We start from the raw sequence: 119508 nt of genomic DNA, 5'->3' as shown, positions 1-119508 counted from the left end.
ACTAGTATAAGCCAACTGTCTTGCTGTGCATGCCATAATCCTGTTTTGATCACTTGCAATAGAATTTCTTGTGGGGAAAAAAGACATTCTTTTAAAATATATATGAAGGAACCAAGTTTTACTCAGAGTTATCCTGAAGCGCCAGCAAAGTACTCTGAGCCTTACTGCAAGCTGTCTGCAAACCCTGCCATGAGAAAGACGCTCTACAGATCAGGCATGGGATGTTGCGTTCTGACCCAGCAGCATTTCCCCCTACTTGCTGCTTGTGTTGCTTTGATAATGGCTTTGGTACTCGAGACGGCTCAGTTTGATCAAAAACACGAGTGCAGATATTAAGGGCTGCCAATGAATGCACTGATCACTTAACACCATCTTAGGTATTAGCTCATGGTATATTTTTTTTCTTCTCTTGTTTTTAAAGGACCTGATGTTATAGCTCATCAAACATCATGCGTTAAAGTTGATGTCCTGCAACTTTTCGACCTTAAGTACTGTCGTCCCAATATCAAGTCCTGAAAACCCTACCTTTCTGGAACCAAGTATGGATGCTCGATAGCTGCTGCACAAAGCCAACCCCGATGTTCTTCCCTGGCATCTCCTCTTTCGAGAGTTTTGTTCTTGATGATTCAGATGCTGACACAGATCAATTGGTGACCATATCTTTCAATTAAAGACCTTTAGCATAGATTAACTCTGGCTAGTTTCTCATTACTATACCCTTCATCATCTCTGAACACATCCCAAAAAATGCTTTGATTGCATCTCTTCTACCCCTTTGGAGCCCTTCAAATGCTCTTTTACAAGCCTGCTCTTAACGTAGGGCACACCCTTAGAGGTGGGCAAGTGTCAGAGGACACAAATAAGGCTTACAGAGTCCAGAGCTTCCTTCCCCTTTTAAGGGAAAGATGCCTCACATTAAAAATCTTGATTCATGTGGCATGAAAGGTAGAAAGAAAGAAGGACAACACAATGAATTTGCCTTTTTTAGGGGAAGAGGAGTCTTAATTTGTAGGATTTAGAGTTGTTCTCTTCCTAAAAGAGAGTCCTCCATTGTTTCCAGTACATAGTGAGGACTGGCGAGAGGCTTCACACTGAACACTCAGGTGGATGAAGCTTTGCTTCAAAGATGCATACACAATACAAACACAATTATTAATCCACCTAAGACAGTGCAAGATTCCCAGCTGTCTCCTCCCAGATGCCTCTAACTCAGACTTGAAGATGCAAGAAAAGCAGGTTTAGTTTTCCTTCCTTAACGCTGCAATGGCACTATAAAGGGAGATGTAAGATTTACTCATAATTTATAAATGCCCGGGACATGTCAAGAGTCTTTGTTTGCACTTTCCTGATAGCTAGTCCTGGATTCTCTGTACATCCAATCTTCCAGAAGTGCAAGTTTGACATGAACCAAGCTAGGGATACAGTCATGTTTCTGCTGAATTCACCAGGGCGTGTGACAAAGTGTTTGTGTCAGATTTGTCAGCTCTAGGCTAAAGATAAACAATCCCCTATCTGTTTTGACCCAGCATGAAGCTTGCTGTTACAAAGTTAAGCTTTTCTTTTTTTTTTTTTTTTTTTGAACAAGCGGGACTGGAAGGATACATTTATCTTGGACTGTTGTCACCTAACAATTTCCCCCTCCCATCCTGCAGTGGACACCCAACCCCAAATGTCTTACATGGTCAAGCCACTGTCAGGGAGAAGAATCTAGACAGTAAGAAGCATTTGAAAGTAGAGACTTTCAGAGGGGAATTAAAGTACAATTTTTAAAAAAGAGTAGGGCCGTTAAACACTAAAGCTTTAGCAAGGCGAGGTCTCTATTGCTCAGAACTTTAAAGTCAAGCTTGAGTATTTCCTCTGTTCTAATAAAAATGGCAGGATGCCCTGGGTCATTCAAGTCTGTCTAAAAAGAATACCAGCCATGCGACATCTCTCAGCTTCTATTACGCTCTTACTGATTCCCAGAGACTTTATTCTGTGGCAGTTTGAAGGGATATGGAGTTCGCTTAGGCACATCTCAGGCAAAAGCATCTGAATTATCTGGATTAGCACACATCAGTCCTAGCAGAGGAGAGAGAGACAGTAGCTTGTTGCTGTTAATTTTCTCCTTTTTGGTATTACACAAGTTTAATTCCTTTACGCATCATCAGTTCTCATCTTGCTCAAGCTGAGGCTAAATATGACAGAAAGAGGCAAGAATTGAAGTTCAGGAAGGATTTAAACTTATTTTTAGTCATTATATGGTATCCTAACAAAATCTTTCAGCTCTTGTCATGCCCTACTTTGCCTTCTTATTGGTGTGTCTCTATTTAACTCCCTTTCCAGTAGGGACTGGCAAGAAACTTTTTAGTAGTAGTACGTGCATTTTAAAGCCAAATGTACATGAGTGAAAGAGAAGGAAACCAGCCACCTAACAAACCAAAGAAACTTCTCAGAAGAAACACAAATACCCCTGTGATGCTTACTGCAAAACTGGAGTACAAGTGATCCGAAGAAATAGAGTTAAGACAAGGCCTCACATAAACCCAATGTTTCAACAGAAACTTTAGTGCTTGTTATCAAGTGGAGCTGTTCTGTGTCTCACTACCCCAGCACAGAGGCTGTGCCTGCCAGCACACCCCCACAGCATATGTACACATTCACACTGCTGGGATGAGAGTTGTGAGGGATGAATACAGCAAGAACAGCCTCACTACCAATCCTCCAGCCCATCCCTTCCTCCAGCACTGCTGGAGTTTACTGTAGTCCCGCAGGTGACATTTAAAGCAGAGAGCAGTTCATGGCAAATGTCCACAAAGCCATCTCCCAGGCTCTGCTACACCATAATTTGGGATTTTAAAAAGCCACAGTTGCACCCTGCATACACTCTTCTGCATTTTGTCTCATAAAATCTAAAGCATGTGCTAATAAGTGCACTACTAAAGACAGTAGACAATACTCACTCAAAGGAGACCTGTAAGCATGATTGCGAGAAGGATAATTTGACAACACAGCACAGGCTGAAAAGGGAAAAAAGTTCCAGTCCAAACTGCAGTTTGGAGCACATGTCCATATAATTAACCTCTTCTAAAGAAAGTTTTCAAGGAGGAAAAGGGTCAGTTAAGATACAATGCCTTGCCTCATAGATAAACAGTCCCATTCTCCATGTTTACAGCACTTGGTAAAGCGTGAGTCAGACACTGCAAATCCAACAATGAGGAAGGATTTATTTTTAAACCTGTAGGATTGTGTGAAATGTAGTCAGTAAATCTGAATCTTTCATTCTGTGCAGCTCTGCTCCCTCCTGCTGGGCATGTGTGCTTATCCTTTTGCCTTAAAATGAGCAAACAAAAGCAACATACGTGGAACACTTGAGTAGAGGAGGGAAGGCCGTTAGGAAGAGCGGGGCCTCATTACACAACCCTGTTTCCTACAGCACTAACCAGAGGGGACACAGCTCGTCTGACTGCACCCCCTGCTCCTAGGCAGGTTTAGGCAGAAATGAAGAAAGACTTGGAAAGCAACTGAATGGCCTTCTTAGATTACAGCAGAATTATTCCCTATACTATATTTTCTCCTATTTTGTTTAACATATTACAAGCAATATATTTTCATCTGTACACTTGGCATAATATTCCTCTTCAGGAAGAAATTACATACATATGCAGAGTTAGCAGCTGTTGTTAAAAAAGCTAGTGGAAGGAACTCTAATCACCAGAAAAATAATGCAATACAGCCCTAAATGTTGCAGCAGAGGCACAATAAAAATCAAAGCAGGGCAAAGTCATAAAAGCGAGAGACAAGGGAGTTACTGATCCCTTGAAAAATTAGAGCAATCCAGGGAAGAAAAAAGCCGCCTTGGCCACGGGGTGTCAGCCTGGAGTCCGATGTTGTACAACTGAAACACCAAGGCACACAACTCTACCCGGGGACGCCGGTTGCCCTGCGCCCCAGAAGCCAGTGGAGCCGTGCCGGCACTAGCAGAGCTGTCCCGAATTCACCATTTGAAGGTCCGGCCAGTGAATTTAAGGACATGTCTACACCGACGACAGGGAAGTAATTCCTGTACAGTAATAATGTATTTGTGGTGATAACACTGGTCAGCATAGGCACTTCGTTACGTCTCGATTATCCAGGCAGACTGCTGCAACAGCTTCCTGAAGTGCCACGGAAACCAGGGAAGGTGATTTTGAGATCATGGCAGAAGCCATTACCCACCACACAGGTCAGACATTTTGGAGCCACTGGGAACCACCCCCACAGACCCCCAGGTGAGCGCTCACAAAACCCGCAGGATGCCGTCACTTGCTACCTCTCCCTGATCAGCAACGCCACAGTTACCACAAACTGACAGAACCTGATTCTTCCAAGCTGCCAGCTTCAGAAAAGGTCCCACAGATCCGCATAAGGGAGTAGATGGCAAAACAAGAAAGCCTGCTGATACCACTTCCCCCACATTTACATATGCAAATTCTAGTCACAAACCAAGGGCATCAGTTGGAGCTTAATTAACCATTGAACTGCTGTATGCAATTAAAACACCTTCTTGTCTCTTTCACACAAAGAGCACAACACAGTCAGTCTCTCCAAGAACTGTTAGGTCTTTCACACAAAAGCTATAATCTTCACAGTATTTTTGTTTCTAACATTTTTAGTGAGGGAGGGACAGACAGAAATTCCAACGCCCCCTCCTGTGTCTCACATGAGCTTCCTATTATGGAGTTGCTCTTCTCGGACTGTTGATGCTGCTGTTACCAGACCATAAACAAAAAGACACGTTCTTAAGATAGGCATATGCAGAGGACTAGCCCTGAAGAAAGTCAGAGTTACAGCACAAAGTGTTTCACTTTGTCAGCAGCTCCCTCCATCTCTGAGTGCTCTAAGCTTCATCTGATGCCTCATTCCTTGGCTTCTCCCCAAGCTTTCCTGGGCCTTCTGTCAGCCTGAATCCACAACTAGAGAGTGAATCTGATCTTCTCCTCCATTCCCCCTCCTTTCCCTCTGCTAGCTTCAGACCAAAGTTATTTTCCTGATGTACAGCTTTTTTTTGTTTGTTTTTTGTTAAACTCTACACATTTGTTCATCTTGGGGCCAGTCAGAAACAAGTGACAGAGATTATCAGTCTGCTTTTAATCTTTGGACAGAAACAGACCATAAGATAGTGACAACAAGATAGTTTATCTGGCTGCAGCAGGAGCCCTAGCTGTACCTCAGATCAGAAACTGGCCCCGAGTACTCTTCCAAGATGTCTTAAAAATGGCACATCAGTCCCCAGAGAGGACGCTTTTCTTCTACCCTTCCTATTTTTACATCCTCCATTCAGCTCATTTTCTTTTAAAATACAAAAAAAGAATCCATGGACTAGTCTCGTTCCTTTCCTTAAGGCAGTACAATGTTCAAATACATACACAAACCCCATGATTTGTGCAATTCAAGCTTCCTAGCTATAAAAAGGTTTGCTCCAGCGCACACAGAGGAAATTTTAAAATCACCAAACCCTACCTGCTTATCTCATACATCTTTCTGACATCGTGCTTTATTTCTGTTTGCTGTAGAAAGCCTGATACCCTGACACAGATCTTTTGCCTGTGCAGTAACGAGCTGTGCTACTACTCTCTCTTCAGATTAAGAGATAAATTACAAGACTGACACCCACATTCCCAGCTCCCCTTGAGTTTAGGTATGGAAGTCCAAAATATCCTCTACAAAACACCTGGTTCTGCTCCTCTCTAGCCCTAGAGGAGCTTTGACCTTCAAGGGATCTCCACTCACTTCAGGTCTGATCAGGATTTAGCAGCAGGACGGAAGAGGAACCATTTGCCCACGTCTCTGTTATCACCCTTAGAGGTGATGGAGCTGGTGTATTTGCTGAGCACATCCAGGTGGGGGAGGGAGAACACTCCCAAAGTTTTAATCATCAATGCAGCAAGGTGCCTGACTAATTTGTAATCCAGATGTTTCCACTTCTGTCAAAACTCTGTTACCATGCTGTTTGTCATTTTCCCTTGAAACCTATCCTGCTGCTTTTCCTGATTTTTCCTCAGATTGTTTGCTTGTGATAAGGATTTTTTAACGGCAAATCTAACTCCTTAAGCAATGAGGAACAGCTTGAAAGCCCGACCCAAGTGCACTTGCCTCCCCTGTCAGAAACCTGACCTGCTACCAGCAGTACTGGGACAACAGGTGAATTGCTACAGACGGCCTGAGAGGATTTAAGGTGAAGGTTGGGAGCCCCTCCCGGGTTTTCTGCTTTCGTTCTTGCTGGTGTAGGTGTTGCTCTGTGTGGGGAATAATGCTCTTGCTTTTGAGCTGTCCTGCTCAGGTTTTGGAGTTTGTAGCTGAAGTTACAAACCTCTTGGAAGAGGGTGAGTTTAGGCTCTAGTGGTTGAAATGAGTTTGCTAAGGGTGGTAAGAGGGGGAAGCCTGTTTCATAGGCACACACATTGGTATTTCTCCAGTCTGAGAAAATACAAAGGATGAAACCTGGTGTGGTTTGCCACTTCAACTTTTGTGAAGCTGCTCCAAGTTTTGAAAGGTCTTTAAACTCAGATGTGGCCTACGTGAGAAAACAAAGATGTCTCTGGCACAGTGCTGTGTGAGTGCTGTAAGCAAAGTGCTTCTATGTTCATCCCTAAAGCTGCTGTGGTACGTGTTTAGTGTGCTCGGTGCACGGATGATGTGCTTAAAACGAGACTCCAGGCAGCTTGAGTTTTCGCCACAAGGTGGCATTCTTTGAGCTTTTTTTGCTAAGGGAAAAATAAAACTTAACCATCCTTAATAATAACAATAATAATTAAGGGGAGAAAAAACCTCAAACCCTCCCTGTATTTTCTGAAGTCTGTGACAAAGCAAGATTTGTTAGGAGACTGCTGCTTCTCTTGCAGAACAATGGTGCTGCTTTCAGAGAGCTGCAAGTGAGACAGGGTCAAGTCCCTTTAAAAAAAAAAAAGTGAAATACAGTATTGTGCATCTTGAAATCTGAAACCAAGAAACAGAAGTGCAAGGGAAACAAGGGGAAAGTCTTGCTATTCCTGAGGACAACTGTTGCAAGTCGAGTTTTAAGGAATAAAATATACATATATACGTTTAAAGGTCATTGAATGGCTTTTGTGGAGAAACCTGTGAAATAAAGGACCCTTGGAAGAAGAGATTTCTTTTTCTCCTCCTCTCTGGATATAATGGCCATTGCAAAGCGAAGCATCTTGAGATTTGGCTTCAAATATCTCTTCCTAGCAACTTTTATGCTAGCCTGTGATGGACAAGGTGGAAAGAGAGAGAATGGTGGTCCTGCCTGTTACGGAGGATTTGATTTGTATTTCATTCTAGACAAGTAAGTCAGTTCTACTCTGTTCTTTTTCAGAGAAATCTTTCTCTAGGCACTAACTGGAATGGCACATACTGATACCGTGGAGGTTTTCTTTGGGATTTGGTTTTGTAGAAATCAATGTGTCCCGGAGGTACCTGTGAAACTCCTTACTACTCCGGTTTTGTTTTTGTTGTGGTAACTTTTTTGGTAGGGCTAGTATATAATCCCATTGTGTTCTGTAAATTAAATTGGCACAAATTTTGTTGTGGCTGATATAGAAGCTTTATTGTGTACTTGACCCTGTAGTTTCTTAAAAGAGTGGTTGGGAGAAGGGCAGCACCCTGGTCACCTCTGGTTTCTCTATGAACCGTGAAGGCTGAGGCACTCACAAAAGCAGGGCTTGGAGAGTTATTATTTCAGGCATTAATTCTGCAGCTGAAAACGTGGAGGAAATGCTCGCCTGCCTGGAGGTCTGCTTCTGCACCGCTTGCTCCTTAGCTCTGAATGTTCTAGAGCAGCAACTTGCAGGTGAAGACTGGGCTCTGTGAGGTGGCTGCTCTGTGTGAAAGGGTCTGATTTGGGCTGCTGTGATGGAAAACAGCTAGAAAGCCTTATTTAAAGAGACCTTTATTGTCTCTATGCTGAGTCACATTTTCTTTGTTTTCTGTTAATCAAATGCATATTTTGACTGCTTAACTGTTTATACTGAAGATAACTTCCTACCTCACCTTTTTCATCACCCATTGTGATAGTGTCATCTTCTTGGCACTGGTAAATTTTCCTCTTTACAATCTTCAGATTGTAGATGGAGCAATGTGAAATAGATATGTGCTGAGCTTTGGAAAGCTTTGCATTGAAGCAATACAACAATTTGCAAAAATGTATAAAAAAGTACTAGCTGAAATGATTCTCCTAATTTTCTTGATTAAGAACAGTTATTTTGAACCAAAGGTTTGGAAATACTGGAGAATATGCATGCCAGAGCCATGGTACTGACATTATTAACCATAAATTTCAGAGACAGGAAAGTATTTGCAAGTTGCCAGAAGTGCTCGCAGATGAGGCTTTCTGACTGATCCTCTTGAGTGTTTTGCAGTAGCTCCCACATTCCATTAGTATAAATGAGTTGGAATTACATAACACTTTATTACAAAATACTGGGTAAAATGTAAGACAGGGACACTGGATATGTTAGTATGCCAGTTGTCCTAATGCTCTAGGGGAAAGATTTATTTATTTTTTTTTACTTTATTCAGTGGAAAGATCTATCTGTCTAATGCATTTTGTTGCTTTGGCTGTTCAGTTACTAGTTGGAACACTTTTATTGCTACAAATGAAAAAAAACCAACAGAGCGTGATTTGTACTGCAGACAGCTTTTGCAAACTGCATTTCCCTGAGAGGTGAAGCAGAATTGAAGGGTTTCTCAAGTCTAATGGATGTGCTGTGTTATACCTCAGAGCTAACGTAATTTTAACAGCTACTTATTTCAAGGTCTGTGCTGTCCTGTTACTGAAAGACATGACTTTCTAGGCTTGCTCAAGGGATGATGAATTTGGGTGGAAATATAAAGCTTGGCACAAACCCTTAAGTAGGCAGGCTTACCTCAGTGTATGTATCAAGGTATCCAACAAATCCGGCTTTGACAGTTGCAGGATTCCTATTTCTGGGATTTTTCTGGTGCAGAAATGAACAGGGTCTGATGTAACAATGTCCTTGGTCTCTGGTGGAATTTGGAGGAGAGTTATGATGTTTAAGCAACTAAAGTGTAGAATATGCCATGGACCTGATTGTTTAGCCTTTGAGGAGTCTGATGAGAGACCTACTGTATGTTATCCCATATCCTTTATCTTTAAAACTTTCTTTTATTCCTCAGATGCTAAGCTGAAGTTCTAAAAAACTTGAGTCTCATTTAGCCTGGGTTTTCTGCCTTCTAATTGTTTAGAGAATGTTTTCAGAAATGCTGCTGAAGTCCTGAATGCAGAGAAAGCTGATGCCTATAGAGGCCTTCAGGTAAACTATGAAGCTATAATAATAGATTCAGGGCTCACTGCTTTTCCTTGAAATAGCTCTAAAAATGATTAAAAATTATTAAAAATTATGAAGGACACTGAAGCAGAAGAGATTTACATTCTGAAACATGTTAATTTCAGTTGTGGAAGAAAGCCAATAAAATATTAAGCAACCTACTTTCTGGGATCAAAGAAGTAATATAAAAATAACAAACACAGCCCTGGAAGTCACCAGCACTGGAGCCCTCTGCTGACCCTGTCGCCTCGGTGCCTGGTTGCGTTCAGTGACTGAGGTCCCTGCAGCACCCTGGCTGTGTGCTGCTCACAGGACACGGCCCAGCTGCTGCACTGTTCACGGTCCTCGTCACAGCGCTGGCTCTTCACGCGTACTTCTGGGCACAAGAAGCCCTTCGAAGTGAACACGTAACCCACCAGGGAAGGGGCTCGTAGTATAGGCTGTTCTCATGAAGTGATGCTCTAGCTCCCCGCAACGTTCTCCTTAGGAGACTCCTGCAAACTTGCTGTGTGAACTGGTGAAGGGAAACCAGGTTTCGTCCGGCTGTCTGCTGACAGCTGGAGACATGACTCCCTGCAGATGGCATGCTCAGAGGACCTGAAGCAAATCTCCCATTTCTCATGGTCATGCAGCAGAGGAAAATCCCGTATCCAATCATTCAGAAATAATCCTGTCATGCTACGCAGCCTTGATGTGCATGGGACAAACAGAACAAAAGCTCGAATGATATCAGGTACGCTTGCTAGGTTACAACAGCATCCTTAGCCTCTGTGTGGGCACTTGCATGGCTTTTATCACTTTCAAGAGTTGGCACACAGCTTAGGTAGCAGTAGAGAAGGCCTCTCATGCTGTGACCGTTGGACCTCAGGCTAGCAGAGTTATGTTCCAAAAGTGATGCAAAGACAACCCAGAGGACTGCAGTTTGAGTTGGGCAAACTCCTTGCCAAGTAAAGCTGAAGTTGTCACGCTGTTGTTGGTGCAGTACTCCAACTTTGGAGGAAACTATGGTTTGCCAGCTCTATTGAGAATCGTTGCTTGACATGCAGCAAACTGAAAAGGACAAAAACAGCATTACAAACACCTAACTAGAAATTCTGAGCTGCCTGCCAGCAGATTCATTGAAGGAATTGTTTTCACATGAATTAAGACTGGATTAATCCATTTCTCTTGTCCTGTGATTGCACAAAAAAAAAAAAGGTGGAGAGGGCTACAACTCAAGCTGTATGTTATTTGCTATTTAAGTTATATGCAGGATCTAGTCATCCAGAGTGCTGAGCATCTCAAAGTGAAGGTCATACCAAGCCGAGCCCAGTGTTGTGGAAGGTAAGGCCAGCTTATCTTGGGAGAATTGTTGAGAGAGCTGCTCCTAGATGGCACATCCTTTTGTGTTACTGTGGTGCTGAGGGGTTTCATGGATTGAGGCTCCCATAGGGTGAAGAGTAGTAAAACATATGGCAGGAGATGGTGCCAAAGGATTTACAGCCTGAATGTGAGATAAGAAATAGGGCTTTCATTAAGAAGGAAGAAGAAGAAAGCAGTGAGATGTTGATAAAAAAGCAAATATTTTTTTTCTGATGTCCAGTTATTCTAAAAATATCATCCATGCGACTACTTAATAAAGACTATGAGCCACCCCCTAACTGACATGGTATCTAGTGCTGTAGTAGGGAAACACCCACCATGAGCACAGTTGGAATATTTAGAAGCAGCTCCCAGATTAATTTGTTTGCAGGTAGGGAGGAAGGAATAACAATGAGTAAGTCATCTCAGTAATCTTTTGCTGTATCCTCTGTATGTCAAAGGTGTTATTTCCTATGCTCCTGCCTGTTGTGTGCAAATAGTAGGCATTTTATACCCATGTGCGGAAGACACGCAAGGAACTGTACATGTGTGAAAGAAAACTTGGCTCTAAAAGATCGTTGGCAAAATGAAGCAAGTAATCCAAGATGTTTCCTGTGATCCCTTCGTTATTCAGCCAGACGGCTGATCTATTTTTAACCAGTTGTATTGAAGTGAAACTCCTGCTCTAGAAAGGCTAATAGTTGTTTCTTTGAATCGAGCTTTAGTAGCTGTAGTTACCATGACTTAAGTGGGACTAAATCCAGATTTACACTCAGAGTGTAGAACAACAGAGGGGCCAGAGTGGGATGGACAGCAGACAGACAGACACTCTGCATCACCAGGCAGGGAGACTGACCTGCATGAACCTCTTCTGATAGTCGTGACCCTTTGCCTGGGAAACGTGAGCCCCCCAACAGAGCTAACCACAGGACCCTTACAGAGCTGAATAATGTTCTAGCCACCCTCATCTGAAGAAATACAAGCCTTTAGCAGGCAATGGTAAAATTGAGTGTCTGCAGAAATAGATTCAAAATCAGCTCTGCTCTTTGTTGACCTAGTCAGTGATGCCTTGATTGTTTTTGTGGAATCACAGGCCTGAATCCAGAGCAATATATGTATTTTGTTTGGATGGCAGGCGGCTGCAAGTGTATGAGGGCATAGTTTTTCTTTGTTTTTAGCACGAGGGTTGAGGGATGCTAGCAGGGTAGGGTGGAGAAATTTGCACTATCTTGTGTCTTTTTGCTTGTTGTCTGAAGGAACGTAACTAACTGAAGTCTGCTGTAGGCTTGCAATTGCAATGAGCTAAGTTAATATGTGAAATCCTTGCCCATCAACACCTGTGTACATGTTTTTTAGACAGTGGTGAAGCTAAGGTTAACTATTCCTTCATAAAAGGGATGGGTTAAATACCCTACATCCAGGATTAAGTGTGTGCTTGCACCACTCTGCACTTTAGCTACTGTTTGATGGAAATCCAGCCCATGGTTACTTGTTGATTAGTTGTTTGTTATGTATCCCTGCCAATCAGGAGAGAAGGATGTTCTTGGGCTGCGATTGGGCTTAGAGTCTTATTCTGCTCTGAACTGGACCTTTATAGACCCTGTCACCTCAAATGTTTGACCATATCTCTGGTGAGCTGCCCTGTGTGAAGTGTCGCACAGCACAGTAGTGTTTCCTCAAAGAACTGCATCACCTCCCTAACACCTTTGTGTTAAGTAGTGTTTTCAGAAGAGCTCCTGAAGTATTTGGAAAGACAAAGGACACTTTTTGGCTCATTTGTGTTATTTTTAAAGAGCTCAATAAAAAGATGCTGCAAAACTTCTTGGGTCAATGCCACCTCTGACAGCTATGAGACTTCTTGAAGTTAGTCCAAAACTGTGGAAGTTTATGGAGAATTTGGATCAACATCAGTCTCTGAATCAGGTGTCTTTATGTACTTCTGTCAGCTGCAGTGCATGTAACTGGTGTGAAATCTCTGTAAGAGTTTGTGGGCTTGATCCTGTTTTCTTCTAGTTTGTCAATTAAATGAAACCATGGGTATTCTGAGAAGGTGCAATGACAGAAATGGAAATAAGGAGTCTAAAAAGTGCAAGAAAGACAAACTGTAAGGAGGTTTGAGTTGCTGTGGCTTTGCGTTACAGTGCATCTTGTCACAGTGAGGGGGAGAAAAGCACCTGCTGGAGGGCAGAGTTTAGCCAGAGCTCTCTGTGTCTGGAACTGTGGGGCCACGGGGAGTGTTCCTCTCACCCTTGCATTTAGATTAGATATACAAAATGCCAGCACAGTTGACCACAGAATGTATCATTCCCTTGTTAAAGGCACAATGGTTTACTTAGTCTTGATTTCCATTTATTGGGCTTTTCTCCAGCAAGAGAATTTGGCATCCTCATGATGAGCCTCTTCTTAAATTGCAAGTTTATAGCATCAACCATTCAGCTGCAAAGTGTTGGCTCGCTGATCGTCTTGTTTCTCTTTGGCAATATGAGGAGATAACGATTTTAATTTTGGCTTTTATTGTCTTAGATTTAGGCTACAGAAATATTTGTCCTATTCAGAGTCCTTGGCCTGCCTTATGAGAGGCTTCACAAGTGACAAGTGCCTTTTACTGCGGGGCTTCCAAATAACCCAGCTGAAAGGCTTAAGCTAGTACTGTAAGCTAATGGTGGTTTTGTAAACTTTCTATTGACTGCAAAAGCTTTAGTTTTGTTGGGTTTATCCATTCTATGTCAAGTGAAGACTGTGAGAAGTCTGAAGTGTGTTTCAGAAGATGTATTTTATGTAGTAGAGGAGTACCTTTTCCTAAATGCAGACCTGGGTGTTTATAGCTTGGCTTTACTAGGTAGAGAAACTAACTGCAAGTAAACTGCAAGCTGTCCAGCTACAGATGGAAATCCTCCTGTGCTAGAAGGAATGATGCATAGTCAGCAGAAGTGTGAGCCTTCATTGTGAGACCCTTTTATACCTTGCTCTGGTAGAGCTGGAGAACAAATGGACTGTAGACTATTCCAATTGCCCCACTTCAATGGAACTGAAAGCAGAAACCATTCTCCTTCTGTGGGATAGAGTGGGTTTGTTTTTGTGATTGTAGCAATGGTAAGATGTTCCCTTAAAATAGATGTTTAACATTCTGCTGCTCCTGAAATTCAGGTTGTTCCTTTTGTGTGTTGATAGATGTGTGGGAAGGTTTCACGGAAAAAGGGCTGTAACTTCAGATGCTTGGAGTTTTGTTCCAGAGGGCGTAAAGGTGGGGCTGTTGGTGGGAGAACAAAGTGACGATGATGAAGTGGGGGAGATGCAGCAGGAGCTGAAGCCATACTTGTGTGAAGAATTAAAAAAGCACTGCTTACCTGAAAAAACTGCCCAAACAATTTAAGGCCAGTGGAACAACAGTTGCAAAGACAAACACTGAAACAGGATGTGCTATTGACTTATTGACTGGCACGTCATTGAATTGAGCTATTGGGTTTTAAGCTTTATTCTGGCAAATACTGTTTTCAAAAAATGCATGACTCCTCAGAGCCATGGAAAATGACAGGGATTTTAAATGATGACCTACATACCTTAGGTGCTCTGTGGCTGGATCTCATTCCCAGCTGCCTTACTGCAATAGTAATTTTAAGTGATGATGAACTTTTGTTCAGAGAGGAAGGAATAACCATACTTTTTAAGACTAACGTAGCTTTTAGGGCAGTGTCCTGTTGCAAGTGGGGGCTGGCTAGAGCTTCTGTGTTGGCACAGGCTAAGCGCTAAGTTTTCCCTCAACATGAAGTGTAATATAACCATGTCTTATCTGATGGCTGGGAGAAGGTTGGTTAGGATGTACTTGTGAGAGGGTCCTAATGTCACATGTCTGCTACTAGATGGTTCAGAAGACATGTGAAACTTTAATGAGGTGTACTTTTTTTGAGAGGAGGATATATGGTCTAAAGCAGCATAAATTTCACTGAAGGAGGTAGTAATTGCTTTATGGTTAACAAAGCCTTGGCTTCATGTGTCTTCTGGAGACTGATGTAACCACTGCTATGAAGTCAAGGGTTTCTTTTATGCCTTACCTTGTAAAGGCAATACTTATTTTCCAGGCCAGTTCTCAGAAGTGATTTGGGCTATTTGACATTGATGGGACTGGAGTGCCAGTCATATTCAAGGTCTCAGAGTTATTCCAGTTGCACCTGGGTTTGAGCTTTGTGTGTCTCTGTTCTATCAGTTTGCAGTCTGGATGTAGCAGGGGTTAAGTTTCTTGTTTGAGAGCAAGTCCTGATGAACCTCACCCTTCATCTGTTATAAGACACCGATTTTGCCACTGTCTGTGTGGTTTAATTAGTTTATCAAGACCCTTGCTATTGGTGTTTTAGTCCTCTCTGATACACATTTGCATGGAGAACAAGTAATGATTTCAAGTCCTGGTCTGATGAAAGGAAAGAGAGTCAAGAAGTAATCTAGCACTATTAGCATTTGCTTATAATCAAGTCTCCTCTGCAGTCTGTCCCTTACAATCATGGACAAAACAGGGGTGCCTGTAAGGTTATCTGATTGCCCGCAAGGTTATCTCATTGCCAGGAAGGGTCCTCGCTGCGTGTCATCTAAGGCTGCCTTTGGACATACTGGGCTCATATAGAGAAAGAACGGCTTAAGGTATCGTGGAGCCAGTGGGTAAGGCCAAGGTTTCTACTGAATGGCTGTAAATGAAAACCAGGTGTGGGGAGAACAGGGAAGGAAATCTGTGTGACCTGCCCGATGTGGTTTGTGTGCTTGCTGTGCTGCTAGGAAGTGAAGTAATGCTCTTTGCAGCCCTGCTGGGGCTGGCTGCACCAGGTGTGCGAGGCTTGGGTGAATCTATTCATGGCTGTTCTTTGCAGTCCCAGATCTAAGGTAGAACAGAGGCAGGTCACATGTCTTTTCTTTCTGTGAAGTGAAAAAACATCTTCTCAAACGTTCATCTTTCCTTCCTCAGGCTGCAGATCAGTGAAGCTTCTATTAAGGCTGGAATGGTTATTTCCCCTATAATTATTTTTAATTGTAAATAATTAATTAAATAAGTGATGACACATTTATTTTCTAACACTAGGAAAGAATTTTTTTCCAATATTAATATTGAAGTGTTTATGCCAGAGGGGGCATTTAGTGCTGAAAGTTTCTGATTAACCTAATTTTTTCCTGGTTCTTACAACATAAAGCAGAAATATCCAATCCCATTATAGTCCATGGTTTATTTTTCCGAGGAGTGAAATTAGTTTGTTTTGCCTTTAACTGAGGTGTGAAAGAATTAGCCAGAACAGTCAAGATGTGGACCAAAGGTGTTTTACTTTTCATAGTCTCTAGCACAGTGGAAACGCTAGAGTAGTTTAATAATCTGTTCCTCTAACTGCATTTTATTCTCAAAATACACTTGAGCTAAAAGCTCTACATAATGGTATGGCAAGTGAGTTGGTGGAATTAATCTAAAATACTGTGCAGAGACAGGTCTTAGCTCAGGGTTTATTTGTTTAAGGCTGTGCTAAAGGTCTAGTTTAACTGCCATATGTTATTGCCAAGCATAGCCTCAAACACTTGCATGGAGTGTAAATTATTCTTGCTTTTCAAAGTTAAGTAGGAAATGTCGTTTATAGTTTAATATATCTTCAAAGGAAGAATATGGACAGTGAGTGTTAAAATAAAAAAAAAAGGCTAGCTGAGCAATGTGTAACAAAACTTCAGGCTGGGAAAACTACAAAAGCAGCAATTAAACTAATATCTCCTGTAATAATTGTTTCCCTAGATCAGGAAGTGTCCTGCACCATTGGAATGAAATATATCATTTTGTGGAACATTTGGCCCGCAAGTTCATAAGGTAAGAAGTGCTGCTTTGCAGGTAGCCGAGCGAGGAGGGGCTGTGTGCCAGCGGCTAGGAGACCTGCTCTCCATTGTGGTCAAGTAGCACATGCTGGTGCCGGTCCCCTGGTGGAGAGTGAGTTTTTCATGCTTGTCTCAGATCATCCCATTGACTGCTTTTCCCCAGATTTCTGTCATGCAGCAAATAGGAGTAGATAAGCTAATTGTTCCCTTTTTTTCTGCCTGACTTCCATGGGTCAAATTGTATTTTTGTGGGGAAGGAGTCTTCTTGTTTGATGTGCCTCAGGTACAGAAGTATGGATCTGCAGGGAAAGGCCTGAGGCTGTAGCTTTCAGGTGCTGAATGCCTTGAGACTGGATGAAAAATCCCCCAGGCCAGTGGGGGATGTGTTATGATAAACATAATTAACTTTCCTTCATCTCCATGGTGACACCAGGACGTATTTAAGCCTTTCTTGTTTTAGCAATGGTAAGGTCACGATGCAGGTGCTATTTACATCTTTTAGCAGGATTCCTTGGGGTTTACCTTGACTAGGGAGGCCCAGGGCAAACCACCTTTTGCTGCTCAGTCCTGTCTTTCATCCCGTTCAGTTATCATCTAGATAACAATCAGAGCACCCTCTGTGTTTGGTGTTATGCATACAGGAAGCTCTGGTCTGGACCACCAAATTAATTTACTTTTTTCCTCCCCTTCTCCAGCCCTCAGCTGAGGATGTCCTTCATCGTTTTTTCAACTAGAGGGTCAATTCTAATGAGGTTAACAGAAGACAGGTAAGAAGTGGTTTAAAGGTGCACAGCAGCTTTTGTGTCCTTGTAGCTTCCTTCACCTTCCTTGCTCAATGATTTCCAGTCCCCTATGAGCAGTGTTGTGACATCTTTGTGCCTCTCAATTTAATTGTTTGAATCATCTGCCCATTTTCACTCATTCTGCTAGAATGCATTAAGGCCTCTTAAGGCAGAGGTTGCCTTCTTAATTTTTAACTTCTAAATGTCTTTCTGTCAGCAATTAGGGTTTTAACTCAAACTGCTTTCATGGAGGGAGTCTGCCTCCCACAGATTTTCAGGCTTTTGTCAGAGAACAAGAGCTGTGTTGCCTTTGAAACATCCTTAGGGAGTTTCTTCTGCAAACAAATAGATGAAACTCCCTTCCCATAAAAAGAAACTTAAAAGCTGTCAGTGATACCCATGCTCTTGAGGTGAACATGATTTCTTAGGAGATCTGAAGGTATGTTACAGGCAAACGGTGTTTAGGACAGGTTGCAAAAGTGTATATTTTTTGGCAATGACAGTTTGATTACCACGTTTCTGAAGCATGTTCCTGTCCTTCCCTTGTAGATACCCAAGTTACTCCCAGTAAAACCTATGGGATGGATTTTGGTTTTTACTCTGTTTTCAAGGAGAGCTGGATGAGATCCTTTAATCGCTCTTGCTTCCTCTGTTAACTTCATTGCCACGTGGAGCAAAAATATATGTAACACATGTGAAGGCTGTGTAAGTCAGCATGTGTTTTACATATTGGCTGTCTATGAAATTGCATACCAGAGCAGCTACTATAGAGGAATGAATAGGAAACTGGCCACTTTCCTAAAGACCAGTCCACATACATACCAATCTTGAAAAATGTCATTAAACCCAGCCAGTCTAAGCATCTCTTGCCACTTACTGCAACAATAAGTATAAAGAGAATTAACCATATCTAACTTGGTGCCAGAGGAAAACCTGTTCCCTGCCTCTTTCTGTCTCCCACCCTGTGAGCACACCCCATTGCAAAGATCTCTAGTCTGCTAAAGCTCTAAGCTGGGAGACTTAAGTGTTTCCCATGTGGAAATGTATTTCGTGTTTATCCAGCTGTCCTAGAAATGTTGACTGGGAACAGGATATTGATATGGTATTAGTCTAAAAGCCAGCTGACTGGAGAGCTGCTGGTTTTTATTGGAGGACTGATGAACAAGGTGTGGGCTTCATACTGGTCCTTTCTTAATGGAGTAGTAGCAAAACCTTTTCTACCTTGCCCATGCCTCCATGTGGTGTTTCAGCACCTGGATGTGAAGATTAAGGGTGCTTAGCATCCCTTCTGGAAAAACTGTGCATCTGATGGGCTCAGACTGACGTATTCTAAAGACCTTTGCTGCCTATTTTAAAATTTCAGTGTTCGTGTTTGAAAAATAGAAATGCTCTTGATTTTATATTGAGCTTTGGCTTGGTATGTGCATGTGTAGCTGACTGGAGGAAATACCTGCCCTAGCCCACCTGTGACATACAGCTCCATGCCTAACTAGTTTGGGATATCGCAGGTACAGAATGAGTTCTTGAATGTTTGATAATTCAGCCTATTGCAAAAGCAGATACTCTTTTCTCCCTGTGGGAGTTGCTGCTCTGTAGACTGGATAATGCTGATGCACTGCTGCAATCAGCTCATGAATGTGAGACAGAGTATGTGATGATCACACAAACTGGGTTTTCTCAAGTAGTTAAATGCAGGGACAAAACTGACTTCTGGCATTCAGTCTTGCAATGTCAGTGGGGTCCTGCATGCAGTGACTTAATCTTTTTCCCATGAAGATTGTATAGTTTGCTCAGAGATACACCCCACACATTGCAGGGTTTTATCTTGGTATTAAAGACTTCTGGCCTGTATGTGACTTCCAGAATTTGGTGTCTGTAACTCAGTAGAACGACAAATGGGTGCCCGCCCCATTTAGCCTGCAGTTGATCTGTCACTGCCTGGGATTTCTGAAAAAAATAAAACAGGTACCCTGAATCATAATGAGCTATTGGGAAAGGCTTTAATCTTCAAGTCAGTTTGAACAGGAACTGAAGGTGTAATGTCCAAATAACCTGGAATTGCCAGGGTGGTTTGAGATTCTGTCATTTTTGGTGACCGTTTAATTACATTTGTATAGTCAAGTCAGCAAGTGTAAGTGAGGGAAGTGAGCTGGGTGCAAGTCAGCTGCTCTGCTTCTGCATCAGAGCTTTGACCAGGGTTACACAGGGAATATTTATTTAGGAAGACATGTATGAGTATTGTCCTAGGAGATGCTGCTGTTGTGATGCTTCCCCCAGGCTGTGGGAATACTGGGAGCACATCTGCTCTGTTTTCCACTTCCTTAGGAAGGCACCTACCCAGACTTTCCCTTAGCCTATAACATAGCCTTAGCCTGTGTAAACACTGGGTTAACTCTTCACCCCCCACACCCCCTCTCTCTATCCGGTTCTGCCATGCATGTCTTCACCTGGATATCAGCTCCTGATAAATTTGATCTTGGATCTAACAATGCATCTACATTCATTTCAGGGAGCAGATACGCCAGGGGCTAGAGGAGCTGCAGAAAGTCCTTCCGGGTGGCGACACATACATGCATGAAGGATTTGAAAGGGTAACTAGATTCATGCTATAGTGCCTCTAAACTGTGACTGGGTGCTCCTCGGGAAATGTTAAACAAAGGCATCTGATTAATAATTCTCTGGTAGGTAAGTGGGGCTATTTCCCTTTTATGCGATAGGTTACCTGAAGCCTATGCCTTCAGTGCTGGAGCTGGTACAAGGGAGCTGCAAACCTTACTACTTATCTTTGGTTTTGCCTTCAGCTTTAATGGGGGGAGCTGCCTTTTCAGATTAGGAACAAGGCAGAAGGCTGTAGCGTTGCAATCCCATATGGAACCGTGTTGAAGAAGGGTGGAAAGCTGTCTGGAGTCCTGTACGGGTGCTTGTTAGGGTTGGGTGGGGGCTGAGGCCATGACCCTCGCCTGTTCTCACTGGTGGACAAGTAATGCTGTGCAGAAGTTATGGCCTGCTCTGATCTTCTCCTTCTGTATATTTTACAAGCTCAGGAGTTTCTCTAAACCTGAACTCCTAAACCGCCTCTCACTTCTGTGCTACATGTGCATTTGGGAGGATTGTCAAACTGTCTGCTTATTGAAAATGCATGGGAACACACGGCAAAAATTCAATTGACCTGACAGAGGTGCTGGCTCTTAACTAGGATTCCAGAACCAAATCCCAGAGTTTGGTGACTTAAACTTTGCAGGAGAAGTCCAAAAAACCAAAGTTAAATTCAGAACAGAAATGAAATTCATAAGCCAAATATGTCAGGGTTGCCCACTTTTAAATTTTGAATTGATGCACACTGAAGCGTTTGCCCTTCTACCTTGCAGAATATGCATGTGCATAGATCAAGTGGGAGGCAGAAGTGTAAGAATATCTCTGCAATTAGTTTATTTGCAATTAGAGTAGTTGATGTAGAGGTGCTGGGAAATATTTATCAATGGACCTAGGCTGTTTCTCAAGGAGGAAGGTGAATGTTATTTTCAGATAGCAGAATAGTGGGAGACTACAATATTGCCTTAGGGTTGGTTTGACTGAGTTATGCTTTAGATAAGACCTTGAAGTAAAGCAGTCAAAACCATAGGCAAGAAACTGGTTCTATGAAGCAGGTGTGTCTGAAAGCAGAGGTTAAGTGCAGACTGCAAATATAACATCCTCACTGCCATCTTCTCTTTCTTTCTGGTGCATGTGTAGATGCCCACGAAGTATTATTATTCATTTATTGCTAATAATCTTCTGATTTAATTTCAGGCAAGTGAACAGATTTACTATGAAAATGTTCACGGTGAGAGACTTTCTTGATCCATTGAATATTTTTTTCCTCTTTGTTTTTGACTGATTACTAATAGATTTGAAATGCAGCTTCACTGGGGGAAAGGTGGGGGGTGGCTCCTGTTCTTATAGGAACACAATGTTACTCAGGGTAGTTTTTCCTGGAAAAGAAAAAGAACAGGTGGAGCTTTAAGGATCCAGAGCTGGAATGAATGTTTCAGGCCAAAAGTGAGAAGCCAGGCTGACTGAAGGTGCCTACCCTTACCAAAACTGTCTGGTACCTTATCTTGTTCTTTTTGTTTGAGGACTCAGGTAACCATTTCTTCTTCCTTCTGAAACATGAGTGTGTAAGCAGAGGTGCTGTTAGGTTAAAGTGGGGGGTTTTTTTCAATAAGCAATTATTAAATCCAGTAGTAAGTTCAGACAATTGCAAAAATGTTTGTCCTTTCCTTGTAATTAATGTAAAAACTTTCTGCACTGCAAAGCCTGAAGTAGAACTACAAAACATTGCTTCTTGGAAACCAAAAGATAGGCGACCGGGCGTTTGAGTACAAAGCCGGTCCTAATGGTTTTGCAGGGCCACTCATGAATAAAATGAAGTAGTGACTAAGTCTGCACAGCTTTGGGACTCACCTGTAAAATATGGCTGCAGCAGAATGGAATAGATAACTAGAACAATTTGATTTGGGACTGATAATGCTTTTCCATGCTGGCATACATACTGCAGTAAACAGGTTGCCACCATATGCAAGAAGCAGTGGGCAACTGGGTCCTCAAGTCTGAATGTTGGCCTGTGTATTTTGTCTTTATTAGTCCTGTGTGTTTGTCCTTGCTCCACTGAAAGGAGTGTTTATACCACCTGCAGTAGGTCCAAAGGCTCCTGCAGTACTCAGTGGAGAGAAAGGCATCTCTAGAGGTCATTTGGGCTCCTAAAGTTGTACAAGAAGTGCTCGCTTTTCTCCATTTCCTACAGAAAGAGCCTAGGCACTTGAGTCAGGCATCTGCAACATGAATGACCCTGCATGTTGCTTATTGTTCGTCAAGCACTCGACTTTCTTGTTGCATCATTACCATGTTATTTAAAATCGGGATTTCTAAGTGGCACCAAGAAAATTAGTCATTGGATCTCTGTTCTGCAGTAATTGACATTGCTTATTTGGATTTTTGTCTCTTCAGCAACAGCTTGTTAAAGGCACAGCTACTCGTAATGGCAGGAAACTGCCCTAGATAGCTGAAGAAATTTAAAGGTTGATAATTTACACACCTTGACATAATTAGCCTTTATCTTGCCATACCATTGGTTGTGCAAGATGTACCTACAGAGCTCCTGCAGATCTGTAGCAAGTCTATTGTCAGAAATATGAGTTAATCCTACTTGGCCACTCCTGAAAATGAATACAAACTTGTAAAACCCAAGCTGTAATCAGTACAAGGGGAAGACTGCAAGGTTAAACTATGCGGCTGAAATATGTTACATAGGAAGGTTGAACATTTTAGGCCGTTTTTCTACCATATCTGCTTAAATCCCAATTGAGCTTTTTATTACAAGCTGAAAAAAATCTCTGGATTTCTTGAATTGACAGCATTAATAAAATCAGGAAAAAACTAGGAATGCTTTGCATTGGTTTTTTGATGGCTGCAGTCTAATCTACTGGTCTGAAATATTGTAATAGTTATGAGGGGCTGTCAATTAAAAATCATTGGCACATCAAAGGAGTGTGGTATAAAACTGGTATTGAAGGCAGGTGCCCGAGTGGAAAAAATGTGCAGAAATTCATGTCTGCTGAAAACTGGTTGACTGAAGGGAGGTAAGGACATGGGCTTACTCCATTGTTTCTGGTCCTTTTAAGTGTGCTAACAGGTCACTAGCAGGGTGTTTTCTAGACTAGTTTAACAAATACAACTCAAAAACAAGCGACTAAAGAAGTTTGTGTATTTAGGTTACAGAACTGCAAGTGTCATCATTGCATTGACAGATGGAGAACTCCATGAAGACCTATTTTTCTACTCTGAGAGGGAGGTAAGTGTCTTACACCTTTTTAGCCAGAGAGACAGTGAAATGTCTGGGCTTGCTGCTTTGAAGGCAAAAGATAGGGAAAACCTTTTTTCCCTAGTAACAAAACTTCCCTTTGCTCTTTAGACATGAATCTTAAGGATAAACATTAACAGCAGCAATGCTTCTGACTCATCAAAACTGAGAGAGTTCATAGGAGAGGAGGGAGGTTTAAATTTGCAGTTTAAAAAAAAAAAAAAAATAACCCAGAGGATGGAATGGTTCCCAGCTGAAAAGTTTCAGTATTTACTGGATTGTTCTGGGAAATACCTGATTCTTTTCAGTTTGCTTTTTGTGGAAGAAGAAAATTCAAAGACCGCAGAAAGAGGATGACTGTTGTTGCTGTAATTTTCTGTCACATCAGAAAGCCTTTTGGATGATCAAATCCAAAATTTCCACAAATGTTTCCAAGATTCAACCATGTATTCTCAACACCCTCATTAAATTACCGTATTGTACAAAATGGTAGATAAACAGTAGGTTGAGCACTTGAAAGCTTTTGTTGTAGAGTGTTCCTTTTGATAGTCATCTCTGAAGAGATGAACCAATTTTCACTTGTCAGTCAAATTAAGATGACCTAAACTTGGAAGATGCTATTGTTACATGAATTTGCTATGGGCAGAATTTTTCCTCTCAATCTGTCCAAAGTGCAGCTTTAAATCCAATAACAACAAAAAGAATGGTTTTGTAGAATAAACCCAATATTGCTACAGCACAAACAAATGTCAGGACTCTAGAATTTCCCTCCTTACTGTTCATCTCCTTTTCTTCCCTTCTGAAATCAAAAATCCACAAAAAAACCAAGTTTATTTTTAGAGGTGAATGAACAAGTTGAGAGGTCAGAAGTGTTATATTTGTTTTGGTTTGGGGAGGAACAGTTAGTGAGCTAATAGAATGGAGATCCTGAACTCAGCTCTTACACTGTGAGTTGCTTCATTTGTTTGGGTTTGTTTCTCGGTGTAAAACTGGAATGATGTTTTTCTTGTAAAGCACTTTGCTATCTAACAACTGGAACTACTGCAGTCTTCTGATGTAATCTGACTTGATACCATCTTTTCTGGGAATGGGTCTTTGGTCAGGTGTTCCTGTTCTAATGAAATATGATTAAATGACTTAATTCATACTTAGGCAGGCAAGAGCATTTAGAACAGTTGCTTTTTGAATAGTAAATGCAGCTTCATCTGCATGTCAATGAAACAGCCTGGCAAAATGGAACTGGGGATGTTATCCATTTATTAGTTTGAGATGCTGTGTAAACAGTGGGAGTGATACAGTTTTGTACCAGATGGAATGAAATGTCTCTTCACCTACAGATGTCACGAGTCCTGGCACACGTCTGAAATAGAAAATATCAAAACATTTTAGGTTACTATTATACTGGGATGTGTCCTAAATGCTGAAAAGAAAATGGATTTAGTTGGTCTTACACCTGTTGGACAGACTAATGTTAGGAAGTTGGAGTAGCTAGGAAGGTGAGCTAATTAGGTTTTAAAAAACCATCAGATACCTCAGGTTTTGTTTTACTAAGCAGATAGCTACTCTAGTAGCACATAAAATGTGTTTTTGCAGAATCAGAGAGGAAAGCTTTTAAAGCTGTTTTTGACAAGCTAGACTAAAGCTTTAGAGAAAGACTAAATTTATGATTAAGACCTTTCAGAAACCTGTATACCACCATATCTGCGTCCATCTCACCCTACCTTTCCTTGTTCCAGGCTAATCGGTCACGTGACCTGGGAGCAACAGTATATTGTGTTGGTGTGAAAGACTTCAATGAGACCCAGGTAAATGAGGCGCTCTGTTCAACATGTACCTTTGCCAAGTACCTCGGTAAACAAGAGGCACATGCTCCTGAATCACTTTGTCAGGACTTCTCAAGTGATCTTCCTCTCCTTCTGCTGACTGTTTGACAGTCTAAAGTGACTGCCTGAAGTGTCTTGGTCTGGGTGTTGGGTTTAAGCCCCTTTTTCTGTCTAAATCACTGTATGCAGGGAATGGTCCCTCTGCATGCCATGATGACTCTTGCTAATGGTGGAGAAAAGCAGAGAAAGGGACACATGAAGAACAGCAAATCAGTCTGGCTTAAGTTGTAGGCAGAAGAAGGTTCTGGGGACTTCTTTTTCCCATAAAATTGAGGTATTGCCATATAACACTTCGGTTTCAGTCCAGCTATTATTTCACGGGAAAACTATGCTGTAAAAAGCAAACAGCTTCATTAGTGACACTAATGTTTTACAGTGTTTTCCCATTTGATAGTCTGACTTCTAAATTTATCGTGTTACTATGTCCATGAATTACATTTCACACCAAGTGCAACGGTTGACATATTTTTGTAACATGAGCGAACCACTTGTACAGCCCCTATGTGGAGCGCTGAAATACTTAGCGAATAGAGCTTTTCCAGGTTTTCAGCTTTCTAACAAAGCTTCAAACTGATTCAAAAGGAGTAAAAAAATACTTGGTTTAGAACAATCTCCTTTGAATCAAAATCAGAGATTAGTGTAACCTATAGAGTAAGTCAGAAAAAGCAAGGAAGGAATAAAAATGGCAAAGAGACTAGATCTAAAGTAGTAGACCTCAGACAGCTGCTACTTGAAGTAGTTTAGATGCTGAAGAAATTAACTGGAATTAGATGACTCTGAAGTCCCAGAATGCACTGGGAGGAGGACTGTGGGGAATGATCTGAGGAAGCTGTAAACATCCTGGTTGACAGAAGCTGCTGTATCCTGGCCAACAAGCAGTAAGCTGCTTTACTGCCCTTCTCGGAGCAGGCAGAGGAAAGTTGCCTGGAGTATTTCTCTGGATGCAAACCAGGAGGTTGGCAGTTTGGTGTTTTGCTGGAGAAGAGGGAGTTCTGAGTGACATGAGCTGGAAAGGTGGAGCCAGTGGGGTTTAGGGAGGAATGTGTGGCTAGTCTGCTGCCTCCAATTTGCAGTGCTACAGGAAACGCCAGAGAGGCCTGCTGGGTTGATGTTACCTCTGCCATGGGAGAGAATTACTATAACAAACGTTGGCCTTGCAGCAGTAAAACTTGATTCTGCTCCAGCAGATGCATGGAGAGCTCATTACTTCTGAATTGGGCTTATATTTTTGCCTTAACCCTTAGCATGCTATTGACAAGTGAACCTGCATGTAGCTCTTTACCAGTGATGTCCTGGTTCCCCTTACCTTAGCACCGCCTCATGAATGGCCCTCTTCCTTGCCATGTAGGCTTCTAAATGCCCTTCTGCTCTCTTTTTTCCCCCCTCTTGGAAAATATGTCCTGTTACAGCTCCCTGCTTTTTTCTTCTTGGCTCTCTAATGGTTGAGCCTAGGAGAAATAGCCAAATCTCTGTCCTTGACAGCAAAGGTGAATCAGGCCTATATCTCCAGATGGGGCGTGATTTGCATTAGTCTTCTCTATATGTGAAAATACTGATTAATTTTGATTACTTCCCTGGTTTAAATGATGTGCTGAAGTGTTTTGCTGCATTAGTGGCCTGTCATGTTGATGCTGTGGCCTATTTTGGTTGGGGACTTACTGTGCTGGGTGATTTACCAGCTGATTTACCCAGCACAGTAGATGTGGGAGGCAGTTTTTGCAATAAAGATCATTAGGCTCTGGGCATCGGTGAAAGCCACGTTCTGTCTTGTCTTCAAAGTTAAGGGAAGCCATTTCTGATTCCCGGTATAGAGCTTTCTAAAATCAATCAGGCTAAACAGATAAACTTTTCAATGCTTGACAGACTAGAATGCACTAGCAATCCGTACAGAGTACTTGAAGTGTTTGGGTTTTTTCACTTGCAAGTGGATGAGTCTGGAGAAGTCTTAATTTGCTGCCTGCTGGCTAATTTATGTCATTCTTTGCATTTCTGTTTTATTTACTTTTACCGCTCTGTCAGCTGGCTAGAATTGCCGACAGCAAAGATCATGTCTTTCCAGTGAATGATGGTTTTGAAGCCCTTCAGGGGATCATAGACTCTGTAAGTATTTTTAATCATGTGTTCGCATGTGTGTGTGTTTGTTTGTGATAGCTTGCACAGTTGAAGGTTTAGTTTTCCTGTATTCACAAGGACTTGCTGACTGCTAATAAATCACTGAAACATTTGATCCAAAGAAACTGATCTCTGTACTAATATTGCTACTTCAAGGTAGAGTTTATCAACAGGTCACAATACAGGAAGCTTTGAGCCCAAATATTATCTTTGTATGTCTCCCTCCTTGATGGGAAGTAACTGACTGAATGGTCTAGGCACATGGTGACAGTTTATAAAATGGCTGCCACAGGCTGGGACAGCAGAGATGTGTTAGAGATGTTCTGTATGAAGGATTAGGGCACTCTTTGACCTCCGCCTTTCTGCTTGATTACCATCCTTTCTGTCCTGATGGATGTGCTGCACTGCTCACCTGTTTGGAATGGGGGAAGGGATCCTGCTCTGTATGCCAAAATCCCCAAAACTCAGCTTTCTACATTCAGCCTCCTGACAAATGGTCTATACTTTTTTCCCCTCCAGACCTAGGTTTCCCGATTCAGATTGATGAGTTCCTGGCATTTCCTCTAAGGGCTGGGTGCAGCATATAAGAGCCGGCCTGTTCTTGAGTGGCTGGGATAAGAGCTAGCAGTTCAGCTGACAGAGGGAGGGGCATAGATTGGTTCCTTTCCCATGTCTTGCCTACAAATCGTGCAAATGGCTCCATGGTCTTTACTGGCAAATAAGGACGTCTCATGAGGATCCCTATTTCTAGCTCTAAAACTGTGAGCGGCTTAATATTGTCTCACCTAGGACCAATGCTTCCCTTGACTGAGCAGGAAAGGCAATATATGAGAGGATGTGTGTGCCATTTTCCTTGTAAGTGCGAAATGTGCCAAGCGTTCACTAGGAAGCACTATGTTTTCAGATAGCTTTCAGTATTCTTCTGTTCCCTTTGCTCAGTCATATCCCATAACTGTTCTAATTAGATTGATTCCCATGGCTACAAAGAAGAATGGGAAAGCCTTTTAGGGACATGTGTTTTGTTCATTTTTGTATAGGCTTTTTAGCTGATAAAACACAGATGAAATACACAACTTGAAGCTAGGGAGCGTAGGTTCACCAGGGGTGTCTCAGATTTCTGTGTTTCCAGTGGTTACACACTATTCTGACCATGTAGTACCAAGCAAAACTGTTCCCTCAGCGCAGGCTCAATTTTCCCTGGTGCTCTCGTGTGTAGATTGAATACAGCCCCTTGCTTATTGGTTTTCCTGGCACTGTCCAAGTGTGGGACTACTGCCTCAATTCTCTTGGACAGTCAGGTGTTGCAGGTCATTTAAGAAAGCAACAAAACAACAAAACTCCCTAGTTTGCTTCTCAGCCCTGCATTCCCTTTGCAGCTGTTTTTAATTAATTCCAGCAGCAGTTTTGACTCCCTTTCCAGTTACACTGAACAGAATGGGAAGACTTCAGCCTCCAGGAACCTAGTCAAGAACTGCTTCAGCTGACTGGTGCAAGATTTACCAGCCCTGGGAAGGAGGGTCACAAGGAGGTGTAATTGTACAGTAATGAATCTGTGACCTGATCACTTGCATTTGAGTGGAGTGATTGCAGTGGGTTGAGTAGAAACAAGATGTGTGAAAGAAATGGCAAGAAAGACATTAATTGCTCTGTAGAATAAGAAGAATCTGTAGATGCCTGTTCTAGATGGAAAATAAGCTCCTCCAATACTTCTTTTCTTGTCCTTGCAAAGTACCTCCATCTTTGATCAAACAAACAAAGCATTTGAGTTCACAGGAAAGCATTTTAATGTTGAAAGGGCCATGAGATTTGGAACCTTCTTTCAATTCTCCTGTAAGAGTTGGTGTAACAAAGATGCTCAGCCATGGGTAGAGGGCATTAGTTAGGTTACTAGCTGCTGGTTGATATAACAGGGGAAGGAAAGATAAAATTATGAGCCTAGGGAAGATTAGTGCTTGAAATCAATCTAGAGATGTGAAGACTTGGGTTTGTTCTGGTCTGCAGTGATTTGGTGTGAACTGCCCTGGATTCCTGCTGAGGCAGCCTGACTCTTCCCTCCTTCCCTTGTCTTGTGTTGGGTTCTCTGAGGGAGCTTCAGGAAGCCTCATGGAACAGTTGTGACGTATAAGAAAAGAAGTAGTATGAACTACTTTGTGGGACTGTCTCCCATCTGTATAAATTGTGCAAATGATTCATCCTTTTAAGTTTAATTTCCTGTGTGCTCCTTTTAGATCATTTTGCAATGGTGTCCACCTACCCTCAGTATTTTTCAGGTCTTGCCTCAGCTCCTGGAATTTATATGGCAGTTCAATGTACTCCTTCACCCCAAGAAATTTTAGCTTGGAAATATACTGTCTCTGAATACTTCTGTTACACGAATGTTTTCTGGGACAAACTTCAATGCTGAATCTGTGTAGCAAGGTAACTTGTGAGAACTTGATGTGAGTTTCTAATACCTACAGAGGGTGTAAACAAGGGTGGGGAGCCTGGGAGGAATACAGAGAAATTGTCTGAGCAGCCAGGGATCAGGTTAGGAAGGCCAAATCCCTGAGAGAATTAAATCAGGCTGAGGGCATCAAGGGCAAGAAGAAAAGGTTCTATAGGTACATCTGTGATAAAAGGAAGACTACGGAAAATGTAGGCCCTCTCTGGAAGGAAACAGGAGGTGTGGTTACCTGGGATATGGAGAAGGCTGAGGTACTCAATGACTTTTTGCCTCAGTCTTTACCAGCAAGGGCTCCAGCTGCTCGCACCGTCCAAGTCACAGAAGGCAAAGGTGGGTTCTGGGAGAATGAAGAACCACCCACTGTAGGAGAAGATCAGGTTCAAGACCATCTAAAGAACCTGGATGTGCACAAGTCCATGGGACCTGATGAGGTGCATCTGCAAATCCTGAGGGAACTGGTGGATGAAGTGGCTCAGCCACTATCCATCATGTTTGAGAAGTCGTAGCAGTCCGGTGAAGTTCTTATTGACTGGAAAAGGGGAAACATAACCCCCATTTTTAAAAAGGGGGAAAAAGGAAGACCTGGAAAACTACAGATCAGTCAGTCTCACCTCTGTGCCGAGCAAGATCATGGAACGGATCCTCCTGGAAACTCTGTTGGGGCACATGGAAGTGCTTGGTGACAGCCAACATGGCTTCACTAAGGGCAAATTGTGCCTGACGATTTTGATGGCTTTCTATGACAGGATTACATCATCTACCTGGACTTGTGCAAAGCATTTGACACTGTCCCATAGGACATCCCTGTCTCTAAATTGGAGAGACATGGGATTTGATGGATGGACCACTTGGTGGTCGCACTCAAAGAATTGCAGTCAGCGGCTCGATGCCCAAGTGTTGAGCAGTGACGAGTGGTGTCCTCAGGGGCTGGGGTTGGGACCGGGGCTGTTTAACATCTTTGTCGGGGACATGGACAGTGGGATCGAGGCACCCTCAGCAACTTCACTGACAACACCAAGCTGTGTGGTGCGGCCAACACGCTGGAGGGAAGGATCCATCCAGAGGGACCTGGACAGGCTGGAGAGGTGGGACGTGCAAACCTTGTGAAGTTCAGCAAGGCCAAGTGCAATGTCCTGCCCATGCGTCGGGACAATCCCAAGCACAAACACAGGCTGGGTGATGAGTGGATTGAGAGAAGCCCCAAGGAGAAGGACTTGGGGGTGTTAGTGGATGCAAAACTGACTGTGAGTCAACAACGTGCGCTCACAGCCCAGAAAGCCAACAGTGCCCTGGGCAAGTGTGGCCAGCAGGTTGAGGGAGGAGATTCTCCCCCTCTGTTCTGCTCTCATCAGACCCCCCTGAAGTGCTGGGTCCAGCTCTGGGGGCACCAACATCAGAAGGACACGGACCCGCTCAAGCAGGGCCAGAGGAGGCCACGGAGATGCTCGGGGGGCTGGAGCACCCCCCTGTGAGGACAGGCTGAGAGAGTTGGGGGGGTTCAGCTGGAGAAGAGAAGGCTCCGGGGAGACCTTAGAGTGGCCTCCCAGGACTTAAAGGGGCTACAGAAAAGGGGGGAGGGACTCTTGATCAGGGGGGTAGGGATAGGATGAGGGGTAACGGGTTTAAACTGGAAGAGGGGAGATTTAGATGAGATCTAAGGAAGAAATTCTTCCCTGTGAGGGTGGGGAGGCCCTGGCACAGGTTGCCCAGAGAAGCTGTGACTGCCCCCTCCCTTGAAGGGTTCAAGGCCAGGTTGGACGGGGCTTTGGGCAACCTGGGCTAGTGGAAGGTGTCCCTGCCTGTGGCAGAGGGGTGGGACTGGATGGGCTTTAAGGTCCCTTCCAACCCAAACCACTCTGTGATTCTGCGAAACGTGGTGATGCTTTTACGTACTCATCCAGAGCTCACTGTTCAAATTTCACTTGCAAATAGATAAACTGTATATTCCCTAGTGCAGGGAGAGACACTGAGACCCCATGAATGGGGGAGGGATGAGAGGATGAAGGTTACTTCCTTTGCTAGACACATCCTGAATGTGGAAAACCTGTAATGTACACGAAATTTCTAAGTCAGCTGTCTGCCATACTGCGAACATGTAGCCTGAGTTTACGTGTATGCTGCCCAGGGGCAACAGGCTGGGCTCTTTAAGGAATGGAGCTCCAGAGGGCAGTTCAGAGCAGGAGCTTCACATAGATATTCTGAATCTGCCTTCTGTCAGAGCCTGGCTTTCTGCAGAGGCCAAAGAGAAAGTCAACAGCTCAAGCCTCCTGGCTTGGGTAGCAGGCTTACCCATCTAAAGCAGACGATATGAACCCCCAGTCTCAACCGTTAGAGTGTTTCTTTTTACTTTTAGTGGTGTATGCTCATGCTTTCTACTTCTTTCTTCCCCCAAATGCATCTTTTAAAAGGACTTAAATATATTTCTTTTACTTAGCTCATGCAGATATTATTGAACAGGAAACACTTCATGAATAAATTACTGTTTTACAATTGGCAACAGACTTTGTTATTTAGTAATTCAACAGGGCTTGATAATGAGTACCTAGCCTCAGACTGTAGGTCATTCACACTAACACTGATTAGGCAGTAACCTTCTATTAAACTTCAGCATTCTATTTGCTAATTAGAATTCCCTAATTTGGTGAAAAAAAATTATAAGAAATTTGCAGCTGCTGTGGTGAAGTAATCTGTCTGAATGCTTGTGGACCAGAATACCAAATGGAAGCTTCCAGCAGCTGCAGAATTTCACTCCCCTTCTTCTCTTTATTTCTAAAAGGGCCCAGGTGACCTGCAGGGCCTCGCCTGGCTCTTGGCCTTTAGTGCCAAGCAAAAAAGCTGGCAATTTAGCCTGGCAAAAAGCTAAATTAGTCCCAGGTAGTGCTAAATTCAGTTCTGTCCTGTTAGAGATAAGGATGTGTTGCATTTTTTCATTTGGCATGTCAACATATATATTAGCAAGAGATCTTCCCAGGAGCTTGTGTGAAGCTCGAGCATAATTGGAGCCCCATAGAGTACAACAGGAGACTGATCTGGGAATCTGAGCTTGGTCATTAAGTGTGTGCTGTTAAAGACAATGGGATGCTTCCTCACCAAGCATGAGCACGTGCTTCAAATACTTTTCTGCATGGATGCCAAGGCAAGCTGGCTTGAGGCAGGCAGTTAGTTACCAAGTAAACCAGAACTGTTGTGGTTCTCCCTGTGAAAATAAGGCTGTGGAGTCAGTTCTGCCATGTACGCTCTTGGAGAGGTTTACAGGCACTCAGCTGGGAGATTGCATCACCACTCTTGCATGTTATTTTGCTTTCCTGGGGAGCCAGTCTGCAGTGAATGAAGTGCACCTACAGCCCACACAAGTCTGTGCATTCCTCGGGGAAATAAAAGAACAGATTTGATGAAATCTTCTACAATGAATATGTTGAAGTCCTTTTTGAATGTATTTTTATAATGAGGAAGGGACATAAAGGAATTATTTTGCAGTAGTTACTGCTGCCTGATTTTCACTTTGTTAGGGTGGGTACTTGGAGCATTGGAGACATTATTATTCTAAATCAAAATAAATATTGCAGTTGGCACTGTAAAAAGCCATTAAGGCCAGCTTTTTATAGTCATGTAAATGGATTGGACTGGAAGGGAGCTCTGCATCATCTAATTGAGACACCTGCTATTCCACACCCCCCCTGTCTGACTTGGCTTACAGCATGAATGTTTGCAAATGACTGAACAGAAGTCATGAATTTCAATCTTAATCATGTAATGTTTTACTTGATTTTTAAAAAAATGCAAGCACTGATTGTGTTTTTCATGCATTTGTTCTCCAACCCTACTTGTTCTCCAGCCTACTTCTATTTCACTTCATTGTTGAAAGGAAATGAGGAGAAGAATATTTAAATGTGTTTAAAATAGAAGAATATTTAATATTTAAATGTTTGGAGATACTGAGAGAGAGGGGAACAGAATCTAAGGGGGAATTGGGAAAAATGCAAAAAGATTCTCTTCTTAAAGGAGACATTTTTCAGTGGAAAGAAAAAATACTTGGAAAGACGTCAACTCTTAGTTTTGCTCATTAGCCTGGGCAGTCACTTTGGGAGAAAAATGTTGTATCTTCAGAGAAGCAGAACCTGGAATGAGTAAAGGGCAGGTAGCAGAGGACTGCTGGGGGATGGATGGATGGATGGATGGATGGATACAGATAGATACTTTGGAAGAGTGTTCTTTTACAGTACTCTCTATTTTTTGTGTATTTTCCTTATTCTGTCTTTCTAATTCTCCTAGTGCTTCTCAGTTCTGTTCTCAACTGTTGCCTTTCTTTTTTTTTTTCCACTTGACAGTTCCTGTATAACCTTGTTCCTGCAAATCTTCTTTCTCCTCACTTGTCAGGCTGCCAGCAGCTCAGACGGTCCTGGTTCCTTCAGTCCCTTGGTACTCTTTCAGTCTCTACCAGCCCTACTTCTGAGTAACTCAAACTTTTGTTTAAAGGTTTTAAAAAAAAATCATGGCTCTGTACCTTTTGCAATTAGGTATTTGAGGCAGAGAGCCATGATTTTGGAGAAAAAAAAGATTATCTTTTTCTTACAGAATTTATTGTATTGGTTGCTGTTCTTTCCTTACAGATGTTTCAATTTAAAGTTGGGAAAATAATTTTCATGTTGGATTTGAGTCATGATGCTTGGCTGACATTTACTTGCCTCTTGGAGCTGACCTAAATTTTGATCAGTTACCTCGTCTAGGGGCTGCTCAGCCCAGTGCTGAACACCCACAGCTCTCGGTCACTGCTGCTGGTCTCACAGGGGCTCACGGGCACTGTCACAAGTTTGCTGACTGTGTGTAGTGAAGAATTTGAATTGGTCTTCAGAGACGGGGAAAGGCTGCTTCATGCAAATAACTACTTGAGCAGTTTTAGCACTATATGGGAATAAACAGTATCCAACTCTAGCATGGTCCTCGTGCCTTGCACGCAGTCTGCCAAGCCTGACGCTGAAGCGTTTGTGTAAATCACTGTCTACACGTAAAGTGGTTAAAGGCAGTGCCAACCCTTACAAAAGCATACTGCTGAATTTAAATTTGGTTTAAGAACAATACATCTTGATTTGAAATCACAGTGCAACTTTGAGGATGCTCTTGTAGATCAGATTAAAAACTTAAGAACTTGGAACCCCTATGCTGGGACTTGAGAAGTGCCTATATAGATATTCTTAGGATGCATGCAGAGATAAACAGCTTAGCTTAAACTTGCTACGTTTTATTTGGAGTTTTGGGCTCCAGAATAATTTTGGAGAGAGAGGTGTTCCTGCCTCGCTTAACCCTTCAGAGCACACCTGAGTTGTTACAGATCAGAGTCTGCACGACAACTTGTACCAGGGGCAAAGGCAGGTTTGTGCTGAGATATTGGAGAGCGCCGGCACTCGTTGCAATCGCTGGCTGTGGCAGAGCAGTGACACCTGCCTGGTTGGCTTGGAGTGAAAAGCCAAGATAGCATAATTGTGACATGAATGCAAAGTGCAATGTTGAGTTAAGCATTTACATGAGAACAAGTGCACTCTCTCATGCTTTCAGATTTGTGTTTCTATAGAAACCAGTCTGAGATACTTCATGATATTTTTCTTCTGTCTTTTAGATTTTGAAGAAATCCTGTATAGAAATTCTGGCAGCAGAGCCTTCCAGTATATGTGCAGGGGGTAAGTATAAATTGAGGCCCTAGTTGTTCATGTTGCCTAAAATACATCTTCCTGTCCATCGCTAACTGCTGGAGAGTACAAAAGGAACTAATTAACTGGACCTATTTTTTTTTGGTTTTTTGGTGAGTTTCTTTTCATCTTACAGTAGCTTGCTTATTTCCCATTTCTGCCAAATGATGTCAAATGGGATTTTCTTACAGAAAAGGCTTGAATTTGACAATTTTGCCTGTTTTTCAGTCAAACCAGTCTATCTTACTAAGACTGTGCCAAACTTAAAGTACCAAATCAGAAAATAAGACTTTGTGATTAGATTTAGAGTTTTGCAAATTCATCATCTTGGAGGACTGTTGAGGGAAGTGCTGCTTAAGAAACTAGCAAGAAAGATGCACTTTGATCTAAAGGCTTCTAATATTCTTTGAACATTTCTGAGGCATTTAGGGTTGATATAGTGACTAAGCACTAGAATTTAAGCATCATTCAGCTGACTTGTGTGACTCGTACTGTCCCCTCTTTGTGTGCTTGTTCTAATATGATTGTGGTGTGTACACTGTGGCTTTAAAGTCCTGGCAAGCACTTCTCTGTTCAGCAGAACCCAGCCTTTTTCAAAGAAAGCTTGAGAACCATTTTAGCCTCTTCCATCCACTTCCTGTGAATTCTTCAGCAACTCATTAAGTAGAGAGGTTGGGAACAGAGCTGAAGTTTGTAGAGAAGGATGAGTCCCTCATAAGTTCTGCATCTTCGTTTTTCTTAAATCAGTAGTCCACATAACAAAGCCAATTATCATTTCTTGTTTGTTTTCACTTCCAAAGCAGCTGCTTTAATCATCCTTCCGGTGTCTCCTGTTACTGGAGCAACTGCCTGTATACATAAACATGTACAGGTAGTCATAGTTTCCTAGCAGGTGCAGGACACCAGGCTAAATGCCCAATAAGTACCAGGCAGCAGTTTTGCATTCTGTGCCTGCCATTACAGTAGTTTTGTTTTTTTGAAGCCAGGATGGCATAATTGACATGAATTAGAGTACTTAGCCAAAATGAGAAATATATGACTGGCATTTAAATAGTTTCTCTGTTAAAAAACCAGGGCTCTGTCTACCTTAACATGGTAGATGATAGTTGTCTTGACAGTGTCTGATATAGTGCAGGGATGTTCCATAAATGGAAAGGAAATGAAGTTGTGTGAATATTCAGACCCACTTTACACACTTACAGATTTTAAAATATATATATATTTACATACTTATACAAGTGCTAAACAGTGATGCTTATGTAACGTCATAAGCCAGAAAATTACTTATAACCACCATTTATAACCATCTTTAACACCTTCTAATGTACTTGCCAGTTGCTTATACACCTCATCACTCCCATTCATTGTGTCTTAATGAGGACGTAGGGGTAATGCACAGCTGTACCCCTCAGAACAAGCTGAGAGGCAATGTAGAGGGGTTTTATACAAACTGTTCACGTTGGAATTTGGCCAGTACCTCACAAGAGGAGCAATGCTAACCTTGAAAAATGACAACAGTTATTTAGACTCTCAAATCAAGGCCTCATCTCCAACTTTGGGCAAATACTCCATTGCACTCAAACTGCAGCTGATTCCATCACTTAGGACTTTGAGACTACTGAAAATGCCATTGAATATGAGCTTATGTGCATTAGTGTCTTTTTGAAATAAATTTTTGCAGTTATAGCTCTGATACTACGTGTTGTCTTGTTTCTCTGCATGTCCTTGAAGAGTGTAGCAGTTTTTGCTTTTTTTTTTTTTTTTTTTTTTTTTGGAAGGAGAGAACATGAGGGCTCTGTGTGACCTGAGACCACTCTTGCACTGCAGGCTGGTCCCAGACACTTGAGTAATGAATTTCAGCAGCAACGCATCAGTCTAAAATGCCAGTTTCTTGATGATTTGGTCTTGCACCAGTACAGACATGCATACTGTATCTGTTCATTTCAGCCTCAAGCAGAGGCAGGATCCTGACATCATTGATATGCTGTTCTTTGACTGTACTTGAACTCTCATTCCCCAGCAGTTGAGACTTCTGTGATTTCTCTTAAGTATTCATCAGCCCCCGCACTCCAGAACAGAGCTCTTCTCCCCCGTTCTTCCCAAATGCTCTCGGACAACACATAATGGGCTTGCAAGGCAGCTTCCCTGGCTAGATGTGGTGGGATGATTTGCAACTTGGCTGTAAATGAGTGGGACCTGGAAGAGAGCCCAGATTCCAGAGCAAATCTGCTTTTTTTGACAAGTACAGTGTGTGAGTCCTTAAGGGAGATGAAAGAAGATGGGGACTGTAAAGTGCAAGGCGAAAACTTTGAATCTGTGAAAACTAGGTTCCTTGTTGCTCCTGGGAATTTAAAAACCAGGGTGGTGTTTCTGATGCACTGTGATTACTCCTGCATTGTCTTGGATGGTGAAACCTTTTCTGTTCAAACCACATTCACCAGTGGAACATCAGTGGGGATTATCCGAGTGCCTCTCCTAGACAGTAACAGGAATTGTGGGGGCTGTTTCCTTCGCCATGGGGACCTGCAGAGTTTGAGTTCCTATGTCTGCTGCCAGGGCTTTTCTGTGACTATGGCCCTGTTTCAAAATCTGAGTCTGAAAACGGTGCTTTCCTTGCAAGGCAATCTTAATGCTGGTGGCTGCAGGAAGTTCGCAAACCTTTCCCAGTACTAGGTTCAACTAAGACTTGTGAGGATGTGATCTCATTGCTCAGTCCTGCTTGTTCCAAAAAGGACTGCTCAGTTTAGTGCCCAGGTGTTGGTGACTGTCCTCGATGCTTTCTGCTTGCGCTGCAGCTTGTGGTGACTTTGTACAGTTGATCTGGAAGAATAGCAAAGAGTAAGACTTAGAGAAATGCCTCCAGACTCTGAGATCAGAGCCTTTGTCCAGAGACTAGAAAGCTGGTAGGTTGATGAAATCTGCTGTCATTGTATGGAAATGAGTCCAGCCAGGGGCTTGTGGTCATTGTAGGGGCTGGTAGGGCAGGACGTGACAAAACTCATGGCGCTGGTACAATTTTGCAGTTACCTAGGAAAGTAGCACTATAACTTCTCCAAGTTATCTGTCACTGGAAGGTTTTTTCTTTCCATGGAAAGTTACTCCTGCCTTTCTTCACCCAAAACTTTCTGCCATTTAAAATGGCAACCTGGGGAGGGGAAAGCTCAGTGCCTCTGAAAGCTTAATGTTTTCACTGCAGGTCAGTTAAAATGTCTCTTATGTATTGTTTTCTGTTTCTAAAAACTCAAGTTGAAATTGGGTGGGAAGAGAGTGGAAGTTCAATTTTTAACAATTTTTAAGCTTAAAAATTTAAATTGAACTTTAAAAAAATGTGAAACTGCAAATTTTCGCTCAAGAGGTCAAGTGAAAACTTTCAACACAGGTGCCTTGTCCAAATGACCGTGCCTTGTCTCGCTACATTTCAATAACCTACCGTTTCTTTTGCTACAGAGTCGTTTCAGGTTGTCGTGAGAGGAAATGGATTTCGACACGCCCGTAATGTTGACAGAGTGCTCTGCAGTTTCAGGATCAATGACACAGTTACTCTCAGTAAGCTGTTTTGATCACTTTTTTTCTTTCTCCTGACTCTGCACTGGCAAGCATTTGCTTGCAAAACATTTTGGATCTTCAAGTATGTTGAGTATGCAGGTAATAATTATGGGATGAGGAGCTATTACATTTGCAGAATATTTTTTTTTTTTTTTAAGAGGAAAATTGCTGGTCGTTATTGTATGCTGCAACTTTGTCAGCAAGTATGCAAAGAGATAAGCTTGAGCAATGGTGGGGACAAGATATAGAAGACAAACTTGCCTGTAAAAAAGTATCTGTACGTGTCTTGCTGGGTTATGTATGTAGTGAGATCAGGTCTGTTTCTTTCTTCACCTATATTTTGTGGTACTTAGCAGGCCTGGTCATGCAGCTTAAACACTGGGGTTGGAAGCTGTATTGGAGCAGTGCCTAAGGCATTGCGGCGCTTCTGTGGACGCAGCTGGGAAAGATGTTTCCTCTACGGAGTTCACCAAGGAGAAGAACCGAAGTACGAGAAGCAAATTAGACCCCGAGTGTCTGGTCTTTTTGTGAAGTGCACTGAGAGCCCTTGAGCTGGAAGAACTAATGATCCCATTGTTCTCATCTGGCATGCCTGCAAACCCACATAGGAAACCAGATAGTATAACTCATAGCTAATACCACCAGTGACAGTAGAATTCATCTTTTCTAACATGGATTCTATTCCAAAGCTGCCTGATCATTTTGGAGGGGGTTCTGACCCTTTTAAGTATAAAATAAATGCATGAATTAGTTTCTTACACGTGGAAGTCTAATGGCTCGATGTTGGACTTGCTTGGGCTGGGAGCATCTGTGTAATTTGCTCTTTGGAGCAGGGGAACAGTTTGCGAGGGCTGTTTGCCTTGTGAGAAATGCCACTGAGCATTCAGGGCAGGTACAGGACAGTGAGTGGAACTTGTCCTGAACGGCTTTTGTACTGGTATGCTGGCCTCCTTTGTAGCAGGCAGGTTCTGGAATTGCCAACTCTTGTGTCAGTTAACAGAAAGCTTGGCTGGCTGTGGTTCATGTTTGCTTAATTCAGGTATGGTGAATGTTGGGGATGTGAAGAGCAGAAGCTGGAGAGCTAAGGAGCAGGTGGCATTGGAGGGAGGAGTAGGGAAGGAGAGGGATCTGAATAAAAGCACTGGAGTGGGAGCGATATGGTCAATCAACTGTTTTGGAGGCACCTTCATGCAGCCCAGAGATAAGTGCTGCAGATGTGCGAACAAGTGAGAGGTGGCTTTCAGAAAAAGAACAGCAGAGGCAGCCACAGATTCATGCTTTTCCTTTCAAGCCCCATAAAATTGGACCCAAACCTGACATGTGGCCAGAACTCCTTAAATCTGGATCATGGCTGCATTTAGGTGTTGAACCATGTTTGGTTTCTCCCCAGAGTTCAGATCCAAAGTTTTGTTTGGATCATATGTGTTATAGTGTCTCCTGTAGTTCTCTAGAGCTGGGCAGGAAACCTTCCTTCTCTCTCCACTGAGAAGGTTCCAGTGGAAATGAAATCGCTGTTGAAATATTTAGAAGTTTTCCTTTCATCAGAAGTCTGAAGCCATGTGGTGCAAACCCAAAAGTCTTTGTGTTTGCTGGAAGCTGACAGTTTGTAGCATTCTTAGTTTGCGTGTCTGCTGCTTTTTTCAGTTAAAATGTGAATATCCCATATTAAACATCTAATTTGGGTGAAAACTTCCACTTTGCAGAGAGGCTACTTTCAGTTCAAGAGAAATGTTAGTGGAGGATTTTTCAAGCAGTCATATTTTATGCTCAGAAGTGCATGGACATGTATAATAGAAGTTATAGGGGTTACAAGACCACCACTCAGCATGACAGAAGGCCCTAAAGTTGCAAGATTTAGGAGTGCCCACGTCCCTCTGCTGTAGCTCGGCCTGGCCTTGTTTTAAGTCCTGAAGATACCTCAGATCACATATCCCTTCGTGCAACTTGTGCCACTGAAGATCTCTAAAGCAAGACTGACTGAGTCAACGTGTGCAGCATTTCAGTTTGAGGGCCGCCAGGGATATGTGTGGGCGGGGATAAGAGGTAGGTTTGGTCCTTCCTTAGAGGAAGGACATCAATACTCGATTTCCCCAAATTGCTTTCCATTTCTTCTATACATTGCTTTCAAGAGCTGCAGCACAAAAGTCTTTGAGAGTGAGTTCTGAAGGCCTGAAAAACTTATCTGGGACTTAATTTGAATTTTTTATTAGAAACCTTAAAATAGATCTGTATCTTGAAGAGAAAAAGCATTGGAAGCAGCATATAAAATGAGTAAACTCTGCTAACCCTGGTTTACAGACAGGGGAACGGAAGTTGCCGTACTGAAGGTAGCTGCTCCAAGTGAGCTAATCACAGACAAGCATGCAAATGTGCTGACACCCAGCCTAGTACTCTTCCTACTGGTTTAGGAGGCCTCTTCAGAAGCTAAAGATTTGGTGGAGATCTCCTTTCTCAATCTTCATTCATTTCTTCCTCCATATCCATCCAACAATTGTCCTTATGACCCCGTTTGCATTGTGAATCTGGGACAGGACTCTGGGCCTGAGTGGAAGGTTAAAAGTAGCTACTGTTCCTGCCAGGTTTGTGAGGTGGAGAAGTGACATTAATAGTAGCCTTCTTTTCCCTCCCTTCCTTGATTTGCTGTCCTGCTTTTTCCTCTGGAGAAGACAACTTGCTCCCCTATCATTACCTTGAAAGTTACCTCTGTTATCTGAGGCTATGCTAACTGTGACCTGCCCCTGCATCCCAATTGCTTCTCAGCTCAGCTTCCTCGGAGCTGGCTGGCTCTGGAGCAAGGCATTCATTCCTGGAAAGATCCTAAAGTCTTCCCAGGGCTAAGAATGTTATCCATCGGCTTTCCACTATCCAGTGTGTCCTGTCTACAGAGACACAAAAACATCCAATGTTGCCAATGGGAGGAACTGTTTGCGAGGGTTACCTCACTCCCAAACACTGTGACCTGGTGTTGGTGGGGGTGAGGAGGAAGACTCCTTCCTCTCTTTTTGTATGCTGACTGCTTGTCTAGCTGAGTAATTTATTGTGGTGTCTGTCATAATAATTTCATAGTGGCTTTCAGGAAAGATCAGCTTATCTTAGTGCAACCTTGGTTTCAAGCTGTCATCCTGTGTCCACAAAATGACTGCGGAAAATAAGGATAAGAGCCAAAAATGTTTCCTGCCCTCTGACCTGATGTATTCCTTGTGTCCTGAATCAGGGCATAGGTGAAAGTGAGCTCATTCTCCTTGGTGCTGCACCAAGCCTTCTCAGTTCGTTTTGCACAGCCCTAGATTGTTTGATGCGGTGACCTGGAAGCAAGAGGCCACAAACTCCATTTCTGAGTTCAGACTGTCCCCTGATTGAGGGAACTCAACAGTTGCTCCCCAACATTCTCAAACTCAAGTCTTTCCTGGTGGGAACTGGCACAGCCCAGTTAAGTTGCTCTGTGTGAGAATGTATCTCAGCGTTCTGGTTCAGTGGATCCTGCAGCTCCGGCCTCTATTCTCAGTGGGCCTTTGTGGCACTTTGTTGCAAACAGCTTAACCTAAGAGTTAACCAACTGAGATTCTTATGGAAACCTTCTGGAGATTGGATAGCTCAGCTGGTTTTGTTTGCTTGAAACCTCTCAGCCTCTGATTGTATCAGGGAGGGAGGTATTTTTAAAGATAATACTAAGCCAACGGTTCCTGAAACCTTAAATTATCCCAGATGAGATGTAGACCAGCACAGCTAGGACTTGCTGAGGTTAAGGGCATGAGCTAATAGATTTTTATTTGGATTATTGGCAGAGAAAAGTGGCAGGTGAAGAGAGCATTGGCTCATAATGTTCATAGCTATGGGGTAAAAAAAAAGGAACATCTGTAGAAACCATGAAGAATATTTGGCTGAGCAGAACTGTAATCAGATGCATGTTCAACAGCAGGGTGTTTTCTGCCAGAAGCAGGACCTAGGAGAATTGATTTCAGACTGCACAGAGTTAAAAGTAATTATCCACTGCAGTGACTTATGACTGCTTTGTGGTGCTAAAATGTCTTTGTCTGCCCAGACTGTGCAGGATCCAGCAAAGATAGCTCTGGGCATAGAGGCAGCTCTGTCCTAGGCAATTTAAATCCGAAAGGAGAGATGAAAGATTGGTGAGGAAACCATGTGGCATGCACCACAGCAGAGCTGGGGCCAGATCTTTGGCATTCTAATAAATGCTCTGGATGCTTGGCCAAAACTGATCCTTTGCACAAACTAGCCTGATATTTTTGCTTCAGCACTGAGTACCAGAAGCAAGGGAGAATGAGGCAAAGACAGTGGGAGCAGGACTTTGCCAGGTATCTACCAGTGGAGAATGAGCTGTATTCCAAAACTGCCCAACAAATGCCTTTAAAAATTGTCTTCTGTTTTCAAAGCCTAGCAGGTTGCTCCATTTTCTCCATCCTTCCTTCCTCCTGGCAGCACAGCACTTTTCTTGTGATACCTTCCTTAGTTTCTCAGCCTGGTCACTCTTAGCACAGAATGTTTTGCTTTGCAGTTCCACTCTAATCCCCAATTTCCCCACTTGATCATGTCACTTTAACCCTCCACTGAATCTTTTATTTTCTTGTAGTAGCTTTTCCCTCTTTCCACTATGGTACTAGAGAATGTCCATCACTGTGCACAAACTCCATCAGGTGTTTTGGGGAGTCTGACCTTTATGAAGGACACAACATATGCCTTTAATTTCTCCTAGGCGAAAACATACACCAAGGTGAATTTGGCATCTGGTTTTGAAGGGTGGCTGAAGTCATTGCTCGACAAAGAATATGGGAACAGGAGAAATGATCAGAAATGATCATGCTTCCCTCAGGTGCTCTCCTAGACTCCAACAAATTGCAGTGTAGGAACTTTTAAAACAGGATTCCTGTGCGTTTACCTCCAGCAGACTTCTCTGCAGCTGCCCAGGCTGAGTGTGGGGCAGACAGGAAACTTGGGCTGAGGGAGGAGGAGAATCTCTGTGCAATGTGGAGTGCTTTACCCAGCTCGCTTATTTATACTGAATGCTGCTGGGGGACCAGGATGGTGTCTCACTGTGACATTAGTATATATGTGTAAACAAGCATGATGGAGCTGATGGTAACAGCTCGGAGCCTGGAGTGAAGCTGTTGCAGTGCTGGACCAAGCCTCCTGCATGGGAGCGACCCTGTTGTGGTGCAGCATGGGCTGCTCCCCTGAGCTGCCAGTTGTGAGCATGAGCAAATGAACAGCCTGGTGCTTTGCCAAGTTCTCTTAGTAGTCTTGGAGCTATATGTGCTTGTTGAGCAGAGTTGTATGCACAGCAGATGAACCCATCAGCGATTCCTTCCAGATCCCTTCTCTCCATCTAGAGATTGTTACGAATGTGATATCATTGTTCTGTGCTTATCTGTCTCTTTCCCCCATCCCCTAACTCTGCTCTGAATGGCTTTGGCTTTCAAAGCTCATGTGTCCCTACACAAAGCAGAGCAATTATAGCATGATCTCAATGTGGTTTTCATTACAGCATTAACAAAACATTTCTTATTTATGGGTCTTTCTCGTAGGCAGTTTCTCTAGCTCAGAGAGTGTTCCAGTGTCTGTCTACATTCCTATCTCCCCACAAAATGGGTTTGAAATAAAAACTTTGCTTGTAGAGTTGTCACAAGAAGTGGCATAAGAGGAGTCAGCCAGGAGGAACAGAGATTGTGCCTTGGTAGGCAAGGTGCAGAGAATTAGGGAGGTATTTTGTCTCATCTGAGGTGACAAAGGGGCAATGGAAGGGCTCAGGGCTACTCATCTTGAGTGGGCTGAGGTACAGCGAACGGCCTTCTTCACACAGATGTTCCTGAGGGAGTCTGACGTGAAAGCAGCCACGCTCGCACCCCCAATTTGCCTGTACCGGTCTAACAGACCAGAGTCTTCGCTCCTGCAGAAACAGAAGACTAGGTCAAAGTATTTTCTGAGCTGTACTTTAGTTGAACACAGTCATAAATCATAAATACAGAAGGAAATTGTTAGTCTGTGATATATGGGAAGTTTGGCAAACAGCTTTTGCAGCCTTTCTGGACTAAAATATGGCTGATATTGCGAGTCCAACAATCAGCACTTGCGATATTGTGGTGGCAATTCAAAAATGTGCTTTCTTAAACCCTTCTGTAAGGGATCTTTGCAGCCAGTTTTCAGTACAGCAGTTGGTGCTTGGGTGAACCACTAACCAACGCAGAGGCTGTTAATTTCAGCTTGGTTACATGGCTAAAAGAAAGTACTACTATCTGTCTGGGTCACCTTCTTTGGATTCTTGTACCTCTCTTTTATTGAGGTTTGCTCTCCTGTGTTAAAACATCATGCATATATTGGGGCTTTTATTATTAAGGTTGGGAAGTACTCCAAGTCTTGACTTGCCAAAAGGTTACACCCTGCTAATGGCAAAAGAAACTATTCACTAATGCTGGGAATAATAGATTTTACAGGCTACAGATAGTTGTTAAAAGGTGCAGGAATGCTGGGTAGCAAATTACAGGAATTTGAGCAGTAGAAAGTACCTTGTTGAAAGGGCATCCACAGATCACAGATGTATTTGTGAGATGTTTGACCCTCCTTCATTTCTGCACACTGCTCTGAATGGCTTTTGCCTCAGGACTGCCTAGGTTTAGTTGCCTGTGTGTGCTGTGTCCCGTGGGTTGTTTTTTTTTTTTATACAGTGAGAACCTTATTTTGCTTGATGGAGTGATTAACGGTGTGCAGGTAAGGAGCAAATTGTGCCCATTACTGTGAGGCATTGCAGTATTTCCTGAAGATGTCCAAGCTCTGCCCGTGGTTGGTGTCTGAGGTGCGATCAAGGCCTGGGCACGCTTTCTATAAAATTGGCAAAGGAGGCAAAGTGATTTCTTCAGGGTTACGCAGCCAGCTAGCGGCCGAGCAGAGAACAGAAATCACTTCCTGGGCAGCAAAGTCAGCGACATCGAGTCGAGCGCTCCGCCCGCCGCCTTCCACCGCTCTTCCACTAGTACTGTCAGCTGAGAGGGGTCCAAACCACAAAATTCAGATTTTGGCATGAGATCTAGAGTTTGGGAGCAATCAGGCCCATCTCTTACTGCACAGGAATACAGCGAGTTTTTTCTGCAGCAGACGAGAAAAGCGGCGTTCTTTCAAATGCATCCTGCAGATACAGATGCAATAGCAGATGAGAAGTGTTGTTTTGTTTGGTTTCCCTATGTAAGTTTTCCAGGAAGGAGTCAGATGGCTGGAGTTATGCAAACCAAATGGATCTTCTTTTGTTTAGAGCAAAGGAAAATAGTCGCTCATTTTTGTGGTGAAACACAAACATTCTCCAAACAAAATAATCTCTCCCTGTAGCCAGCCTGGCCAGCCATGAGTTCCCTCCTGGGACTCTGAGTCTGATAAACTTTCTAGAGAGGCATAGACTTTAATGCAAGTTGGAGGTGGGAAGGGAGAAAAAGGGAAATAAAAAGCTAATGAGATCTAACTAAAGGCCTTGCAAAATTAAGCCAGCTTTTGTTCTAGTGAACGCTGGCATGGACAATTCTTCGGCCTTTGCTCCCAGTGTTAGCAAAAGAGAAAACAAGACATCGGTCTTCATTCTCTTGGCATGTGTGTGCTGAGTCAATGTCATAAATTTATGGGAGTTAATGACATCTTCATAAATCAGGGTGAGAACAGAACTGTAGGGCCAGATTTACCACCAGCGTGCATCTGCCTTGCTTGTGCAAAGCGGGAAATGCTGCTGGTTTGATTTGGTAACTCCATTGCAAAAGCGAGTGGCTGTGTATGGTGCAAGCTCATGGATCCAGCGCCTGTGCTGGGGGTGGCAGGAAGTCAGGGACGTGCATTGTATCACTATGCTGTGGGCTTTAAACACCTATTGTCTGTCTGCCTCTTTCGGGAGGAAGTAATCTTCTAGATAGTATGGGGCTAGCAAAGGGATACCCTGTGCTAAAAACACCTGCTCCTGATGTTTAGCATAGTGGAAATGTTCATAGCTGTTCTTGCACTGAGGCTGTGGGAAAGCAGCAATAATATGGTACTTTCCAGGCCAACAGCAGGAGCAGGCATCTAGAGGGATCACGAAAGCTTGAAGACTGCTCTCAGTAGGTGAGCCATGATGCAGAAGCAAAGCCTGTTTGTGAAAACCATATCACTGGCTAAAATCTTTCACCTTCAGCTGTTTGTGTCAAACAGTCCTTAACTAAATAACTGCTGTGGGTCACTCAAAATTTGTGTGTATATGTAGGCATGGAATCTGCTGGAAGCTGGAAATATAAGGAAAACTTCAGGGAAGGTTACAACATTTCATTACCATTTCATTTTTTTTAATGGAGTGTAAAAAATAAACATTTCCTAACCTGCCTGAGGAAACAATCTTTTATATTGCTGCCAAAGCAAAGAAATACACCAGTATGAAATAGGGATTATAATGTGTGATAGGAATTACTAGAGCAATATTACTGCTTTCTAAAATTTTGTATTTGGTGGAAACCTCTCTTTTAGGAATGTCTGGGAAAGAATGCTTGACTTAGCGAATCCTGCTTCTGCATGAGGGATCAAACTCTTGCAGTCTGTATCTCTTATTTTTACGCATCATCTACTGCAGTAAAATGTGCTGTGTGACCCCGCATCTGAGTGAACCCTGCCGAGCCAAGAACGGGGCCAGGACCAGTAGTGCTCTACTGCTGTTGCCCTAATCGTGGTTCGACACCATCCACGTGAACAAATTTATCTCAGCAGCCAACTAAAGAATGAACAAGGCTCACAGCTGATGCAGAAATTAGAGACGGTTGCCACATTCTTTGGCTTGTGTCTCTTCATGGCTTTTCCTCTTTCCACTGGCACCTTAAACGGAATTGTAACTTGCACAACTTTCCTCAAAAACAAAAGACCAGACAGTCAGAATAGCTCAGCTCTTCATTAGATTGCTGAACAATTTGGTTAAACTTTTATCCTTGCTCCTTTCCGTTGCCTGTTGCTGTCGGTGAGGCACCGAACAGTGTAACCTGCTTCCCCAGTGCCAAGCCGAGTGCGTTGGCAGGTGTGGAGAGACTTCAGACGGTCAGAGACCAGGGTTGCTGGCTGTATCTCGATAGCAAAGCAAGGTGGTGGCCAGTCGTACTCCTGTTTGAACATGGCCCCATGGAATGAAGGTGTCTTCCACCCTGCAGTATCTAGAGATAAGAATCATGATTTGGATTGAAGATGAGGTGTGAAACCTACAGGTTTGAGAGGCGAAGGGGAAGGAACCTGTCAGGAAAGGAGAGGTTTTCAAAAATGAAAATTTTAACTGGAAATTTTTAGGAAGCTGCTAATATTTTGTAGCATCTCTCATCTCAGGTCTATAAACAGCTCTAGAGACCCTAGAGATGGTTATAAGTACAGCTGGTAGAAAGCTTTCTGATGCAGTGACGTGCTTCTGGAAAATGATGATTCAGCAGAATCAGCCACTTCTGTGGGAATGTGTGGTTTCCAGTCCAAAAAAACAAAAACCACCCAGCCTGCCTGCCTGTTTTTCTGCCGATCTGCCCAATCTCTAGTCAACTGGCAAATGGGCTGGGAAGTTCCTCGGGATCCCCATCTGTCTGGTCACCAGAGAGATATTATAAAGTTCTGATTTACGTCTACAAAAAAAGGAGTATTAGTTAATGTTCCTGTTTCCCAGGCAATTGCCTATTGGTAGTTTTTCTCACTCCACTTTTAAAACCATGGTATAATTCAGGTTGGGAGATTTAATTTAGGTTCAGACGAGTCTACCTTGAAGTGCAAAATTTTCCACACTTTTATTTTCTTAACTCAGCTATTTCCAATTCTATGTAATCTGTTGCAACTCCATCTAGACTCCTGTATAGAGTGGCTGTGATAATTCACTCTGACCATTCAAAAAGTTTTGTATCTTCAGTTCTGTTGTGGCTCAGACCTGTGGCCTGATAGATTTCAACAGCACAGAGCAGCTGTAGGAATGGCGAAGGTGCTTGCTGCAAGATGTGGGTGACAGGCCGTGCAGGGCTTCCGATTGCCCTGGGGCTTTCAGCTTTGCAGGGGCAGGTAGTCCTCAGCCCTTTTGTAGGAGCAGGGGCACAAAGGGCTCTGCGGAATCATGTTTCACTGTGAGAATGACAGAGCGCTGTGGCAGCCTGAAAACAAAGACAGTTTTCACGAGGGCTCTGCACAGAAATGAGGAAGAAAGGTCAGCTGCCACATTTCCCCATCTTTCTTGAGGGGTAAATGCGAGATGTTGAATTCTTTTTTTCTCCTGTGGTGCAGGGTATCTGCTGTTACCTTGTATTTGCTCTAATTCCACAGGCTAAAAGCATGCCTACGGTTACCTCGGAACAACTGCTGTGCAATAGCTTTTTATCCCTCACATAGTGTTTGATATTGTTTATGGATCAACAGTGAATAAAAGCATTATTTAAGCTTGGTCTTAAATGCCTGCATTACTGACCAGGTAATAAATCCCAGTATTTCTTTTTTCCAGACGAGAAGCCTTTTGTAGTGGAAGATACCTACTTACTCTGCCCAGCACCTGTGCTACGAGAAGTTGGCATGTATGTTTTTTCTACATACTCAAATATTTACTTTGCCTGTGGGAAAATGAGTCTGTGTCATCTCACTATATTCTGTTGTTCTCAAATGCATCTATTTCTGACATTGTCTCTTGTGCTTGTTGGGTTAAGCGGCAGGTGTGTACTGGAGATCTCACAGGGGAGAGAGCACCAGCAGTGTGAATTAACCTGTACAAAAGGCTTTTCTGTGCATCGGGAGCCCAGGTCCCAGAGGATATTATCTAGTAGGGGACTGTGGACTAGCTGGCCTGACTTGTTTCTTGTTTTTTTTTCCAGGGAAGCAGCTCTTCAAGTCAGTATGAATGATGGTCTGAGCTTCATCTCTAGCTCTGTCATCATCTCCAGCACACACTGTGTAAGTTCTGATTCATGCGCCTAAAATGATTCAGTAGGATGGTGGTACTTAGCAACAGATGTTTGTTACACAGATATTAGGGCTTCCAAGCTGAGTAAGCCTGGTGTGCAAAGGACCTGTTTCCCTCTTTTAAAGATGAGCTCGTGAGTGTGGTAATATGACATTTTGTGTATCGTGCCATAATGTGGCAAAGCTCTTGAGCCTTCAGTGAACACCTCAAACTCCTTATCTGCTGTAGGATGCAGACCAGAACAGGACTAGGGGCCAGTGGTCTCTATCTGCTTGTCTGCTGCACAGTGAACAAGAAGCAGGTCTGCTGGCTTCGTTAGCTAGTCTGTCTCCTCTACAGCAGTGATGCTGCTAATTGTGAAAGACGTATGGCAGTTGTGATCACGCCCTTTGTCTGGAAACCAGTATGGTTGCTAAAAAACCACAGGAGATTCCCCACTGAAGTAGCTGGCTTATGGCTGGCATCCTTTGTCACCAGTAGTGAATTGCTGCACTCAGTCTCTGGTGGAATCAGGCAAAGGACAATGAAACCATTTATATTCATGGTATTGCTCAAGATGCTGCTTCTGCTAAGTCATGGCTGTTGGGTATAGAGCAAGAAATGACTTACACTAAAGGAGGTGGTGGAGGAATTCACCTTCAGTTCAGAACAGTCATGCTTCAGTGTATTCAGCTTAATCTGTGGGAAGACCTGTCTTCTGTACAGGGAATGGTTGAGGCGCTGCTTTACTTCTGTGTACTGACTTAAACTGTCTTTTGGGAATCCAGAGTAGTGTTGCCAGAAAGACTTGAAAATCTGTCCACAACCTGCTTTTCTCCCTGTCCAGTAAAGGCACATTGTGTTTCCATACAGACTGAGTTAAAAGGCTAAATTGTATAACATTGGATTGCCAGCAGTCTTCTGTGGGCCACAAAGGCTGATGCACAAGATGAGAAGAAGTCTTTTGTGTCACTTGATCTTGATACTTGTTCAACAAGGACAAGACTCTATGGAGAGGCAGTCTTCAAAGCTTACATGAGGGGTTATATTCCAAAATTTATAAAGGCTTCCTTCTGCCTTAAAAGAAGGGAATTTATTTTATGAGTTACTTTTTTGGTTCAAGTTCTCTTTGTTCACTGGCAAAAATGTAATTGTATGTTGTCAGCAAATTACAGGAATATTTTCCTATGTTTTGTGCATATGAGGCAAGACCTAGGAAAGAATTTTCTTAGAGAAAAATTATTCCTTCTTGATATGCTTTCTTCCAGGGATAGAATTATTATTTCTAGGTTATAGGAGATGAAATATCTGTTCCTTTTCTATTGTTTTAATAGCTGTGAGGAAACTTTTGAAAATGCCTATGCTTCATGACAGCGCCTACTTCTCTGATGCCTCCAAGCTGCAAAACTGGATTTGCAGTGCAGCTAAACCACCAGAATTCAAATCCAGATCCTACATCCAAACCTAGATGCAGCGACGTTCAGTGGCTGCTTTGAAAATTATATCACAGGCTTCACTAATCAAGGATGTTTCTTCTGGGTAAACAGGCATTTTGTCTTTGTAGTAGTGTTTATTTTTTTCAAGTTCTTTTTAAAGATGAAACTGTTTACTGAGTCGAAAATCCCCTCTTTAATTAAGGTTACAAGGGTTTCAGTCCTGGAAATACCGATATACAAAATGTGCACCGAATGACTTAATTAATTGACTTCAGACCTGAAAGTCTGTTTGAAGCTCTGCAGCCAAAGTGGAACAGTCAGAAAGCTGTGGAATGAGGTGATGGTAACAAGCAAGGGAAAAAAAATAAGGTTTTCTTCCCTGTGTGCAAACCAGCAATCAGTGCTTTGGGTTTCCATTCTGTGCTTTATTTCAGAAATGATCAGGTTTGAAAAGAGGCCTGGAGTGTCATCCTCAAAAAGTTTCCCAGATGGCAATTGGCAGTGACTTAACATGGCAGCCCCACACTCCCTTTGATGTGAGTGCCTTGAACCCCAACCTCCTTGCTCTCCAGAAATGGCTATTTAACGGGAAGGAGCAAAGGAGGGGCTTGATGGCATGATAAAAGTTACCATTTCTTTCTTTTTTTTTGGTAGCTCCACAACAAAACCTCCCTATGCAGCGTGTAAATAAACTGCAAATATCCCATTTTCCCTATGAACAATACCTATCCTGTTCTATGAACTACCCATTTTTGAGGACTATCTGGAGGTAATCCAGGGAAGAAAATTCAATTAAGAGCATAGCTGAAGCAGACAGCCACATTCCCAGCAAGTAAAGACCAAAATGAACAGCCAGACTTTGACTCCTAAGTTATAAATGTAGGTATTTGAAGATGAGGACATATAGAGCCTAGATACTGAACTATCTAATAAGCTTTTTCATCACCCTAGCTGGCAAAAAATTTAGTGTAGGTTTTCATGCTAAGGAAACTGGGCCAGTTTCTCTTAGGTCAATAGAGCAAAGCTATTTTATACTAGTGTAGGTCCCGACCTTTATTTAATATGTGAAGACTCCTAGGAATGAGGCAGCTAAATAAATGTCAGTTTTATTGAGCAGTGAAAACTCTAGAAGAAAGAAAACACTTTTTGTCTTAGGTCACTTTTTGGAAACAAAAAAGGGATCAAAGCCTTTGCCTTTTCTAGAAGCACATCGCGGCTTCAGCGCTGTAGCTCAGCAAGACCCAACTCCTGCAATTGCCAGAAGCGAGGAGGGAAGAGCACTTGGTACTCCTGTGATCACATTGTGTTTTCTAACACCAAGTGCCAGCTGCTGAAAATGGGATACTGGGATTTTTTGCCTTGCCCAGTGCTGTCATTTTTGTGAGGTTGCCAGTTAAAAGTGCTTTTTGCAGACTATGCTGCCTTCGTATTCAAATACTGAATGCGTGGCAGAAAGTGTTCTGTGCACTGGTCCCCTTTAGGAAATGTTACTGGTTTGTGTCTCTGAGTGCAATAATGCGCATGCTTCTCTGGTATAAACTGAGTCCCTCTGGGAACAGACAGAGCTTTTGCTTGAGCCTGCATTGCCTAACTGAAGTAATTATTTGCACTTTTTCCCCTTGAGGTGTAAAATCTGCTACAGCATTTCAAGGGAGAGAAAATGAGGGAAGGTTAGGAATGAAGACACACGTAATGGCTGATTTAATCTCCTCAGACTGAGGCACACTTAAATACATCTCACTTTCCAGCATTAAGTGATACTACTTGTCAAATCTGTCAGCACCAAATTAGACCCCACTTTTTGAACACTGGTTGGGGTTTTGGGTTTTTTGTTTTGTTTAAAGGAGTCATACCTACATCTAAAACAGCCTCAGAGCTTCTACCTATGTTTTCAAATCTGGGCACTTTGGAATCCACTTCCTGAACTGCAGGTGGTCTGTTGTGCTTCGAGGGAGTTCTTGTTTTCCCGAGCTTTCTGCTTCCTGAAATGTGGCAGGCTTCAAGGATTGCAGTCCAAAAAAAAGTGCAAGGGGTGTCAAATTAAACTGCAGGGGTTCTGTTGTATTCTGCCTTTTGCTTAATTGCTTGTGCTTTCCAATATCAGAGTACAGGCATGACTGTATATGCTTTTATACCTCATTTTCCATGGGACTCAAGGAATCACTGCTTTAGGTTCCCAAAATAAAACTGCCAGAGGTGCTTAAATTTTGTTTTTTAAAGTGAGCCTTCAGGTTTTCTTGGTACTTCACTGCAGTTCTCTACGTTGAAAGGTAATTGATTTTTCTTTAACAAAAGAAAACAGAAGAAGGTGTGGAAGAGACTTGTAAAGATGCTTTTGTTTCAGAGGATCTTTCAGCATTTCCATTTTAAACCACATTTTGGGAAGACTTGCAGTCACATAAAAGTGGTTGCAGCTGGATCAGGTGGAGCAAAATCTCCATTTAAAAAAGAATCAAAATTCTTCTCAGTTGGCCCAGTTGTTTTCAAGCGTGAGGTATGAATCATAGGAGGTCTTTGGGGATTTTATTTTTTTTCTTCCTTGGGATTTTCAATATGAGTTTTTAGAGACAAGAGAGTTGATTACACACGGGAGGCCCTTTTAAATCCCTTGTGATAAGTATCAGTCTGGAATTTGCCAGGGCACATTTGCCTACAAATGAAACTCCAAATACAAGGTCTGTCTGATGCCTAAAGAAGTTATCGGTCAGAACAAAGCTTGACGCCTCGATTTCATGCAGGAGTTTAGTTAAAGGTGGAGTTGTCATTTTCTGTGGAATTGCATGGGACTACTCAGTTTTTGGAGGGCAGTCTTTACCTCAAAGAACAGAGAAAGAAAGAAAGAAAGAAAGAAAGAAAGAAGATAGGACCAGGTTAGTAGAGGAGAACTTTTTTGTTTTGATGAATGTGACTCCCTCTCCCACCCTCTTGTTAGTTCCTTGGGAATAGTGCTTTTGTTGTGGTTTGTTACCATCTTGGCTTTTCTGCTGGTTTTGGTGGCTTAAAGTCTAATGGGAAACCTGGCTGAAGAGTGCTTGATGCCCTCGAGGTGCTAAAGCATCAGAGCATGTATCTGTCTGTCAGGAATGGAAAATAAAGGCACACTGGAGAGAGACCAGGGTATTGCACCCACTGCTTTGAGATTATAAAGCCAGCCTACCCCAGGTAATCACAGCCCCACAGGTGGCTGGGGCTGCAGCAGACATTCTCACAGATCCCCAAGTGGTGTAGGGCAAGAGGAGGCAGGTACTTCAGGGGGGAAGAAGTTGGGAGGGCTGTGTCCTGCTCAACCTCACCGGGTGCCTGCAGCAACCCGGGACAGCCAGGCTCAGTAGGCAGGGGCTGTGTGTCAGTAAGGAGCTCTGTGGACAAAAAAGGGGTTTTGCTTGTTGGAAGAATGCAGTGATTTCCATTTATCTGTCAAAAATGGGCCAGACGCAGGAGCTGTTGTGGTTGGGCGAAGCATTTGTTTTATTAAGTTATGGAATGCAGATGAAACCCTCTAGCTTAGGGCAGAATGATACTGCATGTAAATATCAAGCTTGCTTGTGCCCTCTATTTTTTTTTGCTGACTGCACACCCTGGACTGAGGATTACTGACTGGCTTCTGGTAAAGCTGCTAACAGTGCCTGGGTTTACTTCAGAAGCAAGAGGATAACACTGTGTAAATCAGGGGCTGCAGACAGAAGTTTAATCCTGCTCCCCACTAACTTACATATTACCCAGTTAAACTAAGACAGGGCTGTCCTGAGTGTAATTTAGGGTGTTATTTGGCTCAGGCTGTGGGACCACTGGCAGCTACCCCAACAGAACAGGAGAATGGTTGGAATGAGTGTTCTTAAGGTTTGGAGACAGCGTGCTGTTTATATGCTTAGCTGGGGGATATAAGATGCCAGCATCTCCAGTATGACAAGGCTCAGCTGGCTGGAAGTATTTGGTGAATTTGTCTCTTGGCTTGCTTGTCTTGGAGAGTTACTAATTTATTCCTCTCAATATCTGTACCTTTTAAACAATGTTTTTCTTTAATTTGAAAGTTCCCTGTGGGGGAAGGAATCCCCCCTTCCGTACAGAGACTGCATTACCTAAGCAAAAGAGAGCAAAACTGTGCAGGGACATCCAGGTGACCTCTGTTGCTGGCAGAAGGTGCTAAATGGCAGCCCTGAGTATGGAAGCCCCCAAAGGCCAGGCACGGGTTAGGGACAAGCGTTGCTTCTGAAGAAATGTCCTTACGGCCGTGGCATTACACAGGCCCAGAGAGAAGCTGGGCTTGTTCCCCTGCGTTATTTTGGACAAGGTAATCTCTTCTCTCTAGAATCCAGTGTGGATTTAAAACCCTCTCTCCAGTCCTTGGAATCAGTTGTGACTGCTTGGACTGAGATTCCAGGAGGAGGCTACCCTTGAAAGCATTCTTCAGGAGGCTTGTAGATGTATCCTGGGTATCTGTTTAGCAACTGGGTCCTCCGGTCAAGTTCAAGCGTCAAGGAGGTATTTTGGTTATAAATAATGTTTAGTTATCAGTACTTGCCGCTATTTGTCTCTGTTGCTTGACTCAAATTAGACAAAGGCACCTTCTGGGCACAAGACACACACTCCCACACCACTTTCTGCTGATATTCTTTCTTACTTGGCCTTTGTACTCCAGTCACAATTACAGATCTGACTTGCTCCAGGTGCTGTGTAACCACAGAAGACAAAAGACAGCTCCTGCCCCCAAATTGCTCCCGTCCAGCTCCTTGCAGCAAGGCTATTTACTTCAAATGTTACAATGCTCTTGCTGTCAGCCAAGTGCTCTCAGCTTTCCAGTGCCTCGGAACGGTGTCATCTGCCAGCGTGGGCCGGGAAATGAGGTGCCTTTGTTCTCCGTTGCAGAGGTCTCTGTGCAGTATTTTGACAGAGGCCATGCGTGCCTGGTAACTGAATAAAGCTGTCAGTGATTACAACAAGGGCTTCAGAAATAATTGGACACATTTAGGTGTGACTTTACAGTGCTTGAACGGTATATTTTCACATACCATGAAAGACTGAATTCTTGTTGTCATGATCAGTTTTCTCTCTCTTAGGTTTTAATATTAGAACTTTTTTTCAATGTGCCTGCATTTACAAAAGAGACATTAAGGCAGAAAATAGATTAATGTAGCCTCCAGTCCCAGTCTGGAAGTTGACAACTTACATTGCTACACGTGTTGTCATGTAGTTGCTCGCTTTCTACCCTTTATCTGACAGACCACAATACCTTCATTGGGTGGCAGATAATTAATGATGAGAGTTTAAAAAGTAGTTTCATTCTACTGCAGATGTCAGTGGACCTTTGAAGGCCTCAAGAACTATAGTTTACTCTCTGCTAAACATAAAAAAACTCATCTTGTAACAGTAATAATATAAAGCATAGGACCACAAATGCAATGGGAATGGCGCATCCTCAGCTTCCACTAGCGTAAGACTAAAAAAAAAAATGAAATTATTTCTTCTTCCTCAGCTATTAGTCTCTGCATACCACCAACTTCCTATGGAAAGTTGCCCTGCATCAGGCTTTAGTGGTATGAACAGTGTATGAACAGTGGTTTTCCCACTGCTTGAAAAAGAATTAACAAGGAATGGCTGGTGGAGTTGGGAAGCTCTTAAAAAGGGATTTACTCCTGTTCCCATGGTAGGAGTATGAAGAACTGAAAGAAGGAGAAAGTATTAAATGCTGCTTTATGAATGTGTATGCATGCAGATGTGCGCAGAGCAGGTTGCTCACCAAACATTGTCAGGAAAGGGAATGTGCAATAGAGGAAATAATTTACAAGGCAGCATTTAGAGGCAGGAAGTCAGTCCTACTCTGCTGACTGGAGGGCTGCTGCCAAGTTCTTCAGTGCAAAAAGGGAGCATCTCGGAGAGAAGCCAGGATGGGAATTAAAATAAGTCTTTGTTCATTTTCTAAAATGCTCCCAGAAGAGGAAAAACCGCTAATGACCTCTTGCAATAGTAACTCTCAGACTCAAAATGGGAAGGGAAGGGAAAACTGCAGGGCTGCAGTGACAGCGTAAACCAGGTCCTCCTGGGCAGCTCTCGACTGGAAGAGCAAGGAGCATCACTAGGTGATGCTCTCATACTCCCGGTAGCACCTAGTGAGCAACACATGATGTTTCTTTGCAAGAAGGTGAGACAATGGAGGTACCCACAGTGGGCTGGGAGAGCATTTCTGTGGCAGGATATTACACCTGCCTTAGACTAGCATTGATTGAACCTCATTTTTATTTGCCATGTATATCCCGTTCATATGGATGTCTGCGCTGTTCCTTCAGGAGAAGGGCCAGGGGAATTACGCTTATAAAAAGGAGCACGTTTCAGCTGAAAAGGGGCATGTTGGGTCAGGGCAGTCTGGGGAAGCGATTGCATTTGGGAGGCATGTGCAGTGCCTTAAACTGGGCTTGCCTTTGCACGCTGGGGTCCTATCCAGTGCCAGCAGATACCAGCCCCTCCTCAGCTGAGATGCTGGTGCTCCAAAACCCCTCTTGGATGGGAAGATCTCAAGGTGGTTAAGCACACTGCCGGGCAGTGAGCCCTTCCGCAGTGCTGGATAGGATTTCAGATTTTGGAAACCAGAGGAGAGCTGCTGGTAGCAGTTGGGCCAAGCCAGTCCCTGGCTGTGGAAAAGGGGCTTCTTGAAACGTTGTGTGTGGAAGTGAATGGATGCAGTGGCTTATTGCACATGACAGCAAGTTGAGGCAAGAGAAGGTCTTGCATAGGCAGATCAGAGAGCTGGTTATCTTATAATGAAGCAGTTATCTCGGTGGCAATCATTAATAAATGGCTTGGGGTGATCAGTGAGGTGACAGGTGGGGAACAGGCCTACCATTCTCGAAAGAAATAGTCCCTCTGGTCTCATATTTCCAGTTGCAAGGGTGCAGGAGCCACTGGAGTCAGCTAAAAAGGAGAACTTTTAACCTCGACACACTTTGTATTTGACAAAAGGAGGTGGGTACTGGCGCAGCTTTACTACATCTAGGTATCCTGGTTTTCTTCCTGTGGCTGTTTGAAACACTGAAGGAATTTGCACCTTTGAGTTAAACAATAGTGGATGGATTTGATCTTTAAATATGAAGAAAGAAAAAGTTTGAAAATCAAGAAAGTACTGCAGGCTTGTAGTAAAAACTAATGATGCCCTTCACTGAAGGGTTTTTTCTTATTCCGAAGGAATGTAATTCAGTGCTAAAGTATGGTTTTTTTCAATTGTGACTTTGTTCTGGGCTGCACAATCAAGGCTCTGCTAGTTATCAGTGTTGCTAAGTCTGCAGGCAATTAAAGTGCATTCACTATTGTATCAATAGAGGCTTTATGAAACTGCAGAGTAAATTTAATGAGCACTTTCCTAGGCCCTTGACCTGTATATTATTAGTTGAGATATTGCTCTGTGGGAACTCCAGGGCATATGATTTCAGGTTTGTTTCTAAAAGAAATTGCTCTTAAATGCTTTATGCTGCAGGTATAGTTGGCAGTGAATGTTTTCCCTAACACAGGTCACCCGAAGAGTTAAATGTGCAGAGATTATTTCATCCTAATATTGCTACATGGGCTGTTTTATAATACCCTTAAGTGTGGTAGGCATATTACAAACAGCATGTTCCTATGGTTTGGAAAGTAGAGATATGCAGGAGAGACCAATAAATTGGACGTGGGGGTGGAAGTCTTGAAAAAGTTTTAATTTGGAAACATCAAAATAGATCGTGGATATGCAGACTTTTTTTCCTGTGGCAGTGCTAAAATTCACTAGAAAGTCAGTGCTATAATCTCTGCACGTATGTGCACCTCTAGTAGTGAAATCCCATTTAACATTTAAGTTGAAACAGAGCACTTTGAAACTGTTTGAAACAACATTTTATTTTATTGAAGTGTTTTTCTGTTGAAAATGTGATTTCAATTTAAAGTGAGTTTCAGAAGGAAACTTATCCCAAACACGTCGTCTTGTGTGGGTTCAGGTCACGCTGGCACGCTCTTCACCTTGTCAGACTCATGGCAAGCCACCTGTAACAGCCTGTGAGGAACTTCTCCTGTTCAGCTGGGGGCAGAGGTACATGAGTGTTAGCTCAAGGAAGGTGCTCCTGAGATTTATTTTTTTTTAAGTGCTGCTTTAAATGCTACAAATCTCATAGACATGCACAGAGGCAAGACATTCCAGAGCTGTAGCATGCTGTTTTCCTTCCTTTCCTTCCTTGCGAAGAAGTAAACTGAATTCAAGCCATAAATGGTTGCTGTTATGACAAAGTCTAATTCCACAGAATTTTGTCTGCTATTATTCCAGTTTCTATTTACCTCCTGAAATGGATTTAACATACTTCTTAAGGACTGCCTTCAGGCACAAATGGAAACCAAAATAACTGCTTAGGTTTCACCCCAAAGGTTTTGTTGTTTAGCTACAAGTGTTGGGGGACAAGAGATGACTGTTTCAGAATAGGAGCTCCTCAGTACTTCCTCAGTCAAAACAGAAACATCTATAACCAAACATGCACTGTCAGGAGGGGTGCTCAAGCTGCCGGCATTTTTTCAGTGCAAGTATTTGTGCAGACTGAACCTAAAAAGAGCCCTCAAGAGGCCTCTGCCTTTGTGCTAGCTGATTTCAGGCCTGTGATGTCCCAGCCACAAAGCCAAGGCTCGCACACTCACCTCCAGGACAAAATCTGAGGCCTGACAAGTTGCTGTGACCTCTGCCTGCAGCTGTAGGGTGTGATTATTACGATGCTCATCCAGAGTGCTGAAGGCTTGCAGCTCGCTCTGATCCGTGCTGCTTCCTGCAGTCAGGCTGTTAAAACTGTCACACCTGAAGTTTGACAATTAACAGGTAATGGCGTGACCAGTAGAGACCTGAGCAGATGGTCAGTGGCATGAAGTCTTACCCTTGTTTTTAGCCTTTGGCTCAGAATAGGTCTCGTGGTGGTAAAATTCAGGTGTCAGGAGCTTTGCATCGGAAACAGTAACAGAATTTGGAGCATTTTACCAAACCAGATGGGATGTTCAAGGGAGCTAGAAAACCAAAGAGGAGGGCAAAGGCCTTTGGACCTCAGCACCTCTGAGTGTGGGGAAGTGCCTGTCATCTGAAGACTACTGAATCCTGGTACTGCTGGAAGTATGTACAACTGAGGAGGGGAAGCTCACCAGTCTGCAGGGTGTTCTCATGTTGTGTTTTTTCATACACTATCCCACCAGACCCTATTGTATTTAATGCAGGATCCCAGATACAATGCCTTATGGGTGAGGCACTAGCCTGGGACTGGACAAACTTGAATTCTACCATCAGTTCTGCCATCTCTGCCTTTCAGAACTCTTGTGAACACTTCTGTTTAGCTGGAAACTTTTAAGTATTTCTTCTGAAGGAAAAGTTCGGCTTGGTTTTGTAAGTGTAAACACAGCAATCAAGGATTAGAGAATTGTTTTCCCTGACCGAAGATTTTTCCTTGTAACAGGGGGAGTAATGATTGCTCCTCCTTCCCACCATGTGTTTGCCTGCTCTGTTTGGTGTGTGAACTCTTCAGGCCAAGGGCTGTCTCTTGCTCTGGGTTTACACAGCATGTGGTGAAGTGAGGCTTCTCTGGTGTTTACACTGGGCTGTAAAGCAATAACGCAGGTTGCTGGCAAAGCCCTTTGTAAGCAGGCTCTCATCTCCTTTCAGCTGGGGAAAGAGAGGAGGGAAAGAGATCATTGCCAGAGGGGCGTCTCATTTCACAGTGTAGTAAACTTGGAAAAAAGGAGCTGAGAACACCTATGCTGGGTGACCTAGAACAGGTGTTTCTTGCTCACATCCCCTGCTGAGCTTGGCTCCCACTCAAGCAGCTTCACATAGACGCTGATCAGAGCAGAACAGTGCATTCAGTGAGTTTTCATTTCCTTTTAGAAATTAGGCCAGATTGTTTCTGTTATATTAAAAAAATTCCTGTGTGTGATGAAATAAATGATAGACATCAGTTTCTGTTGCTGTGATGGGGGAGTCCCCAAGAGAGTTGGGCAGAAATGGAGAGTGTTTCCTTCACAATAAAAGCTGCCTGAGTCTCTCTGGTGTGAAAAGGCAGGGTCATCCTTTGTCTTCCCCTCCCCTATTGACTAAAGGACATTAAAATAGTTTATCCTTTCTCTCCAGGGAGAAAACTTCGGTCTGATTTTGGATGCTCATTCAAAACTGTAGTCAAGATTTTCATAAAGCTTTTTAAAAGCACTTCATTCTTTTCCTACTAACACGTCTGAAGGCTTTCAGCATGTTATTGCTCTTCCTTCTTGGAAAATGTAAAAAAGACTGGGATACAGGGGCCATTCACATCTTCCCTGGCTCTGGAATGACGTTAACCATGTTTCTCCTCTTTGTAAAGCGCCGAAGGTTTATCAGTGATGTGTTATTTAAGTTGTTATTACTGTAGAGTCACCCTGAAGTGACACTCGGTTATACAGCTGTCTTCATGCTGCTGCTCCCAGTCCTGAGTAGCAGTGCAGATGGTTCTGCACTCCCAGCCCTCAGGCAGTTATGGCAGCAGCTTTCCAGCCTGCCCTGGAGGAGCCACCACGGGGCTGCCTGACAGCCTGAGGTCCTCTGCTGCAGTCAGCAGCTGGGAAGGCTCCCACAAGCTCTTCTGCAAAGCACAGGGGACTGACAGACTGCCTGTAGTCCTGAGAGCAGCTAGCTGAGAGGGTGCATCGCTTCTGTTTGCTGGAACAGTGAGTGCAGAACCAGATTAAACAGGGTATTTAAGCTTCTTACTTTCCAGTGAAGCCTGTAGGAGTTAGGACTAAATACCGAACCCAGCCTTCAAGGCCTATGAAAGCCAAGCTCTCGATGCATGTATTTAACAGAAGTCCATCCCTCTTAGGCACAGCATGAAGTCAGCACATTTAAACACATGCTTAAAGTTAAATCCATTTACTGCTGTGGTAACAAGCACGCATGCTACCCACCTCCCTCTCCCTATAAATCAACAGTGCATTAATTCGTCAGCCACAATACATGAGCACATTTATTAGATACATCTAGTACTTCATTCATCACTCCTGAATGTCAGTAGTTGAAGATTTTGAGGGTCCATGCACTTTGGGGTTGTTATTCCAGGTTACCTTTCTGGAATAGCTAATGTATGCTGCAAATGCCAGTGCAGTAAAGTGAGAAACTAGGAAATAAAATCTTAAACAAAAATAAGAAGACTGGAAAAAACAAAACAAACCAAAACCAAAAAAATGCCCATCTGGTGCATAGTAGCATTTGTTAGAACACCCTCAGAAATAAACCATAGTTCCACTGAAATGCTGATGAACTGATCTGTGTTTGTTTATGAACTGATTTATCTTTGTTTCTGTTAGAAGCATTGAGGATATCTGAGATGAAATAGGGGGCTTAAAATCACGGATTCTGTCTTAGCTTTGTCTTTCTGCGTGATTGCGTACATGCGTCCTGGGGCAAAATTTTAGGAACTTGGTCTTAGGCAGCAATCTTTGAGCAACCTGGTATAGTGGAAGGTGTCCCTGTGCATGGCAGGGCATTGGAACTCGATGATCTTTAAGGTCCCTTCCAACCCAAACCAGTCTGTGATTCTGTGATGATCTCAGTAGGCAATAGCAAAAGAACTCTGGAGGATGAGGCATCTCCTGCGTGGCATGGCCATCACCGGAGTGCTCATCCCTGCTTGCTGACTGTCGAAGGAATGTGCATGCACCTGGTTTATCCTAAGCTTTTTGTTAGAGAGGCTCTTTCCAGGGATTGCAGGCATGCCTTAGAGGAGCGTGTTCCTCTGTAGGCCAGCACCTCTTAGAATGTCTGTGGGCAGAGTTAAGGCAATAGCCGATGCTGTTTATGGGCCCAGACTTTGCCAGCCCTCCCCTCTTCTGTCAGAGTACCTACAGTCCAAGGCATGGGCCACGTTTCTGTCTTGCGACAAAAGGATTCCCCCAGTCGCAGTCTGACTTCTCACAGTCCATAACAGTTCCACGATAACTCCTGAGTGAAAGCATATATACATACACATATATATACACATATACAGACACATGCAAACACACACACACACACCCCTACTATGAGGAAATGCCTCTAATGTGTCCTGTTTTGGATTTCTTGATATCTTTATATTTTACAGTCTCTTCCAGTGGTTGTTTTCCATTGTACTTCAACAGCCAGCAATACTTGTAGCATTTTCTTGGCCTTCTTGGACTCTGGCAGGGAAAAGGAGGCTTCAAGACACAGCTGCCTTGCTTTCTCTACCAGCTTATTTGTTTCAAAGTCTACACGGTAGAGTTTTAACATGTCAGATATGTAGCACGTTGAAAGGTCATTTAAAGAGCCTGCTCTTTTTCATTTTACTGTTTCTTGATACAATAGCAAGGCATTTCAAAACAAAGTCTCTGGGCATTGTCTAGGTCTTCAACACTTGTCAGGAAGCAAGCTGCCAAAGTTTTACACTTAGCGTTTGGCAGAAGTTTGGCTGAGTACCTGAGCTGTCCGGCTTTTCTCAGCCATTCAGGTCTAATGGAGTTTTAGGTTGTTGATCTCACTGTGGGTGCAAGCACCACAGTTTTATCTCAGTGTAAGCAGTCAGGATGAATCCCTATGGGATAGCAGTACTGATTTCAGATAAGTGTGTATTCAGGGACTAGCCACGCTTTGTCTCTATAGGTATTCACTAGTTTAGTGTTAAAATTATCTTTTTTTGTCTTTAAAATGAAAGTTATTTTTTTGGTCTGGATTGACAGCCTTTATTCAGTAAGTGTTAAACACAGCTCATTGAATTATTCTGTGGTTCAGTGTTTCCATGAGCATTTGTATTGTTCTTCCAAATTTTGATTAAAAAAAATAATGGAATGCAAACAGACATTTCGAATGCTTCAGCCCTTTTTAACCAGCTCTAAGACTGGGAGAAAGATTTCAAAATGTCAGTGGAACTTTTGCAAACTATTTTAGAAGGCATATTTTCCTTCTTGTTTATTATTCATCTTGAATAAGTGGCAGTTTCTATCTAAGCATAGTTCTAGCTGTATAAAACCATAGATATTACACAGAATGATCACAAAATTCTAGCAGAAACTGACAAAATACAGATAACACAAACCAAAAGCAGAGTTCAGGCCACTTTGGATTATTATGGTAGGATTTATTGTGTATATACGCTTTGTCCTGTTCTGACTTGCTAGGGTTTCCTCAAAGCCTTGTTTGCAGCAGTGATAGCAGTCAGAGTTGGTGAGGGGCAGAATTTTCAGTTCCTGATTAAGGGTCTCAGTTTGGTGCTTTGTAGGTATGGCTGAGCCCAGAAAATTCAGCTCATATTTGTCTGGAATATTTTGATGTTTGTTCAAATGTAAGAAATGGAATTAATCCAACCAGCATTTAGGAGGCAGCAGGGGGGAAGTGTTCTGGTTTTGATATCTGAAGGGGTTTTATTCCTGCAGACTTGCCAGGCAACACTGGCTTTAGCAAGAGGCATTACCTGAGTGAGAAATGTAAGATTTGGCAAATCAAACAGTTCTATGTCCTCCGGACTGTTTTGCTGCTGTGATACACAGAATACCAGCTGGCCACATCAGCTGCCTTGCAGAGAAACAGATGTGTTAGGGTAACATAAATTGGTCTTTACAGGTTGTCTTGGAAAGGAAAAAACAAAGTAAAAATAAATTCTGTTTTTAAAAACAAACAAAAAAATTCCCAGAACAAAGCAGTTAAAAGGCCGCTTTGTTTCGTATTTTTACAAATTGATTTTAGAATATTCTTAATGACAAAATATTTGTTTCAATATTGGGGCAAAAGGGACAGACCACAATTAGACATAAAAAGCCTTATTTCTTCTACAATTTCATGGCAGCAAAGAGTCAGGATCACATTTTCTAAAGCTGAATATCAGCAGGTTCCATTTTGCAGATGATAGATGTGACTTTATGCTGTCTGTCTAGAGGAACAGCATGAAGCATACAGCTCTGTCTTCTCAAATGAGCTTTTATTTTGTGTTGGGGTCCAAGTTCCATTTCCAGAGATGTCTTGGGTGAATTCCTCTCCTGTGTGGACTACCTCTCTTTTATTTCCAAGTGTCAAAGATCAGGTTGTCTTGATCCAAATTCTCCAGAAATTCCTTCTATACCAGAAGAGAGTTTGGAAAATGCTCTCAACCTGATTGTTTTTTCCATTGCTCTTCCCGTTATGGTATGATGGGAGATCATCTGGCCATTGAATTACAGGGACTTAAGCAGGCACCCAATTTTCCCATCCTACAGGTCAGTCTGCTCTAGAATGTGTCCTTAATCTGGCAATGTGATCTTGACACTTGGGTGGGGTTTTTTAAATGTCTGGCTCTTACATCAAGAACATCTCAAACAGGCTTAAGCCAGGACTGCCTGCTTTCTTATCTCGGAATAGGATGATACTGGGGAGGAGTGCTATAGGGAAGCTGGCATGCCTCAGGAAGCCCGGAACATCTGGTTTGGGTTAAATCTAAGCAACAAGAAATAATGCACATTTGGTTTTGGTTGGTATATGGAGCTGGCTTGTGCAGCAGCTTGCATTGTTAATTGATATCAGAGAATTGCAAATGCCTTTTTAAATGGGGAAAGTGTCCCGGTTAGAGAGGAAAGGCTCTTTTAGAGTTAATGGCTTCTGATGTGGAAAAACCCAGTATATTGTTGTGATGGTGTGTATGTTCAAATTTCCTTGGAAAGCTCATGGCAGAACTACCCTGACTCAGCAGTGCTAAGAGCAGGATGACCTGAGTCATGGGCCCATGGAGATCTCGCTTCAAGTTTTCTGTTTGGAGTAAACTTTAATTCTAACATTGCTGTCAAATTTATACTGCGAGAGGGGAAAAGAGTTGCAAAGAAAGGAGAATGTGAAGCATTGTGTGGTGAGCTCTTTTTTAAATCTTTTTTTCAGTCTTCACAATACTCTGAGGAATATTACTTTAATTTTGTTCTGATGTGAAATAACTGTTTTACATAATTGTGAGATTCAGAAAACTGAGACAAAACCTGTAACTCTGGGACGTGAACTAGAGGCCTCAGCCTCTTTGCAATGAGGTGGAGGGGGTGTGTGCGCCACATTTGGATGTATGAGGAGGGAGGAAAACTGCATTTTGTCTGAAAAATAAATGGAGTATGGCAATGCCTTTGGGACCTGTACTTGCCTGGAAGCGGGCAAGGTACTGTGGAGAGGGGAGTTTGTGGTAGTGGTGTTCACACACTCTCTGTGTTTCTCTTCCAGTCAGATGGGACCATCCTGGCTATTGCTTTGCTGATCCTCTTCCTCTTGCTGGCCTTGGTTCTTCTCTGGTGGTTCTGGCCTCTTTGCTGCACAGTGGTAAGTGACAGAAATCATTAATACAAAACAGCAATTCAGTGTTGCCTGAATGTAAGAAACGAATGGGAAGGAGGCAAAGTTTTCCAGGAAGAAAGAGCAGAGCACTGGTCACTGAACAAGACGGTGTTTCTTCCATTGCTGGCACTGTTATGTGCTTCTATTTCATCTGCCTGACCTATGGATTATACCCATGAAATGTTGCTAACAAACAGACCTTGTCAGGAGCCTTTTAGTCTCATTCATTGATCACGAAATGGAAACGGTTTGCAGAAACATATTAGTTGCTGTGCCTTTTTGGGAAGGAATGGCTTTTCTGGATTGTCTAATTGCTGTGTCAGTGTCCCAGTGCTGGAGGGCTCCTGTAGGAGGGCAGGTATGCTGAACCCAGGCTGGACTCCTTGTTCTGCCTCAGGTACAAGGAAAAGATTTCTAAGTGTGCAAATTTTTGCAAGATTAACTTTTTTTCCTGGCTCATCATGTCTGAAGAGCACTTTGAGATATCCAAAGGATGGTTTCAGTAGAAGTATGACAGTGTTTCACTGAGCAATATCTTTCCTCCGTGTTTTTTCACAAAACATTCTGTGGCTTAAAAAGGACAGCCACAGAGTTAATAATGAAAAAAGGCAGACAGAAATCAGGAGAGAACAGCAGAGAAGGAAGAGGTCAAGGGAGGCAAGAAGGAAATCACAGAACTTGAGACAAGCTTTTCTCTCACATGTGACCCTGCTGTTTGTCTGCAAGGACCTGTCGTACCCCTGTACATCTCTGCTGATCATCCCCTGGGGCTGCCTTTTACAATGAAGATTGGGGCAAAGGCTGGTTATTGTGGGACATACCACACAGTGAAGCTCTGCTCTTGCTTTGGGTCTTGTTTGTGCTGCAAACATAGAACAAGAATTAAGGATGTTCAAGTGTCAGCAGATTGGAGTTTAGTTTTGGTGACTGGCTGTGTGTAATGTTTCAGATGCTTCCTTTAACACTGCTCAAACCGGCTCCAGTTTCTGGGCCACTATCATTGTTCCTGATTTTAAATCACCCAGTGTTGTAAATTTGCACCATGTTGGACCAAATCTGTGATCTGGTGCTGAGAGCTTTGGAGCCACAAACTGCAGGAGCAGTCACATTTGAGGATGAGTCTTTGTGTTGAGATGTATTTCTTTATCCAGAACAAGGATGGAAATCTCACAGGACAAATCTTAGTTGTCTATTTCTGTTTCTGGCCGGAAATGCTAGGGGGTAAAATGCTTCTTTTCACAGTAGTTTGGCACCTCTGAAAACCAGAAGGGAAAAAATATTTATTTGGACTTTTCAGAACAATAAAAAAAAATCCGTTCTAAAAATGGACAAAGGGTTAGCAGTGTGGTAGGTTGCTCCAAGTTATGTGTCTAAACTAGATGGCATGTTCCCAGAGAAGCTGGGCCAACTTCTTTGTTGGTGCATCTGCATAGAAGTCGATGAAGATGTGCCCTCTACACGTTTACACTGGGATTTGGTGGAGAACTGAGGTGATAGAGAGGAAAGGCTCAAAGGGATGCTGCCATTTTAAGGTTCTGTTACAGGAGAAGGATGAAGCTGATAGGAAAAAGGCATAGCAGCAGGGCGTGGAGTAAAGGCAATATGGAGCTATGCGCTGAGAGGGTAGTATGGGACTGCTCCAGTGGAACAATATGAGGATAGTGGTCATGTAACAGCCTTCCTGAGGTGTGAGGAATACAGTCCAGATAAGCAAGGTGGGTGCAGCAGAGATAGGGAGTCTCTTGTCCACATGAAGCTTTCTAAGCTTAATATTTTCCAGATTTAAATTCTGTACTTAAAAAATTTGTTGTAGATAAAAGCTTTTCCTCAGCCTCTCTCCTTCTTTACCTCCCACATTCCCTCTTAGCAAGGTCTCCAAGTGGGGACTATTGCACTGATATTTTCCAAATGTAAGTCAAACACATCCCTCTACTTGCTGGAAAGATTTTAATTCAAGAGCCTGTTTGAAATCTCTTCCATCTCTCCGGGCTGGCAGTCCGATATGTTTGGCAGTAGATCAGCAGCTAAGATGCCTCACTGTGTATTGCTTACCCAAAGATTCTGTAAAATTAAAGATAAAGCCACAGAGGAGTGCCCAGCCTGTTTGGCTCAGGGGAGGGAGAAAGAGAGCAGAGCAGTGCTTATTTACTAGTTTGGTAATGGCACATTAAGGAATGCAGTGTTGTCAGAAGCACAGAGTGAATTAAGGGCAGAGGAACTGGCTTGCACAACAGACAAGAGAGGCAGGCAAGCAACAACCTCTAATAATCAAACCGCAGACCCAGAGACACTGCTGTGGATTCAAGCCCAGGGACGTTTCAGAGATAATTGTGTATGAGTCCGGGGAAAAAAGAAAAAACACAACAAACTTTTTTCTTACCAAGTATAAATTTGAGTGACAAGCACATTTCTAAACCCTGAAATTCCTCCTGGCATGCTTTTTAATTAAATAGGAATCATTATTATCCAGCAGTTCTTCAGGAAAGACACCAAGCCAGCTTCATCCCTGGAGTAAATGGACTGAAGTCAATAGACTTACTCTGGAGATTTATCTGGAACCCAGTATCTCCTTGGCATGCACCCATAAAGAAATGCTGTTTCCAAGTGTATTCAAGTTTATTGGTCTCAAAAGTATTCTGGGATGAAGTCTGGAATTTACCACTCAGTTTACAGTAGATGCAATTGTTGCTTAGTGGATCAGAATAATAATTAGGTCTTTGCTGTGCCTGATACCAGCACGGGCAAAATTTCCCTTGATGTCTGTGGCGGAATATTACAAAAGCATGGGAGCAGGTGCTAACCTTTCAGAAGGTTTCAGGGATGTTTATTCAACAACAGAAAACAAAGGGAGATAATTCTGCTAAGCTGACAACCCTAACACCGTGCGCATTAGAAGAATGATGGCAGATACAAAGACATCTGTAACAGGATGACCCTACTTTTCCCGAGCAGAGCATATCTGCAGAACAGCAGATGCCAGATCCTGGCCTCGTTGATGTTAGTGAGCATTTTGCTGTTGTCTTCCCATTCCTCCTCTTTTCTGAACATGGCATAATCTGAAGGATCCAGGCAATCATAGTAGTAACTCCTGAAGGAGTCCAAGTGATCACAGGCTGGCAGAAAGCCGTGGCCTCTCGAACTCTGCACCCTCCACGACTGATGCAGCTGCCCAGGCAGAGCTGTGGTGGGAACACGCGGCTGCCCCAGTGCCAGGGTGGGCCCTGCTCTTGCACCCCTACGGGCCGGCAGCAGTGAGCACGCCTGTGGGAGGTGCACCCAGGGAGAGGAGCTCCTCTGCTTAGTGACAGAGCTCCGGGAGGACGTGGGTAGGTTGAGGAGTATCAGGGAGTGTGAGAGAGGGATAGACTACTGGAATCACAGCCTGCCTTCGCTGGGACAGGCCCAGCAGGCAGACGGGACACGGGTGACACGGAGGATTCCCGATCCTCTCTCCATCTGGCTGAACACAGTCACTTGAGGAGCAAGGGGCAATGGTGACAAATTCCTGCCTGGCACAGCAGGTGCATCTCCTCTGACTGCCCCACCTTCCCAGGTGTCCTTGAGTAACAGGTATGAGGCTCTGCGAGGTTCTGGTGGACCCAAACAAGAGGAGACTCCCTTCTGAAGGGAACAGAAGGCCCAATACACAGACCAGACCTACTTCTTAGGGAAGCCAGTTGCTTCCCTGGGGCCCAGGCTAAAGATGTGAGCCAGCAATGTGCCCAAGCATCCTGGCTTGTATTAGAAATAGTGTGGCCAGCAGGACTAGGGAAGGGATCATCCGCCTGTACTTGGCACTGGTGAGGCCGCACCTCGAATACTGTGTTCAGTTTTGGGCCCCCCACTACAAGAAAGATGAGGTGCTGGAGAGTGTCCAGAGAAGAGCAACGAAGCTGGTGCATGGTCTGGAGCACAGGTCTGATGGGGAGCGACTGAGGGAACTGGGGGGGTTTAGTCTGGAGAAGAGGAGGCTGAGGGGAGACCTCATGGCCCTCTGCAACTCCCTGAAAGGAGGGTGCAGAGAGGGGGGAGGAGTCTCTTGAGCCAAGGACCCAGCAACAGGACCAGAGGAAATGGCCTCAGGTTGTGCCAGGGGAGGTTTATGTTGGATATTAGGAAAAATTTCTTCATTAAAAGGGTTGTCAGGTTCTGGAACAGGCTGCCCGGGGAGGTGGTTGAGTTGCCATTCCTGGAGGTATTTGAAAGACGTGTAGATGTGGCACTAAGGGACGTGGTTTAGTGGTGGGCTTGGCAGTGTTGGGTTAATAGTTGGACTTGATGATCTTAAAGTTCCTTTCCAACCTAAACGATTCTATGAACTGAATGTTCAAGAGGCTATTTAGGTGCCCAAGGGTGAAATTGTTCCGGGTAGGAGGCCAACATAAGGCTTAGGTTTAATATTGATGCAAACCAAATAGATATAGATGTAAGCCAAAGAGATAATAAGCCTCCAAAACTGTCTTAAGGAGGATTTTGCAGACACGTTGTTAGATTGGCTGGGAAATGGAGCTGATTAAAGTGTTTTGGATGTATGATGAAGGCATAATTAATGCAATAGCTGTAAGGCTTCTCTGTGCAGGGACAGTTTCCCTGTGCCAGTATGCAGCACCACACTGAGCAAGTGTCTCCCACAGACACTTAAAATCGGCAGTTGAGTGAGTTGTGTTTGGGCTGTGCTTTGCACCTGAACGGGATCTTCATGAAAGATTAGTCCTGGCATAGCTGAAGTGGTGGCTACAATCAGCCTGCCCCGAGCCTTGGGCTGAATCTTAGCTAGGGCAGTCTGGGGGCTAAAATGTGGAGGATATGAGTGGAAATATCTCCCTGGTGCAGCTGAGACTGAGAGTCAAAGCATTACCCCACATGCTCGTACATCACATCTCCTTACGGTTTTACAAGGTAAACATGAGTTTGCCTCCCTTACGCATCGGGCATGAGAAGCTGGTCTGTGGTAATTGCCCACTTAGAATATATACACCATCTTACACATTTTTATACTGCAGCTTTTTTAAACACAGGGATGTGGCTGGCATATAAATGAGGTGTTGGTATTTAGGCATCTAACACCAGTTTTAACTTTAAAGCTGTTTTCTGGAAGGAAGCATGGAAGAACCCAGCAATTTGTTTGGCTCTCAGTCTGTACTGCAGCTGACCAAGAGTTTTGGAAACAAAAAGCTGGATGGAGAAAATACAGAAAATATATATTAAAACCACATGAAAATAATAGCTAAACTGGAGGAAGAGGAGGGGAGGAAATGCATAGACTCTACAGCAACCCTGAAGAGCCATAAAATTACATGGTGCATGTTGGCTTGATGAAGATTACTTTCAAGGGTCCACATATTCAGATTCCCACCCGTTCCCATGTGCACAAGGCACATTTTTTCTGCAGTTATACTGATTTTGGGAGAAGGGAGCACAGGATCATGAATCATCTGAAACATTCTTGAGACGAACCGAGAGCAAGAGACACAAATGTGCAGGCAGAAATTGCTCGTGGACCCCACAGTCTCTGCCTTCAGTTCAGATCCAAGCTATTGAGGCAAGCACTCACTTAGTGTAAGGTGGTAGTTTCTATGAATTTATTGGAGCTTAATGTGGTGTATAACATTCAAGCCCTGAATCCGTGCATGCTGCCACAAATGAGGGTCTCCATTTGTAGCACAGGCAATCCAAAACATTAGGAGGTAGTGCTGTTATTGTAGGTTTAAAGTAGTGTAAATAACAGAACCAGACTTTACAATTGCTGTGCACAAAGGGCAGCAGGAGAATAAAGACAGTCTTATTAATCATCCAGAGTACCCACAGCAGTTCACTGCTCCTCTCAGCCTCCTGTCAGTCAGATCAGAATGGTTTAGATATGGATATAATAGTCTATAACTGCCTGTCTTTAAACAGACTGGAATGAAGTCTGAAAATAGCATAGCAGAGGCATTTTGCCTGGGCTAATACCATCAGCTCTGCAACAGACCAGGTAGAGAAGTGGGCTAGTAGAACAGGGTGTGTGCCAGGCACTGAACTAGGGTGCTTTGACATGCTGCTGTGATGTGTCATTATCAGAAAGTTAAAACCAAATTCTCCAAAGTGTCCATCAGTTGTGGGGTGTCCAAACTGGAAGATCTTCATGGATCCTTTTTGGAAAGTGCTAAGCACTGCCCTCTGAAAGTCAGGAAGGTAGTCATTTGCCTTTAGATGATATGCCTAGACTTCAGATTCCCAAACCATTTCCTTGCTAATGCATTTCGTTAAGGCCAGATCCAAAGGCCAATTATATTAATCTCGATGAGGTTCAGCACCCTTTGTTCCAGACCACAACAGATACGTAACACAAAGGAGGCACTGTTGTTCTTTGCCCCAGTCCTGCATGGGAAGTAATTAACTTAATAAAAATTACTTCCTTCTTTATTTTTTCCCTGGCTGCCTCTCACCTCTTCCAAAGAAAGCTGGCTCAGCCCAGCTAAGGAGAAATAGATCTTTAGGACATAGTCTTGCTTAACCTGAAAATTCACTAGCAATCACTGAGTGAGAGCAAGGGCTTCTGCATATAGCTGAAAGTAGCTATGATGTTTTTCTTTAGCCCAGAAAATTAATTTCATTTATATAGTTTTCCACGTGGAGCAAACCCCACTGATTCTGGCCTGTGTAAGTGAAATAGCCTAGGAAAAGGAATGACCTTTGCCCAGGCTGCATTTTTTTCATACATTCCTTGGAGGACTGCCTGTCAGCCCCATTCAGTTGCAAACTGTAACAGGGTTAATTAAATGCAGGGGTTTTTTTTCCTCCATGATGTCATGTCATTCATAAGGGGATGATTTTGACATGTGCTACGATCTGTATTGAATGTGGTTTCTGCACGTCAGCTTGAACTCTTAGGTGTGAAAGAGCCTTGTCTTCTAGTTTTAATGAGTTGAAATTGAGGTTCCTGGATCTGCTTCCAGGCTGACAAGAGAGGTTAACTTAAAAGGATGAGTTAGCTTTCCTATTGGACTTCATTTACCTCTTACTGATATGTCTAGGAAGAAGAATGTATTGTATTGCAGATGAGGAAATAGGGACAGGCTCCTGCTTGTGTTAGAAACTTTGAAGTGTAGGCCAAATCTGCAAGGATTTAATGGGTACTTAGAAGACACGGCAGATATGAACCAAATAAAAAGGAAATGTTCCTTTACCCGACTCATAACTAAACTATGAAACTGTCACAGGACTTAGAGGAGGTCAAAACTATAAATATGTAAGGGGAAAAAAAAAGATGAGTCAGATGGGTCATAGTTAATGCTATTAAAAACCCTCTGCTTATTAGGACAGCAAAAATACAGATTGTGTATTCTCCAGAAGAGGAAGGTAAATAAGGACAAAAATTCTGCTCAGTTAACTGCATGCTCCCTTCCCAAATTTTAGTTCTAACTAGAGGCAAGTCCTTTATTTCTTATTTTGTACTGTTTTCTCGTGTAGCCTTCATTTTAAATGATGTTCTGTTCCATCTTAAAGCAGATACACTTTACTGACAAGAAACATATTGCCTCTATTTATCATACAAAACTCCAGGGACAGTTACTGAGTATGTGCTTGCTGGACACTGTAAACTGGTGGAGTTTTCTGGTCTCCCAAGATGGAAAACATCCTAGACACATTCCTGGAAGATGCAAAATTTGGATTCAACATGCTCTCTTATGCCTGAATGGCTACAGCAAACCAGTCCTCTCCGATGCTTTTAAACTTCTAGGGGGTAGCTAATAGCATTCCTCTGCTTTTACACTGGGTTATTCATCAGAAGCAGCTGCTTCTCCATGCATCTGTGACATCAGGGTGGGTCAGCTAACAGAGACCTGTGTCAGTCACATACATGTCGAGATCTGTGATGAAAGGTGATAGAAAGGCAAAGAATTACTTTACTGTCCTGAATTTTCACAGCTAAGTGTGTAGAAGTGCTGACAACTACTCTCAAAGTTCCTCCTTCTGCCAAGAAAAGCCAATGGCCACCTCTCCATCCCACAGGCCTTTACTACTTGAAAACAAAAGAGTGCATTGTAAGGTTTTTCTAGCATGGCAATGAGGTAGAAACCCTCAGGTATTCCTCACCTAGCGAGCAAATATGGTTGCTGAACAATCATGTTTTTCTTCTCTCAAACACAGGGACACAATTGCAGCAGCAATCACAGAAACGGCTTGGGGTTATCAAAACAATTGCAGCACACATGAGCAAACACTTCAGCCTTGCCAAGCCAAACTAGCCAAAGCATTTTGCTTGGCCAAGCATTCTCCCAGCTGATTGCGTTCAGCAGGTCCATGTGTGTCATCTGGCGAGACAGAGAGAAGGCGAGAGGTGCAGCCCGGAACAAAACGTGGTGGGCAGTGTGGGCTGTATCCTCACTGGGTTTCTCTGTAATGGCATTTTCTTTCTTGTACTTCAGTAATTGTTTCTATTTATGCAAAATGAGCAGGTGTAAGGCACTGCCTTTTGGTTCTGGGACCACTTGGCGCTTGCTTTGCTCTTGTGTGAGATGGCACAAAGATCCGGTTTGGTTTGCTGTCTTTAGTACCTCAGAATAAGGGTCTCATGCATGTACAGCTGTAACTGTAAGAATCCAAAAGGCAGAAGGAAAAGCTTTGTACTGTTTGCAGACCAAAAGCCTTTCTGGACCTGGGCAGCGAGACAGAAAATACTTTGAAAGTTCGTACAGGCTCAAAGGCAGAGAAGACTAAACACTCCCCATCTCTGGACTTGTCCAAACTAACCAATCTCTGTTGCCAACTTACGGAGTGTTCAGTTGCTGTTAGAAGTGCATAGCACTTAAAAATGGAAGGAATCTCATTTTCTTCCCTCTTGGACTGTGATAGAATAAACTTGATCTGTTTATAGAAATCAGTTAGTTTGCGTGTATGTGTATGCGTATAGGAATGCAAATGTATGAAAAACACAGCCATCTCTTCATTTCCAAGTCTGTAATCTCAGGAGTTTCTAGCGATACTGGCCGAGAAGTTGTGATTGAATGCTTAGCTGGACCAAATACGTTGGATGGATTATCCTGACGTTTCATGCCAATGCAAATGAGAGAAACTCCACTGAAACCCATGATGTTCCACCAGACTACTGTTAGAGGAGGGAACAAGGCCACTTCCAGTAGGTATATTTTGGACCAGATATCTGAAGCTTCTCAGCGTCCCATGGGTTTGGATTAATGGGTTTGGTTCAAAAGCAGGTCTGTTGACAAGTGCCACCCCTCACACTGACCAAAACATATCTGAAAACGTGGCTAGAAAAGTCTCCTGTGTATTTTGGTGTGTTGTACATGCTGCGTCAGTATTTATTGTGTCAAGAGACATACAAGAGATTATGCTGCCTCTGTCTTAAACCAAGGAGCGGCACTTTGAGTAAACCATGCTGATCCCCATGATTTCCCTTTTGCAGAGCAGCACTCTGATGCAGACAACTTTTCATTCTCTTTTCATCATTTGCTTTCCACTGGGGAAAGAATTGGTATCCCCCAGAGCTGCAAGCACAAGCTAGACAGAGCGAGATGGATGCTGCACCAGTCGCTCACCAGCTCTGCTAGTCAGCCTGAGCTCCTCTGGGGCATCACCCCTCCTTTCTCCCTAATGTGGTCAGTGGCCACAGTTCTGCTGCGTCAGAACAAGCGACGTTGTGAGCAGGTGCATCTACCGTGCTCCTTGAATGTCGTTTCATGCTGCCACATGTCCTTCTGCACATATAAACAAAGATTCAGTGTTGATTCCTGAAGCACAAAGACTCTTTAACAGGGGTTCCCCGAGGGCACAGTAGGCCACCAAAAAAAAAAGCCCTGCTGCCCAGGAACAGGTAGTGGCAGAGCTCTACAACCATCCTTGCTCTGGGCTGAGATTCAAAGGACTGATCCAGCCCTGATCTCCGCCCTCGCCAGAGGCACATGCTCTTCATTAATGGCCACATTGCATGACTCGGGGTTTGTAGAGGAAAATAAAAACAGTGAGCTCATCAGAGAAGGAAAAACACGAGTGAGAGAAATTGTTGTAAATATTTATATCTTCAGGGCCTTTAATGTGATTGTCATTTTCCCTTTCTGCATTTAAACAGCCAAGCTGTTATTAAGACTGATTTTTTTTGAAGGGTAACTTTTAAGCCTACACATCCATACCCCATGCCTAGGGGGCCTCTACACCTAATATTCAGTCCTGAGAGGAGCTGAGGATACTCAGTGCTACTTCAACAGGTGCTCAGCACCCTGGCAGCATCTGACTCACGGCCTGGTGTGTAAAGAAAGAGCTGCCTCATCCAGATGGACTTAAAACCACTGGAGAAAATCCATCCCTGGGGCACTTGCATTTGCAGGCCTGGCTGGATTCAATCTGTTGCCTGCAATGGCTGTGCATTGGGGTGCGTCTTCTGTAAGGGAGAGATATTTGACGTGCCTGTATGCAACTGCTTTCTCTTTGGAAGGCTCTCTGTTGCTCTTGGAGTGGAGGGCAGTGATAATAGCCAACTGCCTGCCGAGCCCTAGATGCAAACTTTTTGCATGAAATAATAGCCTCACGCCCATATAAACTTAAATTGTTTCTATGGAGAATATCCTGGACCAGCCTAAAACCTCACCCTGCTCACTTTATTAGAAACCCTGGGAGAGCCTCAAATGTATATATTTTTATATTTTTGTTAAAGCTTATGAGAATGAGCTATATTAGTCTGATAATGTGAAAAGCATTTTTCATGAAAGCATGAGGTGGCACAGCCTTCTGGAATGAAGTATGGGCCTGGAGACAGAGACGGGGGGTTTATTACTGCTTTGCAATGTCTCCAGAGCATTTTACTTCACCTTGGTTTTGCTTTCAGTCTTTGCTCAGACTGTAAATTATTTGAGGCAGGATTTGTACACGTGTGCAGTGGCCAGTTGAAGGAGATGCTGATTTTAGCGTGGTTGTTCAGGTGAAACAGTGATTGCTATCTGTTGCTTAGAGCCAGCACTAACTATGGCTCCTGCTGGGATTAGGAGGCTGGAGAATCAAGGATACATGACTTTGAATTTGCTGTTACCTCACGCAGGGCAGGGGTCACCGAACTGAGCTGTTATTAGGAAATGTCTGTATGGCAGGACTCTGGGACGCCTCCTGTTTCCCCTCTTACCCTCAGTGACTGTGACACCAGTAGCACCCACAGCTGCCCTGTAGTCATTGTAACTTAGTTATTGTAACTAAGGTCAGAGCTGTTCACAGCACATACCCTATTGTTTTCTTGTTCGTGGGTTTTTTTAAGTGACATTTGAATTGTGCTAAAGAACAAAGTATGAATTTACGATTCTGTTTCTCTTTGATCCTTCTAGATCATCAAAGAGCCCCCTCCACCTCCTGCAGAAGACAGCGAGGTGAGTAACACCAACAACCCGATTTCCTCAATGTTTAGGACAAGATTTGGTTCAGTCTCCTTACAAAAGGTTGTGATTCTGCTGCATGGTAGAGTACGGACCATTTAAACCTTTGTGCTCAGCTCTGTAGCCTTAAAGTCAATAGTGATTTAGCTAAACTAGAAGCTTTTTAGCTGATATCTGCCATCATCTTCACTCTGCTCACTTTGCTTTTGACAGAGGTAGAGATGTGGTGTTTGTTTATTTAAGAGTGGCTGTAGATCTATGTATACGGTACGTCCACAGAGCAGGTGGGAAAGGGCAGATGCAAACACTTGGCCAAAACAGCACTACAGAGTTAGGCTGTGATTCACAAAAAGGACAACCCTTAAGTGTATGTTTAACTTTGAAGTTAATGGAACCTAAGCATATGCTTAACTGCCTTTCTGGAATGGCACGGTAATGATTTTGATGGTTTAGCATATATAACTGCTCTTGGCAGCTGAGCGGTAACTCACAATGCTGATCCCTTGGACTACAGTTGCTGTGAGTAAAGGCAGCCCGCAGTCTTTGCAACGTGTCTGAAGACAGTGGACCAGATTCTGAGCAGATGTAAAACCCCAGTAAAAATCCCCTTGACGTCAGAAGAGCTGCACTAGTCAGGGAATTTTTAATGGAGAGAAATGGTAAAGCAATGTTAAAACCTTCATCTTAATTCTGGTTACGCTTTTTAGACAAATCTAGCAACAAATGGTTTAAAGCTATGTCATCATTACTTAATTAGTAGCCTCTGCCCAGAAACATGCCCAGTTTTTCATCTGCCTCTGTCCTTCTGCTTTCAACACGCAATGAGTGTCTTCTCTGCTTTCCCTGTTTTGCACATGGGATTTCATTGAATAGTCCCTGGGCTGTGTTCAGGGTGTATTGATGTCAATGGGAGTTTTTCCATTGACTTCACTGGGGTTTGGATCAGTTCCTCTTAACTGTGCAAGTAAGAGAAGACTTAAATCTATGCTCAGAGTGATTTGGTTGCTTAGTTTGCCTTGCTTTTTGCATCTGGAGACAAATTCATTGCCTGATTCAGCTTGCAAGTGGAAAAGCTTGCTGAAATGATCCTCTCTGCTGTCCATAAAGTCTGGCCCAGTGAGCATGCTCTGTGCCAACGCAGACAGACACCCTTAAAGCTCAGTCCCCTGCAACACTACAGAGGTGGAATCCAACCTAGCTTATGCCTGCACTGAGGACAGAGAAATAGTTCAGGGCAGCTGGAGCCAAGGCCAGTACTAGAACCTCCATCTTGGTGGCACTCATCCCCTTCAAGACAGGCCTGAAGCAAAACTCCCAAACTGAACATTCCTGGACCCAAAGGAGATTTGCATTTGGATCCAGCACTCCCCAGGCCTCTATATGCAGCATCTGGCCTATTTTCCTACGTAGACATTTCTGTTTAGGCTGTTTGTAAATCCACTAGCTTTGTTAGCTCTGGATGAAAAGGAAAATATTAACCTAAAATTGCACACACTCTGTTCTGCATCACACATGCCTCCAAGCCAAGGGATTAAATTGCTGAAATTAATTAAAATACATCAGTCTGGAATGCTGGCTCACCGGCCAAGGACTAGAAGGGGAAATTACATCTCTGTACTAAGAGGGAAGGCGTGCTTCACGTCTAAGGAAGCCTTTTATCAAACCAGTAAGTGCTGCAAGAGCAGACCAGTTGCTGCAAAATAAACTAATTGCAGCAGACTAGTTATGTTTGCTTCAGGCTAAGTTTAGTTAAGCTGGTGTAAAGATATTTCTGGACACATTATATTTTCCCTCGGCCCTGATTCTGACAGAGGGGAACCATCTGTGCAGCTCTTTGGATGAAACAGTCCTCGGTTCACCTGTCTGTTTCACAGCTTTCCTTTAGCAATTTATTTGCCACTGGCTTTTTATTTTAAACTAACCTGGTCTTGGACTGTGGAGAACGTGGGGCAAATCCTCTTTGTATAGAAGCAGAATGTTGTTCTACTTGCTCTCAGGCTGGCTCCCCGTAGGTGACGGCTTTAAATGTCGACTTGTCCAGGCTTTGGTTGTACCCAGTGTAGGGCACTGCATAGTGCCTGAAAAATCGCATTAACTCATACCTGTAGTTTACCTGCTTCCCTGTTAATACAAGAGGAGATCTGTACCATCTTTTGGCGATTATTCTTACTGTTTTGGGACCCTGGAATGGGGGCTTTGGTTACAACAATGTGCCAGTGTTGTAGGGACTAGTCTGGCAGTAATTTCACACGTACTTTCCACCAGAGCATATGTCCTAAGCTCAAGACTCAGTTATCCTATAGCTATACAACTAGGAGCCAAAGATTTCTTAAAAAGGAAAATGTAGTTTATACTATTTTAGAAACTGTATAGCATCAGAGCAGTGCTTAAAAATTAGTAAGACTTGGAGCTGTGACTACACATTTTTTTCCCAGACAGAAGAGCTTCCTGCTAGTGGAAAAATAGCAGAAGCTTTGAAAAGATGCATTTCCTTGGTCCCATTTACTCTTATAGAGCCTGGTCCACAGAATGGGATTGGCAGTAGTATAATGCTTTCACAGAAGGTTGGATACTCCAGATTTTTTATTTTGCTTCAAAACAAATAGAAGATGGAGTTGATTTTCTACAATCTACTTTTTCTTATGTGTTGCAGATAGCTTTCTCCCTTGCAGAAAACCTAGCAACTGCTTGTCTCCAGCATGAAAGAGTGCTAATCCCTTAAACAGCAGCATTACAGTTACAGTAAGATTTTTTTCTTCTCCCAAAAATCTTGGCAAAAAAAAAGACAAGAGGAATTCTTGCATCAGCATATTTGGGAACTGAGGCCCATATGTCTTTGCACTGCAAGGAGAATGCATTATACTGTAACAATGAAGGGAAAGTAGCATTGCTGTCAAACCCGCCAAAGGTTTTATTGAACTCTACTTTAAAGGCCTTTGGAGACATATTGGAGACACGCTCACTGTTGGTGAAGGAAATCATTATTGGCTAGAAACTTCCAATTAATTCATTCAGAAATTGCAAATGTCATCAACTTACCGCTGTGCTCCTCAGACAACACAGGATACTGGAGGAGGTTAAGTCCAGATGAAGGACAGATGGTTTTACTTACAGCCAGGAAAGATTGAGTTAATGCCAATCGGAAGAGGTGAATGCCTCGAGGAGCCAGTGAGCACCTTTCTGGCCTGTGATTAGTCATTGATGGTGGATCAAAACCACATTCTTCTACCTCCAGTGAATAGGAGGGCTTTTTCTAACCTTGTTGGAGGAAGACACAGCTGCTTTTATTCATGTGTCCCATCACCTTCAGGCTGGGCTTATTGGAACAACTCTTACTCGGCTCAGACCAGAAGTTTACCACGAGGCTGAAGCTGGTTCTCACTGTAGCAACCCATCTTCTACATCAAAAAACCCCAACCTGCAGGACAATTTCCTGTTCACTACCTGACCTATGCCAGAGGTCTGCTGCTAGTCAGTCCCACAGAAGGGCAGACTGTGACCTGCAGTCAGAGGGTACATAAACTAGAGCCCTCCAGAGTGTCACCAAGAGGCACACTCTACTCTGTCCTCCTTGCTTCCTTGCCCTGCAAATGGAGATCAGGCAATGTTAAAATACACTGCTGGATCTTCATTTTCTGTCAGGGCAGCACTTTCTACTACAGAAGGCATTCAGGGACACAGAGTTCCCTCAGGTCTGGCAAAACCAGGCAGGAGATCTACCAGATGACCAGAGCGTGCCCTTTCCTCAACACTCAGACCTGTTTTTTCCACGCTGCTCTGTCACCCAAGCTCCACAGTCACCCCTAGCGTGGCACCAGAGCCAAGCCACCAACCAGCCTATAATTGGATAATTCTTATGTCTGTTGTCATCTTACCCACATACACCAAAGCGAACACATACAAGAAAGTCCTGGAGAGAAAGGACCATTCAGCAGCACAGTCATGAGATGCTGAAGGTAATTATCACTGTCATGGGAGGTCAGCATGAAAAGGAGGAAATTAACTTGCTGCATGGCAGCTATTGTTAAGCCAGTGGATGAAACCACCTGTTCAGCTTGAACCACTTTGATCTTTGTGAACTAATCTCTTTCTCCCACAACTGAACATTCATGAGGCCAAAGAATGGCTAAAAGGGATTCATCTGCTTGGGGAGCTGCTTGCACCCTCACATAGTGGTGTTTATTAATCTTTTCCAAATTGTTTTCCTCTCTCTTCCTGAAAAGCCTTGCTGGGGAGATAGCAAAATAAGCTCCAGAGAAAATATCTGATAGGAATTTTTTGGAGACACCAAGGCAGGAAATGTATTCTGTTATTCCTGAAATAAAGCCAGGTCACAGTGGTATGCCAGCTCTTCTCCTTTCCCTTTACTCCCCATTTACAGTCAGTTGCAGAAATACGGGAGGAAGATAAAACAAACCTTTTGAGAGACAGGCATTTAAAAAAAAAATTATTTGGGATGTTTATTGGCAACAGATGAGTTGTAGGTATTACCCCATGAAGGTGTGGAGTTTAATAGCCAAATTTCATGTGAAATACCTAGACAGGCCCAGCACAGCAAACTCAGCGTAGAGGCTGTGAAAGCTGGGTTTAATCCCATCGCAGCTGCAATGGGAGCACCAGTGTTAATTCCCTTGACCTTATAAGACCTTATTTCATCTTCCTGTAGCTCAGCATCTGAGCTATAGAGTGGGAATAACTCAACATCCTTCTCTATCTTCATCGTAACGGGGGTTTTCTCTTAGCTGTGCGCATGCAGTGCTTTGCACTTGCAGGATATAACTTCAGGCAGGATCCTTAAAAATCTGTGCCATAGATAAACTAGGAGATTCTGTGATCAGTAAGACCAACAAAAGCTGGTTTTCTAAGCATTTGTGTCTCAAGGATAAGCTTATATGTGGATTTTTTGGTGCCTCATGAGAGTTGAGGTCTTTCTTCAGCCTGCTCCTTAGTAGAGCACCAGTAGAACATCTTGTCTTAGATGCTGTTGTGACCTGTGAGTGCTTTCTGACAACAATTTGCAGGCTTGGGCCAGTGACAGGCAAAGATATGAGAAAAACCAAAGCGATGAGTTTATGCAGTTGCGATTTAGATGCCTGGCAGAGTATAATGTAACAAGCAAAACCTTCCACAGCAGGGAGGAATTGTTTGAGAACCGAGCAAGGTGTCCTCAAAGTGTAACAATGCCTCTGCATCTGAGAGGTGGCCGTGCAATTTGGAAATGAGTCTGACATTGGGAGAAAAATGAGCCAGTACAGAGCCAGAAGCCTTGAGGACAGCGTATTCACTTCCATATATCCTCATCTGTAAAATTAGATGATAACACCTCTTACTCAAAGTCTTGTCATGTCTTACAGCACTTTTTGTAGGCAGAGCTCTCTATAAATGCTAAATTCTGACAAGGCTCAGGCATTGCAGAGACAACTGTGAAAACAATTATAAGGGTGGGGAGAGGGGTAAGTTGTCCAAACTTTTTTAATATCTGGCCAAATTTAGTTTGAATTCTTACCCTGAGTGGTTCAGATGTCCCTAGTGGAGCCTGAATTATCCTTGTGTTACCCACAGATGAGGTTCCCTCAGGTCAGGGTCAAAGTATACAGAGCCCGGCATGGACTCTGAGATAAACACAGATCTTTGTTTTCTGAAATCCAGCAGTTATGAATCTGGATCTCTGAATGTGAAATGTAGCTCTGCCTTGCTGCTTCTTATTTTTTAAAAGAAACACTAGCTCCATCTAAAGCAGATTTTGGAGGTGGAAAGATGCCAAGTTCTGTACAGTCAATTTCCAGCATCCTTAAATGCACTTGAATTTTCCGGGGCTGTTTTTTGTACTCCTGCTGGGTCAGAGCTGAAGTTCCTCATGCAGTTCTTCTTCAGGCAAAAAGCCGATTGTAACTAAGTGTAGAAAAATATGGGCAAAACTGAGCCAGGATGTGAGAATTCAGCCCTGTCTTATTGGCTCAGATCCTGCGAGTGGGGCAGTGAGCTAGGATGGTGGACGTGGGGGTTGTGTGCCTCTTCCTGCTCATTTTCCTGCTGTCTCCCTACCCTGACCCCCAAGTTTCCAGTTGCTTTCCTTTAGCTACTCACGTGTGTAGTGAGCATATTTGCCAAGTATGTAGGACATTACTGGTGGGTCGGGTTTTTTTTTGCATGTATTGCAAAATCTCCCATGCCCTTCAAAACATGTAAACAGACTCATCCTGAGGAAAGCTTGTGACTCTTTTGTTTTTCAAGTGTCCACTGTTGTCATTTTGTGCGTGTGCTGTTTCTGTTGTTATTCTGGCAGAAACGCTCCTATCTTAGATTGAAGTGACTTGCAGGGCTTTTAAGGGCTTGTGGGGAAGATTTCCTAAACCTTGGTATTTCCTGTTGTGAGAAGTCCAGTCTGTGCTAAACTGAAGAGAGAGAAAGAGAATTGCTGAAGGAAAATATTTAGATGGCTTTGATTCCAATTTTTTAAAAAAGTCCTCATGGAAAACTTCATGCAGAGATATTAAGTTCTTAGGTTGCAGCGAAGAGCCTCAGCAGCTCTAACCAGAGCGAGAGAAAGAGGTCAGCTATGAAGGAGAGGAACCTTGTATTTATGACTCAATTGTTCACTCTTCCTTTAGATCAAGACAAATTTTGCAGTCAAATTTATGTGTATTTTGAAAAACAGAAATGCTTTTGTTTGACATGAAAAGCATAGTTTGTCTTGGATTTTTTCCCCCAGTTTTTCAGTTTTCCTACTGGGGAGTTCAATTTCAAAGTATTTTTGGCTTTTCCAGTTTTGGAAAGCTCCTAAGTTTTGGCGTTTTGCCAAATCCCTGTGAAAAATTAAAGAAAGAAAAAAAAAGAGAGGGACCATTTTTCATTTCTCTCCACATTTTTCACAGGAAATACTTCACGTTTTTGATGAACTCTGCTTTTCTGCTTTGCCAGTTCACAGCCTGAACTGTAGAAATTAAAGGGAAAGGCACTCTATAGGTCAGAGCATATGTGGAGTTGTCATATAGTGCAACAAAGGACATAGAATATATAGAATACACTCGCTAGAACTTTAGCTAGACTAATTTTAAATACACTTAAGGAGATTTTCTTGATTTGTAATTTGGCTGTATCTGAATGTCATCATGAAGGCCAGGGTCCTGAATACGTTTCACTTTATGTGTGGTGATGTAGCATAGGCTTCTGCCTGCAGTATGTAAGGGTAGAACACATTCTAATTTGTACAGAATTAGTCTCATTTTTCACACAGGGCCCGACTTTCTGCTGGCATAAGCCTATGAAAATCGCTGAAGCCACATGGACCTCCATGGGCAGCCTCCTTAGCAGAGGCAGAAGTTCATTATAAGAGCTAATTCCATTTTGGTAATTTTTCCATTAGACTTTCCCATCCTATTCCACTTGGCCAGCTCATCTCAAAAAACCCTCATCTCCGTGCTGAGCATTCACTCTGGGGTTGTTTCCAAATGTACTCCTTCACTCGGGAGCAAATTTGATTTGCTTGCTTGCTTCCTTTTCCCCCCATTCTGTCAAATCTGAACTTCAATACGATGATTTATCTGGGCCCTGGAGGGTTCCTCCAGCACGGGGAGCTGTGAGTCAGGGAACACTCCTCGGAGCAGCGGCTATTCTCTCCTTAATCACAGGCACAAGCGAAGGGATGACAAAGAGGTAAGGCCCTGCTACCGTCACTCGTGGTGAGCACATCAAGGAGACTTGCAGCCAAAAGACCCCAGCTCTTGAGCTATGCTGAGTGCTGGTTTGGTGGCTGCTTCAATGATTTTGCAACTTGGAAACAATTTACTTCCCTGAATTTAAAGAGCTGGACTGTACCTTTCAAGTGGTGGTGGTGTTTATAACATGAAACATTTTCTCTTCATGAGTGTACATCCTCTGGAAAATAACCAGTGAGAGACCAGAACTTTGACTGCACTGGCTCTAGCAGGCTCAAAGGACCACATAGCCTGTGGCTGTTTATTCCTCTCCATCTCTAGTCATGCTTCCTCACAGTGCAACCCCTTCCTTCTATTCTGTAGGAGGAAGATGATGACGGCCTTCCAAAGAAGAAATGGCCAACAGTAGATGCCTCTTATTATGGTGGACGAGGAGTTGGTGGCATCAAACGAATGGAGGTAATTAAATGCCAGTTCATGCATCAGAAGACCTTGCTTGCGAACTGAGCTGTGATATCCCCCTGCAATTTACCCAGAAACAAACTCAGGGGATAGGCACAAACTTATTTTAGCTTTTTTTGTGGTTTTGAGCCCAGATCATTTTTTTATATAGGAGTATCTGAGAGCCAAACATAGATTGCTGAAGTTTGGGACCATCTTTGTAAGATCCTGGGATCCAGGGGCAGTGTTGCCATACAAATTACAAGAAATATTTTTAGTTTTTCTGAAAACCTTCCCCACCCTTATATTTCTCATAAATCACAAAGAAGTAGTTCAAAGTTTGGGCTCTAGTCTAGAAACACGCTTCACAGCCTGTGCCAATATCACTCTTCACCTTGGGTTTGGATGCTGGGAAAATACAGACAAGGGTCTGGTTATTACAGCAGGGATGTAACTCTCGGCAGCAGCTACTCTTGTAATATGCCCTGACGCCATCTTTTCAGGTGCGCTGGGGAGAAAAGGGCTCCACAGAAGAAGGTGCTAAGTTAGAGAAAGCCAAGAATGCCAGGGTCAAGATGCCAGAACAGGAATACGAGTTCCCCGAACCCAGGAACCTCGCGAACAACATGCGCAGGCCTTCCTCTCCTCGGAAGTGGTACTCTCCAATCAAGGTAAGTCTGGCCCAGCGTTGTAATGCAGAGGATGTTTCCAGGAGATCTGTATTAAGTGTTTTCACATCCAAGGCTAAGGTGTAGAGCATCACAAGCCTGTGATCTCAAGATGCTGCTAGAGTAGCTGTGCAGGAGGGAGTTCCCCTGAACACATGCGAAGGGAGGTGCTGTAGAAAGGAGTCACATGGGACAATGGGAATTTCCCACCAGGTTGATCAGGTTTTGGGGCTGCATTGCATTCTTAGACCAGAGCAGGATCCTGATCTCTTCTGCTGGCATAGCTAGCTTCTGTAAAGTGCTTGCAGACTTGACTGCACTTCCAAGGGCAGGAACTTTAGTCCACACTGCCTATTCCCTGAGATGTAGGGAATAAATAGCATCCTCTTTCCTTAGAAAGAGGGGAGAAAATAGGAAGAAAATTGCTGCTAAATGTCATCAGGGAGGGTTGTCCTCAGCAGGTCAAGGATTGCAGTGCGGCAGATGGATGTCTGCCAGCAGGCGTGGGTCACAGGGCGAGGCTTGCTGCAGGGCAGCGTGCTCGCCTCACAAGGACAGAATGCCCTGCAAGAAGTGTTTGGCTGAATTAGAGTGCCTCAGATGTGGAAGGTCAAGTTCACACTGATACTGGGTCACATGCAATGCAAAGCTGCACAACGGTCACCCGCAGGAACTGGGAAGACTCTCCTTCTCTGCCATCTGTCTCAAGGGCAGGCAGCTGTTCTTCAGTTTGTCTTCACCCATACAAACGGTTGGCAGCATACAGAACGGAAACGAGCAAGCAACCGAGTACTGCACTGAAGCAAAACTCTTCCTTGCACATGTGAATGCTTCTTCTGGGTTAAGAGAAACAAACCACACAAAACAGATATTAGCTGCATCTTCCAGGGCATGGTATGAGGGCAATGTCAGAAAGCTAATCTTTTGCATTCAGGACAAATTAAGCTCTCCTCAGGAAAAGAGAACATCTTACCTACTGTATAACTACTCGAATGAAAACAAAAAAACAATAATCCCACACTCCTATTTGTCAGGTTTAACTCTTTTGGGAAATGTTAATACCCTCCTCATCTCTTTTCAGTCTGGGCTATTTGTAGCAGCTCTGTAGTTATCAGAAAAGACTGAAAATGCCCAATTGATATCCAAGTGCAAACCTGGCACCACTGGAGCTTGGGTCTCAGTTTGAAGAGTGGAGATGCTGCTTAGGGTCCTAGAAACCCTCTACAGGCAATTTATCTGCAAGTAGACTGCAAAGAGGGTGTGTGTAACACATGTAGCAAACCTTTTGGTGTATAGACCTCACCTTGAACTTTATGCTGGGGAATGAGGAAGTGCCTCACTGCTAGAAAACAGAGGGTTTATTCTCCTGGTTTTTTCCTCCCCAGTAGCAGTCAATCTAGTCAGACATACTCTATTAGCCAAGTTATTGCAATGCAGATATACTACACTGCAGTACCTCCAGGTTTCCCTGCATTGTATCTGCTTACTGAGCAGCTCCAAGCAGTGCCCTCAGGAATTTGGGCAGGTCACGTGTTTTGGCTTTCCTCAGTCAGTGATCTCGCAGCTGGTTCAAATCCAGTGATGGGAATGGCAAGGATGCACAAGGGACTAAGAGTGGTTTCCGGAGGATACGGAAATGTGAGCCTCTTTGAAAATTTGGTCCAGTGCCTTCTCTCTTTTCCCCCTTAAAGATTATCATCTAATAAACATAGCCTACCAACAAGTCATTTGCAAGTGCGTTATAATGACTTCAACATGTGTTCGTGAAGGTTATTCATTCCCACAGTGGGACAGGTTAGAGAGTCAACTGTTTTCAGTTCAGAGTGGAGAATGCAGTAAGCACCATCCCATAGAGCTGCTCCTTTGTTCCTGAATGCATTGCATTGTCATTTTGCATCAGCGCAAAGCATTTGTAAAACACACTTGTCCCATCTGCGAGATTTTTCACTCCTACTGTGTGCTCGTGGAAATGACCTCATCTAGCTGAGAGACACAGCTCAGTTGCTTTTTGCATGCTGCAGTCAGAAGGGTTCACAGCACACAAAGCTATACTCTAACCACCGAGGAGCTGACAGAAACACTGATTTTAGCACAAAGAGCCTTGAATACATGCTCAGGCAGCTGGAATCCATGTGGGTACAGCTACCTGAGATCATTAGTTGAGAGCTGGGTCCCTTCCCATAGAAGATACTGCTGAGTTTCTCCCCTCTTCCTTCACCAGTTCATGCTGTTGGATTACAGCCTCAGGAGACTTTCAGTTAATTTTCAGAGTTTATTCTGCATGGTAGGAAATCAGTTCTGAACAGAGGAGTCAAGTTTGTTGCAGATCTGTTCCCAGCTGGAAATTCTCCAAAGTTCAAGAGAGGCTTGGAGAAAAGATTCAATGTATGTAGGGTTGAAGTTCAGTTCTGACTCTGACTAGGAACAGATTTTGCTTTGTAACAGCAAGAATTCAGTTATAAGGGGGCCTATAAATATTAGGAGTATCTCATGGGTGATATATATTCTTAATTCCTTTAGAAATATCTCTCTTACCTACCATTCAAATTATATACAGTATAAGGACAGTTCCAATCCAAGACCCCATACGCAGATACTCCCATAACCTTGGGGTGTTCCACATCTGGATGGTATTTAGCAGCCCGAGTCTGTCTGTGGACAAGAATTTACCTAATTATTAATTGCCACCACACCCCTGATTGAACTGCACCCAAAAAGACAGTGTATGCAGACAGGATAACTGTATCCAACCCTTTCCCCACATGCAATCATGAGTGCTCATCAAAACCAGAGGGGATCATTTCTATGAAGCAGGGGCCTGCTATTACTCTCCCTGTGCAGTAAGGAATTAGCAAAATTGGTGAAATTCATCAGCACTCTTGGCAGGAGCTCATGTCCTGAAGATGTGAGCGTATGAAGATGAATTTGCATTGTGTTACGCAGGGAAGCTATCACAGAGCCGTAACAGGCAGAGGGAGGCGAGGAGGGATAGCCTATTAGGTCATTTGGGCTGTACTCTCAGCCAGAGCAGGACTGCTAACTTGAATCTATCCTTCACTGCTTTTTCCAGTCTGGTTTTTAAAATAACATAGAGGCTTCCACCACTTCTCAGAGGGGAATATTTCACAGACTACCAGACCTCACCCATAGGAAATGTCTCCTGATACTCAGCTTAAATTTTCCCTCATCCCCATGCTCCAAGTGCACTCGGCTCTTTTGGTTAAAGCAGATGTTAAATTTCCACTCCCACCCCACTGGACTGGTTGAAACACCTCTTCAGAAGGTAGATAAATATGCATGTAACAAGCTATTTTAAAAAAATCATTGGTAAAGAAGGAGGGCAAGGCATTAAATCTCAGGAATGGTAAATCAAGGTAGGTTGAATCTGACGAAGAGCCAGGAAATTCACATTTTAGGGCCAGTCATCTTGCTGGCCAGCAGGCCACCTTTTCTCCATGCAACACAAGTGCCAGCTTTTACTTAGAGTGTTCTGCCTTTTGCCAGTTTATGTGATGGAGTTTTTCTTCCCTCTCCTTCTTACTCTTCCCAGAGTAATGTCTATAAGGTAGGTAGACAGCTTAGAGCAGATAGATTGCTTTTTAAAATGCTCCAGAGATTTATTTCCTACCAAATGTGGCTACTGACACTTAACAGATTGTGGTTATTATTATTGTTGTTATTCTTATTTGCTGCTGTTACTTCTTAGCACGCTGTCAACTGGATTATCCCACTTTTAAAATGTCATTTCAACAGTTTGAAAAGTCAGTGCAAACAATCCAAGGAGAAAGACAAGTCTGAAAACTTCTTAAGAAACTTGCCAGATCCTCAGTTCACCTGACAGGGAGGGGCAGCACAAAACATAGATGCCAGTGAAGGATCACAAAGGACCATGCCTTTAGTTTTAATTCGGTTCAGGACATGCTTCCTGCTACAGCCAGCCACACAGCTCTGTATGCTTTGGTTTGGTTAGCAGCTTTCCTCCTACCTCTATTTCTACCTCTGCTTTTGTCTACCTGTCTACCTACCTATCTCCCCTTTCTTCCTCCTCGTCAGAGCATTTATAGTACTTGTTTGACTTCAAAAGGACCACTATCAGTCTCTAAAAAACAATGCCGAGAGGACCACAAGAGAAGGCTAAACTCTGTCACCCACAAAAACTCACATGCAGGACCTGCCTCAAGGCTGAGGTTGAAGCAACAACTGGTGCTCTCTAAACGAAGCCTCAGGTGAATCCTAAGTGGAGGCTACTTAAGCATTTACTAAGCCACGTGTCCCTGGCACATCTTCTAGTCTTTGTCCCTCCTGTCTCTATTTACAAAGCTGACATGGCACAGCTTCCTGGCTAGAAGAGGCCTGAGGGCAGCTTGGATTTATAAGCAGCTTACAAAACTGCCTCTCACTGACACCACCAGGTACCAGGTCTCCAGAGCACTGGAGGTATCAAGTCATTCACTAGACCAGGGTCAAAACAGAGCTGAATTCATTAATTCAGGTGGAGAATGCATTCCTGTTAAATCAATGGCTAAAACTATGCCCTCCTTCGTTTGTCATCTGCCCTGATTGTTTCTTCTTTCCAGACTTCATATCTAGTAGGACTCAAAGCTTTAGCTGCCTCCAGACCTTTTTTTTTTTTCCCTCCAAGCAACCCTGTGCTTCAGTTGCAAAGGAGTTCCCAAACACAGACACAGCCCATCCACTAGAAAGCACGGAAGTGTTTATATTTCCAAGTGAATGCATTGCTGTTTTCATTTCTTCAACCAGCATCATCCTTTCCATGATCCACTCTCCCTCTTTTCCACCCAGATGTCTTGGGCAGACCCTGAAGCTCCATTCAGACTCCCGAAGACAGAGCTCTTGGCTTTTCCCAAGAAATCTTGGTAGGCTCTTGGAAATTAGGACTGCAGAGTAAAAACGACTTTTTTGTTCCATGGAAAGTTATAATTTTCTCTCTGGTTTCCTAAAGGAGAAATGGAAGGAAAAGATAGTTATTTCTTAAGTTGTCAGAGGGGACAGGAGATCAAGAGCTTCAACCAGCTCTGATGTAGGGGGAAAGATGGACTGGGGTAGACAGGGATGGCTTCTCTCCGGTCTAAGAGGTTGTGCTGTCCAAATGCAGAAGGGTCTGACAGAGGAGTTTCTTGCTTCTTCCTTTGAGAATAACAGACTTTCCTGGCTCTCACCTTAGGAAGTCTTTTCCCCAGTATCCTGCGGAAACAAGACCTATGCAGTCATTCTGTGTGTCTGTCTGTCTCCACCCATGTGTCCCTCCAATTCCTAAATAAGCTTTGAATCATTGGCTCAACACACTGGTTGAGGAATATCTCTCTCAGAGAGGATTACAGTCCTAATGGTTTCTTGAAAAGGGAAGAGAAAGACTCTATGTCCCCATGAAAGGAAGAGTGTGCACTGAGGCTTTAATTAGATACCAGAGAACCAGTGTCACAGAAGGACTTTATAAATATCCTGGCTGTCAGGAAGGTCAGCCCCCCAGACCCCGAAGTTCACAATCGGCCATGGGACCCAGACTTTCAGGAAAGCGAGCTTCCTTACTGCTAATGACACTACTTGCTCTTTCCCCATCACCACTGCAATCAGCTTACATATCCATTTGCTTATTTTTGTCCCATGATGGTTACATGAGGCAAATCTGCTATCACAAAATTTTTGTCATCTTTATTTTCAGGAAATGGGTAGCGATCATACATGAGTTTCTGAGTCCAGTCAGGGGTAGGTAGGTCTTTGGGTTTGATCCTCTTGACCCCAGGAAATAGTTTTGTACCAAGGGACAACTTTGTACATTCTCAGAGTAGCTGTCTCTGTCTCTGCAGATACAATGTTTACTGACTATTACTGGTACGGGTTTCACTCGTGGTGCCTGCTCTAATATCGTAGCATTTGTAGCATTCAGAACAATGCTAATGGAAAGCTTAATAAATACTGTCTGTTGTTAACCCTCTCGAGAGATTTCTACAAATTTCCGGGTATCGTGCACTTAACAGACCAAGGGTCAAATGAAGTTAATGTGTAGAGACTTTTAGGGATATGGTGGAGTTGGGAACTGTCAGTGTTAGGTCAACGGTTGGACTAGATGATCTTCAAGGTCTTTTCCAACCCAGATGATTCTGTAATAAATGAATCTTTGGCTTGTAATATGTCTGTAGCCTTCCACTGAGCCAGCCAACATGCTGCACTTGTGTAAACCCTTCTGCAGATCTCCCAGAAGCTGAACCCATTTTGAAAGTGAAACCCTGACCTATTAGAATGGCGATATAGCTGGGAACCCTTCAGCAGCAGATGTATGTTTCAGAGCAGATGATTTGATGGGTATTTCTACATTGCAGAGCCCTGTGCTGCTCCTTTTGGCCTCGTTCAGCTCATTTGGAAAATAACCGCAGGCTTAGTATTTTATGTCACTGCCGAATTTCAGTCAGGAATGAACGCTTTGTCTGCATTGCAGGAATGGCAGGGAGGGTCCGACCCCCCATCTCAGCCAAACTTTCTGTCCACAAGAGATTTCAACACGTTGGGTTTTCAGCAAAACTCGTCTGGGTCTGTGCGTGTGCACAGGTGTGCGCTGGGGTCCGGGCTGTTGGGTATGAGACCACCCAGTGAGGTGAAGAGCTTCTCAAAACCAGCACAGTGTGTGGAGGGTGGCAGCTGCCCTGCAGCTGCTGCTGAGCTCATAGGAATGGAGGACTTTGAAAGATGTGTGTTATTGCCTGGAAAGATGTAAATATTAACTGACAAATGGGGTGGGACTGGGGAGTTACATGAGACCTGGTGACCCGATGCTCTCTTGCTAGCATGTAGCTGACATGAAAGATTAAGTGGGTCTTTACACAGCACATAGCTGTGACTCCGTGTCTTGGCTGCGTGGAGAAACAGTTTTACAGTCAGTTCTCCCCAGCAGATTGTTCTGAGATATAAATCAAAATTATATCTAATATGTCACAGTGGTCACCTGGAGCTAGAGACAAGCCACCCAGCCAGCCAGAGGAGGAGGTGGAATGGTTAGGAAATGTGTTGTATAAAATAGCTTTCTGCATTGATTTAATTGCTAGCAACAATGCCAGGAGCTGAGTAGGTATTGGACTCTTTCACAGCCCGGGAGGTATCCAAGTCACCTATTACCTTTGGAGATTTTCAGAAGAATACGTAAAGGCTAGACCCGTGGATACTCCTGACTGTCAGACATATCTGCTTACTGCTCATTTGAAAGCCTCTTCCTTTGCACTTGCAGCGAGTTTGGAGTGAGTTTCTGTAAGAGAAAACATTGCTCTCCAGCAACTTGTACAAGCACAGCAAATGGTTAAGTAAAAAATGTGTAGGTCTAAGCAGCGATGTCCCTGCACTGCACTTTGCACAGCGCACTTGTTCTTGCACAGAAGATAACACTGTGTTTCTTTTGATTGCAGGGGAAATTGGATGCTCTCTGGGTCTTGCTACGGAAAGGTTATGACCGCGTGTCTGTGATGCGCCCACAGCCAGGAGACAAGGTACCGTGCCTCAAAACATTTTTTTACAGCTAGGGAAAAATAAAATACCTCTAAAGTTTCTGACTGCCTTTACATGTGGGGCTAAAGGCAGATACTCATGACAGCTTGGAAACAAAAATTCAGTCACATCTGTCAGCTTTGTTCGCAACCACAGTTCATGCACTTTGATACAGTTTCAAGCATGAAAACTGTGGAGGTGCACTGACAGAAATACCCATCAAAGAGCCCAGTACTGTCTTGCTCTTAGATAGTATAGCTGCTTTCAATTAATTGCATAAGTAATTTTAATGAACAGTAAGGAATATTTCTGCGTATTTTCATTTATTAAAATCTAAATTCTGAAATAAAACTCTGAACGTACATAATTTTTTTTTTCTACATAAATTTAGACTTCATGGGCACTTTTACAAAGCAAGGTTTGCAGAATGAGGTTCAGACTGTTGTGTGAGAGGGAGGAAGTATTCCCATATATTTCTAGTAAAAACTGGGTTCATGGAAATTTCTATACGTTAATGTGTAGAAACAGAAGCCACCGAATAGGATGGACCCACGTCATTTCACAGGAATGATACTGTCTATGACAGCAGGGTAGGATAGAGCTGCCTCTCCAAGGTAATCTTCTTTTCAGTGGAATTAAATGTCTGGGTGCCTAAATGATTTCAGAACAGTTATCCCAAACTGTCTCTAGAGGTACCTGGCTGAGCACTGAAGTGCCCAACACACACCCGTGTGTTGTGCTCAGCTGCAGCAGACAGGCAGGGACACGCAGCTGGCAGGGGAGGGTGAGAGCTGCACCCGAGCTTTGCAAATTTAGTCTGTGTCTAAGGTACACAGCATGCGTGAATTGAAATCCCTGTGGTAGCCATAAGACATCCCCTGACTCCTTGCAATTTAGATGGTTACACCCAGTTGCCCAGGGCTGTTCCAAATCCAGTTTTTAATATCTCCAAGGGTGGAGATTCAACATCTCTCTGAGCCCCTGTCCACATTCACCTTATGGTGAAAAATGTCACTTACATTAATGTCTTATGGAATCAGTTTACACTCCGCTGACATAAATGAACAAAGGAGCTTGGAGCTGCCTCAGGAATATTTTTGGCCCAAAGCATAAGTAACTGTGTAGCATTGTAAAGGCTTCAAGAAACTCAACTGCACATGAAACAACAAAGTAATTTTTTGGTGGAGAATCATAGTTCTGTAACATTTGGCTCCCTGTAAGGTTTTCCATTGAATGCTGGACCAATGAACTCTTGTGAATAAAGAGATTTAATATTTTTTTCCTTCAGGGGGAAGATTTGCTAAAATGTCTTCACTGAGTGTGATACTGATTTCTGGGAGAAAAGCTCATAACATACGGATTGCTAATGCCTGGCAATTTTCCCACAGAAATCAGGGTTTGAAGAATGCCCATTCTATGAATAATTTTCTTGACTTGACAAGCTAAGATGAAAGATGCCACTTCCATTTATGCTAGGGAAAATCCAGAGCAGTTTAGCTGAAGCTGATATAGTGAGCAGCAATTTATTTTAGTGCAACTGTCAGCAGGTTCCATCCCTTTTTGGTGATGTATCTCTTAGACATGCAGTTGTGTCCTGTCAGCATAAGCAATAGCAGAATTAGCCCATATAGGTGTTATATGATCCAGCCTTGAAGTAAATTAAACTCTTTATGATTCTGGTGTGCTATAAAGGATCTCTGACTAGGGTGCAGGTATAATTTAGTGTGGAAGAGAAGCTGGCTGAAAATGCACGCAGACTTATAGCTGCTAAAATACCTATTTCTTTCCAGCTGACTCCTGGAAGACTTCCAAATGTTTGAGCACTTTTCTGTGTAGATATGAAGTTCTTCTTAGACTTTCTGTGAGGGTAGACTGTTCTTAGAACATTTGTTTTCCTCTTTGTAAACAAAACTATGAGCCTGAGTGTTTGTCTTCTTTGAATAACCACGTGTGGCCCTCTTGATGTTTTTAATCACTTTCAGACTTAAGTGAGCAGTTTATGTTTATCCCTTTACAGTAGTGACATAACTACCAGGTGATGTCACTCCCAACAGTGCAGGCAAAACCAATATGAGAACTCACTGTAAAACACTAAAACGACATTCATTAGTTTACACAGCTGAAATGGCAGAATTAGACAGGGTTTTCCCCTCCCCTCTTCAGCAAAAATGTGGAGGTTGTCTCCCTACTTTGGATTTAAAGTAGAGAGAAGAATCTAGCTTTCAAGTGCTGTGTTCAGCTTTGAGATTTCTGAGTCATCTCCCATCTTGCTATAGACATTCCCTGTGATTTGGATGCTGGTTTTAGTCTGTCATACCTCACTTTCTCCTTTGTAGACATAGAAAGTGATTTTACCAGAGCTGGGCATTAGGAAGGTTGGCTTTACAACATTTAGAGGCTTCTGTGCAAGGGACTGGGAAGGAATGAGGCAACGCTGCTGTTAACGGAACTACCACAATCTCAAACTGTGCCTTGGGAGACAAATTAGTCAAAAAGAAAAGCAAAAAGTTGCAAAAATACTTGCAGAATTTGCACCTCACAAAATAAGGAAACTCTGAGCCCTATTTGATCCCTGCCAACCTCCCTTTATTCTTCTCTGTGCCACCGTTCTTCTAAAAGAAATTCAAATGCATGTCCAAAGCTTAAGATACAAACGCTGCATGATTCAGGCTACCTTAAGGCAAGTGGCTTCTCCCAGGTCAGCAAACATCAAATATTGTCTCATAAAACACATTACTGTGTTGGTGTGACTGGAAATGCAGTGGGAAGGTCAGTGCTGAGTTGATGGGGATGGCAGCATCTGTCAGTGTTGACTGCAGCTGTCAGTGCCTCCAGTGCAAATAGTTCGGAGTCAGTGTTGCAAAAGAAAAGGATCGGGTGGGTTGCACTGAAATGATGGGAAATTTCTACCTGTGCAAACGACTGTGTGGCTAGAATCCCCCACCTGGGAAGTCAGGGCTGGTTTTGATGAGCTTGGATCCAATCCCTGCCATTAGCTTGGAGACTTTTCACCAGTATCACAATGAGAGGGCCTCTGGATTACTTATAGACACAGCCCTTCCTCTGAAGTGGATGTTTGATAATATAAGTTTAATAATCTGTTCATCATTTCCTTCATCCAGCCTGAGACATAGTTCTTGGCATCTCTCGGGCTTGCAACAACACTCAGGGCAACAGCGTTTCAAACCTTTGCTGTCCAAAGACAGGACCCCTTTTGTGACGGATGCATCGCCTGCGCACGGGGTCGCTTAGCAGTCACCTTTACACACCTGGTCACACGCCAGGAATACCCCAAGCTGACAGCTCATGTGAGGAAGGTGCCTTTTGCACAGTGCTTTGAGATATGGCACGTTACCTCCTTGACCTGACGTGCAGACTGAGGCCAACTGGCTGTATCTGACAGCTTTAACGTTCCTAGTGCAGGAGATGCTGAAGGACAGCACTGCGGAGGAGATTCACACCGCGGCAGCCCCGCGCATTCACACACAGATGCTAGATGCTCTGCCAGCCATGTGTTTCTGGTGTAGGGTTTGCCAGCACTAAAGATTAGCCAGCAGGGTAGAGCTGTGAGAGTCATTTTGGCAGTGGTGAGCTCAGCTGTAAATTCCTGTGGCCTCTCCATGTGATCCCAGATAGCTCCTCTGGACCAGGCAACGTGGACCAGGAGCACAGCAAGGACAGACTTGGTCCTCACCGGGTTCCAAAATCTTCAGCACAGGTGAATGGCAGCAAGTCTGCAGCCTTCCATAGCTGTCCACTGGCAAGTTTAGATCTGATCCTGTTCTGCTGGGAAGTGTAGGTAAAGAAGTCTCTACCCAGCAAAGGGGGCCTATCAGCGCTGGTGCTGACAGCGCCCAGTCACTCATGTGGTTTTGAGATAGAGGCACAGCTGGTTTGAAACCTCAGCCCTAACGCCCTGGTGTAAACCCAGCCTGGCCAGTCCCAGAAGACAGGAAGCTTCAGGCAGTCAGATGCAGGGCCCTGAGGTGTTGCTGCACAAGGCAGGGCAGCTCCAGCTTTCCCCCTTTTCCTGACTGCCTACCTTCATCCCGCTGCCATCCTTCCACAGGGTGCTGCGGTGCGTGCTAGGGGACCAGGCCACCCATCGCTGCCATCCCAGGTCCTCTGCAGGAATGCTAGGCTGGGCTGGGCGCTCTGGTTTGTCTACCTGGCAGTCACCCAGAGGAGTTTCAGACTAACTAGCTCAGTTTCAATCATGCCATGCAGCTGCTCAGTGTAGACTTCACGACACAAGCTGAATAAATACTCCAGAGTTGCTTAGCAGCAAACTAGCATGCCCACGCTGCCAGCTACGTATGAACTAGCAGTCTTTACAGCATGGACATGCCCTGGGAATGAGAGAACCGGTGATTAGCAAAGCATCCTACAGTAACCAGCAGCCTCAAAGAGAGCCAACAGATTAAAAACCCACCACATGGTGCATTCTCAGGCTAGATAAATATTTGAACCCTTACAAGCAAAATTTATGGCTACTAAAGAGTAGCCTGAAATTTGCAGACAGGAGCCTTTGACCATATGATATTCCTAAAAGTACCCAAAAAAATTGTTTTGAAAGCAATTTGTACCTCCTTCCTTCTCTTTCCTGAAGAAGGAAGCAGATTTCAGACTCTTGGTGCTGTCGAACAGGCACCTTAATTCACCCACTGGTCGACATAAAAAAGTGAAGCCAGATGAAAAGTAACTGAAAGGCATCTCTGTTGGCTTTGGAGCCTGAAAAGGAGTTGGATTTAATCCCAGGGTTACATCATTTTCGTATATAAGCAACCCCTTGCTATAATCAGTTACTTTATCCACTGCCAGCACATTAGCTGAGCTGTTCAAAAGATTGCTTGCGTAGAATGAAACATGGATTCAGCTTCAAACACTGTGTTGATTAATTGTCACCGTTTATCTGCTGTAGCCCACGCAGCTTCCTAGGTACCATACAAATTGTCAAGAAGACTGTAACAAGACATTGGTTCAAGGGTAATGACTAATAAATTTGCAATTTATATACATTGCAGTGGATAATGTGGGAACTGAAGCTTAGATTCTAGTCCTCCTCCTCTGTGTGACCTCAGACAATCCCTTCTCTCTGCCTCTTGTCTGTTCATGCCCTGAGCCCTTTAATCAAGGTTGAGATGCCTTGTACAGGACTGTTTCTTCACTGCAAGAGGTACAGTTATAGAAATAGCTGACTGGAAAGTGCTGGATACAGGGTTAGATGCTTCTGGACAACAGAGCTGAGACCTCTTCAGGGAGAAGTGCCAGAAAGGACACCTGCCTGTAGCGTGGCAGCAGCCCGAGCCAGAGTCTTACCTGGCTTTGGCCTCTCTAGCTCTGTGGAAGCTATGGCTTTCGATGTCAGCAACAGGCCCTGATCAGCGTGGTGTTATATCTGCAACAACTGGCCACACACCAGTCACATTTGCAAGAATGAACCATGAAGCAAACTTTGGTCTGGTTTGCAGAAGGCTTTTAAAAATGCATCTTTTATCCCAAAGCAAAAGGAGAAGAGAGGAATGTTCAGGACCTGTTTTGAAGTGCTCCCGGAGAGGTTGAGATGCACCAAAAAGGTTGTGAAATTCTTCTTTTGGAGTCAAACCTGGAAATGGTCTGAGGTTACCAACAGACACAGATGTTTCCAATAAGGCAAGGAAGTCAGAGTCACATGGGATTCCTGTGGTCTTCTCACATTTTCAAGAGACTAGGTTTGCATTCTTGTCAGCATTAATGAGGTTATTTTTACATTCAAAACACCATCAGATGGGGTAATTTAAATATATATATATTTTAGAAAACTTTATTGCTTTTATAATGGAGTAAGGGAATGCTTGTTTGTGCAAATTGCTCGCTAAGCACAGGATCCAAAAAATTAGTGTCTCTTCAAAGTGTCAGTTGCATTTCCTTGATAAACATTGTTCTGTCAGTAATTTATGAGGAGATTATTAAAATGTGTTTCAAGCTCAGACTTGGCCAGGAACATCTCAGTCTGGGAGCAAATTATATTTTAAATTTTTATTGCATTGTGTTAATTGCATTTGCATTTAGTGTGTGTATAGGTAAATATAGATGGGTATAAATATGGAGAAAAAAGATAACAAAACCATGTATAATTATGTGTAAAGATGTATCCTACCTAAATTAATGAAGATTCAAGGAGAGGAGCTTTTCCCAGAACTAGTGTAGTTTTGCAAGTTTACTGGTGAAATCACATAAGCCCATATCTTGTTAGATCTCAGTGATATGGTTCTGGTACAAATTGTGGTTAGTTATGACGAGAGGACGAGGCTACAAAATACACGAAAATGTCCCCATTGAAGTAATTGCAATTGTTCTTTTTACTATGAAAGGAAGAATGTGTGTGTGCATGTGCTGACATAAAAAAATGATGTTAGTATAAACAGAACAGTCAGAGGATGAAATAAGACAAATTTACAGCCAAATTGCATGAATCTTCACTACAGAAAAGCACTGTTTTTCAACAAAAGCTCACAAAACTCCCTCTGCCCTACAATCACACTAATGTTTTTATATTACAGTGAAATGCCAGCACCTCAAATTAACTTGATTTCGGGCTTCACTGTGAATGTTTTGTGCAGCTTAAGGAGTTCAGGTGACCACTCTGGATTATATCAGTCATTCATCCCAAATGACCATTTTTTTGTGGAGGGCCCAATTCTGCAAAGCAAGGACTTGCTCCTGCACATGAAGTCCCACTGAATTTCTGGAGAATCTCTGGGGCGTGTGCCCCAACGCCGCTGAGCAGGGGCCCACCTCTCCACTGCTGTGCCACAGGAGACAGCGAAGAGCTGTCTGACCCCAGCCGGTAACTGTCTGAAAGGCTTAAACCTAGAGGTGGATAGCTCTTTTAATCTGCATCCTGCTATTGTAATTCTAGATCCAAGATGTCCAGCTGAGCTGGAGGTTTGTGGGAGCTCTGAGCCTGGGGCACTAGACTGGAGGCAAAGCCCAGAGTCCTCCAGTCTCTGCCGCTGACACACAGAGTGACCTTGACCAGGCCACAGCACCTTCCATTTCTCAGAGGCTTTTCCTGTCCTCTATATGAGGCTAATCCAACATTTTTTCTTTCCCAAAGTGTTTGTGAAAATGAAGGCTGCAGCTTAGTAATAAAGGATTAGCAACACTCATGGCTGTGGGCAGGGACAGCTGTATTTGCAGGTACGTGTATAGGTTTGCACAGTGGCCTGTGGGCTCACGTGGTTACAACGTGATGCTAATGGTACAGAGTCAGGGTTTGGAAGTTCAGGTTTGTACATTTTAGACCTGTGTGATGCTCAGATAATTTAAAGTAGAAGTCTGGCAGTGTTTCTTACATGGTTTGTTTTTCTTTTGCAAGCTGAGGTGTTACAAGAAGAAACTCAGTGGGAACCAGGAGCTGGCTTTGCCAAGTCTGTCACGCATCTTTGGCACCTGTGTCAGGGGCTGACCTGCTTCAGCAGACCATGATTCTCAGCTCATGGGACAGCCCTGACTGGGCAATCATTGTGGCTAAAAATGCAGAGGAGGGAAAAAGCAGCCTGAATCATTACCATGTTACAGTAAAATTTTCTTCTTCCCTGTCCGTTCTTATGCTTTGAAAAACCTGAAAAACCTTTAATCTGCTGCACATAATTGGGTGTTTCACGGAGGAGATTAGCATTGGCTGCTGTGCCATTTGAGGAATGTGAGTGTCTTTTTATTTCTGGCAAATTCAAACTCTCAGAAAACAAAGCCTCCTTTCCATGAATTCCCCTGTCTTGTGGAGAAAGCGGTGTGCTCGCAAATACCTATCTGGGAAATAACTAGTCGTCTCTCACTCCCCACACAGTGCTGAAATGGAAGGAAATTAAACCTAAACTAAAAAGAGAGGGACAGTGCTGCCACATAGCCCGGAGCCTTGCTCGTTATAGGGGTGTATTCATATGTTCCAGGCATCAGCTTAAATCAAACCCATCATGCCAGGTGCTCTACAGGTGCAAAATAAAAGCAGAATCTCAGCCTTGTTTGAGGCAAGGGGCAAGAGCAAGTATAGACAGGTACAGTGAGAAACACTGAGACGATGTAGCAGTACTAATTTACCTGAATGCTGAACAGTGGATCTACGACACCAGCTGGAATAATCTGTTAATGTAATTAAAATCTTCCTTTAACCACAAGGAACAACTTTTCTTGCTAGTTCATCCTCCCTCAGCACATCTCCCGTGCAGCTTCTGAAGAAGGAGCCGTGCAGAGTTCCAGCCAGAACTGACTATATGTGTGCATGCGTGCGTGTACGTGTGTTAGAGCCCGGAGCTGGCACTGCCTCTGGAGACCGGGCCATAGCAGGGGGAGAGTGCAAAACTCTTGCTGGCTCCGAGCAAGTGGGACTAGTGGGACAGGGAGTTAGACCCTCAAGTGTGTCTAACGGTGCAAAACCTGCAGGATATATTTTTGTGTGCCAGAGGACAGATGTCTAGGTGCAAGTGCTTAGATGGTGATGTGGGTTTCTCCATCTAACTCGGTACCACCTCCCATCTTGATACAAAGGCAGGTGCTTGTGTTTCCACTCCAGTTCCTCATCCCATCCCATCCTCCCTAGCCCCAAAGCACACAACTGCATTTTGCTTCTCTGAGAAACTGTAGGAAACAGGGTTTGTCTGGATTTTAGTACAGCGCTGAAACCTTCACAAGTGCTGAGCTTTACTGTAAAGTATGATTTGAATTGAGGCAAGAAATTAACCTACTTAAGTGATGACTTGAGATTTCCAGAGCAGTGAGGGACTGGGCAGGCTCTCTGCACAGAGGATATTCCTGCGTGGGGCTCATGGAAAGGGCAGCCTTCGGTATAATGAGCTGAGAAACAAAAGGGGTTCCTAGTTTGTTTTAAAGAGCAGAAGGCAAAACAAGCTAATGGAACACCATAGTTCAAACTTTCCTCTGCATGGAGTGAGTAGTTCTGCAGCTGTGGGGTAAATGAAATAACTATTGGAGTAGAACCCTTACTGGAGCAGTGCAATGATGATGCTGTGCTATGGGGATGGAATTGCAAAACCCAGAGACCAGATGCAGAAGAGTGTCTAGGTAGGTTAAATTCTCACAGAAAACATTGCAAAGTTGTTCAGTAGGTGTTTAGGTGCTTAGAAATCAGTTAAAACATAAGAAGTGAAACTTCTATAACAGAAAGAACAGGATTTTGATGCAGAGAGAATCACCTTGTGACAGATGAATAGCAAACCCATCTCTCCAATGCATGTTTCTTGCTGAGTGAATGTTGATGTTGCATTTGTGCTGCGTTTCCCTCATGCAGCTTCCAGCAGTGGGCTGGACTTACTCTCCTTATCCTTATGGGAAAGCGAGGTCATTGTTTCCTGTGGGATTGCAATAAATTCCTAAAAATAAGCAGCAGCCCCAGCTGAAAAATTTGGACTGTGTCTGGGTCCATCTGCACTGAGAACTTGTGAGGGGAGCCCTAGGTCTTACATCAGCGATCAGAGGGCCCTCAGAGACCTGCTAGGAACGCAAAGCCACCCAGAAACAAAAGCACTGACAGCAGATGCTTTACCTGGAGTCCAAGGCACAGAAAGGGATTACTTAAACTACAGCTTAATTCAGTCCTCAGCTTTCCCTGGTCAGGCCACCATCCTGGATGTGAAAGCATGTGGTACCTGCAAGACCCTGGGCAAATATCCTGCACGAAGTGCAAAAAGAGCAAAGGGTGTCAGATTGAAGAGTTAGGATGGAAGTTGTGAAGACAAAGGGTCTAGGCGTGGGTCAGTGGGTGGAGTGGCTCACACCACATCAGTGTGTCGCACAACAGACAGGTTGAAGCGTAACGTTGGTAGTGTTAGAGCCACACCTCTCTGGTCACCCGACCCTGGCATTACACATGTGTAAGTCCTAATAACTGCAGGGCCCTGCTTCCTGATCCACTTTTGTTACTACACATGCAAATTCCAAACACGTAAGCGATACCTTGGAAGAGCCGTAGAGACACAGAGGTGCACGGCAGGACAGCAGCCACCCTGGGTGTAACTCCAGTGGCCTTGTGCTGCTTCATGCAAGGCTGTTCTGCAGCCAGAGCTTCAGCTGTGCCTGGTGTCCCGCTGGAGCCCACAGGTACCGTGCTGGGTGTGCCACCCCTCGCCCAGGGCAAGTGGGTATGCACAGCCCAGTCTCTTTCAAAGAGGAGTGCAGGACTGTACCAGTAATGAAGAACCCCTTCCTGGATGTCCCTCCAAGCAATAGGCACCTGTACTTGGTAAATCATGGCCTGCGTCCCACCCCGTACCACCAGCAACCTACATACCATGGAGAGCACGGGCAATTTATTTCAGCGTTGGCACCAATGATTGTTCATCAGCTGTTATGCACTTGCAGCACGCTCAGCCATTAGCAGGTTCATGAGGAACTGTAAAGCCCATTAAGTACTGCTGGCACACAGGAATACTGTTTTTAACTTAAGGCTGCATTATTAGAACTATATCAAAGAATACAGAAGGAATGTAGCAGTTAGCCTGGGCCTTTGCTTGGAGTTCACAAATCCAATGAAAACATCCCCAAAGCTGTAATTATTTGTTCATAATTGGATACTGAGGAGCAAATTCTGCCACACAAACCTCCAGTGAGTTCACTGAAAGTCATGAAATCTGTTTCATTATAGAGTAGCCAAGATGAATGGTAATACGGGGAAGGCTAGGTATTACCAATTAACTATGAACATCACAAAGCACATGAACAAAATCTATCATCCTGGCAAGTTCCCTGGGTCCTCTCTTATTTCGAATTAGGAGTATATTTTAGAGATGAGGAAATTCAGCTTTAAGAGAATTGTCTGATTTCACACCATGCTGTTCCACAGTGTCATGAATAGAATACTCCTCCTGAAACAAAGAACAGAAACCAGGAGATATAATTTCAAAATCCCCTGCTTTAAACACTAGACCACATTCCCTTTCCAGACCTGAGAATAAACCAGCCGTGTGGACTCCCAAGTCACCCCACACACACCTACACGTTGCTATGTTGCTACTTGCTCGATGATCCTTCTTTCTGCAGAAAGCAGAACAGGCACTAGTAACCCATCATTAGATCTAAGCTAGCAGGTTTCTGTTGATCGGCTGCAGAGCTTGAGAACAAAATTGTAACCTTTCCGCACATACTATTGCAGTATGGTTTTCCATTAATAGCTATGGAAAAGTTAACCTAAACATTAGCTCTTTTTCCTGGAACTAACAGCTCCAAAGCCAAAAGCCCATCGGCTTGCAGGACTACTGCAAAGCAGACTGCTCGTTACAGCAAAAACAAAGCACAGAGCTGGCTCTTGAGCTGCTGGACCTCTGTTTCTGGGGCAGGGAGTAGCCAGCTCATAAAGGGGAGCATCCCAGTCCTATCTCAATCCAGGGCAAAATTTCCCCTAGACAGAATTGCAAGGTTATGCCTTTAACATTGACGGTCAGAGTTCTGCCTCAGGAGCCAAGGCAAATCTAGAAAACAGGGATTGCAGGCATGGGAATTATGTCTCACTAAGTACTGGTAGGACACTATTCATCAGACAGTAATTCCTGTTTCCTCGAGCCACTAGCACTGCCCTGCACAGGATGATTTTCCCGAGTCATATAATGTGAAAACAGCCATTGAGTTGTGTTCTTCTCATTTGCACATCGTGGAAGATCCTGTCCTGAAGCATGTTGTGTCGGCTTCGCCCAAAGACAAATCGTGCCCAGACAGATCCTTCCCAGATCACTGATTTCTGCAGGCTGCAAGATCCTGCAGGCTCTTTCTTCCTCTCCAGAGGGATGTTTACCACTGCCCTTGATTAGTTGTTCCAGTTATCGCTGCCAAAAGAATGTTTCATTTTTCATTTGAATTTTTCTCTTTTCCTCATACCCAGTAGGCTTTGTTATTCAACCTCCAGATGAAAGATTACAGTCCTGTGTGAGGCAGTGTCTTTGATGTGTCACTCAGCATTTCTCCAAGACTAGCTACCTCTTTCCAGAAAGACAATGGGAAGAATGACCAGATCTTCCTGGAAATGACACACATCCCACAGTGTAAATAAGCCAAATGTAGCTCCTGCAAAAGTAATCAGGCCTGTTTGCTGACATACAAATGCCCACTCATCACTGAAAGAGCCACGCTCCCTAACTCTGGCACGAGCCAAAGATTGAGGCTATTAAGCTCATTCCCACGCTTGAATTTGGCAAGGTAGAAGCCTGTATCATCTTGTTTCACTTTTTGGAAGAGTTTGCTCTGAATGTTTTCTTTTCAGTAGGTTCTCCAGCTGGTTCAGTCTTGCATAATGTAGTTACAGATATCAAGACCCAGAAGCTGGCAGAGCAGTGGGTATTATCAGGGTTGTGGTAGGTCTGAAGAGCCAGGCACAGACGAGAAGTTATGAGTAAGCTTATGAGTAAGATTTTAACTGGAGGTTGGATTGGCAGAACCACTCTTTGTACTGTGGGGCCCTCAGATGCACAGTGCTATAGACATAGGTATATGCGAGCTTTAGTCATAAGCCAACATGACTGAGCTGATATGCTAACTAAGCTCTTATTTATTTCAAATTCCGTAAAACATCTGCAAAAATTGCGTTACTTCATGGTGTTTAAAGTAGTTTCCTCTGTTCTTCAATGTATACTGCTTTTGGGTTGCCTGAACAGAACAGAATCAGATAAATACAAATACAGACTATTGCTTTAACATCTGAATAGACCAAACCATATCAAGGCATCAGATAAAGCTAGGCAGTTTTTCTGCTTCTTTTTTCCTTCTGAATCTGGGCAGGATGCTTGTCTGCAGTGTAGGAAACTGCCTCTGATTGGAGCTCAGTGGCTATGTGTAATATCACTTGTCACTAGTTTTGATAATGTGTTTATCATTTTCATATGGGGTAAATCCCACCTCCTTACTGGTGGAAGGAAACGCCATTTTGTACCACTCTATTCCTGGGAGTTGGAAAGTCAAATCTAGCATGGCGTGTAGTGCTGAGACCCAACAGAAAACTCTGGATCTTGCTCCAAACTTCATCACTCTGCAGTATTTCCACAAGGTCTTTTAAGGTAAACTGTAACAGTCCATAATTTTCTGTGCTGCCTCTGCAACAAGAGACTAGGTTATTAGAACCCTGTTGGAGTGATGACTTTATCAATGGAACTCTTCCTCTTAATTTTGGGAGAAAATAGGTCAAACCTCCAATTTATTATTTATTGAGTGGCCAAGGTGGCAGAAATGCCTTGGGAATGGTCGGTTTTATGAGCAACAATGAGTTCTAGGCTCTGTATTTAGTAAAGAGACCCAGATGGGAATGGTTTTGTTGCGGTGATGTTTTATCACGAAATGAGACAGTTTTAATAGTGGTTTGGTGACTAACAGATACAGAGGTAACCGTATAATTACCATGCTTGCTGCAGGAGGCAGCGTTTCCTGGCATTACCAGGCATACTCAACACAGACTGATCTCACTGAGAGAGGCTGGCTTACAAAGCCCAGAAGCTAGTTAACAGTTTCCTAAAACTGTCTCCAGGCACCCTTGTGTGATTTAAAAGGCAGCACGCTGCCAGCTCAGGTCGTGCAAGCAGGGATATTTCAAGCTCGCAGAATCCTACCACGTAGCAGAAGCCACCCGGGATTTTGGGGTTATCTTGACAGGGGTTTGGAGCAGCAAAACCCCTGGGAACCCAAAAGCTCCCCAACCAACGCTGTTCCCAACTGATATAATGTTGGTGGGAAGCAGATAGTGATTATTCTCACCCTGGTCTTCTCCCAGTATCACCTTTGTCCAGGCACAGAGGGGTGCGTTTCTGGAGAGAGGTTTTGTAAAGCACCCTATGCAAAGGGTGCTTTCCAAAGAGAGGATCCACACCACCTTGGCTATAGGCAATTTTTCTCTGTAGCTACAGGAGAGGCAGCGTGAGCTGCCTGTGCCATTTGGCTCTCGCAGGCTGTGGACAGGCAAACTGCCAGTTTACCGCCTTCCTCTCCCTGTGGGGCTCAGAGCTGCGATCAGATCCACTGTGACACTTCACTCTGTATTTCTTCTCCTCTCCCCACTCATCACCCTCACAGATGTTTGGGGAAGTTTCATGCCTGGACTGAGTTCAAATCAAGCACCCAGGATCCTTGGTAGGGAGGGTTTGGCTTGGAGAATTTAGCATTGGTTTCTCTCATCCATGTATGTGCTTTGCTTTTACAATAGCTACAGTTTAGTAAATCATCTCTTTGCAGACACTAGTGGTAACTCTCACATATATTTAATGTTTGCGTGCTATCCATTTGGCCAGTATCTCCTACAAGTTTTTGTGCATGCTTGATTCAGAATCAGGTATCAAATCACAGGTTAATTTGAACATTTCTTTTTTCACTCTCTTTCTTTTCCTTTTTCTCCTTCTTTCTCTTTCTCTTCTCTTTATTTCTGTATTTCTTTTTATTTCTCTCACCTCTTTCTCATAACAACAGGATAAACCAAGATATTGTTTATGGAAAGTTTGAGTTACTAACGACCCATACAAAACAACATTAAGGATCATATCTTTGCCAGTGCCTCTTTTAAAACCCAGGAGCTCAGAAGCCAGTCTCAGTGTTTTATGATCTTGAAACACTGATATTTTTCCAGGTATTAATTCCAGCTTGATAGGAACCCAAGAGAAACAGAAACATTTTTCATCTTCACTTCAGAAAAATGTGCTCCATCTTTCTCTGTTAAAGATGTCTTTTCAGAACCGTGGAGGGCATGCCCCTGCTCTGGGACCGACTTCCCTTTCCTAAATTACCTTTCCGCCGTGCGGTGTGTGAGCCTCACCCTGGACAGCTGGAACCACAGAGAGCAGGGCTGAAATGAAACAAAGAAAAATGCTTCCTCCTAGTTTGAGTCCTGCTGTGGTGGGGGGTGGAGAGCTAGCTGGTTAGAGAAAAATGCAGCGTCCCAAGACAAAGGTCCATCCTCCCCACAGCTGGATTCAACGTGCCAAATCCCAGTCAATGTCTCTGTGCAGGTGGAGTTCTGGGCAGGTCATTGCACACTGTGCTCTAGGTGACAGTCTATCTCCCAGTTGGTTTCCAGACTCAGATAAAAGCAGAAGGAGAGGCAGGAGGAGGTGGGAAGTGGCTTGGAGAAGGCTGTGGAGTTCCTAGGAAATGCCACAGCTTGGCTGAGGCATCTGCTGCTCTTTGCACCTCTGCTTGCCAGATCCGTGTCCAAGACCCAAATGCTCCCGCTTGCTCTCTTGAACACTCAGCAACCACCACCCTGTGCTACGACCTCAGTAGCCTAATGCCCCCCTCACCCCACATCCCACCCTTCTCTTTCAACCCTGGCAGTGCTCCTCAGTCAACCAGATGTGTAGAACAAAAGGAAAAGCTTGGATCAAGTGTGCAACCCTACAGCACTCCGCATGCAAAGAGCTCGCAGGGCGAGGCCCGTGGTCAGAGGAGACGAGCCTCCCACCGCTGAGTGCTTTGTTGTCCTAAAGGCAGTGCTGCCTGCCTTCATCCCTAAAACAATTATCTGTTGAAGGTGAAAGAGCAAGGCCACTCCAAGCAGAATTCATTATGCTTATGCCTGTGAGCAGTACTGTCAAGAAAAACAACATAAAATGCGAGAGTGAATTGCCCTCACTGATTTTGCTGATTCCACTAAATTTCAGATCTAATAATGTCTCCATATTGCTTCAATTGTCTCTTCTGAAGCACAGCTGTGACTCTCCCCCCGAAGCGTTGTGGCTGCAGAAAGGGAAATAAAACCTAGCCAAGGCGTTCAACGCAGCAGCCTTTTAATATACAGCCTGTTCCCTACGTTCATACATTCTGTGTCTCCAACTACTGTCTCCCTGCTACAGCGACTAAAGAATTGGCTCCTCTTATTCTCAAAGCTGTGGTATAATCTGGTTCAGGAGTTTTTTTCTCCTGGGATGAAAGGTGACTTCTGTTTAAGGATGTAAAGAGGCATTTAGTGGAAACGGGTTCATTTCCTGCCTCCTGGGTGGTCTGCCACCACCTTCCACATCCACCCCATCCAAATGTGGACACCCAAATGAGGTGATAAACCCTGGTGGATAGCTGAGAGGGGCTGCCATTGAGACCCTCCTAAAATCAGAGCCATGTGAAGGTCCTTATGTTTCCACTGATTGTAGAGAGATCCACACTCCTCTTACCTGTAGTACCTCAGACACTCGCTCTGGTTTTGCATCCACATCCCAAGGCTGAACAAGGCATTTGGGCCCATTTATTTAGAGGGTCTGTTACTGCTCCACGTCAGCTTCTGTTATCTGTGAGAGGAACTGAACTGTGCTGGCAACGGAGAGCCCTGTAAAAGCTTGAATGGATGGGTGATTAGCCAGCCAACTTGATCTTCATCCAGACAGTTTTCCAGATAAAACAGCACTGAACCATGCAGTAGGTTGATGATGCTGATGTTTTACTTTTCTGTTGCAATTGCATGGTAGAAAGCGCAGCTGTGAATCAGGGCCCCCTTCTGGTAAGTGCAGGTGGGAAAACACATCTCTTGCCACACATTTCAGAGAAAGCTGGGTCTTCCGGAGCTCTAGGATTACTTGTTTATGGTCCATTCTGGTTAGCACAACCTCTGCACTTTTGTGTCTGTTGTCATATTGCTAGATACAAGATGAGAGCCCTGTTTAACATCCAGCTTTTCTGGTTAAAGTAGCTCTCTTCCTCCTGGGTCTGCTTTGCATTTGTGCACAGGGCACTAGTAAAACATTTTCTGCCTCTCGTGCAATGGCATAGTAATTTGTTCCCTGGATATCTTCTTGTCATTCAGTCTGACAATTCTCCTCCCCTAGGAGATGTTGGCTTCTCCATCTCCTCTGGGGCAGTGTAGCTGCCAAAGTCCGTCTCAGTCCATCTGGACTGAAAACTCCTATCTGGCATTCTCCCTCCCCCCATCTGCATGGGTGAGAGAAATGTCAAGCAAAGAAACACAAGAATTCCCTTGGTCTGTCAGTTCACATGAAAGGAGAAGAAAGCCAGAACTGTATCTGCCCTTCACATATGTTGGATGCCCTGCAGAATTACCCATTGCACAGTAGTAGAAAGTGTTGCCAAACGGGTCACTGTCAATTTGCTGCAGAGCAGCTGACCCAGGCAGCAGGGGAAATAGGAGGAGATAGGGAATGGCATGCTTGAGCTGAGAAAAAGGCATACTCTGTCCTCCTTTAAGGGGAATAAGGTTTGAATTCTGAAGTTAGACCAGCGTAATGCACAAGGGAATGGGGAAGAGGTATCTGATGAGTACAGCTACATGCTGTGCTAGCTCTGGGTCAAGTCTGGCTCTCCCGTCTGCACTCCCGTGCTGTCTGTTCTCTGGTCTGCATCTGAGCTCAGACTCCAGTCCAACTCCTTGTTCAAACCAGACAGTGTGTCCGGTAAGTCCATGTTAAAGTGTAGTTATCAAGGACAGTGGAGACAATCATGTTTGAAAAAAGAGCTCTCTAATTTCAAAGCAATCCTATTACTGGGGAAAAAGAGTTACCGTTAGTCATGGATATAAACAGTAGTTTATGAACACAGGCTCACTAGGTCGCAGCTGACTACAAAAACTAGTGGAAGCATAGTGCAGCTCTATGCTGGAATGAATTGCTAGCACCTTTTCTATAATGGCACTGCTGATCTATCCAAGCCAGTTGTCATCAATAAGTCCAATCTTTGCCAGCGCACAGGATGCACAGGATGTTCTCTCTTACCCTTTTGGACCATACCTTGGGCATTGCTGTGAGTACTGGATGGCTTTTAGTCCTCAAGCCTTGCCCCAGCCCCTAACTCAAAGATGTCGGAGCCTCACTGCATCCTCTTGAATGCTCGTAGGGCGGTGCTCAGTTCCATTTGGATCAGCAGCACCATAACCTCACCCCTGGAGCATCCAGACAGAGTATCTCTCCACACAAAAACAATTGCAACTTTTTGTTCTCTGGCTGGGATTCCAGGACTGCTGCTTTTTGTTCGGGTTTATTTTATTCTCAACATAAATAAAGAAAACAAAACTAGTGCAAGTAATAGTCTGAAATGACTAAAGTTGCATTGCAGGAGACATGGAACTAGAACAAGGAAAACATTCTCATGGTGTTTTTTTCTGAGTAGAATTGGTTAATCTTGGGTTCGGACTTTCACTCACTCAGCAGGCCTGTCCTACAATATTTGCTTAAAATCACAGCAAAGTGCATTAAAAGGACATTAAAGCAGACACACCAGCCCACAGAGCAAACAGAACCAGAGATGCTCACAGGTGAGATGGCCATGTGCTTATTTCAGGCCTTCCTCTGCCTGTCAGATGGTGCCCCCTTTTTGGCCAGCACCAGCGGTGCTGGGATGCTGCGGAGGGAGTGTAATGTTTCTGCTCGGGGACGTTGCCCACTCTGGCACTTCATTTTGTACTGGCATTTTGTCCTGTCCAAGGGATGGAGAACATGTCCCCGCTGCACAGATGCTAATGGTAGCGCAGCGTACGGAGCAGCGCTGAAGCCTCACCTCCCTTCTCCCCTCTATGTTGTCGTGCTGCAAGGACAAGCCTTAACTGAGAGAGCGTTAATCCTCAAGGAGGGGCATTACCATGGGCGTATTCATGGCCATTACGTGGGTCTCAGCTCTGCCCAGAGCCTGATTCCTCCAGGAGAGCCTGAGTTGAAGCCAGAGGTTCTTCCTGCTGACAGACAGCCAGGGCCGAGCCATGCAGAGAGGGTTCGGCTGCCACCGTGCTCAGAGCAGCCCTGAGGTGATGCTCTCATCTTGACCTTGATGTAGTTCAAGGCGCTGTGAAATCTTTGTTTTCCTTAAATGACCTTTGCTTGCACAAGACAGACTGCACTCAGCTGTGGGCTGCTCTGCATACCTCATCACTTCAGCAAGGAATCCACTTTCCTCTGCTGAACGGCTAAGGCTCAGACAGATGTTTCTTCATATCCACAGAGCATGATGCTATAATTGGCAGAGCTCTTGGAGAGGAGCTGTCTGTATCTCTTTATGTGTCAGCCCCTTCCACGCCAGCTCCTCTCACCCCTGTCAAATCCTTCTCCAGCACCCTTCTGCCTTTCTACCAGCATCTCCCTTACTTCACTTTGGGTCCCTCTTCTGCAAAGCATTTGTCCGTAGGCTGGCTACAGCAGGGAGAAGCTACAGAGCCGTGCAGAGGATTAAAATGGCTGATGTTGTTACCCCAACAGATCTGCTCCAGCCTGCATGGGCTCAATGTTCCCTTTGGCATTTTTTCACCAGGAAAAACATTTACTTTGGGAGAGGAAAGAGGAAAACAGAAAATAAGCTTACACTCACAAATCCAAAAACAAAGTATGGGCTCAGAAATCCTCTAGTGCCTTTTTGGATGATTTCATATCTAAAAGAATGAATCCATAATACAATAGTGCTGATTCTGACATTTGACTATTTACAGTGAGATCTTTCGCAGGTGGAACTTGGGAGAAAAAAAAAGAAAAAAAAGAACAGCTCAGAGGGCAAAGGTTTTGTTTAAAAATGTACAACAAACTGTAGCTTAGCACCGAAGAGCGAGAAAAGACATTTATTGGCTTCTCACGAGCACTCAGATATCAAGACAGCTTTATGAAGAATGGATGTATTTCAGGAAAAATTCTGAGCAAGAAACTGTCTTAGTTTAACAAATCTTCCCTTTTGCCTGGCTGGTAAATGATTAGAAATAGGACACAAAAGCCAGTTATTTGAAGGAGGGAGAGGCTCCAAAGGTGCAAAGTCCAGTTTTCACGCTGTTGAAGTTTAAGACTGAGGTCTGGGTAGACGCATCTGTAGAGGCAGGGACCACGGGTCGTGCACTGACTCAGACGCCAGCTCTGAAGAATAGGAACGGCTCTTGTGGCTTCAGTATGACTTGAAGTACTTGATGCTCTGCTGTAAAGATCCTGGAGGCAGTCAGAGAGGATTTCTTCCTCCTTCTCTACAAAAGCTGCTGTTAGGGTTTAACCTCTTGGTTGCTCGGCACAGGACTTGTCTCTGAGAAAGGGAACAAAGCAGTGTGCCCAGGAATGCTTAAACTGACGTCAGATTTGCAGACAGCCAGGAGGGTTGTGATGCTGTGATGCCATTGCCTCGATCAGTAACTGTGCTTTTCCACTTTGGTCTCTTCTGTTTTAGGGCCGTTGCATCAATTTCACCAGAGTGAAGAACACAGATGCCCCACCCAAATACCCGCTGAACAACGCATACCCTCCGTCATCTCCACCCCCAGCACCCATCTACAACCCCCCACCCCCAGCTCCGATCTATACCCCCCCTCCACCCAGCTCATCCACACCCCACACCCCATCGCCCTCCTCCACGCTCCCACCACTCCCCCCACCACCCCAAGCCCCACCACCCAACCGGGCTCCCCCTCCATCTCGGCCACCACCTCGCCCAACAGTTTAGGGGGTCGGCCTTGCTCCCGTCTCTTCCACAAGCGTTCGAGAGGCTTTTTCAGCAGTACTGTATCACATCCATCTTCCGGGGGCGGGGGGGGCGGGGGCTAGAGGAAGCCGGACCGTTTTTGAAATGGGTGACAACAGAACGAACGACTTTGTAGTCGTCTTTCTCCTTTAGTTTTCTTTTATTTTTAAAATCCCTTGTGCATCAGTGCCACCAAACTATCGAAGCAAGAAAATCCAAGAGACTGCAAGAACAAGACAAATAACTTGAGTTCCATTTCAGCAAGGCTCTCCCCTCTCTTTGTCCCCGACACTTCCCTGTGCCTTACCATGGTGATTCCAGGACACGTTGCAAAAAATGAATGAATAACTAGAGTAAACTCTCCGGAAGGGCACTTCTCCCCAGGGAAGGACTGCAAAAGACTCTTCCAAGTGCAGACATCCCAGCTAGCTACCTGGAGACAACTGCACAAACTTCACAGTACAAGACTCAAGGTACGACAGAAAGCTGATCATGTCTCGCTCACATGCCAGCTGCCAAGCAAATAATGACAACAGCAGGTCTGCAAGTACAGAAACCCTTGTAAATCTGAAAAGAATCGATGACAGGCAGCTGTTCCCATGGACCATGAACTGGAGAAGGGAAGGTATTGTCATCTCGGAGGGTCCAGAAAGGAGAAGGGGTAGGTCTCTGGGGTCTGGATTTGCGTATGTTGGTATGTGGAAGTGCAGGTGAATGAAAATGGAGTGCCACTAGGAAAATGAATTACACTGAAAAATAAACCAGTCAGTACGTCACAAGGCTTTGACCCCATCCCCTGCGGACAAGGACTAATTGACGACAGGTCAGCCTTCAGCGCTCCCAGTGGGACAGAGGAGTTCATAAAAATTGAGCAAAGGAATCTGGGAAGGTATGGTTGACAGAAGAGTCTTTGCATTCAGTTTAGACTAATTATGTCCATCTAGTTAATAGCTCTGCAGTTCAGCAGTGTAATGTAATGCTGGTTTCCATTTTAAAAGGAAAGTTTCTGAATATAAACAAGAGGTTAGGTGTATCAATATCTCTAAATCCAGTCTGCTTGGGCTCCTTGTTATTGTCAGTTTGAAATGGTTACCACTGATGCGTTTCTGTTTTTCCTGTAAATTGCATTCTTTCACCCTAGAAATGTTTCCACATGGATTTTTAATTTTTGTTTTCCTTTCCTGAATAAGTAGCAGATGCCTTCCAAACTCGTAGTGAAGAAGAGCCAGTGTGCTTACTCACTCTTGTCAACTCTCAACAACATCCCTTCTATTAGCAGTTGTTGACTAAGGCAAAAATCAACACACCGGACATGCAAGATGGGAATCAGTCTTCCAAGAAATGCACTGGCTGCATTTCTCCATGCTTTCACCTCGCCTTCACGGGACCCCACCGTATTCCACAATATTGTGTACGCACATCTTTTATCCTATAGCAAACCTTCTGAGCACCTGCCTTTGCAACACAGGGCTAGAAATAGGTGAGATCACTCAGCACTTCAGTCAAACCTCTGGCTCTCTAATTTACTGTCAGGATCAGTTCTCACAAAATTACTCTCTCTCTGGAAATTGCGAAGTCGTAAGAGGTAAACCGTCTTTGTAGCTGCAGTTCTATGAATATCTAAGGGTCTCATAATCATATAATTTTTTACCAGATAACGAAATGCTTTGCCAAGTACTTCAGTGCTGTTGGAAATACTAATTCTAGCTTTTCTAGCAAAAAAGAAAAAGGAAAAAAGAAAAAAAATGCTCAAGGAGGAAAGGGAATAGACAAAAAAAACTCAGTGGAGACTTGACCTGGGACATTTGTGAATGAACCCTTACCACGAGACTGAGTCAGCCTGTCACTCACCAGCCTTACCCACCACTAGGTCATCTATGAGATATCAGTCACGATGGCTCTGAAGACTCAATCTACAGCCAAGGCTGGCTGTTCCGCAGAAAGGCTGATTAATTCACCCGCAACACTGTTTTGTCTGCAGGCAGCACAGAGCAGTCCCCAATTAGGAGCAAAACCAACAGTTTTGCTACTCGCTATGTCAGATTGTATCAGCTACAGGCCATGGTTAGTTCAACACTAGGACTTTGTGATTGGCAGGTGGGAGAGGGAACCTTTTAACACCCTGACACAAGTTTGGTTGGACTCTCTCTTGCGATGGATGGGATCTAGGTAAAGAGCTGTTTGATTTGGTTTCATGATGAAAGGTGTAAAAAACGGGAATAGTGTAATAGAGGATCAATAGATATTTCCCTTAACAGATCCTCAGTATTTCAAAAAAGTTTGGAAAGGAAATTGATTTTCAACAATACGGCATTGAGAATTATTTTTTTTAAAGTGTCAATTAACCAATAAATCTAAACCTACTGTTGGGGGAAAAAATAAAAAGCAGGGTATACTCCATGACTAAAGCTAACTTCTTGCAGATGTACATAGAAATCTTAATTCTCCTCAAACTAAGGGAAAAAAACCCTATGGCATTAAAGAAGCAAAATAAAACCTAGATCAGGCTAGAAAAATAATAATTTTAAAATACCCCTATGTAATCATCCAGTTTATGAATAGAAAACAAACTCCAAATTTTTTGTTGTACATATTGTTACTGCATGCTTACCATATGTTAGATGGAAGCATTTCCTATCCATTGTGGATAAAAGAACATTTTTCAAGTTGTAGTAAATTATTATAAAGCCAATGACATTTCATGGCATGTTATCGTATCAAGCTGTGCTTGTTGTATTTTTTTCTTTATGGTTGTATTGCTTTTTTATAAATGTACAAATATTTCCTGTAGTGACGAATACCTATTTTACATAGCATTAAGTGAAGCTCCAGGCTGTGCGCTCCCTTGATCCATTGGCAAAGAGGTTTGCACATCGATCCAGGGTGGGATACGGCCAGAGCGCAGTGGGGAGAGACAAACAAAATGGGTGTGGGGTAACTGGACGCCGAAGCAGAGCACCCATGCTGCTGCCAGTGAATCGATTTTGGTTTGCTAACGTTCTCAGAAAAATTAGAGCACGTTTGGTGACGGACTTGGTACCTGGTCTTGTATTTAGGATCAACCTAAATGTGGCTGCTAAAATGGCTTCCCAAAATGCCACACATGCTTTTAAAAATCAGACTCCTTTTATGCCGGTCCCTAGAGATTAACTTAGGAACTTTAACATAAGGCAATCAAGAGTGAAAATTTCATCCTGAATTTATATCGGCTTCCACTGACAATTAATGCTATGTAAATGAGGTTGAATTAGCTGGTGTACCATATACTGATATATGGTACCCTATGTATTCTCTGTCTATAAAACTTTCCTAGAAACACATTACACAGGCTATCAATCCACACTAGCCAATTTTTAAGTAAACGTTCTCATAGATCAAAAGGCGTTGAGTGGCACTACACCTGCTCTGCAATTTCAAAAGACTTCAGCAGGTCTGTTTACTAGTTGCACATGCTCCTACATGGGCTGGTCTAAACAGCAATAAACAGATGTCTGATGGCATTAAATAAACAGTTTTTCAATCACTCTAACAGGTTCAATTACTCCCGTTGTTTTTCATTCATGCAAAACTTTCTGTCAGCGTGTCTTGCAGCCTCAAAGGACTAAGCAGCTGCATTCAATGAAGATATTATATTTTTTTTAATTGCTAAAATGTTACAAATTTTTGCAGGCTGTATTTTGAAGCATTCACCCGCATGAACTTTGCGGTCATTCGAATTCTCTCTCTACTCCTTGGTGTGTGAAGGCATCTTCTGTCGCTGTTTATTTTGGGGATGGGGGGGGAATGTCTGGCTTCTGCGAGCTCTGGCAAGATTTGAGGGTAACCAGTCAGTAACATTTGCCTTATATGTGGTGCTGATGCAGCAAAGGAAAAGAAACAAGCCTTCTGTTTTGATGTTGAATTGCATTTTATCAGTTCAGCCAGTGCTGTGCAATGATGTTTTACTCCCTCTGTTTGTTGCATGTGTCATTTGTTAAATTCAGTCATTACTCTTGCTGACCTTGATGTTATTATTAAAGAACTACACAAATTTGTGTTGGGCTCCATAAGGTTCATTGACTAGGCAAAGTGAACGAAGCAGGAAGCAGGAGAATATGGTCAAGTTTTCTCATAAAACGGGCTTTCCGTCATCCTGGAGAACTCAGACATGGGGATTTTCTTCCCGACAGCCCAGAGCACTTCTGCCTGACACAAAAGCTATTTTCATTTGGACATGACATGGCCTGACCTGTCTGCTCCTCCGCCGATACCCAGAGCCTCGCCTTCCAAACACAGGCTAGCTTCTCATTCCACACAGCTAACTCAGCAACCCTTAACAAAGCATAATGGCTGCTAGAAATAACTAAGCATGTTTCCTCTCACATTTGCTGATAGTCCTCCTTTCTTCCTCTCTGCTTAACTATCACTACTCATCTGGATTTTGTTACGGTTGGAATATTTTATTCCACAAAGAAGATTAACAGAGCATGAAGATGTTCAGCTCAACAGCCTGCCCTCCTTCAGCAGAGCATGTAAGCCCAGGCTTTTTAGCTTCCTCTGAATATGCGAACTATCAGTTTCCTCAGCACATCAAACCTTGCAAGTCTAGGTTCAGTCTGGATTTTTGTTGCTGCGTTTTGTTTAAACTAAACTTGTATCTAGTAAATGCAAAGAGGGAAGCCACAGTACTCAACAGGTTCTACTCTCTCGCTCGGTCAAAAGGTGCTTTTTAAATGGAGACTATCAAAGAAAATCATAGTTGCTTTTCGCAGACAGGGACAGGTGAAAAATAACTGCAAGGAAAGTTAAACCTCACCATAACCCAAATTCAGAAGAGATAATGCAAACCCACTGAGTCTTGATGGCAGCTCTGGGTCCTCCAGGGCATGTATTTACACAGAAGAGGGAACCACACTGTGCTACCAGCACGACAGACTTCATCACCATACATGTGCCAAGACAAAAATTCCCCAGACAGGACATTTTTTTGGAGCAAAGTTGCTTCAAAGCAAGGACATGGGGACACTAGGCTGCTAAGTAGCCCTGAGCGTGTGGTCACCCCTGATCTTGGGCTAGCTACTAATTAGCCACCAGTATCCCTCAGCAAGCCCCACCTGGG

The 119508-nt window shown here is 43.7% G+C and overlaps 1 protein-coding gene across 1 annotated transcript; it reads left to right on the top strand.

Moving 5' to 3' along the window:
* Positions 1 to 6788: 6788 nt before the first annotated feature.
* Positions 6789 to 118440, top strand: ANTXR1 (ANTXR cell adhesion molecule 1). Its single transcript, XM_074808201.1, has 18 exons — positions 6789 to 7309; positions 16408 to 16479; positions 17180 to 17251; positions 19776 to 19857; positions 21056 to 21089; positions 23017 to 23096; positions 24842 to 24910; positions 27008 to 27088; positions 35158 to 35218; positions 38675 to 38773; positions 49239 to 49308; positions 49603 to 49681; positions 66297 to 66392; positions 77720 to 77761; positions 85789 to 85884; positions 86370 to 86537; positions 93950 to 94030; positions 114120 to 118440. The coding sequence occupies exons 1-18, from the start codon at positions 7158 to 7160 to the stop codon at positions 114390 to 114392; spliced, it is 1707 nt and encodes a 568-aa protein (XP_074664302.1). The 5' UTR covers positions 6789 to 7157; the 3' UTR covers positions 114393 to 118440.
* The last annotated feature ends 1068 nt before the right edge of the window (positions 118441 to 119508 follow it).

The sequence above is a fragment of the Strix aluco genome, chromosome 28 (assembly GCF_031877795.1).
Source record: "Strix aluco isolate bStrAlu1 chromosome 28, bStrAlu1.hap1, whole genome shotgun sequence".
Classification (NCBI taxonomy): Eukaryota; Metazoa; Chordata; class Aves; order Strigiformes; family Strigidae; genus Strix; species Strix aluco.
Note: the sequence above shows the minus strand (reverse complement) of the source record. Positions and strands in the feature narration are given on the sequence as shown.

Coding starts and splice junctions, on each gene's coding strand:
- ANTXR1 (XM_074808201.1), top strand. CDS start 7,158: ATGGCCATTGCAAAGCGAAGCATCTTGAGATTTGGCTTCAAATATCTC. Junction 7,310..16,407: donor TTGTATTTCATTCTAGACAA/GTAAGTCAGTTC, acceptor TTGTTTCCCTAG/ATCAGGAAGTGTCCTGCACC. Junction 77,762..85,788: donor CTCCTGCAGAAGACAGCGAG/GTGAGTAACACC, acceptor TCTATTCTGTAG/GAGGAAGATGATGACGGCCT.